Source organism: Rattus norvegicus, chromosome 20 (assembly GCF_021556685.1).
Source record: "Rattus norvegicus strain SHRSP/BbbUtx chromosome 20, alternate assembly SHRSP_T2T, whole genome shotgun sequence".
Taxonomy (NCBI): Eukaryota; Metazoa; Chordata; class Mammalia; order Rodentia; family Muridae; genus Rattus; species Rattus norvegicus.
This window is the reverse complement of record NC_141553.1, coordinates 9,843,622-9,971,291: the sequence shown is the minus strand read 5'-3', so window position 1 is coordinate 9,971,291 and position 127,670 is coordinate 9,843,622. Positions and strand designations below refer to the sequence as shown.

The following is a 127,670-nucleotide window of genomic DNA, read 5'->3' as shown; positions in this document are numbered from 1 at the left end:
AATTTGGTATGTTAAAAAAAAAAGGGAAATTTCCAGGTTATAAAATTTCCCGTTATTTTTTAATGCTCTATGGCAAACGCGTTCAGCGACTAGTCTCATCTAATTCCTGTTCACACTAGTGGTCAATGGAACTGAAAAGAAAGGCCAACTTGGCCAGTTCCATTTACCAACCCCAGTGGCCGCATAAGGTGGCATGCAGAAACCGTCCCTTCCCCTCTAAACAAAGGTGAGAGACCCGGGCCCTAACCGCGGTCTGCAGATGGTCCTTGAGCTGGATGATTCCAGCCTGGGTCTCTCCCAGCACCTAGCTCTGCGTCTTAGCACCCTGGGTCGTGTCATGCCCCATGGCTTTAGTGGCATTTCTTGTCACTTTCCTTTCCTTATCCACCGTGCCGCGTCTGCTCAAAGCCACCTCTGCCTCTGCCAGATGGAGTGCTATGCTAGACCCAAGACTGTGGAGCACGGTTCTTCCACCGCTTCAACCCACTGCGCATGCGTGAAATGAACACCTCATGCACTCAATTCTTCCCAATATATGGAGCAGCTAGAGGGCAGTGACACAATGGGGGTGGGGTGGGGGGTGGGTAGGGGTAATTGCTGCCTGGGGTTGGAATTCAACATGCCCTTCCACAGCCAGCATTTTTTTTTTTTTTAAATCAACAATGGCCACCAGGTCCTCTTTGTATCTTCGGAGGTACCTGGTTGGAGGCTGTGTACACCGTGATGGCTAATAAATATTGACTCTCTGTTCTTCGCTTAATAGGATTTCTGGCTGCGGGAGGGAACTCGGCAAATATTAACTCTCTGGTAAAACTCCCAAGACATTTTAAAAACAAGTTGGCCACAAGGGCTCTGGGCAGGTGGCTAATCTGTGACAGACCTTGATGCTGTGGTGCGGGAAATGGTCCTTGCGCCAAGCCCAGGGCCCATGTCCAGGGCCCACACCACAGAAGGAAAGAACCAACCCCAGCAAGTTGTCTGCTGCCCACCACGTGTGTCCTTTGTGCACACATCCACACACGAACACAAACACACAATAAATAAACGTAATGACATTTTTTTTTTTTTTTTACAGAGAAGAAATGTCATTTACGGTACATGCCCAGAGTGCTGTGTTCTCCAATGACTGACAGCCAAAGTTAGCATTTTGGGCAGAGGGGGTGTTATATATAAGCTATTACCAACTAATTTGCTCCTGTGGAGTAGATATAAAGCAAATCCAATCCCCAATTTAAGCATGACCAGGTAAGTCTGCAGAGGTTTAAAAAAAAAAAACCCAGCTCCATCTGGTAGAATGGATGGATAGCCATGATTCAGGTATAAGCACTCACCATTATATTATGGTGAGTGACCGATCCTTCCGGACCCTGCTTGGGTCTCTCCAGGATCTTAGAGTTGTTATTATTGCTTATTTAAAAAAAAGAAAACTGTTTTCATCAGACTCCATTGGGCGGATGGAACACTTTCCTTTTGTTTCTTGGCCAGGAATTACCTGACTCTCCTAGTCAGGCATACCATGCACAATGGCCGAGGAAAGGGGAAGTTTAGGCTTCTTCATGCCAAGGCTACCATACACACTTGGATGACATACGGCACCAGGACATTTTCAACTCCACCAGCATCTCCTGCTACTGTATGTACCTTCTGCTGTAGATGAGTGTGGCTTTCCCAGTGTGTGGTGAGAGAGGAAGCTGGGGTTGCCCTCTGGAGGCCCAGGAATCTGATCTGGGATGACTCCGTTCCCTTTGAAGCTTGGTTCTGTGGGACTCCGTGTGAGATCCTCACTCCTGACCATGGGAGCGTCTATGGTGTTGACTGGTCCCCCGGGTTGGAATGTAAAAATAACTCCAAAGCAGCTCCCCAGCTTTCATCCCAAGCCCAAACCTAGCTTCTTTCAGGCCTGCTGTTCATGGGAAGGGAGGGGAGGGATCCTTGATTCCCCATCCCCCACTGGGATTCCCCAAATCCCACTGTTGTCTGGGTTTGCTCAAATGTACACTTTAAGTCTTTCAAATATGCTTCCTCAAATGTGAAACACAGTAAGTGGCCTTTTGCATACTGTTGTTGGTTTTTTGTTTTTTTCTGTTTTTTTTTTTATGCATCTTAAGAAATGAAATTCTGAAAATGTGTTCTTTGCCTCCTTCCTCATTATTTGCATCTCTGGAGCCCAGATAAAACACCAGCTAAAAGAGCCTTGGGGAAGAAATGATGTCATTGTACACACTACAGTCCACTATGGAGGGGCCTAAGGCAGGAGGAACTCAAGACAGGAACTTGAAGGCAGGAGAGAGCACAAAGGAAGGTTTACTGCCTTGCTGCACTCATATGGTCCAGGCCCATCAGCCTAGGGAATAGTGCCACCCATAGTGGGCTGGGTCCTCCATCAACAAGCAAATAATGCCTCACAGACAGGCCACAGGAAGCAGTTCTTCAGTTGAGGGCCCCTCTTCCCAGGTCTGCCAGGTTGACAGCTGATGCTAGCGATGACTGATCTCCTCCTCCCTCCCCAGAAGCACCCTCTGCTCTGATACATTTCTTAAATGTTTAATGAGATTCTCCAGAAAGCAACTTCAAGAGTGGAACCAGAGCCTTAGCTGTGATAGGCAGATAAGAGCGCGACTGATTGACACGGCCCCCAAATTTCTTATAAGTTATTGAGAGTACATTGGACATTCCTAAGTTGAGAGGATTGATGACAAATTTGTCGTTGGGTATGCTAAGTGCTTGTAAGGTAGCTGCTTTTGCATTTTATCTGAGGCTAGGCTTAAATTTTGTGATCTGTGGTTTACTTACCAAGAAAGTTAACCACTCCTTAAGTATTGTTAGGGTGAGGAGACACGAATGTCATCCATGCAATGATTAATACCTCAGGAAATTTAGTCAGCACTGACTTGGGTGCTTCATATCCTGATTGCAACTGTTTCTGTACTACAAATTGTCTTAATTCTTCCTCATAAAGGCGACCAATCCTGCTGTGAGGGAAAGCAAACCACACACACACACACACACACACACACACACACACACACACACGAACAAGCTAAGGGAAAACTAAGCTCTGGGGCAGTGGGTCCCAGCTCAAGCGGAGGAAGCAGAGCCTCCCTGGCGTCCCTTGGAATTAGATGTTGCGTTAGACACTGTTGCTCTGCTCAGCCTGACCATGGTGGGATGCTTGTACTAGGAGAGCTCTAAGTTCCAGTCAGAACGCATGGGAACAAGAGCCTCAAATGTGGATGGCTGGGTGACAGCTAGGAAGATAGAATGGTCTGGGAGTCCATTTGGCCCACCCTGCTATGACCTGTCAAGATGTGCCTGACAGAAAAAAATTTCCATCTGTCTATCTACCTATCTACCCATCTACCTATCTACCTATCTACCCATCTACCCATCTACCCATCTACCCATCTACCCATCTACCCATCTACCCATCTACCCATCTACCCATCTACCCATCTACCCATCTACCCATCTACCCATCTATCTATCTACCCATCTACCTATCTACCCATCTATCTATCTACCCATCTACCTATCTACCCATCTACCGCTCTACCCATCTACCTATCTACCGCTCTACCCATCTACCCATCTACCGCTCTACCCATCTACCCATCTACCCATCTACCCATCTACCCATCTACCCATCTACCCATCTACCCATCTACCCATCTACCCATCTACCTATCTACCCATCTACCTATCTACCCATCTACCCATCTACCCATCTACCTATCTACCCACCTATCTATCCATCTACCTATCTACCCATCTATCTACCTATCTACCCATCTATCTACCCATCTACCTATCTACCCATCTACCCATCTACCTATCTACCCACCTACCTATCTACCCATCTACCTATCTACCCATCTATCTACCCATCTACCCATCTACCCATCTATCTATCTATCTATCTATCTATCTATCTATCTATCTATCTATCTATCTATCCATCCATCTATCTACCTACCTACCTACTATCCATCTATCCATCCATTATCTATCTATCATCCCTCTCTCTCCCTAAAAGGTTCCCAGGAATACATTGCTGTATTCCATCTTGCAAAATAACAGAGATTTTTCTCTTCCTTTTCTTGGCCTCCCTTGACATTAGCTCCTGGGAGTATAAAGTTGCAGAAGCCGTCGCTCTGACTATTTCGTTCCTTTGGATTTTAACAAATATCTCAAAAAAGGTACAAAACGCTTTGTCTCAAAAGACTGAAAAGGACCGGTGTTAAGTCCACTCTCACGCACAGCTGTTACCCCTTGAGCGAGAGGCCGGGATTCCTGCACTCTGCTTCTATTTAAATAAAACTTGTCTTACCTTCTTGGGTTGGGTGCCAGCTGTGGACAGGGTTCCTTCAGAGAAACAATTCACAGGAGCTGGAAAAAGAAAATCCCATCCAGTATGACTTCCTTTTTTATTTTTTTAAAGATTTCTTTATTATATAAGTACACTGTAGCTGTTCAGACACACCAGAAGAGAGCATCAGATCCCATTACAGATGGTTGCGAGCCACCATGAGGTTGCTGGGATTTGAACTCAGGACTTTGGAAGAGCAGTCAGTGCTCTTAACCACTGAGCCATCTCTCCAGCCCCAGTATGACTTTCTTAGCTGGTGTTGGTACAAACTTCTAGTGTCCGACACCAGGCAGTTTCTTTTAAGCACAGCACAATTTTGGAGAAATGTTTCCTGATGACCGTGAACTCCATCCTGTGGACATGATCTGAAAGTCTTTACAAAGTGTGCATGGCATTGTTTATAAAAATGGCGTCTGTTGACTGAGAATGCTAAAGATACAGGTCTAAGAGAGTGACTGAGGTAACATATTAACTTGTAGGAGTCAGGATTGGTCTAACACAAAAGGTACCTACGCGGTAGCAAAGTACAAGTGACATCTCTCATAAGAATTGACTGAGAAGGGGTTGGGGATTTGGCTCAGTGGTAGAGCGCTTGCCTAGCAAGCGCAAGGCCCTGGGTTCGGTCCCCAGCTCTGGAAAAAAAAAAAGAATTGACTGAAAAGCTTTGCTCAAGATCTAGAGGAAAGAGTTTGGGAAAGACAAGCATTAATAGTCTGGGGGATTCAAGTGAAGTCTGGCCCTACAGATAGCATAGGTGACAGAGTTGTAAACTCCATCCTTTCCTAGGTATTTTGTGGAAGACAGGTAAACATCTCTTTCCTTTTAGAGACAAGCCTACGTGTTTAACTTTCCCAGTTTCCATGATGCTTACCTGTGAGCACAAGGCCTTCGCACCCTCTGTGTTCTGCCAACGCCTTGATCTTGGACTCATGGGACTCAAGGATGGAGCCCCAAATCTCTGTCAAGCGAACCACCTCTCGCGGTCCTTTCTACAATAGCGGGGAAGGAGTGGCCACAGCCAGTGGCTCTGAGTCCACTTTGGCTTCCGATTCAGACAGGAAGGATGAGCATCTCTGGCGGCCTCTCCACTGTGGGTTTTATTGACTGTTATATGCCAATTTTCAGCTTGTCAAGCCTAGGCAGGTGGAACTCAAGGTAGGAACTCGCAGGCAGGAGAGAGCACAAAGGAACACAGGTTTATTGTTGCTGCACTCATATGGCCCAGGCCCACCTGCCTAGGGAATAGTACCGCCCACAGTGGACTGGGCCCTCCCACATCAACTTTCAGTTAAGAGAATGCCTCGCAGACTCATCACGATCAGCTGGAGGCAATTCTGCAATTGAGATTCCTTCTTCCCAGGTCCGTCAGGTTGACAACTGATGCTAGTGATGACAACCATTGTCCTCCTCCCTCCCCAGCAGCCGCCGCTCTGAAGGCACTGTGTCTCATTCCCACACATATCTATAAGCATCAGATGGTAATGCTTGCTGGGTTTTAAAAAAAAAATGTTGTGTGGTCTTTTCAACTTACTTGCATCTGATTTTTGAAGGTCCCTTATATCAATAAAAGCAGATCTGACGCATTCGTGTGGATGTGGATCTAACGCGCCATGGAACTGATAAATGTGTTGTCAATTTCTTCTTGTTGGAACACAAGCTTTTCCAATGTAGATTGTTGTCAAGGTGCCTGACACAGTACGAGTACATCTCACTCTCAAAGCAGCTGGGCCAGGGTGTGCCAGCTCTGGTTTTGTGATTCTGAACTGTGCAGCCAGGCTGGACCTCTTGTGTAATTGTATTTATAGTGTATTCTCCCCCTTTTTTGTCTTTTAAAATTCGTACTGTATTCTTCCCTCTTTTGACGTGTAGGTTTTTTATGAATTCTTCATCAATGACCTATTTCAGGCATTTTCTGTAAAGAGTTAGAATTTCAGTGGTCACCCGGAAGGCTCCTGAAGCCCAGCTCTATTGACAACATTAGAGAACGTTCGGAAAGTCAGCCCAGTCACCAAGGAATGAGAGACAGAAGCAGAATTTGATGGTGCAAACCAGCACACTGGAGAGGAGCTTCCGAAAGCACCAGATGCTCTTGACCTCCCTGCCTGAAGCAGAGGCTGAAGTGGATTCAGAGCCACTGGCTGTGGCCACTCCTTCCTGACTACTGTAGAAAGAACCATGAGAAGTGGTTCACCTGACAGAGACTTGGCTCTCCATCTTGGAAGCCCATGAGTCCAAGATCAAAGTGCTGGCAGGACACCGCTCCCTGCATGGACCCTGGGCATGAGAGTTTGTTTTGTTGAGATGGAGTCTCACTATATAGTTCTGGCTGTTCTGGAACTCACTCTGTAGACTAGGCTGGCCTTGAACTCACAGAGCTCTGACTGCCGCTGCCTCTCAAGCGCTGGGATTAAAGGCTGAGGACACCATACCCAGCCCAAGGGCAAGAGACTGTTTTGTATCTCTTCACTGGTGGTGACTGAGCATGGCACTCCTCAGCTTGTGAACTTGTGCCTCTTGGCTCTGTCCCAGTGTTCCGTGGTCATTTTCTCCCATGTCTCTACATTGTCCTCCCTCTGTCCCTTTCCCTCCTCTTAAGGATGCCTACCAGTTGGACATAGGGCCACCCTTACTCCCGTTTGGTGCTATCCCTGTTTGTTGAGTTACATCCACAAGGGCCCTATTTCTATACAAGGTCAACTGCTACTGACACGGATCAATACAGAACATCTGGACATCCCCATGACACCATCTCGGCTCATGGAGAGGAAACCTGGTGTCCTAGAGAAACAGTAGTTCATCCAGGTTGCTGGTGGGCAGTCCCAGCCACTAGGGGTTTCTGAGTCCATCTGTCTAGGACTTTGATCTTACAGCTTTGCTTGGCTTTGGTAAACCTCTGAGGAAAGCTATGCACCATGGTAGGAACGGGCCCTTGGCTTCCTTGAAGACTCAAGGTCACTTCGAGGCCGTAGACTGGCTCTTCTGAGGTGGTGGCTGCCACTGTGTTGTAAGAGTCATGAACCTTACTGGGGAAAGGCGGAGCTGTGTGTGTGGTGCTTTGCCCTGAAGCTCGGCTGTCAGCTGCCGTTTCAGACTTATCTGTTCCCTCAGCAGTTCCTGGGAGATTCCCGCCACAGCACCGCCCACCTACAGCTAGGGAGCTGGGACCTCGGCGAGTCCTCTGGGGGCAGCCAAGTCTTTTAGCTCTAACTGCTTTTTAAGCTTGAAATTATTTCCCCAAAGCACCAGGGTCTGTCCTGTATCCCCTTGACTGTGGTAGGTGGGTGGCTACTGTCTTAGCACTCAAGCCTGGAGGCTCAGTCCTCTGTGGGAATCGCCTTCTGCTCTCACTAATACGGCACATTTACGCTTGTCCCCGGAAGACAGGGCCATCATCCCCGAACCAGCCATGGTGTCTGCTTCCTCCAAACATTCATATGTAGGTCCTGATGACACAGAAGGGGCTGGGAGGCAAGAGAAGGATTCACAGGGAGGGAGGACCACGCCTAGCACAGCTGCAGAATGGGTGACAGGTGGCCAGCAGGAATTCCTAGTGACACAGCCTGGCTTTTGCCTTCTTCCTCCACCTAACTGCTGGCTCAGATAACAGAGAGGTAGCCTGAGAAAAGGGAGAGGGGAAAGAAACCACGTCTGGCCTTCACCCGCCTCAAGGACTCTTGAGTCTCACCAAGCACGCAGTACCAATCCCACGCCCTTGTGACCCTCACTTCACTTATCTAGCGAATTCATGGCCGTGCCTCAAGATTCACGTGGAATTCACTTCGTCCTGACAATTCTTACATGTCACGGTTTCTGCCTTATGTCTTGTTACCCCTCTCCAGGCTGTGTCCTCTGAGGTTAAGGCTAGGTGTCATGAGACCTCACTATCCACAGGCTGACTGTCTGGTGTATGATTCAGGCTGTGTTTAGTCTGACAATGCCCTCCCTAGGCTGTATCTCTGATGTCAGGACCAGCCTGAAGACTTGGATGTGCTCATCAGACCCTGCACCCTGACCTGGCCTCCACTGGCTAGTCTGCGAAGGACGGTTCCTGGATATCCCTTTGGGTACCCGCTCTCATACTTGCCCAACGTGGAAGCCAGCTTTGAGCGGTTATGGGGTGATATGCAAAGTGCGCCCGTGGGTTCTCAGGTGGTCTCTGTGAAAGCCTATCTATGCTACAATGCCGGGCAGTGAGGGCCAGATAAGGAAGAATAGTCATTGCTCCTTACCAGCCATCTTCTGGGAGGTGGGACCTGTTGAACTCATGGCTACTAGCCGCTGCTGCTGGAGCAATGCTAACATGCACCCAGTCAGCCCGCAGTTCCTTCCTTCAGAGGCCAGGTCTGTTCACTCCAGCCTCACCCACACAACCTGCTGGAGGCTGGTTTCCAGTGTAGACCGTTTATTGAGAGTAAGGTAAGGCAGATTCGATAAAGATGAAAAGTCTGTATCTGCTTGGGTTGACATCTGTGTGGGAGGGGCTGGAGAGGTGGCTCGGTGGTTAAGCGCATTGGCTGCTCTTCCAGAGGACCCAGGTTCAATTCCCAGCACCCACACAGTGGCTCACAACCGTCTGTAAGTCCAGTTCTCAGGGATCGGATGTTTTTTTCTGACTCTGCATGCTCCTGCATACCTGTGGTACACAGATGTATATGCAGGTACATGTACACACACACACACACACACACACACACACACACACACACACAATTAAGTAAAATTTAAAAATATCTGCTCAGGTCTAGAAACCAGAGCTACTGAAAATAGATGTCTCTGGATGGGAGCGGGAACTTTATATTCTTTGATTTTAAAAACTAAATATATTAGTATTTTTAATATATGTTAAATAAAAATAAAATATAAATTATATATTTAATTATACATTTAAATTATATATCTTTAAATATATAATTTATCTGTTATATCTTTTAATCAAAATATATTTTATTATATTGTATTAATATAAATCTATATTTATATTAATAAATATATGAGTGTATTTATTAAATATGTTTTATTAAAATACATTTCAGCCATTAAAGTGTAGCTAATGATAAAAAATGGCTTTTCTGGAGAGTTCAGAGCAAGAGAGTTTCCACCTTCACAAGTGACAAACGATGTTGGTGGTGCTGTGGACAAAGTAGCCCAGGGTCTTCTTCACTGTTCTCAGTGAGGTGGTTGAGACTAAATGTCCCTGCCTAGCCTGTGGCTCTGTCCAGGCAGTGGCCTTGCCTTGCAGCCTCATACAATCTGCTTCTAAACTGGGTTCATACATTGATTGACAGACCCTGCTTTCAGGTTGACCTGCCATGAATGTCTGTCCCTACCTCTTCCCGCTCCCTGTTTTCCTCCCTAACCCTCTCCCCTCCCCCTCGGACTCCCCACCCGCCCTGACAGGATTGGGGAGGAGTCTTCTGGAATTTCAGAGAAGCGAGTCCAGAGTCCGCAGAACCCAGCAAACACATGGCTATAAAAGGGCTTTCCTTGCGACCCCACGCATCCTCGGGATACCGAAGTTTGCCTGCTGCCATGGAGACCAGAGCCTTCTGGATAACCCTGCTGCTGGTCCTGGTTGCTGGGTCCTCCTGCAAAGCCCAGGAATTTGTTGGCCTATGTAAGTACCTATCTGGTTCCCGCTGTACTAGACTTGGACACAGAAGACCCAGGCTAACAGGGCTTTCTGTGAGCTTGAAAGCAGGGGAGACTGCCTACCTCCTACATCGACCTAATAACTAATTACCACTTAACCCGTTCATGGTTTCTTGCCACAGTCCTACAGACAGGCTCTTTCTGACCTGCTTGAGAGACAAGTTAGTGGAAGCTCAGAGAATGTTAACATACTCAGGACAGCTCTCCTCCTCAGAATCTGCAGCGGGGTTGGAACCAAGGCTGGGGTGGGAGGGATGGCTGGAGCTCATCCCGTCTCTTTTCTTTCTTTGCCAGAGGTTTCTGAACACACACTGAGCACCCTGGCAAGTTACCAGAACCAGAAAGAAAAAAGAAAAGAAACATTTGAGAAAGCAATAGCCCCAGACAATTTATAGAAACCTGTTCCCCTTGGGCACTGGGTCACAGTCTTAGGTGAGAAGTACTCAGGGACATGGGGTCACCCCTTACCAGGGTGAAGGCAGTAGACCCACTGGAGTGATTTGAAACCCTGCTGCCCCGGGGCATGCCAGCCACATAGGAGCATCTAGGAGCTGGAACAGGATGGAAGTTTTAAAAGGTCCCTTAGGGGGTTGGGGATTTAGCTCAGTGGTAGAGCACTTGCCTAGCAAGCGCAAGGCCCTGGGTTCGGTCCCCAGCTCCGGAAAAAAAAAAAAAAAAAGAAAAGAAAAGAAAAGGTCCCTTAGCTCCCTGCCTCAACAGACCCCCTCCCCACCGTGTCAAGGAAGACCTGTTGTACCCACTCCAATTGGGGGAGATAGAGATGTTTGCTGGGTTTCCACTTAAGGGAAATCAGTTAGCTGATCACCTACGGATAAGCACGTAATCTTCCTGAATCAGGAATGCTGGGAGGTGGAGAGCGCTCACAGCTAGGACTGGACCAGCTAACTGCCAGGTGGTGGTGAGCTGCAGCGGAGACATTGAAATAGGATACTTGGTATCTCCTGGGACACTTTTCACTGTGGAAGGGGGCAGTCCTTACAGATCAAACAAGCAAGGGAACTTTGTTTAAAACTTTACTAGCCCCTGGATTCCCAGGGATCCTGCCAGCTATAGGGTATCTATATCTAGACCTGTTTTTCTTTTAACCTCTTGACCAAGCAAGGGTTGCTAGGGAAATGGTCAAATTCCTTGGGTTAGCGGTCCGCAATGGATGCACGTTGCAGAAATTATTTAATCTCGACCTGGGGTTTCTATCCCGCTTTGACCATTTAGTTCCCGGATAAAAACCACACACAACCTTTAAATTACAATAAGCCTTAAATAGCCCAAGAGCCGGGCAGATACCCACCCTCTATGCTATAAGAACCTACTTTCTATCGATAGTCCTGAATTACTACTTACTATGTCTCATCTGGGCTGCTCTTAACTCTAATTGGCCAGCCCCCAGGGCCACATTCTCATGACTCATTTAACCCATGGCGGCTTCTCTTTCTCCGGAATATTCTTCTTCCTTGTGGTCCCTCTCCAACCTCCAAGCCCAGGAAACCTAAACCCCGCCTCTGTCTCTTCTGCCCAGCTATTGGCTGTTGGCATCTTTATTGGCATCTTTATTTACCAATCAGAAATAACTTGGGGCCAAGGTGTCCATGTGGACTCATCTCTAGGAAAATCCGGTCTGGGGAGTGAGGGAGGTGGTGGTGGTGGTGGTGGTGGTGGTGGTGGTGGTGGTGGTGGTGGTGGTGGTGGTGGTGATGGTGGAGGTGGTGGTGGTGGTGGTGGTGGTGGTGGTGGTGGTGGAGGTGATGGTGGTGGTGATGGTGGTGGAGGTGATGGTGGTGGTGGTGGTGATGGTGGTGGTGGTGGTGGAGGTGGTGGTGGTGGTGGTGGTGGTGGTGGTGGTGGTGGTAGTGGTGGTTTAGTATTACAATAGACCTCAAAAGACCAAATCTCTAAGGATACAAATCACAGCTATCCTTCCAAATCGATGAGTGAACATTGAGTTCCGGGTCAGCCTGGGCTACATGAGAGACGGTCTCAAAAAACAAACAAACAAACAAACAAACAAAAAAACAACACATAATTTATCCTGAGCCAAGTTTGAGTGCCTATGGCCATGAAACTGCCTCTTCCACCGTAGAAGTGGTTGCAAGGAGGTTTTTAGACACAATAAAAGTTGATCATGGGGCTGGGGATTTAGCTCAGTGGTAGAGCGCTTACCTAGGAAGCGCAAGGCCCTGGGTTCGGTCCCCAGCTCCGAAAAAAAGAACCAAAAAAAAAAAAAAAAAAAAAGTTGATCATAAGTTAAGGCATTTCCCAAGTACTCTGACGGGAGTGTCAGGGTAGCGGGCGGGGGCTGTGCTACACAAGTTGGATGTCTCTGGTGGTTAGCTTTGGAGACGGTGGCAACTCACCACCGTCTCCAAAGCTGTTCTGTTAAGGCAGCATGTTCCAAAGGTTTCACCTGATAGCCAAGGGACGTTAGATGCAGTGACAGCTGGTGACAGACTACGATGGGAGCTAAGGACAGCCCGGGGGGATTTGGGTTCTACGTCCCCACTCTCCACTGCCAGGGAGATCTCCAGGAAGCTTCATTTCCCAATAGCCTGCTTTCCTTTAGCCGTGTCCCATGAGGTATGAGTGTTCTCTCTGAACTCAGGGGAAATGGTTAAGGGGATACCACAGGAAGCAAGAAAATAAGGCCAAACTAGTAGTCCAGCAACTGACTGTGTTTCATTTGGACAGCTCCAAGCCAATGTATGGTCCCGGCAAATGTCAGGGTGGACTGTGGCTACCCCACTGTCACATCAGAGCAGTGTAACAACCGTGGTTGCTGTTTTGACTCCAGCATCCCAAATGTGCCCTGGTGCTTCAAACCTCTGCAAGAGACAGGTAAGCCAGCAGGTGGTCTGTCCTTCCATGTGCCTGGGCCTCTCAGCAGAACAACCAGTATTCCTTGGTGAGACCTCAGATCAGGGACGTTGTACCCAGGGCAGCTGGTGGCAGTGGCTGGCCCCTTCTCTAAAAATACATAAATGGGTTCGGAGGGCCAGGGAGATGATGCAGGGCCAGTGAAATGCTCCCCACATCAGCATGAGGGCATGATGTTGGTTCACAAAACCAGGTCAAAATGTCAGGTGTGGTGGCCATGCTTGGACCCTCATTGCTGGGGAGGCAGAGACAGGCAGGTCCCTGGGGCTTGCTGACCAGCTAGCCTGGCCTAATTGGCCAGTTCCTGACCAGTGGGAGATCCCGTCTAAGTCAGCAAGACTCTCACTAGGTAAGCCAGTGAGATAGCTCAGCAGATAAGGTGCCTGCTGGCCATCCTGATGACATGAATTTGATTCCTGAAACCCACGGGGTGGCAAAAGAGAACTGACTCCACCAGCTTGTCCTCTGTCCTCCACAGGTGCACTGGCATGTCCCTTTCACATATGCACATAGTGTGAATGAGCACATGTGTGAATACACACACATTTGCATACACACACGGACACACACACAGAGACACACACATACAGAGACACTCACACACACAGACACAGACACACACACAGAGACACACTCACACACACAGACACACTCATACACAGCACAGACACACTCACACATACACACAAACACACAACACAGACACACACAGAGACACACACTCCCACATACACACAGACATACACAGACATACACAGACACACACATACACACAGACATACACAGAGACACACACACAGACACACACAGGGGGGACAGACAGACAGACACACACAGTGATAAGGTGCCACATGGTGGGATCTGGTTTGAAACATACACACACAGAAAGACAGAGACAGAGACACAGAGACAGACAGAGAGAGGAGAAAGACAGAGAGAGACAGAGAGACAGACATAGTGATAGGGTGACACATGGTGGGATCTGGTTTGAAATACACACACACACACACACACACACACACACAGAGACAGAGAGAGGAAAGAGAGAGAGACTGTGCAGCTCTGTGGCTGATTTTGAGCCTGCCCTCCCACCTCCTACCTCTCTCACCCCTTCCCTGGGTGGAGTGAGTTGCAGGGCAGGTACCTAAGAATCCCTAGGTGGGGCCATGTGCAAACAACAGATGGCCAGGCACATGGGTAGCTTCCCGATCCTGTTTTACTCAGGCCCTAAGCTACCACATCTCAGGGTAGCCACCCACTGTGAGCCATCTGTCACGTCCGAATGCTGGCTCACCTTTTAAGAAGGCTGTACCTTTATGAGACATCTTCCTGGGCCAGCACTCCAAGGAGCCAGATGTGACCTTTGGCCTGGGTAACAGAAGGCTGAGTCCCAGCTGGAGGGAGGCATACATACCACATGCAGGCCCCCCTCCTTCAGCCAAGCCAGGAAAGAGGACTGAGGATAGTTGGGAGCAGCCACGGGCCGCCCCACAATTGGCAGGTCACTTGCTTCTGGCTCCTTTCTGGGTACCATCTCACAGACTCCCTGCCAGGACCACTAGGGGGCGGAGGGATCCAGTTACCTAGCTTGGTAGCACCAGGGAGGATGCCCAGTTTTTCTTCCAGGCTTTTAGGGGGCGGGGCTCACATATCCATTGTGAACAGGAGAGGAAAGCAAACAAGTGCTGGCCTCAGAGCCTGTCTTGACCTTGGGAAGCTGGGCAGCGCTGCACGGGAATGATCCCACTCACCTTGACCCTTTCCTTCCTTCCTCCCCAGAATGTACGTTTTGAAGCTGTCCAGGCTCCAGGAAGGGAGCTCCACACCCTGGACTCTTGCTGATGGTAGTGGCCCAGGGTAACACTCACCCCTGATCTGCTCCCTGCCGCCGGCCAATATAGGAGCTGGGAGTCCAGAAGAATAAAGACCTTACAGTCAGCACAAGGCTGTTCTAATTGCGGAAACCTCTACTCTTGTGTTTATTTCCGTGCGTCGCTCTCAAGGTGGGAAAGGTGAAGGGTGGTCACACTTCACTGGGGAGAGGATGTCCTTGGCCTGTGGGAAACTGATTCCGAGTTGCTGTGATACACTGAGAAGGGCTGCAAGCCAGGACCCCTTGAGGCACATCTATTGTTGTGATGAAACACTCTGACCAAAATCAACTTAGAGGAGGAAGGGTTCATTTGGCTTATACTTCCTGGGCACAGTTCCATCGTTGAGAGATGTCATATCAGGAACTCGAGCAGGAGTCTGAAGCAGAAACCGTGAAGGGTGACCCCTTGCTGGCACAGTCTAGGGTTCGTGTTCGGCTGACTGGCTTATAAAGCCTGCTAAGGGATGGTGCCGCCCACAGTGGGCTGGGCCCTTCTATATCAATTAACAAGACAATCCCACCACCACCACCCTACATTCCAACAGGCCAATCTGATTTGGGCAGACCCTCAATTGAGGATGCTTTCTCAGGTGACTCTAGGATATGTCAAAGTGAGTTAGAGCTAACTAGGGGAGCAGGCAGGTAGAACCGTTCACAGCACACTTCTACGGTCATATTTAATATCGGCCATACTTAATATCAGTGGCTTTTTTTTTTTTTGGATACAGCATAGTGGTCTATATATCACATCCTTACCCGTGTCCACATCCTTTAGGCTGATTGGTCCCCTTCCCATTTCCTGGTGTGGTTTTTCTGTGCACTCACTGTGGGAAGGTTTGGGGGTGGAGGTGCCTTCGAGTGCCGCATGACTGATCCCTAGCTCCGCTCCCACAGGGGACCATCTCAGGGTCACACCATGCATGCTGCTTTATGGCTCATTTACACAACGCAGGGGCCAGAACACATTTCTTCTCACTGTGCTGGGGTTTCCTGGTTTCTTCTCCTGGAAGAGACCTCAGTCCCCTTAACCACTGCACTAGAAATAGTGGTTCGGTGTTATTTTTGACAAGTCACATTTAAAACATATCACACTGACTGGTTGTCACATTGACCGTGACACCCAGGGTGCATGGGGCGGGGCACATTAGAACCCACATCTCATAGGACCGTCAGAGTAAACTCCACAGACAGACATTTGAGCCTGGCTAGTAAGAGAAGACCCTTCATTCTTGACTCCCACTTGCTTTTATAAATAAAGGTTTATTGGAAGCAGGGCCAAGATGATAATATAGAAGTGAGGTACTGCTATCCAAGTGCAGAATTTTGACATTTTATTCATTACATATCTATCTATATTACTTTTGATTTTTAAATGCTGTTCTCTGTCTTGACAGCTGAGTTTTCTGTACACTCTCATGCGAGGTGAACACTTCACACGGCCATGGGCCCTGGTCCCCACCCTCCTTTGTGTCGTTGGACTTGGGGCACTTACCTTTGTAGTGACGTTTTTGAGAATTCTGGAATTTTGGTTTCTTTAAAAAAAACAAACAGACACGGCAACACTGTAAGAACATGCTTTCATTTTAATCCCAGGTGTGGGGTTGTGGGGCTGCTTCTGATTGTCCACAGCAGACGACCGTGATTTGCCTCGTGCTCTAGCAGAGGCATGGTTTTGCCAGCTGCAGGTAGTTCCTGCGATTGTGTGATGTTTGCAATTCTGGGAACTTTTCAGAGGGCATAGAAATTCAAGGACTGAGAGCGAGAGCGAGAGCGAGGGTCAGTTAGGGGGCTTGGTTGTGGTTTGCTAGTAGCTATGGCTGAAGAAGAAACAAATGGAAAGAAACGAGATTCGGGGTCTTTCCCCTTTCCCTCTTTCACTCTCTCTCTTTCCCCACATCCTTATTTTTCTCCTATCTAGTGTTAGGGAGTGTGAAACCAGGCGGGGGGATAAAGGGATAAAGGAAAAAGAAAAAATTCGCACAGCAGCAAAGACCAGCCACAACCTTTAAAGCTCTCCGCACATCAGAAATAAGATGTCACTGCCCTGGGCTTACAGTGGACAGGATACAACAGGATTTTTTTCTATAGGCATTGTATTCCCAAAGCCCCAACTTAGAGGGACTCTACACTGTCACCATGTCCTTGTTTTTCTAAACAAAGGTGTCCTTCAACCTGTCCACCTGCCAATGTCAGGAGGAACACTTGGTTTACTTCTCTCTCTCGCTCTCTCCATTTATTATGTATACATCATACAGCTTTCTGCCTGCATATAGACCTGCAGGCCAGAAGAGGGCACCAGATCTGATTATAGATGGTTGTAAGCCACCATGTGGTTGCTGGGAATTGAACTCAGGACCTCTGGAAGAGCAGACAGTGCTCTTAACCTCTGAGCCATCTCTCCAGCCCGGTTTACCCCTCTCTTAACGGAGGTATCGTATCAGTGTCAAGAAATCAGATCAAACAGGTCTTAGAGAACATGGTCACAGAGGCTCCCACGAGGGAGGCAGTCATCCCTGAGCCTGCTGTGGAGAATGGATGGGGACTGATGGAGAAGTCCCAGGCCAGGGTCAACATCACAGAGCCCTCCGGGCTGGCAAGATGGGTCAGGTTCTGCCGCCTCACCCACAACTGGGAGGTCAGGTTGGGTTGATTTGGGGGTGAAGTACTCCCCAGAGCTCTCTCTGACATGAAAAGTCCATGTCTGTATTATACAAATAAAATGCAAACCCAGTTTCAGAAGGGCTGTTGGTAGGATCTGAATGTCTCGGTCAGGGCTCAGCTAACCTTGGCTGTGTTTATCTTGCACTGGTCATCAGCAGTAGCTGCCTCCCTGTCAGAAGCTTATAGAAGAAAACTGGGTTTTTCTGGTCCTAACTCAAGCCATGGGGTCACTGTCTCTCTGGGCCGGTGCAGCAGGCCTAGTCCTCATCTCTTTTTGCTTATAGAACCCATCCACCTAGCCCTGCCTGGCCTTCTTTGACCATGGGAACTCAGGATGCTACCGTTCTTCCTCAGGGGCCTTAGGTAGGGCGGTGTGAGCTTAGCTGAAAGCAATCTGGCAACATTCCAGGAGCTGTGGAGTCCACACTAGAATTTCTGGAAGCATCTTCCAGGCCTAAGCAAGCCCGCTGTGAGCCTACCAGGACAGTCAGAACCTCGAATAAAACTCACACGGCCTCACACCGCCCTCTGCTGGCAGCCTGGGGTGGCGGCAGCCGGTCCTTACCTCACATTCTAGTCTACTCTCTAGCTTCTTCAGTTTCCCTGACTCCCAACAGCTTCCAATCCTGGGCTGGCCGTTCCTTTACTCGGCCCTGGCCTGTGTGGTGTGTGGCCTACAGTGGTTAATTCTTTATGACACTGTCACTGGAGTCAGTGATGAGACCTTCGCGGTGGTGACTGGCAAGGCCAGCATCACCCTGCGGCATCCTGTAATCTCGTGGTAGACGTGGGACTCACGTGGGCCAAAGAAAAATATTTCCCATCTAAACCCATTTTTTTGTGCTGTTCTCTGTCTAAGTCTTGGGGTGGGCATAATCTAACTGTATTGCTCTGTGGGTGATCAGAAACTTGGGGCACATCTCTCAGTGTCATATAAATGTGGGGATAAGGCTGGCTTTGAGTAGATACAAAGTCAGAGGCAGAGGGAGTCTGTGAAGTGTCAAGTGTCACCCATAGACTCCTGTCTCTGCCTGGGACCATCCAGGGTCCTGTCTGCTCCGGGGGTGGGGGCTGTTTCAAATCTGTTGTCATGATTTGAACCCAGACCCCATCCTGTGTTGCATCCTGACCCAGGTTATTTCCTGGTTTGTCTCTCTGTGGCTGTGATAAACACCATGTCCAAAACCAAAACCACTCAGGGGCAAGGGATGGCTAACTTGTCTTCTACGTTACAGTCCGTTACTGAGGGAACTCGAGGTAGAAACCCAGACACAGGAACAGAGGCCACGGAGAAATGCTGCTTACTGGCTTGCTACCCATGGCTTCTTAGCCTGCTTTCTTATACAACCCAGGACCAGTCCCCTAGGGGTGGCACAATCACAGTGGACTGGGCATCCCCCACATCGATCAATAAAGCACCTTTCTGGTTCGCCCACAGGCCAATTTGAGGGAGGCACTTTTTCCATCGAGGTCACCTCTTCCCAGACGATTCGACCTTACATCAACCTGACTCCCTCTCAAAAAAATGCGGGTGGGTGGGCAGGGCCTGTTGCTTTTGTTCTCTAGTTTACACTGTCCTGCGTTTTCCTGGTTTGTAGAAAGGTGTCCATTCCAGCGTAGCTCATGGCTCATGGCTGCCCACTCAGCCTGCCTGGGGTGGGGTGGGGGCTTCTGTCCTGTTTTTGGTGATTGTGACGGACGTGGGTCCCTCATTACATCCTCTGGGGGTGTGGACATGCCAACATATATTGCATTAGTCTATCCCATCACACTTGATAGGAATGTATATAATATCTTTCAAAAGTTTGTGTGCATACTTGTCTGTAGTGTGATGTAGCAAGGAGGGGTCTTCCCCCCCTCTCTGTGTGTGTGTATGTGTGTTAGCTGGGGTTCATGGGGTTCACTAGAGGAACAGAATGCATGTATATTGTAACAGGGGGATGCAATAAATTGTCTTATACCATAGGGGCACTTGGGAAGCAGAGGCAGACAGATCATTGCAAATTCAAAGCCAGCTCGGTCTGGTCTAGACAGTGAGTTATAGTCTGGGCAGGACTACCTAGTGAGGCCCTGCTTCAAGCAAGCAAGCAAACAGAACGCGTAACTAACACCACCACCACACACGCACACACGCACGCACACACACGCACGCACTCACGCACGCACTCACGCGCACACACGCACACACGCACACACGCACGCGCGCACTCACGCACGCACGCACGCACGCACACCCCACCTCTCTGTTAACTGCCTGCTCAGGCAGAGTCTGAGACTTGGGGTGTGTTCCTGTCCATTGCTTCTGAAGTAGCACGTCCCCTTCCAGGATGACCCCGCCGTACTTCTGACTTTCTTCCTGGCACAGAGATTACTAAATGCCTTTCCATGCAGCTGTCCTTGCCCACACTGGCCTTGCTGCTGCAGCCTTACTTATTTGTGACCACCCACCTCCTTAACCCTACCCCTAACCCTAATACCTTGTTCTCTTCCAGAGGACAGATCTGTTCCACATAGTGTAGAACTACAGTGACCACTAGAGGGCGCCCCTGGGCACCCACCGGCATCTGTCACTGTCTTTTCAGATGCATTGAGGGGATTAGTACTTGGGTCTCCTAGGAGAGACTGTGCTGGTGATACCCCAGAGACCGGTGAGCCTGTGTTATCCCTCCTCCTCCCCCCTCCACTTCCGTTCAGAAAAGTTTGGTGGGAGCTTACATCACTGCTGTGTGTAAAGTTTAGGCTGTTGCGTCTAAGACAACAGGAGAGCCATGCTGGCTGTTTGAAGCAAAGATTACTCATGAAGGACTAAGTACTGGCCCCAGCAGGTCACCAGCAAGGGCCACCACATAGCTAGGGGCTCCCTGACGAGTCTCAGCACCTCTGCCTCTCACTGTGGAGAGGGACCACACAGATGTACAGGTTTCTGGAACCCAGACCTCCTGACTCACTGAACATAAACTGGACATGACCCCTAACTGGACACAGTTCACTCCACACCAAGGCACAGGCACACAACATCCCGGGTGACTAATGGTGCTGTTGGTTCATCCAGTGCTGACAGGCAGAGACCAGCATTGTTGCATTGAGAGGGACCACACTGAAGGCACTGGTGGCTAAATGTCAAGGTTTGCCGTTGTGTCTGTGGAGTGGTGTTATCAGGCTGTACACAAGCCCTTAAGGCATTTTATTAGTGATTGACAGGAGAGGGCCCAGCTCATTGTGGTGGCTCCATCCCTGGGCTGAAGGCCCTGGGCTCTATAAGCAAGCAAGCTGAGCAAGCCCTGGGGAGCAAGCCAGTAAGCAGCATCCCTCCGTGGCCTCTGCATCAGCTCCTATCTCCAGCCTCCTGTCCTGTTTGAGTTCCTGCCCTGACTTCTTTCAATGATGAACAGGGCTATGGAAGTGTAAGCCAAGTAAAGCCTTTTATCCCCAAGTTGCTTCGGTCCTGGTGTTGCTGCAATGGTAACCCTCAGTCAAGAGTGGACTTGTGCCCTTTGCAAGATCTCGGGGTGGAAAGGCTGTTCCCTAATGAGTCCAAATGACATTACCCCTGAGCTATCCCTGGGGACCTGAAAGGCAGAGGTGGAGAGAGCATCCTGATAGCATCTTAGTCATGGCTCTGAGTTCTAGAGCCCCAGAGTGTACCTGTGCCTCCCTGTATCTGATTCTTACAGAGCTCTGCATTTGTGGCAAACAAGGGGGCCTTTCTGTTTGCAGTGCTAATCTGAGCTAGAGGGGCCAAGGACCACACCCAAAGGATGGGGAAGATGCGTGATTAGACTGTTGCCTCCCTTTGGTGCCAGGGGACAGTCCTGAGGAATACCAAGGCATCGGGGTTTGACACCTAGCCTGTGTCCCTTGGAATCCACCATGCAAACTGCACACAGAATAGGTTTCCTCACTGGCCTCTAGCACACCACAAAAGCTGTAAATACTTGTTAGAGGAAGAGTCCATGTTGGCACAGACACTGGGGTACAGAGCCCAAGATGAACCCTCTTGTTCTCTCCAGGATAGCAGCCTCTCACTGCACCAAATGGTCACCAGGATACTTAAGACTCCAATGGCTGCAGGAGTGTGTCATCTCCTCATGGAACCGTAGGTACCTTCACCCAACTTGTCCAGTGGCAGTTACCCGCGGTCAACCACCATCAGAAAAATACTGAAGATAACTTTAAAAAAAGCTAGGAGAGAGATCGTATTTGCCCGACTTTTATTGTAGCATATCGTCAAGACCACTCCAAAGATCCGTGGCTAATGCTGGTGGTCTCTCTGTCTCTAATGTACAAATAACTTTGTCATGGCCATATCAAAATATATCTGCTTACATCTGCAGTGGCACCTAGATTCAGGCATCCCTTGAGGGTCCTGAGTGTACTCCCTCAGCTGAAGGGAGGGAAGGCACTATGGTCTCTCTCCTCTAAGGTTGAACGGCAGTGGAGGCTCAGGGCTATTTCTTCCCTGCATCTGGACCCGAAGGGGTTTGTAAAGAACACGGCCTCACGCGGCCATCGTTAAGACCTCACACTGCAGATGGCTTATTTCAGAAGAACCACCACGGAAGGCTCAACATTGTAGATGACCTCAGAGGGACAGATCGCCTGGTAAAGCAAGAGGATGCAGGGAGAGAGGACAGAAACACATGGACAGGAGAGCATGCCCACGCCTTGGCCACGCCCACCACGTTCTGGGCCACGCCCACCGTGTTCATACTCTTCCTTCTTCCCACATTGTAGGGGCGCCACAGGCTGACCCTGAATTCAGATAGGTCCCCCAGCCTCTTGGAGGGTGTGTACCTTTTTGATCTGCCTGTCAGGGTCTCTGCTCTGTGTCCTAGAGGACGGAGCAAGGTGCAGTTTAAACCTTGGCACTAGGCCACGACAATGCTTCAGGGGTGAATTCCAGCAGGTCCTCTGGCTGAAAGCTCACGGAGCCCAGATCAAAACAGGATCAGACACAGCCACGTGAGGGCTGCCTGGCTGGCTGGTAGCTGCTTCCCAGAGCCTGAGCCTAAGCCTGAAATCTATCTCCTGCAGCAGAGCCCTGAGCAGGGCGCCCCCGATACTGCTGCTAGGGCACCGAGAGGAGAAATACGCAGAGCTGTCTTGGCTGTGCCTATGGGGATTGTAGTGGTGGCAGTTCTCATGTTCCGGGGCTTGAGCCTCACCTGGTGCTGCTGGAACCAGGGTCACATGATCACCGCAGAGGACTGTGGGTTAGGCATCTAAGGGAACACAACCTAGAGACAGAAAGCGCTGCGGAGAGCAGGCTGACCCCACAGTGGGTCAGACCATGCAACGGATCGGAACTCTACCAAGCAGACACGCCCGTCTTTCTTCAGACGGTGAAAACATGGATTTGACTCAGAAAATAAAAAACCCGCCAACGAATCACTTGGAGCATTTGACACACGGATGCGCGTAAAGATTTCATATAAAATATTTTATTTAGCAGTTTTATGTCTTTCAAGTATCTAACTTTATATTGACACAGTCCGCTCCTCGAGCTCCCCTCCTAGGCTCCATGTGTCTATCTGTCCCATTCTCATTCCCGTTTAGCTGGTATTGATCGATAGCCTTGGTGGGTTTTCCGTTAGACTTTCGTCTCCCACACCATAGGCATGGATGAATTTTGTTTTCCCTCCTTGAAGTAAAGGTGATAGGGAAAGACTCAGAAGCTGCTACGCTACTGACATGAAGGGAATAACACTCTTGGACATGTGTGAGAGCAGGCCTGCCTGCATGTATGCACATAGGAGCATGCACATGAGTACATGTGCAAATTCACAGATAGACACTCGATCACCAAATACACTGTGTGACCTGAGGTGGCCCATGAGTGCTGTCTTGGGAAGCTCAGCTAAGACAGGAAAGAAGGGGGGCCACCCTCACTGAGACACAAGCAAGGCTGGCCTCTGGGTCAGCTAATTACATTCATCATGGGCACTTGGATATTAGTCCCTCATGGGACAGAGAGCAGACTGGCCTTTCCCCTCTGCCTTCTCTTTAGTGGTAGAGTGACTGACCGAGTAGGCAGCCACTGCACCTGAGTTGCATTTTGCGGCCCATCAAATCCCTTTCATCCTGTTTGCACCGTTTGGACGACAACCTCGAAAAGCCAGAAAGCAGGGACTCTGGCATCTGACCTGGGCTCTGTTGGCCCTCAGGACCTTGCCAGCCCTTCCCCACCCCAATCCTACACAGAGAAGGAGAGAGAATAGTTGCCCACTGGGGTAAGCCCTGAAGGAAGGTCCCTTTCCTTGCCTCAGGGACTGGAACAGTAGGGGGAAATCAGATCAATGAAGGTTTGATGGATGAATACAGGATAGAGAAGCCAGAGGGGACTGCACTGTGCCCAGACACTCCCAAGGGCAGGTGTTCACTCCTGTCTGTTTTTCTGTGGTCAGGGGCACAATCCCATGTTTTCTGTTTTATAGATGTTGTCTGCCCCTGGCCTTGGGTTGACAAAAATGACCTTTCTCCAGATTTTTAAGCTTGATGTTCCGTTTTCCTGGGGGTGCCTCTCCCCACCTCCAGGTAAGGGAGATTCTTGTACCTACTGTGTGCAGTGTGCACTTGGCTCATCCCCCTCCCTAGAAGTAACACCAGAGAGTTTAACTCTCTGGACAAAGGGTAGAAGAGGAGGCAGGAGAGGCTGGGGGTAGGGTGGGGGCGGCAGACAAAGAAAGGGGCTAGACAGAGGCTAGCAGCCCTACCCTTGCAGCCAGCCTTTTCTGAGCCTCAACCTGGCAGGGCCCCACAGGCCACTCACTGAAGAGGTCCCTGTAAACTCTGTCTTTGGAGACTTCTGTTTTATTAGCTAACAGGAGGAGGTGGTGTAGCCTTTAACCCAATTCCTTCCTTTCAACCAAAGGAACTCAAGTAGAGAAGAAAGGAAGTCCCAGGGAACCCAACTGCAAGGGAGGGAAGTCTGACTTTCATGTCAGTGTCAGCAGGGTGCACACTTCTGGTATCTCCTACCATGACTGAGACAAACGGGAAGAGGATGGGTGGTCCCTTACAAAAGGGAATGGTCTAGAAATCAAGACAGCATCTCTGGGATCCAGGCTATGTATGGGCATAAGCAGAGCCAAGAACCATGGCCCTGTGGACACTGGATGCAGAGTCCCCTAGTATGGCTGTCAGCCTTCCTCAAGTCTACAGAACAAGTGAGCAACACTGTTGTGCTGGCTGACTTCTGATCCCTCCCCTGTTCTGGTCAACATCCTTTACCAACTGCCCGGGTTACCCTGCCCCCAGTAGCCAGCCAGCTCTTGTATCCTGAGCTTAGACTCTGCCCTGTGGAAGGACCCTATGGCGCCCTCTGTTACTTAGGAACAGTGACAAGCTGTTCTCAGTGTCGAGGAGAAACCTGGACAGGAAAGAATTCCTCCAGAGTCTGAGGAGTCATTCTGGATTTGAAACATGGACCACCCGGCCTGTGATTGACAGCACAGCAGTTTCTGAGGAGAAATGCAGCCCTGCCATACCAACCCATACATGGAGACCTGGATGGAATGGGTTCCTTGGCACCAACCTCACCAAGTGCCAGACTGAGATCTGCCCACCCAACACCCATTCCTTTCAGCTGTCGGCAGCTATTTCCTCTCTGGACGCCATGCCTGATAGCTTGAAATTAAATGAAGACCTTTTTTCAATTTTTTTTTTTAATGAAGACTTTTTATAAAGGCGAATCGTGTCCCTGGTTAAAAGCTGAGTCTAGAAGGCAAGGCCATGTTTGTATAGAACAAGCAAACTGAAGATTACATCGTAATACGCATTTCAATCGTGTTCTCTATAAAAAAAGACCTAGGAGTGTAAAAAATAAAAAGAATCTCTAAATAGTTCCAAAGCACGTTCCATGCCGTAAGGAAAATTCGGACCCTTAGCTCTCTCTACAGATAAGATACGAAAGCGTCAAGGCCACAGCCGAGGAATCTCAGGACCGGTCAAAACAAGATCCAGTGCAATTACTTACAGGTGGGGAAACTGAGGCTCACAGGGGTTAAACTGACCTGCCCACAAAAATAGAGACTTTTGTAGGAGACTGATCCTAGGGTGGTGGTACTCTGGCAGAGGTGAGCAGCTGCGTTTTCTTAATGGGGACATTCATGGCACCTCCCCTTCCACTCAGCTGGCCTGCCCGTCCTTGACACCCTATTGCCCCCCCCCCCAAGTTTGAGGGATGCACCCCATGTGTCCCCAGGCCGGCTTCCCAGGCTCTGTGGAGGTAGTTAATGTGATTTATGAAGAAAGGGGAAAATGGTCTTTTAAAAATTGACAGGGTGGATAGAGGATTTCTTGGTCAAAATAAAAGTAGCCGGAAAACCAGGAAGAGTTTTTAAACCCATCTAGTTTGCTTAAAATAAGAAGCACATGAGAAAGGAAGTCTGGAAGGAGCCTGCCAACCTCCCCCCAGCACTGTCTGCATTGTGTTGCATTGCATTGAGTCCCTGCTGGCCCAGCGCAGCTGGTGTGGTGTCTCCCTCACCTGGAGCCTGCGTTTGACCTTCTTCTCCGGTTTTGCCTGTGAGCGCCCCCACTCGGTGACTATGTTGGACTCTTCCGTTTCTAAGCAAAACACATCTTTACCCTGAATAAGTCCTCAAGAAGTGCTAAAAAGATACAATCTCTCGAAGTGAATGAAATTTATCGGCTTTGGCTCGGAAAGTGACTTCATCAGAAATGAGAGGAACTTTAGAAGGCTGAGACCTTAAGAGAAGACAGTCGTCAGGCGGAGTCCCTAAGACATCCACCTCTCTGGGGACCAACTCAGCCAACACTCCTCTCATCCAGGGCCAGTGTGTCCTAGACTCCTGGAGGAGTCTACTGAGGAAGCTCCTGTCCCCAGCTGGAGCAGAGGATGACATTCTGTGCCAGGTGTGTTTTGAGTCCCACATGTCAAAAAAACCCCAACCGCCCTACATCTTCTTAGTTAGAAAAGGAAATGAACAGTTCCAACCCGGCGGGCGGAGGCGCTCAACACTGGTCATCATCGACCTGCGTGGCCTCCAGGTTGGGTTGGGAGAGTCTTTGTCACCAGGAGCAGGTGCACTGCTACCTCCCAGCAGTGTCCTTGGTCACAATGTCTGCTTTGCCTCACTGCCAGTGTGGAGGTGTTTTACCTCTCAGCCCGGATTTTGTATCTCAGGACAAAATAGGCGATGAGCCGCAGGGAGATGAAGAAGATGCCCAGGACGATGAAATCCAGGTATAGCTTCGCGTTCTCCACATCTAGCTCCCGCAGGATGGCCTCTGACTTCTGGAAGTGGCATGTCTCCGCGATGTCGCAGTGCAGGTCCTCTCGGTCCAAGCCATAGATGGACAGGATGACCCCCTCGAAGCCGTATCTAAGGAGAGGAGCACCAAGTGTGAAGGGCAGTCCTGGCTGAAGGTCCTCACTAGGCTGGCTCTCCACTCTCAGTGGGCCCCATCCCCTGATTTTACGGCAGCTTCCTAAGTCAGCCACGGACCAGCATCCTACCTCTGTTCCTACCCTGTTTCTTCCAAGGTCACCAGAGAAAGTGCTTAATGGAATGAACCTTACTTAAGGCACTGGGGCGATAAACAAACAAACAAACAAACATATTTGGCTTCCATCGGAGCCTGTACACCTTTCCACTGTTTGGTCCTGTTATGGGTTAGATCCTGGCAAGAACACTGGAGCATTTAAATAAAGCCTCTTTGGACCAGCCTTGTTTTGCAGAACAAAAGCAAGGATCTTGAGATGAAAGGCGCTGGTGTTTGGTTTCCTATTGGCAAGCACACAGGCAGCTGAAACTCTGTACAACGGCTTTGTGTCTGTCCTGTTCTCCCAAACAATGTAGTGGGGTCTAAGCTGACACTCTAGGAAACAAACACTTGTCCCCAGCATGGACCTTTGTGACGAGGGGAAAGAGCTGCAGTTGAGGGCGGGGTGGGGGGACATGGGGAGGTGTTGAGGAAACAAGTCGAGTACTAGGGCGGCCATTGACTGCCCAGGGAATGCCCAGTGTGCAGAGTCACTCAGCAGAGGGGTAGAAACCTGGACCCAAGTTGCCAGAAAAATTCTTGTTAGAAGGTATTGGAGTGTTTCAGAGGGGGCAAGCTGTGCCCTGGGTGCTTTGTTCAGGTTTTATAACCGAGATTTCATTGTGGCACTTTCCCCATAAATTACGGACACTCCCCTTGGGAACACCCGGAACACGAGGGCATGCCATGACATCTTCAGGGTATGAGACTATATGTGCTTATGTGCACTGGAGAGGCACAAAACTAAGGGAAACAGGAAGGAAGATCCTTGGAGTCTCGATTCGGATTTATCCTCCGTTATTGTTCAGTTCTCGGACTGCCCCCTCCACCCCACACCCCTGCCGCCATCACCCACGGGTACCTGACGTAGGAGATGTAGGACATCCACTGCAGGTAGGTTGGGATGGTGTCAAAGCTGACAAAGAACCCGGAGAAGAGCAAGACAGGGATGGCTGTCACGGGACCCACAAACGTCGCAACCTGGAGTGAGACGGAACGAGACATGAACAGCGCTCACTGGAGTCGGGGAGGGCTATCCCACCCACTCAAGTGACCCAGAGGGTGTCTCAGTGGCTGGAAAGAAAGTGTGTCAAAGGGCCAGAGTCTTCCTGGGCTGGCCGAGACCAGGATGGTGGCCAAGAATGTTCCCTGGCAGGACCAAAAGTTAATCTCCTAAAAAGACGTCCTCAGACCCCAGCTGAGGAAGGGAGCTGAACGAAATAAACAGCATTTTCTGAGGATGGAGGTCAATATTTTCTTGGAATGGTCTCTGAGGAGTCTCAGTGAGCAGTTTATAGCTGTCCTTGGAGATGACAACTGGGTAGGGCCACCTCTCTGGGGGTCCCACCTAGAGATAAAGATGCTGTCATCAATCTGCTGTGACACCAAATGCCAGGGACGGGTTTCAAAGACCCCATGGGTAGCCATTAAATGGGTCCCTCCTCTAGGATCCTGTTGTCCCCTGAGAGCTGAGGGTAACACCCAGCAGGCTGGCGAGCAGCAGCTCTCACTGGCTAGGCTCCGTGGGAGAGACTCTAAGGTGTGGCTGTGCAGTGCGTGGTGTGTGTTGTTCATAAATGAGCTAAAGGGCATCCAGCACCCTCTGGGGTTCAAAGCTCTGGGGGGGGGGTCTGACAAGAAGAGATGGTAAGGGGATATAAAGCCATTTACGGAAACACAGTTCTGATGTCTTCATGGGACTGGCAGGGGGCATAGGCTATACTGAGGTGAGAGGTCAACACGGCGGTGACAGACACTCTTCCACAGGCCTGATTTGAGCCTGGGATGTGGGGTGTTGTCTTTGGCCCTAGCAGCAATGCTATGAGCAAAGCATACCATGGATGCTTCTACCTTGGAGTGGGGATCCTGGACCCTGGATGCTAGGAAGACACTGTTGGGGATACCAGAAATGAATTGGGAAGAATGTGGCACCCGGGAGCCCTTGGAAGATGGCATGGGACCGCAAGAGCTTCCGATAGCTTTGGTTTGTAAGGGCAGGGGAGGCAACTGGGGTTTGGAGATGAAGCCAGGCTCGAGGACATAGAGAAGAGCTACGTGAGGCTCTGAGAGAGGTCAAGAGTGGGTGGGTATCCACTACTGGTGTGCCAAAGGGTGGCCAAGTGGGCCCACTGAGGCAAGACTAGAGGTGTGGAGAGCTTGGCCTCTATGCCAGCTGTGTGATAACAATCAGTCAAGGCACCTCTGGTCTTAAGTCTTCCCTACCTTGTAAAATGGGGTCTCGAGGTGGGCATGGCATGACATGAGCTGACATTAAGGACTCATGTCTGGGTAAGTGCAGTGGATAGGCACAGCCACTCTGCAAGTCCCTACTTTAAGGAGACCATTCTGATCATTGAAGGCAATGCTAATTCATTCCTATGAGAACAGCCTAGTAAAGACCCCTAGAAGTTAACAACAGAATTAAGGGTCCAGAGGATCACTGAGCCCCACAAGATCACGTTAGACCAAGGAGACAGAGAGAAGCCCAGCGCTGATCAGCATTTCCTTGGCTATACCTGCAGGGATGTGGACGCAGCTCCAATGAGTAGGCCTAAGGACTGGGCCACCAACGAGGTCATGGTGCCCAGTGCAGCGAACAGCACAAAACGCACAGCGTCCGACGGCTGTGATGTCATCCAGTACACGATGCTGCAGTAGGCCACGGGGAACATGATCTGCAAGTACACAATCTGTGTCCCTGGGGGCTCTGCTTGTCACACACCCCTGGGGGCCCTTTCTGTTGCAGAACGCTTGTGGAAACGGGCCCCACCCAGCTCTGCGGAGTGTGGAGAATGTCTGCTCCCCCTTGCAACTCCCTGGTGGCTCACATACCTGAAAGGGGACATCAGCCATGGTCTTGGCCAGGTAGTAGGCCTTCAGACTGTACCAGTAGTTCAGGTGCTCTCGGAGGAAGACACTCATCTCGAGGGGAACTATGACAAGAAGGTGACAGAGATTGGTTGGGTGGGCACAGTCAGGGGATTCAGATATGCACATGGACGACATTGGGTTGAGCCCTGGAGGTTCTGACCTATGTCACAGTGTGGGCCCCCAACACTCCAGACTTTAAACAAAAGAGGAAGCCTAGATTCACTGGTCTAAAAACAAAACGAAACAACAAAACAAAACAAACAAACAAACAAACAAAACCCACCAGCCGTTTCTCTAATCTCAAGAGTTACATCTTTAATCCTACTTCGGAGGCAAAGGCAGGCAGATCTTTGATTTCAAGGCCAGCCTGGTCTACAGAGCAAATTCCAGGACAGCTAGGGCTACACAGAGACACCCTGTCTTGGAAAAATCTGAAAAGATACATCCCATGATGGTTTGAATAAGAGATGTCCCCTGGCAGGTTCATGTATGTCAACACTTGGTCCCCAGTTGCTTGCGCTGTTTGGGGGAAGTTATGGAGGCAGAGCCTTGCTGGAGGAAGTGCATCCCGTGATGGGGGCAGGGCTTTGAGGATTGACAGCCTTGACCCATTTCCTGTTTTCACTCTCTGCTTTACTGTGTGCAGCCTGCTTCCTGCTCCTTCGGTCATGGTGAGCCTTCCCCATCATTACAGATGCTGGTTCTGGGACCGTATGCCTGTTAAACGCTTTCTTCCCTAAGCTGCTGTCGTCTGTGTTATTTTATTATAGCAGCAAAAAGGAAACCAATCCAAGTGAAGACTCAGAGTGGACCAAGTCCCTGAGGACACCAAGCGTCTCCTTATGGTGGCTAGTGGGACAATTCTGGCCAGCCCTGTCTCTGATGGGCTTATCAGCTCTCAAATCCAAAGTGGCCAGAGTTGGCCATCCAGGCTACCTGAAGAGCTGAACTCCACTGGACAGGGGGGCACAGGCAAATCGAGCGTCTCTTTAGCAGATTTTGGGGAACTGCCTTGCCTTTCCTTGAGATTTGATCATCTGTACTAAAGACAGTGTGTGTGTGTGTGTGTGTGTGTGTGTGTGTGTGTGTGTGTGTGTGTGCGCGCATGTGTATAACACATATATGCAGATACCCATAGACCAGAGGCACTAGATCACCTAGGGCTGAAGTTACATGTGGCTTTGAGCCATTCAACATGGATGCTAGAAACCAAACCCAGGTCCTCCAAAAGGGCAATATGCTCTTTTAACCACTGGGCCGTCTCCCCAACCACTACACTATAGTTTCTTATCCAGTAGTAACACAACACAACCTGTTTTGTCAACATATACAGACTGAATCTGAAGCATCAAGACACTGTGTGCCTGTAATATGAGTGGTCAAGGCAAGGCCTCAGCCCCCAGGCGTGGGGAGGAGTCCCGGCTAGAAGGGAGGGGACACTCACAGGTCAGAACGGTGGGCATGAGGGCGGCGAACATGAGGAACAGCATGGAGAAGAACAGGAAGCCGGAGTTGCTCAGGACCTTCTTGGCTTCGTTCCCAATCCCAAGGTACAGGAGGCCAATGAGGAGACCGATCCCGATGTGTGAGGTGATTCGCAGGTGTGTCAGTACCTGAGGGTAGGCACAGCTTTTACATGGTGCACAGGAGAGAGAGGGGAGGCCCAAGGCCAGCGAAAGCATCGGGACTCTGACTTCCATGACAGCAGATCACGTGAGACACCTTCCCTTTCCTCCAGGGAAACAATCAGAGTCCTTATCAGGTACATTCATGCACGCACACACACACCCATGATGCACATGCGCGCACACGTGTGCACACACACGCTCCGAGCTCATGCACTACGGAAGGAGAAATTACTGTGCTTCTTTGCTTCTATTCAAATCTGGCAAACAAGGCCAATCTTCCTGCAGAGGAGACTAAACAATGTTGGGGATGGTTCTACCGGAGAGCCTCCCTAGCTGTGGCTTGCGTTGCTATAAGCGTGATCCCATATGCTAAGTGACAGGTCTTCCAGCTCAGGGAAGCCCGAGGCCACACTAGACTTCAGGCTCCCCCGGCAGGCTACCTGGTGCCCACTGGACCAAGGTGTTATCAACCCTCCACCATCTCCTGCCTCCCTCTCTGCATGATCCCAGTCCGTCTTCCGTAGGCCCACACAGGAGCGATCCAGTTTGGGGTTTGGAGTGAGAAGAGAGATGGGGCCGAGCCCACCTCGACCCACACAGCGCATACATGACACCAGCAAGACGCACAGTGGGTCTTGTGAACACAGATGTCTTGGGGCCCTTTTGTCGCTGCAGCGCGACAGTGAGAGCTGACCGATGCAGACTGAGAGACAGCAACCTGAAAGTGTGCTTGGAGGAGGGGGAGAGGGATGAGTACCCTTACCGAGTCCCGCATGATGCTAAGGAAGGTCCTCTTGAAGAGGATGCAGAACTGGGTGAGGCAGCTGGCCGAGAAGCTGTGGCAACCTTCCATGGAGGCCGAGTCCTGAGGAAGCACAGGGAAGGTGGAGAGTTAGCCGCTTGCTTGCCACGCCCTCCGTGCAAGGAAGGGCCCTTAGGTAGCAGGGACATGAGGCACATGAGCTCCCCACGGGACCTCTCCAGGCCTCTCCAAACCTTCTTTACCTCTTCAGCAGGCCGGTGCCAGAGGAACGGGTTCACGTCTCCGTCGCCCCCGAGTTCTCTCTTATAGTCAGAGTCACACATGCCCTCCCGAACGGCCCTCACCAGGCGGCTGTTCTGATCACCGTACTCCCCTGATGCCACTTCCATGACTGCGGGGAGACACAGAAGGTGAAGTGAGGCAGGGACTTCTGGGAAGAATCACCAGGGTGCTGATGGGAACTGAAGGTCTCTGTCGCTTTGTAATAGCACAGCCCGAAAGGCAAGGAGAAAGCACCGTAAATGAGTGACGGTGCTGGCTGGCAGCCACGGCAGCCAGTTGCCGACTGATGTCCGCTCACAGCTCCCCAGTAAACCATTCGCGGTGTTGGGAGGCCAGAAATGCAAACCCACAAGTGTGCATGCATCTGTGCCATGAGCACCTATCTGTACACCATACACCGAATGCCTGCTCTGGACCAGCATGGGCTGGAGTATGAAATCGGCAGGAGGAAGCAGGGTTCCTTATTCAAGTGCTGAGTATATGAAATGGTCCACAGTGGAGGGGTGCTCACAGCACCCAGGGTCCACTACTCTGAGGCTGGGGACCATGGCCCACACCCCTCACCTCCCAGCAAGCAGCTCCTCCTGGCTTTCCTCACTCACTTCCTCTGCCCTTCCTGGACCCTGTCCAAGTTCCCTCCACCTAGACCTCTGTGCCTGCTGACTGTCCCCTGATGCTGACGACACTCTGCTGCCGTCTAGACACCTCTATATCCTGTTCCTTCCTTTAGCGCCTCCCTGAGTAGCACAGCGCTCATCTGAGTACCATGCTGCTGATGTCCAGAGACACCCTCCTCCCCGGTACCCCCTGGCAAACTGGTGACCACTTTTCTAAGTGTGCATCAAGAGGAAGCCAGGATGCATCTGGACCAGCATCACGCACAGAGCTGAGAAGCTCCCCAGCCCTGCCCAGTTCATCTCTAAACTCCTTGGCCATCCACATCACTCTTAAGTGCCACAGTCCTCTCTTTCCTCCAGAGGACCATCACGGGACAGAAACCCTTGGGAAGGGGCATGCCCACCTCACCAGATACCTGCCATCTTTCCATGGGTCCATGTCCCCTCCCCCACCCCTCCCCCAACTCTCTGGGATTCCATCCCCCACCCTGCCCCGTTCCCCTCAGTGGTACCCATCACCATTGCTCTCTCCTCTTGTGAAAGGGAATAAGCCAACTGCCAACAAGACCGTTCCCTTGGCTTTTAAATATGCCCAGTTCTTCCCTTTAAGGGGAACTTTCCCTCACCTGCCTCCTGCCCTCCCTACTCTGTGGCAATCTGCTTCTTGTGAGTGAGGAGTGTTTTACCAGGGCCAAGGGCCCCAGGACACACTTTGGAAAGTGACATATGGAACCCTAGGAGCTGTGTGGCCAGATGTCTGAGAGAAATACAGCCGTGGGAGGGAAGCCATAAATGAGGGATGCCCAGCTGGGACCTCTGGGCTGCACTGAGTAGCAAGGTGCTTATAGGGAAGCAGTCATGGATGTAGGGTTGGTCCTAAGTTTAGTGACCAGCATCCACCTAGAAGGGTGAGGCCATGCAAAGATGGCAGAACTTGGTCATCAGACAGGTTTCTCCTGGAAGAGAGGGAGTTCTCGCAGGAACAGCCTCGGGACGGCTCTGCCTCATGGTTAAGACATGACAGTAACTCTTGACTCACACATCAGGTCAAAGCGGGACACACGAGCCTGGGGGAGATCCCCTTTCCTTCCAGCTGGGCAGGCTCTACTCACCAAAGTCTGCAGGGTTGTGGTAGGTAGGGCAGTTCAGACCCAGATCCCTCAGGTACGGCACGAGATTCGAGACCTTTCCCCGGTAGACACATTGTCCTTGACTTAGGACATAAAGCTGAGAGAAAGCAAGAGAGGAAGGCATCAACACAGACTTCACCTCTGTAGACCAATGGTGGCTCTCGTTCAGTCAGCGCTTCAAGCATTTGGCCAGTGAGTCATTAATTAATTAATTAATTAATTAATTCATTCATTCATTCATTCACTCACTCAGCCAGCCAGCCAGCCAGCCAGCCAGCCAGCCAGCCAGCCAGCCTGCCTGCCTGCCTGCCTGCCTGCCCATGGATCAGGCAATTTGTCAGTCAGTCAGTCAACTAGTCAGTCATTAATCAGTCAACCAGCTAGTTAACCAACCAATCACCCTGAAAACCAGTGAAAACCAGGGTCTTTTTTCAGGCTATCTCTTCCCTGTCAGGGATCTTAGGATACAGTCTGGGGTAAGATTCTAGGGTAGGTCAAGAACCTAGACAGGGGAGGGGAGCCACGTACCTGGTCAAAGAGCTCGAAGAGCTTGGCACTGGGTTGGTGGATGGTGCAGACGATGGAGCGGCCGCCCTGGGCCAGCCCTTTCATCAGGGACACCACTTGGAAGCAAGAGGCACTGTCCAGGCCACTGCAAGTCAAAGACAACATGAGATGCTGAGAGTGTGAGGGGCAAACCCAGTGCCCCAGGTCTTGGGGGACTGAGTAGTCACTGCTGAAGGACCTGTAGCTGCCCTCCCGCCCAAGGCTGGGCTCCTCTCAGCCACTGTAACTGTTCAAGGGTGACCCTTCCATGAGAGCTGTATGTGCTCTTATTTCCGACAAGAATACAGGAGCCCAGAACATTCCCAAAGACCGGGGCTGTAGAATGGGGGAAGGGAATGCCCACCTGCCCTGGTGAGAGACATCAGAACTGTCTGGGAAAATAGCGGCCCTCCAAAGTAAACAGTGAGGCCTGGTAGTCAGAAGTCACAATGCCAGACCCTTCTGCCCACTTGGGCTGTTAGGGAGGGGGAGGGGTGCTCCTGCTGTTTTACTGACTGTATGGATGCCTTTTGTGGGGAGGCAGAGTCCTGGGGCTTGCAGGGGGGTTGGCTAGTACCTGGCACCCCTGGGTAAGTACTCTCCTCCCTTGCTTGAACACTCCCAAGCCTGTCTTGCTTCTACTATGTAGCTCCCAACAAGGGAAAGGAGTCACAGTGGGCACCCCAGAGCACCGGCTTCCCCCCCCCCCCAGGGCAGTGAGCCTGTGAGAGGCAATTTGAAGGGTTCTTGAAGTTGTTTTTTGGGCCCACTATCAGCCAGGCATGTGGACAGGCTGAGGTAGATGTGAGCCTCCCTGGGATGCTAGGGATGGTTCTCAAGTTCAGTGAGCCATCCATGAGATGAGAACCCAGCAGGAAGGAGATGGAAAAGTCTAAATGAAGTCAGCCAGGAGCAGCCCTGTGCGGCCATGCTCCTGGGAATGCCTGAATACAACGCGCTCGGCAGAAAGGCGGGCTGTAGTGACCCGCTTGCTCTGGAGTCAGGACTCGAGACCGGCATCTCCCCAAATGTAAGCAGGGGTGTCCGGGACAGAAGTCGGGATTCCCATGGTCACACAAGGCGAACCACTTGAAATGGGAGGGATTGCTAAAAACATAACATTCTAGAGCACCCTTTCTCAGAGCACCCCACGTCACTAGCCTTCGGGATGCTATCCCACTGGGAACTCGGGAACACGGGAGAGAAGGACACGATGAAGGGATGCTTTCTTTTTTTTTTTTTTTTGGTTCTTTTTTTTTTTCTTTTTTTCGGAGCTGGGGACCAAACCCAGGACCTTGCGCTTCCTAGGCAAGCGCTCTACCACTGAGCTAAATCCCCAGCCGAAGGGGTACTTTCAAACTCCAACCCTATCTCCACACTCAGGACCCAAGGTCCCAAACACACAGAAGCCTCTGAGCCAGTGGCTTTGTCCTGCCATCCCACAGATGGGGCAGTCACTTGTAGCTCCTCCAAGGCCATTATCAAGAGAGCAGGGCCACCTCCAAGTACAGACTGCAGAAATGACTCTTCCCTATCTCTCTCTGGTTAACAGTCCGGACACCAGACACAGGCTCACCTGGTGGGCTCATCAAAGAACATAACAGGAGGGTTGTTGACCAGTTCTAGTGCAATGGCCAGGCGCTTCCGCTGGCCACCCGAGAGGCTCCCTGTGCGTGTGTTGGCACAGGGCAGCAAGCCCAGTGCTGTCAGGATCTCCTTGACCTATGGGCAAAAAACCAGAGTCTCTAATTAGGAAAACAACCTTCCAACTTTATGACCATCGAGAATATACACTGAGCCTGGTGGGGTGTCCTGCCCTGCTGGGTACAACCTTGACAGTCCATATACACATGTCTATAGTGCTGGGCTGTCCCCAGCTATCCCAAGTGAGTGACCCTGTATATGGAGAGGCAGGAAGAAGTGCCGAGGGGCAAGAGTAGCATTGGGGGTTCAAGCCAAGGGCTGGTGACCTAATAGCATCCTTCTTGTAAGCTGAACCTAGCGTCGAGCACGAAGAAGTGTTCTATAAATATTTGGTCATTGGATGGGTCAATGAGCACAAGAGTGATCAGTAATGGATGATAAGGTCTGCGGCCAGCACCGACGGTCACTGACCATCACGCAGCGACGACCTCAAAGTGCCTTGTTGGAACACTGGGCACACAGTAAGTACCCCATCCCCGACAGCTACCACCCCTGTCTCTCATCTCACGTGAAACACAGGAACAGTTCCCTTGCAAGTTCCCTAACACACACCCCGAGCCAGCCGTGTCAGGAGGTCACTTAAACCGTAAACGAATCAAGGCAGTGAACAGATCTGTATTGTAACTGACACAGTGGCCACCCCATGCCCAGGGCCCTGAGATAAAGGCTAAGACTAGAAACAGATACAGTTGGTTATATGTAGAGTCCTCTCATTGGCCCACAACGGTGACCTAGTATTGGCTGAAGGAAACAAACGGGTCAGCGGGCTCTTGGGAAGCAGAGGCTGATCCAGCTGCCACATCCCTGCCCGGCTCCTCTCCAAAGCACTCAGTGATTCCTTCCAGAGTTTGCCCAGAGGCAAGACAGCTCTGAGGCAGCCAGGCTCTGGTGGCCATACCAGGAGGATCTTGGCCAGCGCCTTCTCTGGGGAGATGAGGTCATCTAAGAGGAGAAGGCGGCACAAAGGAGAAACTTTCCACTCTGGACTTCTGAATTGTTTATGCATGGTCGGTACAAAGTGAAACGCTGGTGGGAGAGCCTCTCAGAATCTGATGCTAGTGGGGCTGGGGACCCGGGTGTGAGTCCCGCCCTGCCTCTTCTTGCTCATACCCTCAACCCAGCACCACCGTCTCCTTCTGGGATGCCACGGCTCTGAGAGATGGGTGTCAACCTGGGAACAGCTTTCGTGGGGCTGTCCAGGAAAGGCCAGAAAGTCAGGGCTGCAATGGGTGGCCCTTTCTGCTTTTTTTTTTTTTTCCAGAGCTGGGGACCGAACCCAGGGCCTTGCGCTCGCTAGGCAAGCGCTCTACCGCTGAGCTAAATCCCCAACCCCGGCATTTTTGCTTCTTGCTGCTGACTTTCTCAGTACAAGGCTTCTGGGCTCTTCCAGACGGCTAGTTGATCCTGCGGGGTGGCTGGGGTGGTTTCCTCCGAGGAGCACTGCATATACAAAATGCACCCTGATTTCTTCAGGGAAGCGGAAAAATAAGAGTCCACCAGAAGGTGGCTGTCCTTCTGCCCGCATGATGTATTTCTACAATCATCAGGCCTGGCCCGTTCTCTCCAGCCTGGTCTTAGAAGTGACACTATCTATATAGGTTAGTTTGGGTGTAAAAGTAGTCAGAAAGAAAAAAGGAAGAAAAAAAACCAACTCCACAAGTTCATTTCTGTTCCCCCTAAACAAGCAAGCAGAACAATACACGGGAAAACAAAAGTCTCCATGGTCACTTGAAATCGAAGTCCTTCTGGAGCCTCACCCTCCAGGGACGGTCTCAGCAGCCCAAGACTGCCCATGGTGATCTCTCTCTTGAGGAAGCAGCTGTACCAGAGAGCTCCTCAGGGTCAAGGCACCTTTTCCGGGAAACAAAAGCAGGCTATGAACAGCATACTCCATGATGTACTAGAACATTCCATTCCATTATTCTTCCACACCCTATACGCAGCATTCACGGAGGTGCTGCAGGGGCTGATGGGAAATGAGTTGGGGTAGTGTCCTGCTGCAAATCTGTCCTTGAGAGGCCTGCGGTAACCTCCAAACCTACACGGTTGGCTTTCTGTGACACTCAGCATGGGCTGTGATTGGAGCATGGGTTAGGGCTTAGCTCTCCAGGGGAAATTTCTTAGAGCAGAGTGATAGCGGTGGGGCACATGTGAGAATCCTGTCAGACTGAGGCTGAACTATGACTTTTTCCAGAAGGTTCCAGGCTTCTCTAAAATATGCCATTCCAGTAGCACAGCGGGCTCCTGGGGCCCTGACTAGCACCCAGAATGGGTGTTGAAGCTAGAAACTAGACACGGACAGTGCCAAAAGGCATCAGAGGCAGAGATGGCATGGGAGGACAAATGCCTGCCTCACGGCGGTCACCTGCTCAGAGGTCTCAGTCCAGTGAATTCTGCTTCCCCAGCCACATGGAAAAAGGCTGGCCACAGAGCCACGGCTGTGGAGGAACAGCCCGCCTCCATCTCTCCTTGCTACACTCACAGTGATCTTATCAACTTGAAGACCTGAAAGATAATGTCTTCTTCAGGCGATGCTGCCTGAAAGGTGCTGGGGCCCGAGCATGGGTTATGTAGGCTGTGATCTAGAGAGGTTGAGAGGAGCCAGGGATAAAGAGGCTGGCCACCCATGTGGTCAGCTCTACTCTGGAGGACCCTCCCCCTCTGGTCTGCTCATCTCCACACTTCGAGAGTCGGTGGCTGGCCCCGGGCCTTGGGTCTCTGGTTTGAGCCTAAGAGACATAGCTCCTTTCCCAGCCGCTCACCCTCCAGAGAGACCAGCTTCTTCCATATCCGGGAGGGAAGTCCGCACAGCCAATATTACTCTACTTGGTGGCAACTGTCAGATACTGGCGAGTCATCACAGAGGTTGGATGGTGCTTTGGGCCCCTGTAGAACCCGAGAGGCTGGCAGAGGGGAGAGACCAGGGACGGGAGGTGGTCCCAAGGCTATCACAGTCTGGTAAGTCACCAGGAGCCACAAGGATGCTCCAAAGGAGAGAGCGCCCCCTGGACTCGCTTCTGGCTTCTGCCAGGTTCAGCATGGGCGGCTTTCCACTTTGCCAGTGAGGATGGAACTCCGGGCCAGGGAGTGCTGGGGCAGGCATCAGATAAAGGACAAAGGACCCTGTTCTGTGGTATAGGTCATCTCAGGCTCACTTTGGCACACCGTGTTCTGACACTTGGTTTTCTCTTTCCTTCTTTCTTTCTAGAGCTTTCTTTTGTCATCCCGATGGTCGCTTGACTTAAGTCAGCTCAGGTTGCCATGGCAAAGTATCCCAAACTGAAGGTACAGACACTTGAAATGCCACCTTAGAGTCTGAAAGGTGGTTGGTTAAGCTCAAAGTGTGGGAGGTACTGGTCCTCCCAGCCCCTCCTGATCTCTCTCTTCCGGGTTTACAGATAGTGTCTTCTCCCTGGACCCTCAACAGAAATCCTTCTGAGTGAGCTTATGTCCTGACCCTCCTCTTCTTGTAAGGACAAATCAAGATTGGAACAGGGCCACCCCAGTGACCTCTGCAAACAGCCCGTTAAGTCTGAAGCTTAGACTTGTAGCAATATCATCTTGGGAGGTCAGGCCCCTAAGCCTTGTCTCTTCTTGTCTTCATTCGAAGGAGAAACGGAGGTGATGGGAGTCAGTGGAGACTTGGGGGGTGGTGTCACATGATTCAGAGAAGACTGGGGACCACGGAGGCTCTTGAAGCTCACCCTACAAGATGAGGCCATAAGCCCCATTCTACTGCCGCATGTAGTTTCCTTTTCTTCTTTGTGTCGGATACAAATGGTCTAGCATCTCCCCCTCAGTGTCAGGATAAGAGAATTCCATGGGAAACAGTTTTTAGTAGTTCCAGGGGACTGTTTCCACCTCAGAAACGAGTTCTTTGTCTCCATAGTGCATACCTCACTGGCAGGGAACCCCAGAGAAACCGTGAGAGAGGAGAAGGAGGACCCTCAGGCTAGCCGGTGCTGCCTTTCCATAGCCAGACACTGCAGTATACATTGTTTTAGCCATTTTAGGCAGTGAAGGGGTTGGGGCTGAACTTGTGAACAGAAGGGCAACAAATACTGTCCCTGGCAACTGCCGGTCAACAGCGCTACCCCCACTGCCTGGCCTTGGAAGGTGTCAGAAGGCATGGAGAGCATCGTGTAAAGGGGCCTTCTATGGCATTTCCCTTCTGCAGAGCACCTCAGCAGCACTAGAGACAGCAAGGAGGGGGCAAACCGAGCTTCCTCAGGTGACCAGTGAATATAGACTGAGAGACATTTGCCACCACCACCAGCACTACCCCTTGCGCCTGCCATCCCCCCTTTCCCCGGGAACTCTTGAAGCTCCTGCAGGGTCCTGCTCATTTCCTTCTCTGCTCCTTGAGGGCTCAGGGAGCCGGGGAGACTGTTAAAGACGTCTCAGATAGGCTGAGATGTTTTTATTCTATTTTATTTTATTTTTTGTTATAAATGGCTGGTTAATAAGACGCGAGAGCCCAATTTCTCCTTGCAAAGGTATGTGGGTGGAGGGGAGTTATTTTTAAACCAATGACTAACCATCCCCATTGTCAGTGTTTCTTTTTTAAAAAAAGAATAGTTTAATCTAAAATATATTAAATACCCAAGGGGGTGGAGCTCCTGGCCAGGCCCTGAGGTTTGCATCTTCTGGTTATTGGGGTGGCGGGAGGGGCCAAGGCTGCAGACCGCTAGTGTCTAGATATCAGTCTAACCCCAGAGCCATGTCTCCTGGACTCCAACTGCTGCATGTGCCTTGCCTAACATGTTCTGATGCCCTCTCCCCCGACACACATGCTCAAAGGGAGGCAAAGAAAATCAACAGAAAAATATCTGGAAGGAAGGAACAAGCATCCCTCTACCCCTGCCAGTTCACATGTATTTGCATCATGCTCTGGAACACGTGTGGCTTGGAGCAGCAAACTCACCATCTCCCGTCTGCCTTCATCCTTCTCTTGCAGCTTCAGATGCGCGGACACCTATGGGCAAAAGAACAACAGTGAGGCTGTGTCTTAGTCAGGGCTTTACTGCTGTCACCAAGGCAAGTCTCAAAAGGACAACATTTAAATGGGGCTGCCCTACAGGTTCAGAGGTTCAGTCCACTATCATCAAGGTGGGAGCATGGCAGCATCCAGGCAGGCATGGTGCAGGAGGAGCTGAGAGTTCTACATCTTCATCTGAAGGCTGCTAGGGGGAGACTGGCTTCCAGGTGGCTAGGATGAGGGTCTTAAAGCCCACGCCCATAGTGACACGCCTACTCTTACAAGGCCATGCCCACTCCAACAAGACTACACCTATTCCAACAAGGCCACACCTTCTAAAAGTGCCACTCCCTGGGCAAAGCATCTTCAAACCATGGCCAGCAGCTTCAGGAAGCATGAGTTTCACTGGATCCAAACAAGGTCCACAGACAAACCGTGGTCAAAGCCACACAATGATCCAAAGTCATACTACAGTCAAAGCCACACTATGATCCAGAGCCACACCATAGTCGAAGCCACACTATAGTCCAGAGTCACACCACAGCCCCATCAACTTCGAGCTCCTTGATGGATTCACGAGACCCTAGAGGTCTCAGCTTCCCTCATCCGTGGCCTGATAGAGGTGGGTGTCCAGGGAGAGCCACATGGGTCTGCTATGCTTCAGGTTGTCTCTGGTATCCCCATGAGATAACCCAGATGTGTACAGCACAGAGACAAGGAAACCCTAGGCAGTAGAGTTTGAAAATGGCCTAGAAGGTGACCTCCACCAATTGGATGAGAAACCATTACTGACTTGAAGTTGTCAAGCTGGGAGAATCCACAGTTGGACAGGCATGGGACAGTGGAATGAACTTCCTGGTTTGCTTACCAGGATATAGTGTGGGGTCCCCAGCCTTGCTTGGTTAAACCCTGAGACAGACTCACCTGACCCAGCTTCAGCCCTGATTAGATTATACCTGACTCTGTACTTGGGCACGGCTGGGCCTCAGCTTCCTGAACCAGCACGGCAATGCATTTAAAACCTACCTCATTAGTTAGCGAACTTGCTGAAGGGGTTAGGTCTGAGACTGAGAGGTGGGGGAGGGGACTGAAGAGGCTCTAGGCCTCAGAGTGGGTCAAAAGTAGGCCTGCATTACCTCTACAAGGCCAGCTGCCCATCTTGTGACACTGAGTATTTCGAGAACGAGGCAGGATGGGTGGGAAGCCAAAGAAGCACATTAAAATGTCCAACTGCCATAGGTTGGTAGCCAGCGGCCAGGAAGCAGGGCCCATGGGAAACAGGACCTCGAAGGGTAAAGGTTAGAGAGGAACATCCCCAAAGGGGCTGTGCAAGCCCCGAACTGATTATGTGATTATGAAAACACATGTATTTCACAGCAAGACCCTGAGGAGACACCATCGCCACCAAAAGGACAGGGAAGGAACTGGAGAGTCAAAGCGACCACACGGTCCACTAGTGCCTCACCAAGCATTACGACCGGGTCACCCAAAACGCAGAGGGTCACTCAGGGACTCACGGGAGTAGACAAGCACAGGAAGAACGAGCCCTGGGGTGAGGGAAACCTTCTCAGTAGGCTGCCTGGCCCCGTCTGTGTACAAATCCTTTTGTATCCTCTAAGCCCACCAACGCTCCACTAGAGACCAAGTAAGCAAGCAGATCTCCCCGGAAGCCACTGTTCAAGGAGACTGGGAGGTGGACAGGTGTCCTCTTATCTTGTAGTAGGGCAGAAGAATGAGTTGTAACCCTGAGGGTCCTCAGAGAGCAGGTGGAAGAACGGATCTCAGATCTGAAACCCTAACCCACTTTTCTTTATTGATCTATGACTCCCCTGGAGTCACACAGAGTGCTCTGTAGTGGCCACTGTCTGGGCTTTGCCCAGTTCAAGTTGTGAACACAAAGGCAAGACCTCTCCGTGTAAGACTGCCAATATCCCATCTGCTACCAAAGTGCAGAGCCTCTTGCAAAATTTTCATCAGGACCAGGGAGACCTATCCTACCGAGATTCTATGCAGTGTCAGGAAAGCAGAGAAACAGCGCCAGCTAGGCACAAATTGAGCTGTGACCTGAGCAGAGGCTACCAACCAGAGCTGTGTTAGTTTTTAATCTCACCCATTAATGAGAGGCACCCTAGAGGCTTCTTCTACCGACAATGAGATCACATGGGTTGTCACTGACGGTGGGGTAGGCCTTTATAAAATAAATGGCCCTAGAGGCCCAGAGTTCCTGCATTGGTGTGGACATGGTCTCTGCAAAGAGGACAGCCTGGCTTTCCTGGAAAACCCATGACATAGGCTCCATCTGGTCACTTGCATGGCCCTGGCGGGAAAAGTATTTTTAAACTCCTCCTGGACTTATGCACTGGAGTCTCATGTGAAGATACAAGGAGAAGACATGGGAGAGTGAATGTAATCAGGGCAGACCTGTAAGGACAGCACTGATGAGCCCCAAGGTCCAGGTCCTCCCCCACTCTCCCCTGCGATGCTCATCCACTACTCCAGCAACAGCAGGTTAGTCTCACAGATGAGGAAGCCACAGCCCAGGGGCTAAGGCAACATCATGAAAGGCCCATAGAGTTTAGACAGGAAACTCAGAGACTCCAGAGGCTCCGCCCCAGAATCCCCACACCGCTTTGGTAGACCTGTAGCCCCGCCTCAAGGCTTCTTCACTCTTAGAGGCTCCACTTATCCCTGCTCCCTAGAGCCTGGACAGCCTAGGCTTTGTGGTACCTGACAATGGTTGACTCTGTCTTTTACCTGGCAGACAGAAATGTCTAATGAAGATCTCAGAGAATGGTCACTCCATTAAAGACAGAATGATCCAAGGACAGAGATAGAGGGGTGTGCCTACTAGGCTAGGTCAACTTGACTCAGGTGAGAGCCATTCAGAAAGAGGGAACACCTCAATTGAATAAAAGGTTCAGTCTGATTGACCTGTGGGTAAGCGCCATTACCCCCTCCCACCCACCTTCCCATCCCTCCCCCGATTCCCGCATCCCCTTACCCTCTACCCCTCATCCCCTCACCCCTGCCCTGGGGCTGGTGGTCCTAGGTGCTATAAGAGGCTGAGAAAGCTGTGAAAAGCAAACCAGTAAGGAACATTCCTGGGCTGGAGAGATGGCTCAGTGGTTAAGAGCACTGACTGCTCTTCCAGAGGTCCTGAGTTCAATTCCCAGCAACCACATGGTGGCTCACAACCATCTATAAAGAGATCCAATGCCCTCTTCTGGTGTATCTGAAGACAGCACAGTGTACTTATATATAATAAATGAATAAATAAAAAAAAAATCTTTAAAAAAAAAAAAAGAGGAACATTCCTTTATGGCCCTGCTTTAGTTCCTGCCCCAAATTCCCCGGGTGATGGACTACAACTGTAAGGAGAAATAAACCCTTTCCTCCCCGGGGTTGCTTTTGGTGCTTAGCCCGTAGGGAAAATATGATGGCAGTTAACATGGAAACAGTCATTCAACTTAGTGACCAATGACCTCAGGGACTTGCTTGAGACTTTGCCAAACGAGATCTATTAGAACACTGGGCAGGCAGCAAGACCAGGGTTGAAACTGCTAGAGAGAAGAGACCGGATGTGGCCGAGTGTAGCAGGTCTGGGTAGTGCCGGGGACAGGGGTGGCTCACCATCATGGCCTCCTGGACAGTGAGGTGAGGCAGCAGCATGTCATCCTGCATGATGTAGCACGAGACCTTCCGGAAGCAGCGCAGGTCGCGGGGCATACCATTGATAAGGACTGCCCCTTTCATGCCCGTCTCCCTGCCAAGGAGAGAAGAAAGCTGGTCATCAGCGAGAAGAAAGTTGGTCATCAGCCAGGTCCTTCTGCACCTCACCTTCAGGTGGTCTGGAGAAGCAAACAAGAGAGGGGACCTCCCTCCCTCCTAGACTCCTCCCAGTAGGGCCATTCACCATGCCAACAGGATGAGCGATCCAGAGTACCCAACTGGTACTCTGCGGGAAACAAGTGATCAGCAGGGAGATAAGCCACACACCAGGCCTTCTCCCAGATGGCATATTTATCAGACCACTCGGAAATGGCTTTTCTTTGCCTACCAAAGATGTCTGGGGATGTCCCTCAGTACAGCCACGGGGCAAAGGTATATACCAATGGCTACTCTTACCTGCAACCTAGACTACACCAAGTGCCCCAGGACCACAAGTGTACCCATGGCCCACTGCCAAGGCCCAGGGCTTTATAGTGGGTCCTACTTTGCTCCCAGACAATGGGCAGCTCCCTTGGCTTTCCCTGGGCACCCAGCCTGTCAGGGCTGACTCCACATCTCTGGGATACACAAGTACCCGTGGTCTTCTAGGAACTTCTGTGGTAGTCTGGAAACCAGCCAGTCCCAAGAAACTATCCCACTGTGCTTCCTCCCTTTCTGGACTCTGGGAGTTGAGAAGTTAGCTTTGATCTTTAAATGGGAATGTCATTTAAATGTCTTTAAATGGGAAGAGGAGCTTAGAGTGACGACTTTAAAAAAACAATCATAATTTCTGATATTAGGAAACAATTCAGCACTCTAATGGATGGGTGAAATCTCTCTCTCTCTCTCTCTCTCTCCCTCCCCCCAGTAATTGAAATCATTACTATCACAGGTGTCCTTCATTATTCTCAGGAACGATACCATGTTCTAGCTTGCACCCGAAATGTCTCCCACAGGGTGTGCTTGAACATTTGATCCTCAGATTGTGGTTCTGATATGGGAGGCTGTGGGGCCTGGGCGGTAGAGGAGGGTCGCTGAGGTCAGGCCTTTAAAGATTGAACCCTCGCTCTGCCTCTGGCTCCCCTCTATCTGCTTCCCGGGCAGTCCCAGGACGTAGAAGCCTTCACTTGAGGGACAAACCCAGTTGCTTCATCTGCCACGCCTACCTTCCCAAGGCTGTTCCCTCCGAGACTGTGAGGCAAAACAGATCCTTCCTCCCTTAAGTTGCTTCTGCTACATGGGTTTGGCCATAGCAACAGGACAGTAACTGACATGTGTCCTAGGCAGATACTGAAACCATGAGGAGTATGGACCATGATTTCCATATGTGAGCGCTCGTGTTCTCTCTCTCTCTCTCTCTCTCTCTCTCTCTCTCTCTCTCTCTCTCTCTCTGTGTGTGTGTGTGTGTGTGTGTGTGTGTGTGTGTGCAATTTATAAATTAAGCATGGCAAGAGATTAATAATAACCACTAATGGAACAGAACCATTACAATGTGTCATCAACAGTCTCGTCTTTGTCCTCTGAGGACATTATTAAGGAAAACAAGGGTCCCTTGAAGGCCTCTCCACATCGCTCCAGCCAGTCTGATAGCCAAGACAGTTAACAGGCACAGAGTGTGGAAACACTGATGCATGGCCAGGGTAACAATGGTAGCATCAGATTTCTCTTTTGAAAGATGTGTGCCAGTCAGGTTCGAATAGTTGAGAATGGGATTTTAACTCTTTCTGATCACGGCGAGCTATGGATTATTGCTGAGGCTACTCCTTGCTCTAGTTACCAAGGGAAACCTGTGAGAACAGGATTTTAGAGAGCCTTTCTTAAGCACCTCAGAATCAGTCATAGATGAGTGATCTTGGCATGACCTTGGAGGTGGTGATATCCCTAAGACCTGAACAACCATGGAAAGGGCAAGCCTTGGACATGGCAGCGCCTCCTTCTCGTCTGTCTGTCCATCGTGCTGTACTATTGGCTCTCTGTCTTCTGACTATTGCTTCTGACCAGATCTTGACCTTAGTACATTTTGCTGTCCAGGTATTGGGAAGCTGCCTTGTCCACCTGCCTACGGTCTCTTCTCCATACTCTATGCATGTGCGGCCTTCAGCAGATACAGACTTTCAGTATTGTTTCTCTGTGCTTTTTCCTTCATGGATTCTCAAGCTCTGGATGCAAGCATACAACACATACACAAGCACACACACACACAAACATGCACACACACAAGCACACACATACAGACACACACACAGACACACACACCACATACAAACATGCACACAAGCACACACACATACAGACACACACCACACACAAACATGCACACACACAAGCACACACACATACAAACATGCACACACACAAGCACACACATACAGACACACACACAGACATACACACCACATACAAACATGCACACACACAAGCAAGCACACATACAGACACACACAAACACACAGACACACAAACACACAGACACACAAACACATAGACACACAAATGCACATACAACACACACAAAGACACATAAACACACACACATACATATAAACACAGATACACATACAGACACACACATACACAGAGAGACACACACACAATACAACACACACAACACACACAGACACACATAAACACACACAAGCACACACACACATACACAAGCACACACACACAAACACAGATACACACACAGACACACACATACAAATATACAGACACACACACAAACACACAAACACACACATAAACACACACAAACACACAAACACACAAGCACACACACAAGCACACACACACATACACAAGCACACACACACAAACACAGATACACACACAGACACACACATACAAATATACAGACACACAAACACACAAACACACACATAAACACACACAAACACACAAACACACACATAAACACACACAAGCACACACACATACACATAAACACACACACAAACACAGATACACACACAGACACACACACAGACATACACACACACACACAACTCACACAGACATATAAAAACACACACAGACACACACACAGACAGACACACACACAAACACACACACACACACACACACACACAGGCATGCAAGCACAAATGTACTCATCCACACACGTGGCTCACAGGAGCCCATGTGAGCAGAACTTCTGGTAGCCAACGGCTGACAGAACATTCCCAGGGACCGCACTGAAGCAGCGCCGTCCCTCGCCCAGCTTTCTCTGCTAGCATCTGCTCACCTGTATCCCGCCAGAATATTCATGAGTGTGGACTTCCCAGCTCCAGAAGGACCCATGATGGCCACCAGCTCTCCACTGTTGAACTTCCCAGAGATCCCTTTCAAAAGGGTCTTGTATCCTGCAAAATGCAGATTGGGTTCATTGGGTTCATTGGCCCGACTGTTGCGTGCTTTACTTGACCCCAACACTGAACTGCTGGGGCACAGTCTCCCACGGTGCGGCGTGAACGACAGCGACATTTTAGGCTAGAAGCAGACTTGGTGCCTGCTTTATGTTGTGCCGGTTTCCCAGACTGACCTCACGCCTTATATCCACGATCACGGCACATGCATCCTGCTTAAGGTTTTCAGAGCGCATGTCCAAATGGCCTGCCTTTCCCAACAGGATACACGTGTGCCTGTGCCAACGGGCAATCAGCTCGGCATTGTCTAGGCAAGGTTTTTTACTTACCCCTTACGTATTTACATAGACACAAATAATTTGTACACGAGCTATGAACAATTACTTTAGGATTAAACAATTCAACCAATGGGATGTTGATTGGTTTATTGGACAATTGAAAGGGCTTAAGGTCCCATCAAATGTCTAGGGAAGTGTCTTCTGCCTGGATCTTTAGAAGGGGCACAAGGGGGTGGCGGGGACAGAGGAGAGATGCACATCTGAAACAAGCCAGAGTACTACGGCTTTCAAGCATCCTGTGGAAATGTTTTATAAACGATAAATAAGGGCAACCAGTTCAGAGATAACGGTGCCGGCTGAGACGCCATGTTTGGTGTGGTGTCAGATAAGAGCCCACCCTATGGAGACAGGCAAGCATCACGTTCCAGTCCCTGTGCATAATGTCCAAAGAGACCTCAGGAGCCAGGGACAGGTGGGGGAACTTCCCTGGCTTCCCCCAGGCTCCGGCAAGCACCCAAACCTCCAGGTCTGAGAAGGCTGGAGCCCAAGAGAACGCCCTCTGCACTGTCTTAACTGTTTTTCACAGACGGGACACTTGGACATCCCTACCCGACACAGGTGCCACCTTAATTTGGACGAGGAGTCCCCGGAGCCTTGTTTAAGTGAGGCAGGGAGAAGGGGAAGCTAGAGCCAGGAAGTCTGCTGCTCAGAGACTGAATCATTAAGTAGAGGAGGTTGGCTGTCAGCTGTCACCCCAGAGGGCTGAGAATCATCCCAAAGGGAAAAGGGGGCCCAGGAACACAGGGAGGGGCACTGAGGGAAGCTCGAAGCTGTGGAGGAACCAGTCCCCTACAGGACAACGATGATGACACAGGAGAGCAGAAGGAGGTGACTCAGCGGGAAAGGTCAGTTCGCCTCCGGTGGACAGACAGAAGAGCAGGTGTGGAGCAGAGCCAGGGACGGCAGAAGCTCTTCCTGTACAAAGCCAAGCTCCTATAGCTCATCAGATAGAGTTCTGCCCCTTGGGGACAGAGGTGGACCTCTAGGGGCCCCAAATGACATCACCAAGGGGGTAGTGAATGCCCGGGTGCCTGCTCATTACTACACTTATCTACCTAGGCTGGAGTTGGGGTTACTGTCGAGCAAACGATGTCTTAATGCTGCTTCCACTCCAAGGTGGAACCTCGCCTCCTGCTGAACCCCCAGGAACTGGAAGCTGCTACCAGTGGAACGAAAGCTTGAGATAGTGCAAATTCCCTCCATACAGTTCAGAGGAGAAAAACACAACAGACGGGGTGTGTATGACCAGGTCTAGAAGGCCCCCTCACACTTCCCCTGACATGACAGGCAGCTGCTTTAGAGTCTTGGCTTTACACAGCCAGGTCGGAGCTGGATAGCTTCTTCTCTTAGAAGTCAGGACTACATACATTCCTTTGCCTACGGACAAATCAGTCCTTCCTCTTTCTCCCCCTTTATCCATTTTCGTGTGCATGCATGTCAGTCTGGAAGGAATCTTGTCCCCAGCATCTGCCCTACCAGAACCCGCCACTACCATGGCGGATGGATACTGTCCTGCAGGCCAGTGTCTGCTGACTGGCACTCCAGGGGCTCAGCAGACAGAGGTCACCCCATAAGTGGCAGCTAGAAAACCTACCCACAAGGAAGAAAGGGAGACATATGTCTTGACAGTATACTATTAGCATCTCTGTTGGTGGAGAACCATTGTAGATTTCCGAGGAACAGGCTGTCCCCAGGTGGAATGCAATCTATGCCTGTGACCTAGGCACCCTTAGGGGGGACAGCAGGGAGTGCTTTGCTGTTTTGGGGGGGGGGAGAGGCTGTGGGGGCCAAGAGAACTTCCAGGGCCTCAGGGAAGAATTGTCCATAAGGCCTCTGGGTCTGGGCTACGCAAAGGCCACCGGACTCCACCCACTCTTCCTGGGACAGGCAGATTGTCAGAAGACAAAAGCTCTCAAGGGCTGGACCATAAACCCCAGCCAGACTCCCAGGGGAGCCAGGCAGTCTGAGGTCATCTGCTAAGAGGCAAGTGTGTGTGGATCCCTGAGCCTCAGGGCCTGGAGCTGGTAGAACCTGAAAATGGTAGGGGAAGCAGGATGACCATACCTTCCCTAGGGAGACAGGTAGCAGAGCCAAGGAAAGGAATACAAATAAAATGAAGAGAGGCTGAAGATTTGCTTCTTCTTACCTAAATAACTCAGCCTGGGAGCAGGGGGTGGGGGGGGGGGGAGAAAAGAACAAACAAAATGTAAATGCTAACAGCTTTCCAGCCTATTGGGACTGTCAGCATGGGTTCTGGGACATTCTTGTCTATATGTGAACATACCAAGTGCACTCACATTTATACACGCCATAGGGGCAGCCTATTCCCCCTCCCCCCACATGTGCCTACAGATTGCCACAGACACCATAGGGACAGCCTATCCCCTTCCCCCACACCCCCAACATGGTGTCCACACTCATCCATCACAGACATGCACACACCTGAACCACACAACCCGTGTACACTTAGGCTAGGTCCTGAGATCACAGCCGGGCTGGCCCCACCCTAGCACGTATAAAGCTGGTGGTTACCCGCATTGGCCTTCAGGGAGCAGCTTTCTGTTAGATAGGACTTTTATGCTTCTAAAAAGCGAAGGTAGTCTCTTTCCAAGCATGATTTGAACAATTTGGTCCAAACGATGGCACCGTACTGATGAGGTCTCCAGATGGGATCCCAAATGTCCCATCAACCTTAACCTGAAGGCAATCTGGCTGCCCCGGTCTCTACACCCAAGGCCCAAACTGCCTCTGCATACGCTAGTGTTCCTAGGATGACCCTAATCTTACTTCCCTGCCTCCCCACCCCCATCCCCACTCTTTAGCTCCTATCTGATCTGGCTCCAAAACACATTGCCTGCCTTTTCTGAAGCCAAAGACCCAAAAGACAGAGGTACGGACTCTTCTCCTCCCTCCTCTTCATCATTCATATCTCATTATTATATGAGCGTTTGGCCTGCATGTGTGTCTGTCCGCCGTGGTGACCACAGAGGCAAGAAGAAGGGCTTAGATCCCTTGGAATGTGTAGTTGCGAATCACAGTGTGAGTGCTGGGAATCGAACCCAGGACCTCTGGAAGGGCAGCCAGTGCTCAATATTGCTGAGTTTTCCAGCCCCAGAGGTATGTAATCCGCCCTCTTTGGGGGGGCTTCTCCCCCAATGCCCAAGGACCTTCTGTACAGCCAGCCAGCCACAGCAGGAGACAAACCTAACCCTGTCAATCAAATGGATGCTCCTGGTATTCTGTGCTTCCTAAAGGACAAAGGGGCCTTGGAGCAGTGATGGTGGTGGGCATGGCGTCCGGGACACGTGAACCTGAAGGTACAAAGGAATCTGTCTAAGTCATGGGGAACCAGTACCTGAGGAAGACATTGTGATGCATCCCCAGATGCTCCATTGGCTGTGCCTCTCTTTGGAAGAGGCATAGGAGATCTCCTACGCCAGCCCAGGGAGTGGCACTATTAGAGGGTGTGGCCTTGTTGGAGTGGGTGTGGCCTTGTTGGGGTGGGCGTGGCCTTGTCAGAGTAGGTGTGTCATTGTGGACGTGGGCTTAAGACCCTCATCCTAGCTGCCTAGAAGCCAGTCTTCTCCTAGCAGCTTTCAGATGAAGTTGTAGAACTCTCAGCTCCTCCTGTGCTGTGTCTGCCTAGAAGCTACCATGCTCCCATCTTGATGATAATGGACTGAACCTCTGAACCTGTAAGTCAACCCCAATTAAATGTTGTCCTTTATAAGACTTGCCTTGGTCTTGGTGTCTGTTCACAAGCAGTAAGACCCTAACTAAGACCCAAGTCTTTGGAGATCCACCAGGGGCTTTACACCAGCACTGTGTTCTGTCAAGTAATACACAACTGCAGAGCAGGGAGCCCTGTGTCCTTCTGTTTCTGGCTCTACTGGATGGGCTTAACTGGGGTCACTTGGGCCCCCTAATTTACTGTCCTCGCCAATGGTTCCCCTCACATGTTGTGCTGTGAATTCCTGGCCCCCTACATGTATGCAGAAGCCATTTGCCCTTCCAACCCAGATCCAGAGGTCTAGCTGTTCTATGCACAGGGTGACATCAAGAAAAGAAAGGGCATAAATACAACAGGAAATTCGAGGGAAGATGGCCTCTCATCTTCCCCACACCCTCATGAGTCGAGCACACCCTCCTCGCTTCTAGCTTCCCTCTATCCCCAAAGCCAACAGCTGGCTGATCCATATGACTGTTCCCTGTATGCCACCAGGCAGCTTCCATTTTGGGTCTTAGGAACCAGACAGAGAGGCTCATGGGTACTGGCCGGGCCCTCCAAACACCTCTTTCCCCATGAGGCTCCATACTAGAGGTGCAAGGCCCACCCTATCACCTGCCAGGTGGGTATACTTCAATGGCATCGCTGACCTCCAAGGTGACTCAAGGGTTCTCTGTGAAGAAGGTTCTGAAAGAACGTGAAGTCACAGCTGCCGGACTGCGCCTCATTCTGGATCTTTTCTGTTACCAGCTCTCCTCGGTAGCTAAAGAATGTGCTGACCTGGGTCTGAGCTTCTGGTCTGTCTCCAAACAATCCTTTTCACACTGCAAGTCCTCCTGCTGGGAGAGCACTGCCTTGATTGGGGCCAGGATCGATGCATGCCCTCAGACTAGCCTGAGTCTCGCCAGCTATTGGTGCAAGGCCAGCACTGTGAACATGCCTGGCCCTCTGCACGCTGAGACTCTGGTAACACCGGATGTGGCATGCCAAGACATGGGAAGCACCCTGCAGACCTGTGGTGCTGGCTGCTGGCCCACATCTCCCTTCCATGGCAACACTGGTCCTGGCTTCCCTGTCCTATCCTGACACACTTGGCTTGCAATGACTTCAGAGAGGGCGCTCTCCTCAGACAGCCTGCCCAGATCTGACACCAAAGCAGGGTTGAAATCTGAGTGGTGATCAGGGGCTTGGTAGCACATCTGAAATCCCAACCACTCAGGACATTGGGAAGGGAAGATCATAAGTTCAAGGTCCGGCATGAATATCTTAGTGAGACTCTTGACTCCTAACAGAAAATAACCAAATGAAAGGGAATGGGGTTGTGTGGAAGGGTACTTGTCTAGTATGTATGAAGCACAAGGTTCAACGCCCAGTGCTACAAAAAAAAAAAAACAAAAACAAAAACAAAAACAAAAACAGTAAAAGAGAACCCAAGTTCAACCCTTCAAAACTCAAAGGCAAGGCTTCAAGAGGAAGGCCAGGCAAGATTAGGATGACTTCCATTAGTCCCCAAGCCAATTAGGTCCTTGCGCTCCCATGCCTCTTGGCCGTGAGTAGAGAGGTTTGTCAGCTCTGAGTGACATCAGAGCTACGCCCCACTGAAGCACTACGGTACAGCTTCTAGAAGCAAGTCTTGGCTGGTAACCACCTGGCCTTATGCTCCATGAGTATTTACATAGTGAGGTTTCCCGGAAGAACAGGGCAGCTCACTGCCCTCTGCTCTCCTCCCTGCAGCCAGCAGCCATGGACATCTGGAGATGCCCAGATAAGCGGTATGTGTGTCGTGCCTGGGAGGCAACTCGGGGATCTGCACAGAAATGGCTGCTTGAAGGGTAGCTTCTACTCCGGTTTTCAACAACATGACCTCAGGGTGGGGGTGGAGGCTACATCCTGGACTACCCTCCCCCTTGCTGCTCTGACAGCAGCCACTCCAAGCAGGAGCATCCCTCACCCTACGAGCTCCGGAGAGGCCCATGCAGGAGCCCAGGCTCCATGGCGGACTCAGTATCTTCTCTCTCCTGATGAAATCCCACTAACCTTCCCATAGGACCAACTCCACCTGCTTCAGCCTGCGGCTCTCGGTCACATTCCATGACAGAGCTGTTCTGTCCGTCACCCTTTACACTCAATATTCCCTCAGCTGTCCATCTGGTCTCCCAAACATGTATTTGGCCAGGTAGATCCATCCCCGCCCATTCTTAGAACCAGTTTTTACGCCTCCAGGAAGCACACGGATTTGATAAGCCACGCCCCCCAACCTAGCGCATACATTGTGAGATCTGGAAATAGCCCCATATATCCCTATGGGCCATGCCTTCTCCCTGTAACTTGGAGACAAGGACATCTACTTAGCATCTGGTGCTACTGAGGCATGGCGGGAGAAATACGAAGCACTTGACATATGGCTAGGCCCTACAGACCCCTCTGTCAATACCCACAGCAGCTCCTTTTCTCCAGGAGGGGTCACTACATCTATCTGTCCCCTTTGTGTCTTGGCCATTTCACACCCCTTAGAGAGTCCAACCAGTGTGGAGGTTTAAGTAAAAATGGCTCCCCACAGGTCCATAGGGAGTGGCGCTATTAGGAGATAAAGCCTTGTTGGAGTGGGTGTGGCTTTGCTAGAGGAAGTGCGTCACTAAGGGGGCGGGCCTTGAGGTCTCAGATGTTCAAGCCACTCCCAGTCTCACATTCACTTCCTGTAGCCTACAATCCAGATGCTCATTGACTCTTCCAGTTCAGTGCTTGGGTCCTTTACTATTAGTGTAAACCTACGTCAGCATCACTGTCTCAGTCAGGGTTTCTATTCCTGCACAAACATCATGACCAAGAAGCAAGTTGGGGAGGAAAGGGTTTATTCAGCTTACACTTCCACATTGCTGTTCATCACCAAAAAAAGTCCGCATCAGAACTCACACAGGTCAGGAAGCAGGAGCTGATGCAGGGGCCATGGAGGGATGTTACTTATTGGCTTCCTTCCCCTGGCTTGTTCAGCTTGCTTTCTTATAGAACCCAGGACCACCAGCCCAGGGATGATACCACCCACCATGGGCTGGGCCTCCCCCCTTGGTCACTAGTTGAGAAAATGCTTTACAGTTGGATCTCATGGAGGCATTTCCTCAAGGGAGGCTCCTTTCTCTGTGATAACTCTAGCTTGTGTCAAGTTGACACACAAAACCAGCCAGTATAGTCACTAATATGAACTATCTCTCAGCCACTGTCACCAAGCTTCAGACACTACAGAGTGAAGAAGGGGACAGGGGACAGGACAAGAAGGATTTTTACAACACCTGAGAAACTTACAAGGCTTAAGAGACTAATCCTTGAGGTTATAAAAGTAGTGAATGTCTGCTGGGGGAAGAGGGGATCTCAAGTGAGATTGTCCCTCAGTTGTGCCTCCAGGGAGGCAGTGTCTGTGACTTGTCACACAGGATAGGGTGAACATTTAATGATGCTATTGTCTAAATCACCTATACACCTATGGAAACTCTCACGCATGTTCCCATCACTAACCCCAACAAAGTCATTGGCTCACCATGCCGACTTATGTGTAATGGTTGGTGTGTTCAGTTCCCAATCTGAGGCATCCTGGTTGTTACCTTTAACTGTCAACTTGATTCAATGTATCTGAGAAGGGAGTCTCCACTGAGGGACTGTCCAAATCAGACTGGTCTGGGAGTACAGCTGTGGGGACTGTCTTGTTAATCCATGTAGGAGAGTCCAGCCCATTGTGGGTGGTTCCATTCCCTAGGCAGGTAGTTCTATGCTATATAGGGAAACAGGTTAAGGGTGAACCTGGACACAAACAAACAAGCCTTCTTCAATGACTTCTGCTTCAGTTCCTGCCCTGATTTCCCCCCAAGTGGCAGACTATGACTTGGAAGTATAAACCAAACAAACACCTTCCTCTCCTAAGTTGCTTTTGTCAGAGTGTTTCTTCTAGCAACAGGAAGCAGACTAAAACTGGAGGTGAACAGTGTTTGATCAAGTCTCTACAGGAAAACTCAAGCGACAACCATCCTGTCTCCAGTCCGAGACACCCACTCAGCCTCCTAGGCCTCAACCCCTCCCGATCGCAGTCTCCAGTTCTGCCCCACACTTCACGTCTACTGAATTTTTTATCCTCCTGGTTTTTTTTTTTCTTTCTCTATTTACTGCCTAACTATATTCGTCCTTAAAGAGTCTGAATAATTTTTTGCATGCTTCTGGAATTTATATAAACAGTGCGGTACTGTCTGTCCCAGGGGTGTTTTTCTCACTTGGTGTTCTCGAATATTCTATAGTGAGTGTATCTGCGGTTTGCTAACTAACTCCTCTTTCTAGTGATCACACACGGTATTGTCCTTAGACGGGGATGCTTGAGCAGCTGAAGGGATCTGCAGCATGGACCACTGTCAGGTCATTCCCCAAAGACCTCAATCACGAGAGAAACCACAGCAAAGAGCTCCATCTGTCTGTCCCTGGGCTGTATCCCCATTTCTCCTTCTTGGGGACACGTGACCCACTTCAGCTGATGCTGGAGGCCACCTGCCACCAAGTCGGACATGGGCTATGCTGCGCCTCACTCTTTCTGAACCTGCTGAGTAAATCTTTACCTGGTCCCGATGGAGACTTTCCTTACACCTCAATCAGCTGTCTGCCTCTGCGAACAGGGTAACATCTCTATAGCTGTGTGAAATCCACTGCATACCCCAAGAGTTAACATTATAAATTAAAACAGGATTAGATAAAGAAAGTTAAAGAAATGGCCCAGTGGTTAGGAACACTTGCTGTTTCTGCAGAGAGCAGAGGTTTGGCTCCCAGCACCCAGGTTAGAAAGCTCAGAACCACCTCTAACTCCAGCTCCAGGGGACCAGATGTCCTCTGGCCTCTGTAGGTAGCCACACACAGATACATGCATGAAAACAAAAACGTGTCATTAAAAACATGGGAATAGGGGTTGGGGATTTGGCTCAGTGGTAGAGCGCTTGCCTAGCAAGCGCAAGGCCCTGGGTTTGGTCCCCAGCTCCGAAAAAAAGAATAGAAAAAAAACAAAAACAAAAAAAAACATGGGAATAAAGGAACCAGAGATTGCCAAAGGTCATAAATGATGAATTCTGCCACTCTTGGTGAATTTAAAGGCCATGAAGGTAATGTGACTTGGAATTTATTGCCAACCAATAGATTCCGATAGACATTGTAAAAAGTAGATACAATTGTGTCCATCTATGATATTGTAGAAAGATACAAATGTGTCCATCTGTGTTTTAGACAGTGGATTCACAGCACTTTATAAACTACAAAATAGGCATGGCTGGGCAAGGGCCTTTTCTAACTTAAAGAAATAGTCATGTTATAAACACAGACAGGCATGCATAGACACACACGTTGCACAGACACACATGTCACTGTACCATAAGACGACATTCCTCACTGTCTGCAGGGCAAAATGGCAAAGAAAGTGAAATGCTCATGGAATTATTTTTCAGTCTTTCACATCAGGGAGTTAAAGCTGTGACTGAATCAATCTCTCCCCTCTACCCCTCCCCCTTGCCTTCTCTCTTCCCCCTCCCTCTCTCCTCCTCTCTCCCCTTCCCCCTTTCTCCCTATATCCCCCTCCCTCTCTCTCCCCTCCCCCTTTCTCCCCCTCCTCCCTCTCTCCCCTTCCCTTTCCCTCCCCCCTTTCTCTCCCCTTCCCCTCTTTCTCTCCCTTCCCCCTCCCTCTCTCTCCCCTTCCCCTCCCTCTCTCTCCCCCTCCCCCTCCCTCTTTCTCCCCTGAGGCAGAGCTGCCCTGGCTATTGTTTATGTTCATGGACTGAGGCTGCTTTATGAAATATTTATTAACAAGTAAATTACCAGAGCAGCGTGGCTGTTCTGCCAGTATCTCTCAGAACTGAACCGCCTCGTAATAATTCCTTTCGGAGCTATTCTAGACCCACTGAAGACTCTGAGAAGTTGCTTCCCACAGACACCCTCTGTGGGAGTCCTCCAATTCGGTTCTGTGGAGCGCTCGCTCGCATGGCTGATTCACAAATCCAGATGCCCTGGGACAATGACCTTTCTGCCCTCATCTCTACTTTGGGCTGCTCCCTCCTCTGGCTCTAGGAGGGTCCCACATGCTTATCCAAGCCCTGGGCCTCCCCATGCTTTCTTCTCATGACTGACAGAACAGCTTCGGTCTCATTCCTCTTCTGTTACCTGTCCTGTCCCCCTCCTGTCCCCAGTCAGCCAGGGAAGCTACCATGTGCTCCACTGCAAGCACCAAGAACCACACATACGCACAGAAGGCCTGGTTGGCCCAGGAGGGATCCCTGGGGCAGCCTCTGGAGCATGAGGGTTAAGAGTCTCCCTTTGCCCAGCTCTCGCATCCTGAATTCAACTGAGAAGACAGCTGTTTTAGAGTTCCTGAAGCATCTGTATAACTACAGCCCTCAACCCATGCACCACCTATGGACTGAATGGCGGGTCTGTTCATAGACAGGCTCGGTCTTTCCTTTGGTTGCTGACTCTGCTGTCTCTCGGAGGTCCTATGACACGAGCATTTATTTGATGAGCATTTATGTCATCTCACACACCTCCTGGTACAGAGCATAGCCATACAGATTCCTTAGGAAGCCTGGGGTTGCACCAGGGTACCCAGGGTGTACCAAAACACCACCTTCCCTCCAGGTGCCTGGCACCTTTTGATCCCCACCCCCATCCCCAGGACAGCTTTGGGCCAGTGACTGAGGAGCATTGTTGACAAACATGGGGTGTTCACACCCTGTTTCTTACCCACCCCTCTGAGTCTGACTCTAGCAAGTCACTTCCTGGTACCCATCAATCCTGTGTGTGAAGATACATCCCTATGCAAAGGTCACCCGGAGCCGCAAGTGGGCGTTTTCCCACATCTTTCTTGGTAGGGATAGGAGTTGCTTGTAAACAACCCCAGCCCTCCATCAGCAGGAGTAATAAACAGCCTCCCTTGTCCCCTCCCCCAGGACACTAGAACCAGTGTGGCCACATCTATGCCCTAAGTGCGGTCTTTAAAAATGGTGGGGATTATGATCCTTACACATTAGAATCTGTTGTTATTTAAATAAGGAGACACTGAAGTTCCTTACCCAAGAGCGAGGAGAACTGCGAAGTCAGACAATATGGAAATCAGGCTGCGGGAAGGAGATGCAGGAAACCAAGCATCCGGGGCTTCTGGTGCAACACTGTGCTGGCCAGGCACTGCTCGTGTTCTGACTATCTGCAGGTTTTAGTTTGGGTTTTATTTCTCTTTCGTGCTAGTCACCGAACCCAGGGTCTGTGCCTGTTAGAGAGGGGCTCTACCACTGACCCTCACCCCAGCTCTACCTGTTTCTTACTTGATCCTGAGAGCCTGGAACAGAGGTCTGTGGAAATGTCTACTGCATTCTGTCCTGACACGTTATAATCAAGTTCTGCTCAGCCACCTCAGTGGGGCTGGACAATGAGAGAGGCCAGTGAGCCACAGGGTCTGTATGCCTTCTATATGCACTGGCCAACCCCTGCCTGCACCCATGACATGTTCCTATCCTAGGGCTGCCTGAGGCTTTGCAAATGGTTATGTTGTTTCCAGTGACAGAGGCTGAGTTTTCTTCCAGCCAAAGATAGAAAGGGTTTGCGGGCGAATACAAAGAGCTCCCTGGTCAGAATGGGTCCTTCTTTGGAATGGGTCTTCTTTCCCTACCCTTCTGACAGGACAGGACCCTGGGATCCTGGGACAGATGAGTGTCCTCCATTCACAGGGCATCCTCTGTGGCAGACCTCAGGGCTAGCTGGCAGACAGTGATGGAGGTGAGAGCTGCCTCATCTGGGGCTTAGGCAACCTGCTTCCCAAGCCGGTAGAGGGAACCTCAGCTCCCGTCTCCCTGCCCACTCTCCACTAAGCTCCATGCCCACTCCACCACCATCACTAAGGACCGATACACCGGCTCATTCAGGTCTATACTAGGGGGAGTTGGAATGCATCTCTGGGGTCAGCGAGACAGAAATAAAATCCACACTGGCTTAAAGAACAGTAGTAGGAACTGCTGAACCCGGGAGTTTTGCCCTAGACTCAGCACCAATGTCTGCTGTCCCTGGCAGATAATCTGGGGGAAAGGCTCCTCAGCCTAGATCCCCAGGAAGGAAAGGAGCTGAGGAGCTCTTTGGGTTCACAATGGAGATAGCACCGGGCCCTCCCTGCCCTCGGAAGTCACCGTCTGCATTTCTCACTGATCCTCTAGTGCTTTTTAGGGCAAAGGGGACGTGCAGGGGCTGCCTGGAGCACTGCGAGTGGTCCTCCACCCTGACTCCAGGGGAAAGATGAGCAGAGACACCTCCTGAGCCTGCTTTTCAAAGGATCAAGTGTGGCTCTCAGGTAGCCACGCACTCCTCACTGATCTGAACCAGCGGTTCTCAAGCTGAAGTTCCCCACAGACTGGATCTGCACAGCCAGGATGATGGGACTTCTCAGTGCTGTGCGTCCGTCTGTCCATACTTACGTACATACGTACATCAGACGCACCAGAGTAGCACAGAGTCAACTGCGTTCTAAGCCCTAAAGACCAACACACAAACAGCTTCATGGACTACTACTACCCTGTCGGGGTCCACTCTGAAGGGGGTGGGACTGTGATGCAAACCGAATGAACTCCTGGAGGCCATGAGTCCTCCCCAAAGAGAGAGTTCACAATGTTAATCCATTAGCACCCATGATGCTTGCTTCACCGGTTCACTCCAGGATCAAGATCTATCCATCTTGATGGACCCAACCTCAGTCTGAGGCCTCATGTGGCCCAGGATAGCTATACAGACAGCCCAGCACAACGTTGTAAAGCTACTTGGAGCACTGTAAACTGTCAGGGGAAATGTGTAATTTGACTGTGGAACTCTCAAGCACAAACTTTACAGAGGGCGCCATTAAAAGGTTGCATCCGCACCCGTGGCGTGCTTCAACGTCCTTTCCTGGGGCCCAGGTTTGGAAAAAAAAACAAAAACTATTTTCTATATGGAAATCTAAAAGTCAAAGTATAGGGTGACAATGGCATGTGTCTCCAGAACTTTCTGCCTCATCAATGGGCCCTGAGAGGTGGTAGGTAAGTCTGGTGCTTCATAAGCAGCCTGAGGGGTAGCTTCTCTACCTTATGCTCAATGCTCACCACACACCTATGAAACAGTGGAAGCTTTCAGAGACCCATATACTTCATGGCAGACCTAGAAGAGTGCTGAGGTGAAGGCTGCAGATTTTGATGCCAGCCAAATTCCTTCTGAGCCTGCCCCACAGCCTGATGCCCTCTTAAACTTACTCCCCGTGCCCTCACTCCCATGGGTGGAGCTGAAGGTCATGCTGGCCAAGTGTGAGTAAGCCTGGAATGTTCCAAGCATGGTTGTTTGTTCTGCCCAAGCATGGCTTGCAGGTGTCACCTGGGGAGACCAGCTGGGGGGGGGGGGGCTCCGCCCCTTGAAACATCCCAAGCTCACCAAACCTGTCTCTAGGTTAACTGCTTCCCCCTTCTCCGAAAGCTACTGTAGGCAGGAAGCACGGAAGTGTTCAAGGTCCCTGGGTGGCTCTGCTCCTCGGTGGTCACTGACTGTTTCATAGGACCTCAAGGGTCAAACTGGAGGAACTCAGGAATCAAGTCGTGTTGGGCTTTGCCTTGGGGTCCCTCCTGTTATCGGCGGGGTCTCTCTGATCTTCGTGCTGTGGTCTCTCCTTTGACAGGATGAAAATGGTGCTTACAGGGTTGCTGTAAACACACACAGGCTGGCTGGCATCCTATCTTGACCCAATCACCATCCTCAGCTGCCTTTCTCTCTGGCATAATCCGGCTCCCCTCACAGCCCACGACAAGCATGCATAGCATTCTCAGCACTGTAAGAGAGGGTAACTTAGTACAGAGGTGGTAGGGTAATATCGTCACACACCCCTTCTCTGGGTCTGATTTGAGGAACGAGGTGCTAGACGACTGAACGTCCAAATGACTAGAAGAACCTTCTAGAATAGTTCCTGCAGCTTCCTCGATTCTGAAGGAATCGGGCCAAGGCTCTTAATTTGAGTGCCATGAACGTCTGTCTGCCTGTGGGAGCTGCTTGGAGGGCTGGCCAGGATGGAGGGTGTTCTGTTCCCAACCATGGAGGCCACTCTAGAAGTACACATGACGCACAGACATGTTGAGGTAAAGTAGAGTGGAGATGTGTCCAGGACTTAGGAGGTAACATCCCAGGTCACTCTGGGCTCTACCACATACAGACCTGTGACTTTGATCGGTCTTGAACACACATCTTGTTACAAAAGCAGTAGTGACACGCAGGGGCTTGGGACACAGGGCCCAGGAAAGGTTAAGCCAGCATCTACCAACCACCATGTTCTCTGGCTTGGAAAACCTGGTATCACAGCACACTTTCTTTCAGAATGACTACATCCATTTTATTGATTCTAATATTATTGGTTTCTGATGTCACACACAATGCTGTTTATTCAGTCGTGCCTGTGGGGCATAACACTTTGTAGGTGTCAAAGCTGTCTGGCCCACTAAAATATGGTTTATTGCTGTTCTGGTGCTCTATTTTCTAGGGAAGGTAAAGACTCATCCAGTGCCCTGCTGGTGAGTTGAGAAGTGAGTTTTACACCTCCATTCCCAACCTTTCCCCTGGTCCCTTCCTTTGGCCTTTTCCTTTTACTGGAATGGTCTTACATGGTGCTAAGACTTGGAACCATAAGAAACAGAGAAGCGAAATTCAAACTGACTTCAGAGTGTAGTTTAATTTATCACACATACCACCCCCCCTTGGTAAAAATGAGAGATGTGTTTTCTGTAAATTTATAAGATTACGGAATTTACTGTAAATATTCATAAACCGAAGTCTGATGCTCGCACAAGGCCTGGCCTCAGGTGCCACGGCCGCCCCTCTGCCCACATAGCTCCTGCCCCCATTGCGGCTGCCAGTTAGAGCAGTGGGTACTGTTTTCTCGTGTTCGATCATGAAGATCCAGCCACAAGACAGAAATACACAGGGCCCGATAGTCTCACATCCTCCCAAGATGACCTACATTAACCTCTCTCAGGAGGCAGACTCTGAAGTGTAATGTTGCTTACACCCGGCTCTGTTTCAATGGTGGAAATTTCCACCTGGCCACTCACAAATGCCGAGGATGTTTTAATATAGTCTCCAAGAGGCAGAACTCATCACCCAATGACCTGAGAGTTCTCAGAGGGCCTCTCAGGTGTGGCACAGCTATGACCCGTCCTGTACAGGGCAGGGCCAAGTCCTTAGTAAGATGTGTTTATCAATGGCTCTGAAAGGAAGGTTGATTCCATTCTGATCTTCACCACCAGGGAGACACAAGTGTAAGTCTTAGGAAGGCAGCCGTGAGTCTCTGAGACATATAACTGGAGTTGTTGGGGACAGAGAGAACCATCCCTGGTGGCCTTTATAAGCCATGCCCCCAATATGCTGATTAAAGAGACAAAATAATAGTTTTAAAAAGGGGAGGGGGCTTACTCTATGTAGCCACATCGGGAAAAACAAAGAGAGTTCCAGGGTATTGGAACTGAGGGTGCTGACATGAGGCTCGGGTTCAAACAGAGGGAAGGGTGTCTATATAACTAAGCACTCCCAGTCAAAATGTCTGCCCACCTAGCACCCACCATGGATCCACCATTGTCTGGGCTCCAGGCTCTCCTGCTAGGACGGCTAACAAGTTGTCAGAACCGTGTGAAATGCAGCCCTGGGGGACAAGTTCCTCTTTGGCCTTTTCCTTCTAGAAGTCTGAGATTCCTGGGGAAATTCCAATGTCTTGAAGACCATTATTAGAGTCAGAAGGCCAGAGGGAGGGGACAAATATCTCCAGCAAGCTCTCTCAGTGTGTAGCCCGAGGCTCCAAGCGCCAACATCTCGGTCCCTCAGGAGATGGAGTTTAAGGACACTTCCACACGGGGTTGCTGCTGGTAGCATGTGGTCATGTCTTCAGCAACCGCAGTTATCATAAATGCACACTTCCTTCTTTTAACAAGAGGTTTCCGCCCACTTCCCTCCCCGCCCCCCCCGCCCCCCCCAGGAAACAGAAGACAGTTTCATGGTATCACTGTTACTTCCCACCACCCATCTCTACCTTGCTTCGGTCCTCTCTCTTGCAAAATGTTAACTCTACCATCACAAAATGATGGTAGAAGAAGCAAGCAGCAAAAAAATAATTAAAAAAAAAAACCCAAAAATAAAAAAAAAACAAAAACAAAAACAAAAAAAAAACTACAAGCCAGAGAAGTCACCAGCCCCAAGGGGTCTCCTTGCCTTGAGCAGGAGCCCCAAAGGTTGAGCAGACCATATGTATGATACTGCTTAGCACTTCATAGGGTACCTAAATTAAGCCCAAAGGAGCCATCAGGCCAGCATCTCAAGAAGGCCCTAGTCCTCAGGGAGGGCATGACGTGACACCTCCTGTTCTGCCCTGTCCTGGGCCTTCCAGTTACCTAAATGAGAGAAATCAAGCTTTTCTTAACACCTGTGAGCTCACAGACACAGACACAGACGCTACAAAATGCCCCCCTGGAGTTCAGCTATTGTTCATTTTCTGTGGTCTCCGGGATGGAAGTGACTCAGCTGGGACAGGGAAGCCCTCTGGATTCCAGCTGGCTTAGTGGATCCACTAAGGGAAATTCCATGGTTTGGGAACACGCCCTGGTTCTTTTTTAGAGCTGGTCCTAGAGGAAAGGTCTGCCTCTCATGCCTTCTGCTGCTCTGAACACGAAGCAAATAAAACCATTTCCAAGGAGTCACAGACTAGCAGTGTCTCTTGGAAAAGGGTGTGACCTAGAGCTCTTTGACCTTAAACAGCGGTATAAAAGCATACATCACACAGCCCCCACACACACACACACAAACACACGTCTGATCAAAACCTGAAGGTCATAGCCCGCACACAGAGAAGGCTTCAGCATTCTGGTATCTGCTGCCTTATTCCCACTCAGCCACATCCCCCGATTAAGCTTAAATAGGAAACAACCATGTGCATCAACATATTCATCCTGTAATACGTCCCGCTTCATCTGCTTCAGAGCCTTCCTGTTGGAGAAGATCTCAGTTCTGGGTTCCTTTTGGACCTGGAGTGGAGAGTGTGACCAGGGGCTTTGCTCTTTGTAGGAAGGTGGAGGAGGGAGCATCGGGACCTCTTCAGCCCCCTAGAGCAGCTACATCCTCTTAGCAACAGTGCCCGGTGCGCGCAGCCAATCGCGCAGCTCCCCGCTGCCGCCGGCTGGAGGTTACTAGCGAGCATTGACCGATAGTAACCCCGGCGCGGGCGGCAGCGACAGGCAGGCACGCTCTGCGCCTGCGCAGCAGCGCACACCTGCCCCGCCCGCACCTGCATACTGGAGAAGGCAGAGCCTTGCTGCATCTCCTTCCAGTCACTGAGAATTCCTAAGAATTCCTGCAGGCAGCCTCTACCGAGCCTGCAGCCAGGGTTACTTTCTAGCGATGGCATGGGTGTGTCCTGGCCGCCCGTAGGATGCTCACAGAACCACAGGAGGAGGGTAGGGATGTTCTAAGCAATAAAAACCCGTTTGGGGCTGTCACTTGGCCGGTGACTTCAATACTGGGCCATGTAGATGACAGTTGGCTGGAATGAACTATTCTCTCATATTCTCTCATTCATATTTATGCTCTCTCTTGCTCGATCGCTTGCTCGCTTGCTGGGTGAAGACATGTAACTCCATTTTGGAGAGTGAGGAGAGGTCTAATGTGCCCAGCAGGCAGTGGCAGTTCTAGACTCAGGCAAACCTGAGGTCAAACCTGCCTCCTGCCCAAGCCTGAAAGATTCTCCACCCTACCCCCAGTCCTCCACTGAGAGTAGGCAAAGAGTCTTTGTGTGGACACCTACAGTGTTTATCTCCTGAGCAAGAATTGAATGCCGGTCATCGTATGTGGGTCTGGGCCTCCTGGAACATTTTGAGGCAGAGAGTTGAAGCTCTGGGGTAATGAGACAATGTGGGAAAGGAAACAGCAAACATTAGCTATTTTTAATTGAAAATAAGTATGACTCCCTCAACAGTGGGAGAAGAGGCCTAAGACTGAGACCTCCCACAATCCCTGCTGGGATGCCTGGCCCAGGGGCTTCTGGGCAAAGCCACCAGTTGCCACATGACAGACACAGAGCAGGAGACTCATGCTGCTTCTCGACTGGACTCTACCCTTACCAATAACAGAGAACCTTCCGGAAGGCATGCCTGTCTCTGCCCTGTTACCTATAAGTGTCACCATGCTATGCAATCTCAAAGCAAACCTGAACCTTGTCTTTCCAGCAACTATGTATTCCTCATGCCTCCAATCATGGCTGCTCACCCTGACGAACTTGATTACTTGTTTTGTCCCTGGCCAGTGTCTCATTCTGCCCAGTTTGTGGGCCCACTTCAAGGCCAAGATCACTTGTTCCACAGAGTACCAGAAGCAGGAACTGGATCAACTCACGAGCCGTACTCAAACATGGAAATTTAGCTCGGAAGCATTTTCCAAGAATGAACCTCGTGCGAGCATACCCTTGTGCGAGCATACCCTTGTGCGAGCATACCCTTGTGCGTGCTGTCCAGGGAGTCTTGGTTCCTGATGACTGCAGTAATCAAACCAACTGACTTGTGGGGAGGGATGGTGCAGATGGCTGGCCCCACAGACACGTGGGAGGTTCAGACTAGGGCAGGTCCAAGGCTCCTGTTGGCGCCAAGATCTAGAGGCTAAATATGGGTCTCAGCTGGACCTAATCACAGCCTTGATAGGCCTCCTGGCGTATCTGACTTTTCAAACTGAAAACCATTTGCCCTACTACACAGAGTAGCTAACAACATACAGCTCAGTGGATGGTGAAACTATTGGCTTTGGGTCATGGGGGGTGGAACCAGCAGCCACATCAGCCATCCTTGGAAAAGCCCTTTGACACGTTTCCTCACAGGAGCACAGCACCCGCATCAGACATATTGGATTCCAAGGCAGCTCTTCCCATGCGCAGTAGGAATTATTTATCAGCATTTGCCTCAGGAAGAATGTGCCTTGCTGCGACCACCACCTCGATGGTGTGGCGCCGTAGTCTTAACTGTTTAATCTGGTTCTTGCAGTTACCTCTTTTCCTCAAAGAAGCGGATCTGTTGCTGCTAGAACGCAGTGGGAGCAGGTGTACGGTTACTAACCACCATTTTCCTGCCAGTTTATAAACAAAAGGAACGGTTTTATGTCCAGCAAGCTGTCAGCTGTAGTTATTTCTTGAACCAGGAGAGTGGGCTTCAGTTTAAAAAGGCCTTTCGTCTCAGAACGTGGAGGTTTCTGGATGCAAGCCCACTGCTGAGGTGCTCGGTGCAAGCAGGCAGGCACCCAGGACACAGGGCAAGCATGGCAAGAATGTCCTTGGGAAATTAAATAGTGACAACGACACCCGTCGGGCTGGGTGGCCGAGTACAGGCCCGCAAAGCCATCCTGCAGAGGACATATGGCTCAAGAACCGGGGCAACCTTGGGAAAGTGACAAGGTCACATAGCCAGATAAAGAAACTGCCAGACTGAGTGCTCAGAACAACAAGAATCCAGGGACAATGGCATCAGGGCATCTAATCCATGTCCAGATGTTAGCCTGGCCCACACAATACATTGGAAACTCATGCCTCTGACTCCAGCGCTCAGCTGGACACAGCCAGTTTCTCATGTGGGGGGACAAAGGGAGAAGGTGTGCCAGCCAGGGAGGGTAAAACAGGACAGTCTGGATGCTCAGATTATAAACTAGCAAGTAAATGGCTCTTGGCATTCTCAAGAGTCACCCGGTTGTCAACAGTTCCTCAAATTCTATCTTTAGACTACCAAAGAAGTTCCTTATCATAGAGGGTGCTGCTCTCAGGACCCTGAACAGATGGCCTACCCGTCTGCCCCCAGGACTCACCAAATACTGAAAAGCAAGAACTGACCTCTGAGTTTAGCAAGGCAAAACAGATAGCCACTGTGGTACTCTTCAAAACACTTAAGCCACAAGAAGTTTGCAAGTAACCTGGGGCTATACGCTGTCTAAAAGGGTTAGCTAACCCTGAATAAAGCAAACCGCTGTGCTAAAAGCAATCTCCTTTTGGGCCCCAAAGAAAGCCTAGCACAAGATAGGCCGAGGGGATCAACAGAATTCTTCCACATTAAAGGGACTGTGAATCCCTCCCCTTAAAACCCGAGTGGCCCATCACGGGTTCTGGGGGTTCTCTGAAGCCTTTTTTTTCTGGCCTGGGTTCCCCCCCCTTCCCATCTCCGATCTTGGGCACTTGGTTGAAGTCCAAGTCTCCTAATGGAATTCCTGAAAGGGGTTTATTAACGGCACAGTCCACTCACTCTAGCCAGCCTGTGAAGACAGGCCCTGTGAAAGGGCGGTGGAAATTAAGCGAAGGCAGACCTTAATTTGAGAAGGGTGTTGGGTGTTCAGTGGCCTTTGATAACTCAGAAGCAAGCCAATACACATAATCTGGCTTGGAGCTGATCAGGCTGCTTAACGCCTTCCGGGTTTTTGGTTTTTTTTTTTGTTTGTTTGTTTTTTTGGTTTTTTTTTTTTTTTTGTTTTTTTTTTGGAGGTCTACTCGGTCCACGGAATGTGGCATGTGGAGACATGGCCTGGCTAAAGCCAGTCAAGAAAATATCCCGAAGCCCCAGGTGTTGATGGCATTTCTTCTCAACCTAAGCTTCACCGCTGGCTGATCTCTACAGGTGTATTCAATTCCTAAGAGCCGTGTCATTTGCTTTGGAGAGCATGTTCCCTGCCCTCGGCTTCCTCCACTGACAAGGACGCAGGGCACACATGTCTCTCCGGAGGAGGATGGAGTTGCAAAGCCCCTCGGACAGCCTTATCAAAGGTTACATCCAAGCAGGACCATGAGATAGGAAACAGGACAGGCACTAATAACTCCATCTGTACTGTGGTGGCCCAGGATGAAACCCGCTCAGGGGTAAAACACCCCTGGGGTTCCTGCAGGTAAGCTTGGTTTGAAATACCACGGACAAGGTTTCAGGTTGGCCTTCCCTACGACCATGACCTTGAGATGGGGAGAGGGGTCAGAAATGGCTCCCGAGGCAGCTTTATGAGCCAAGCAAACTGAAGAAGTCCCCTCAGTCAGGCAGCTAGGCAGGAAACCACTCAGTTGCTCTTGGGTTGTAGAGGGGACAGTATACAGAGTCCCCCAGCCATTCTGTGACCTTAGCATACCACATCCTAATGAAAAAAAAAAAAAAAAAAACCTCCTGGGTGGCATGAGTCCCCCATCACCCTCCCGTTCCCCGTTTTGCCGTGTGTATTCACTTTAGGGGGATTCTTGGTGAGAGATGTCCCGAGTCATTTGTCCCATCAGCTCACACTCCATGAGTGGGCTCCTTGAGGGAGTATAATTACCAGATCAGAAGCCGGTGAGATGCTCCTTGGGGTAAGCTCTTCCCTCCCGAGACTGGCTCCTCTCACAATTATGTTCCCTACCAGGAATCTATTACACGATCTAGTTTTTCCTCCGAAGACATCATTAATCATAAGATGAAAACTTAGGTACAATTGAAAATACATGTTTGGTTAAGTACCACTGTCAGTGCGAAGGAGTCTGTCCAGCTCTCCTAGGTGTTACGAGAGACAGAATGGCCTCTCCGAAAGCTATACTGTCGCAGCCCGATTCAGGCATCACTCTGCCTGCTTTCCTTTAAGGTGACATTGTATTTATAGTGTTAGGTGCTTTCAGAGGGCCCAGTATGGTAGCACCGCATTCTGGGAGAAATGTGGGAAGGAACTGGTTTCCATGGGATGGGGGGAAGGGGATCTACAAAATGGTCCAGCCTCTAGGTAATGGAAGAGAACAGCTGGGCCCTCCCTCTGGCTTTGACTTTGGGCAAATGCCTCTCTGCTCTTGGACTCCTGTTGCCTCTTCCAATCTATAAGTATGACAGGCTAGATGTTCCCAGAGCACCTCGATCTTAAAAGTTGGGAGTCCTCCCTCCATCAGTCCTCCCCCCAGCCCTCCTCCCCCAGCAGTCCTCTCCCCAGCAGTCCTCTCCCCAGCCCTCCTCTCCCAGCAGTCCTCTCCCCAGCAGTCCTCCCCCCAGCAGTCCTCCCCCCAGCAGTCCTCTCCCCAGCTGTCCTCTCCCCAGCTGTCCTCTCCCCAGCAGTCCTCCCCCCAGCCCTCTTCCCCCAGCAGTCCTCTCCCCAGGCCTCCTCCCCCAGCAGTCCTCTCCCCAGCCCTCCTCCCCCAGTCTTCCCCCAGCCATCCTCCCTCATCTGTCCTCTCCCCAGCAGTCCTCCCTCCAGCAGTGCTATGGCAGCCAACCCCGGAGTTACAGTCAGCTCAGCGCATCAGGGTGAATCTTGAAAAGTCAACAACCAATCATCGTGATATACAGACAGAAAAACTAATCAGGTAGCAGCATACGAGAAGTGGCTTCTACCCTGACAGTCACCTTGGAGCCACACAGAGAGGACAGCAGATCCCAAGTCATCCTTGTGGAGGAACAGCAAGAGTAGCCAGGATATGACCTCTACAGCTCCAGTTACTGCCGGAGCCCATGATGGTCACTAGCCACATGAGGGGAACAAAAGAGCAAAAAGTCCCACCTAGGGGACAAAAGGAAGCAGGATTTTTTAGACATTCAGGAGCAAGAGGCAAGGAGGAGGGCTATGTCGGGGAAAGACAAGGAATCTAGGGGTGTGCTGAGCATGTCAGCTAGCCTGCTGCCTGGTCCCAGGTACAGTGCACACTTTATTGACTGCCTGCTTACTGTGTGTGGTTCTGAGTTGAGGAAATTGAACCTCTAGGTTCAGAGTCACCAGGCATAGATAGCACTGGTGTTAGGAGGGAGGTGACAAGAACGCCCGCAGCCCATGTCATGTGTAGCTGATAAGACAAATGGCTACCTTTTTCCTAGATGTGGCCTGCAGGCTAATGGACTATTTCCCAGGGCACCCGGTGCCTTCAGAAGAGCCTTGTTTCCCTGCACGAAGATGACCCATAGGGTTCAGAACTGGGCAAGGCCTGCCCTCCATGTTGGACTTCGAGTTAGCAATCACCACTGTGGTCTCAGGCAGGAATACAGACAAGTCTTCTAACCACCCTTTGCCTTAGTTTCCCTTCTGTTCAGTGAGGAGGAGGAGGAGGAGAAGGGGGGGAGGGGGGAGGAAGAAGAGAAGGAGGTATTCCTTTTCGATCTTAAATTCAGACTGACTTGGAAGAGCATCTCGATTCTGATCTAGCAGTCCGGGAAGGACAAGGCACACGGAGGAGAGGGCACCTTAGAGATACTGCTGCACAGGCAAGAGAGCAGAGCCCCGGAAGAGATCAGACAGCAAGCCACGGCCAGCTGGTCGGGAAGCCAATAACAGAACACATCAGAGTGAGCGCATCCGTCATCCCTCTGACTCATGGGCAAGTCCCGTGAGGCTCGTGTGCGACTCCTCCCAAGCCTGAACCCACAGAGGTTACTACAGGGCAAACAGCCACCTGGCTGAACATCCTCGAAGGTGCCGAGAATGGACACTTGTCTCGGCCTCTTAGGAATCCAATACTGATTGGCTGACTCTGATGGTGAATGTTTACGCTCAGAGGGCACGAGGCCGGTATAGCACCTGACGAGTTGCCCCTCCTGGGCCCAAATTTACGTTCTGGATTTCAACTCAAGATGCTGCCAGGCTGGGAGGGTTCACCTTGGGTGACGGTTTGATGGGATTCAGAACAGCCATGGAGACAAGTATCCGGCTGCTTCTGTGCGGGATAACTACCTAAATTAGATTAAGTGAGGTGGGAAGGCTCACCCTAAATGCGGGTGGTGCCATCCCACGGGCTGGGGTCCTAGACTCAATAAAAAGGGGAAAGGGGGCTGAGCACGGGCATCGATCACACTCTGTTTCCTGAATGTGGAAGCCACGGACCAGCTGCCTTCTTCTCCTGCTGACATGACTTTTCTGCCATGGTGCGCTGTACCCTAGACCGGGGAGCCAAAACAAACCCTTTCTCCTGTAAGTCCTTCCTGTCTCATATTTAAGTAAGACAAGTGAAGGACAGACAAGGATTCAAACATCTGAGCCTCTGCATGGCGAGCCATCTTCATAGCTCTAGCCTGGATTTTCAAACCTCACCACGACACCTCCAAGACCACATCCAACCCACATGCGGAAATTGCCGTGTGCCTCACAGGTCTGTTGTAGTTTAATCTACACTAAACCATGACCCCCATCGGGTCTGTTTTTCTGGAAAAATCTGTATATTCCTACCTTTGGATTCTAATGGGCTCCACAGAATGGACCCAGAGTAATTTCTTTCTTCACAAAATAAACCAGTGTGTGCAAACAAGGGTGTCAGATAACAGTGCCCTACAATCAGCCCTGAGAGGGGACAGGGCCTGGTTCTTGGTTGTGCAAACCCAGACACAATCGTTTAACAACCACGGAGCTCAAAGGTCCTGGGGATTGGCTTCTCGAGTTTCCAAAATTCTGTTTACCACCAAGACCAGATTGCCCTGCCAATGATCTCACCGGCTTAGCTTTAAGAGGCAGAAAAAAACGAAACAGGGTTGGGGGTAGGGGCCGGGGGTGGGGTGGGGTGGGAGAGAGGACAAGATGACAAATTTAAAAAGAGGCTAACTTTTAAAAAAGAAAACAGAAAGGCTGTGTCAATATTTAAGTTTCAAAGAAAAAAACAAATCAACCTTCTGGAGGCACCTGAGTCACGTCGGACATCCCAGGTTTCCTTCCGGTTGGTTTCCAATTCCCATGCATTGATTCCATGGACCTCCTGGTCTCTTCCCTGACTACCCTGCTTCTACAAACAGACTAGGCTGGGAAAGAAGACCCAGTCAAAAAGGTATGCGCGCTCAAACCACAGCAAGCACTGTGTAGAGGAGGTGGGGGACTGGGGAGGGAGGGCCAAGCAAGCGGGTCCCTCACCATATGGTGCCCTAGGGGTTTCCTCTGCTCCATCCTCCCATTATAATGGACAGAGCTCATTTTATAACCACTTGGTATTTATCTACAGGCCACCAGCACTACACATTGAAGAGTCCTTCCAAGATCTCAAAAACAAGCGAGTTCCCAGAAAGGCTACACCAGACCCTCGTATGCTCTTAAACAGTGGAGACCTGGAAGGCAATGCACACTTGAATGACTGGAAAACTATTCTACCTTGAAAAATGAACATCAAGGGTCTAGTAGAGAGGACCCTCATGCTAGGAGCAAGCAAAGTCTGATGCTGGGTGACTGTGAAATTCTTTATCCAATCCCCGTTCTTAGGAATCTAAGATACTTAAGAGTCTCATTTTTCTTGAGCACTAACTGGAATTTTTCCACGTGACTGGTGGTGACAATCAGGATACAGATGCATGAGGAGGAAATGCATAAAGTTACGCTCGGGTGTGTAATTTATAAGTTGTCCAAGAAATAGATGGATATCACGGCTACACTTGGGTGCTGCCCACCTCATTACGAATGTGTAACTATTGCCCCAAATCCAAAATATATATGCGGTCAGAAGCACTTTTCAACAGAGGACATCCTATCTGTACCCACACCACCGCAGTTTAGGGCCTCTGTGAACTCTGAGATTGTCTAATCCGACCTGTGTACTTCACGGGGGGAGAAGCCAGCCGCGGAGATCACACCTCAACCTTCCAAACTGCAGACCAAGGCTCTCCCCGAACAACCTGTGGCTTCCCTCACAGGCTCCCGGCAACTCAAGCCACCAAGCTGGTGGTTTCACTTCCTACCTTTCTTCCTCCACCAGGGTCCCTCGGGTACGGAGTAAGAAAGGTCCTTGAATTCGATATTCACGGCTGCCCTCCGCGGCAGGGAGGAAAAGCGCTGGGCCTCCGTGAAGTTGTTGTCCACCTTCTTCAGGTGCCCATTAAGCAGATCTGTCTCAAGCTCATCCACGTTGCTGGACACGACCTCGTCCACCGACACGCACACGGACTTGGGTTCCGTCATTGCGGCCGAGTAGTTGCTGGCATTCTAGAGGGCAAAGCAGAGGCAATGAGGGACAATGGGCGTTCCCTGGAGGGAAGGGATTATCAAGACACTTGATGATGGGCTCAGGGTCATTGGTCGTCCAGAGAGGTACTTTCTAGATCTTTCTAGAATAATACCCTTGGGCCCAGAGGGAACTGTCCCCCACTAACTGTCCCTTTTGCTTTTAGTCAAAAGGCACCTCAGATGAGACACCAAACGCATTGACTGTCTTCCTTTAGGATCCCAGAAATCAAATCATAAGACTTCAATAAGTGACTTGCTCTCCTCTTGTAAAGAAAAGGCGGGCCACCATGGAGACTCACCTCTTTCTGGTCTACGCATAAGAACCTGGGGGGGGGGGGGGAGATGCACGGGGTTTATTTAGAATAAGCTGTTGTCACGTGTTCCTGTGTCAGTTCCTGACGCGTCTGTGACAGTGCTATTAGAGCACTGGCTTGTGGGGGCTGACATATCTTACTGTCACACTTTCTAGATCCCTTGTAACTCCACTCTCCTAATAATATCGGAGGGTTGGCATAGTTTGTTTATTTTCTCTGCTATGCAGGCAAGGACACTGAGGCCCGGTCGACTTAAGGAACCTGTGCTGGGGTGCCACCATTAGGGAGTAGGAGTGAGAGTGAGATCCAAACTTGAGCCATTAAGACACACACAGAGAGGCAGGCGCTCTCTGCGCTCTCTCTGTGCGTTACAAAGGCATCCGTAGCTAGCATAGCACTTTTAAGCCTTTCACGAGGAATCAAATGCGCATAGCGGGTGGGCCAAGACCCAGGAGTATTTATGCAAAGCAAGGGGTTTGCTTTTCTAATGGCTTGGCAACCCTGGCTTGATCAATAAGCTTCAGGAACCCTCCGAACACAGCAAAGCTTTAAGGGGACAAATTGTACTAAAGTGTTTCGAGCTGTCTCCCGAAGCCTCGGGAAAAGGTCCAAAAGCGTGGGCCATATGCAAGCTCGGGGCCAGGCTGCTGCTGAGGTGTGGGAAGAGAGCCCACCCCTCACCACTTCTGGTCACCAAGGCCGCTGGTCTGGTAAGGTACACCAATGTCCTAGAAAGGACGCACACGCTGTTCTTCTATGGCTTGTTTAGCGACATTTTGCTATTTATTATTATTTAATAAGGTGGAGTAGAATAAAACTATAGCAGACTGTCCCACAAAAAAAGCATCCTAAAGGGTTGGGGAGGTGACTCAGTAGGATGCGGCCCCAGCACGCGCCGATCCTGGGTTTGCTCCTGAGCACTGTGCGAACTCGCTCCGCTAGTGCACACCCATCACTCTAGAGCTTGAGAAGTGGGGGAAGGAAGAATGGAAATTCATATCCATCCTTGGCTATGTAGTGAGCTTGAGGCCAGCCTTAGACCCTACCCCACCACCACGAATCCCTATAAGCCCAGCAAGTCAAGCCCCTTACCCGCCTAGCCACTGAGAGCGTGCAATTGAACCCTGGGAGAGATGATGTTCTTGGCACGGAGGCATTTGGGGGTTCAGAGCCTAATGGTAAGCGTTGGGGTTCTGAATACTTAACACACATAGGGTATGGTAGAAGCGGGCCGGGAAATGAATTCAGAGTCTCTTAATGACGGAAAATGGGGCTTTCCACAAACCACAGATCCACGCCCACCCTCGTGAGCATCTCCTATTTTTCATAGACAAGTGCTGACTGACTAAAAGTAAAGATGCAGAGGCATCCAGCTTGGGGCACCAGGCCTGAAGCGTGGACACCCTTTCAGTGCCAACAAAGTGGGTTCACAGTTACCCCAAATGATGTCTATGCCTAAGACTTTGAGACCCACAGAGCCCAGTGGAGAGCACCCACGGGTGGCCTCTGTGTTTACTTATCAGGTTCTTTCCCTGATGGGCCTCTTGAAGGGGTGGGTCACTCTGTCATTCCTCTGTAGGAATGCACCTATATAAGTTAGAACCCACCCAGAAGGCACAGGGGCTTTCCCTCGGCCCATCCACTGTTCTTTGTGGCTGTAACTGCTGTGGCAGGTTCATAACCACAAGGGCTGTGGAGGATCCTGGGAAGCACCAGGCGCTGGCTTTAGGGGCAGGGTATCTTGTGGAGAGGCAGTCAGAGAAGGCCAGGTCACTCCCACCTCACCTTGCCTCTCACAAGTTTGGAAGTGCTCCTGGCTTGGCACCAACCCACAGAGAGGTGGGCAGCCCTTCTCTATCTCAGTTCCCAGAACTCCACCCCTCAGGTTCTATCAGCTGAGGGTAATCGCTCTCTCTCCTGCAGGCCCCGGCCATAAGTGTCCAACCCCAGGGAAGCCAAGAAGGGATTATCTCCTTCCCGGTTGAAACCAACAGGAGTAAGAGGCCTCACAAGCCATCACCCCATCCGCCCACTAGTTGTGGCAGATATCAGACAGCCATCAGGCCTGCGTCCTGACCTTCTCTCCAGACCTATCTGTGCACAACGTTCATTCCCTTAACGGACTAGAACACTAGATAACACCAGTCAGCTAGCCAGACACAGACACGGCCTGTGCCCCCAGCAAGCTCAAGTTCAAAACTGAGCTCAGGGAAGAGAGCAACTGTCACAGCCTGATTAGGCAAAGGCGGGGGTGGGGGGCGGGGAGGGGAGGTATTGGATTCAGATCAGACCCTGGGGTGGGGACCCAGAACAAAGTCTGTTTGCAGAAATAGCCCAGGCTGAGATTAGGGAGGTGAGAGCTGTGCTTTGTGTCTCGTGTACTGTGCTCCCTGCAGAGGTCCTCTGTGAACAGTGGGTCTGAAATATGGACACCTAGACCACAACCAGCCAGAATGCTGGGGTGCAGAGGGGGTAGAGGAAAACAGGAAACAGGGTACTTGGCATAGATAAGATTAGAGAGGCAAGCTCCAGAAAGAGAGTTTGAAGATTGCTGGGGACCCAGAAAGGGAACCGGAGCCCGGGAGCTCTAGGCTCAGAAGGCTCTCTAATCAGTCACCAGCAGAACCAGAGCTGAGGGAGCTTTAATCGGCAGGTGGTAACCCCGTTGGAGCCCCGCTATGCCAGCCGGTAGACCAAGGTGGGTGATTAGAATTGAGTAGAGAGGGAGGAAGAAGCCGGAGTTAGCTACTTAGGACAGGACATAAAGTGTCTGAGAGCAAGGCCATGTGCATGCCCGTGCTAGGCAAGTGTCTTTAAACAACAGTGACTAAGATTCAGCACGTTTAGGACACTCCAGCCTGCAGCCTGCGCTCTTAGCATCTGCGTTGTCCATCTGCCTCAGGACACCTCAGTCAGGAGGTCCAGCAGCTCCCTGGGGCTTCTGAGTCTGAGCTGGTCTCCTCCCACCCAGCCATTTGACTGTTCACCCTACCCAGAGGTGCAGAGTTGTCCTTTAGACTGAAATGGACAGCAAACAGGAACTCATGCGGCAGCCTCCCTCAGCAAAGAGCACAGCCCCACCCTTCCTCCACCGGTGTCCAGTGGCCTCACCCAATTAATAAAATCCTGGGAACCTATGTGATGAGGCGGCAGTGGCCTGTCACTCCAAAATAGACCAGCGCTCTGGAAACACATCCTCCGATGAGAGCTGCTAGCTAACAATGTAGGTTACAGCGAGCTCTGCCTCAGCCTCTTGAGCTCATTAAAAATAAAACAAACACCTATCCGCTCCTGTTCTCCCTCCTCGGCTGCTCTGTTTCCCTACCTTCCTGTCTGGACACTGTGCCCTCTCCTCGTGGAATGTGTGTTTGAGGACTGAACAGATGGTGAGGGCAGGAAGTCCGTTCCTGGGGACTTTGTGCACAGGGGGACCCTGCTGGGGGGCTGCTCAAGAGATTGCTTTCTTGGCACAGTGTCCACTGAGTTCTGCACAAATGCTGGGAATCTAGAGACGCCCGAGTAGTGGGGGGAAGTTCACACACAGCCAGGAAGCCTCACCCACAGCTTGGAAGACCCGCTTCACGGAGATACATTCTGACCCAGAACTACTCTGTGCACAACGGGGCAAGCATCATTCCCATTTCCCCTGGCTTTTTCACAACCAATGAGGATGCTTGCCCAGAAAGTATCCTAGGACATCCTGGGTTCATCCAAGGGAAACATGCTAACCTATAATCAGAGCAATTTCCCATAGGAAAAAGTGTCCAAATATCACACGCTGAGCTAGGCTGAAAGGGTAGGTCACACTGGAGTGACCATTCACAATGCCACAACATTCTGGTGCTACCATCCCTTCAGAAGATATGGCCACCTTGTGTGTCTTTGCCGCCTCAGAGACCTCAGCACTCCTGGATGCTCTGGCCACCCTCTAGGATGCTGCCCCAAGACTTATAGCTCACTCCACCAGCACCAGCAGGATGCTAAGGCAGGAGACACTTAAAAAGTAAATCTTGAAGTCTTGTTATAACTAAGATAGGACCTTTTAAAAAAAAATTAACCACATCTTTGTTTTGTGCTTGTAGCAACTGGTATGCCTAGCGGCTGTCACCTCCTATTCCTAACAAGGTCCCAACCAGGCTGACCCTGCTTGGCTTCCAAGATCAGACAAGATCCATGGATTTGAGGTGGCATAACCACAGACAGATGTTTAAAACGGAAAACAAAAGTGCCGGGTTTCCAGGAAGAAAAATTCTTTTCAAATATATCGATCATTTTCCTAGGAAATAAAAAGATAACCCCAGGCATTATGAGATCAGTAACTTCACAGCAGGGGTCTGGGCTGTATCAAACCCCAATGTTATAAATCAGTATAAAAACCTATATCCTACAGCATTGTGGTTCATTTATCCACGTTTTCAAGCCACGTTTTCAGTGCAGAGAGAACCCATCAAACTTCCCCTATTTCCAAAGATCGTCAATTATCTTAGTTTTCTGTTGCCAGCACAATCCTCACATTGATAGATAAGTGCGCAAGGGCCAATTTTTCAGTGTTAACCAAGCCGCCAACTAGATAAAAGCGAATACTCAGGAAGTGATTCCTGTTTTCATTGGCTCTGACGAGTCGGAAACGGAGCACATCCCAAGGATGGGAAGCAGCTTGGGGGTGGGGTGGGGTGGGGTGGGGTGGGGGGTCTTCCTACCTGCCCCACCTCACCACCTACTAACCACCACCACCACAGTGCATCTTTGCTCCATTCTATCAGTTTACACGAAATCATTACATAATGAGTCGGCGGGCTGGGCTGGAGACGAGTTCCACAGTAACCTGTTTGGAATCACAGGATGCGGTTGTCAGAGCAGAGCATGCGCACAAAGCCGGGTGCTTTTTTTCCCTCTAGCGCTCAAGGCAAGAGGTAACTGTCGGTCAAATCCTGCTGAGCCTTGCTGACTTCAAATACAGGATGCTAAAAATGAAAAAAGGGGAGGGACTGTGCAATGTGGGTTTCCAGCGTATTGGGGAGGAACAGGCAAGCTAGTAACAGAGCTGGGAGGCACAGAAAGGGACGATTCGGGTGGGAAAACGGAGGGCTTGCTGTTTTGTACTCTACACAGTCTGAAGTCAGCCTAAGAGGTTATTAATCGCAATGTCCGCTTGTTAAGCAGATCCGGTAGGGCCAAGGGTGAGACCAGACAGATGGTAGGCTGTGTTCTGTTGTATGTTCGCTCTTTATCCTGGAGAACTGAGTGACGGCGCAAGAGAAGACGCTTGCCCACCTCTGGGGACAGTGCTTGTCTAGCAATTCAGTAGCACCCAGGTTTTGTCCTAAGATTGGTATGGGGGGTGGGCTGTAAATGCCCACACCCTGCCCTCGCCCTGGTAGGGATCTGGGCTCGTCCTCCTCTGTCTCCCCTGGGACTCCGCTGTCTTCTCCAAGAGAAGCTCTGTCCCTGGGGAGCGCAGGAGAGTAGGCTCCGTTTTGTGGGGCGCAGTTTCTCTTTCTGTCTCCCCACTATGCCTAGCGCTCCAGAGGGTGGCGCAAGAAGTCCCCGGCCGCCTGCCTGCCCCGCAGAGCTCCCCAGGGAGACCCTCCCCTCCCCTCCCTCGGGCTGAGCCTGCAGTCCCTCCCCGGTGCGCTTCCACATCCTGAGCCCCTCACCCAGGAGGCGGACAAGTCAAGGCCATCTACCTGTCCACTTGTGGGGCTGCTCGCTGCCCCATGCCCCACTCCGGGCCCCTCCACCTTCCGGGTGCCCTAAGCCAGTGCAGGAGCATCCCGAAGCTCCAGGTGGCCAGGGTGGAGGCGGACACAGCCGGGCACCTCTCCAGAGCGCCCCAGGTCAGCGCCCGGAGGATGCGCTCAGAGGCGGCTGGTGTGGGAACCAGCCAGCCGGGCTTTGGATTTCCTGTTTCCTTAGAAGATAAAAGCCAGCCCCGAGTGCAAAAGATGTGCGACTCACCATGGCGGTGCCGACCGAGAAAGCGGCCATCAGACAGGCCATGCCCCGGGGGCGGCGGCGGCGGCGGCGGCGGCGGAGACGAGGCTGCGGGCGGCGGGGACGAGGTTGCAGGAACGAGGCTGCGCTTGCTCCTGCTCCACGGGCGCGCTCTGCACGGGTTCCGACTGCGCCCTGGCCCCGCCCCGGCCCGCGATTGGGCCGCGCGGAGGGGGCGGGGCGCCGACAGGTGCGCGTGCTCTTGTTTTGCTCCTGTTGCAGAGCAGCTAGAGGATGCTCTGGACTGGGAGCCATCTGCTAGGCCTGTCTCCCGGCCCAATGCTTAGGCGTGGGAAGCCCAGTACACGGACCCCACAGGGGCTGGGCCAGCTCAACCCTAGATGAACCAGTGGGGGCGCCCAACAAATCACGGGGTCCTTGGTTAGGAAACCTCCGGAGGTAGCCCGAGATCAAAAGGATGGGGAATAAGGCAGGTGGCTCTTTTGTTCTGCCTTTGTTGTGTAGAAGCCTCAGGGGACAAATGTAGAAGACTGTTGTAGGGCTCTTCCCACAGCTCTGGTGTGGGGGTAGCCCCTAAATTGAGGCAGCATGGCCTTACGTACAGATAGCACATTGACCTCCATTAGCACCACTCCATCCCCAAATAAGCCATGGGGGTGTTTCCAATGTCATACACAGCCATGTTCTTGAACCCACCCTGCTGGAGCTTCTGTTATTTGTAAATGGGCTGTTAACTGATAATCATGGTGAAATTCTTTAATCCCAACCTCTGATAAGCTAAGGCTTCTGTCGAAACTATTCTGTCACCCCCAGCACAGTAGGGCCACCCCCTCCAACACTTGGGCCAGGGCACTTTTTGCTCTCCTAGAAGGAGGCAGGCAAATGGGTGTCACACCCTCAGAACCTTGACCTTGGCCAAGGTTTTCCCTAGAATCACAGAAAGGAAAGCGAATGTGGCTGAGTTTGGAGGGAAGAGGGTGGGCCTCCATGCCGCAGGGGCTGATGTCCCTATCTGACATCAAGAAGGCTGACAAAGCCAGGGCATTCTAGAAAAAAGTTAAGAGTACAAACCACCGGGGCTGGAGAGATGGCTCAGTGGTTAAGAGCACCGACTGCTCTTCCTGAGATCCTGAGTTCAAATCCCAGCAACCACATGGTGGCTCACAACCATCTGTAATGAGATCCGATGCCCTCTTCTGGTGTGTCTGAAGACAGCTACGGTGTACTCATACAATAAAATAAAATCTTAAAAAAAAATAAATTTAAAAAAAAAAAAAAGAGTACAAACCACCCAGGGAATAAGAAAGGTTTCTGGGACCTGGGCTGCTGTCTGCCCCCGTGCCCAAGCACTGAGCAGCCTAGATAGACAAGGGGAGACTGAACAATGTGACCAGGACAAAGGCCATAGTATCATCATGCCTGTTTTTGCAGATGTCTGCTCTCTGTCTACTCTCCCTACTTCCAGAATTTTCTTCTGGCATTTCTCTCCTTCTCAAACCCCTTCTGCTTAACCCCGCCCCTCCCCCATTTCTATGCCCTCCCCCCCCAGTGCACTTGATGCCCTTTAATTCAAACACGGGCCAGTGAGATTCCATCACCCAGAAGACTCCACGCACCCTGTCCACGGGAGCTTCCGATGGAAGGCAGGACTTTCTGGGCTCCTGAAAATGCACAGACTTCAGCGTGGAGCCCAAGGAGGAAGCCAGAGAAGGCAAAAAGAGACAGCCATGTGCTAGGTCCTCATTAGTGTGGCTTGGGCCACTGAAAGGGTTCCCAGTCACACATGCATACGTGGGTTATTGGTCCCCCTGACCACAGTGGACCCCACAAGTGATGGGTGCTTCCTACCTACACACGAGTATCTATTTCCGCTGTTTACCACTGGCGTCCCTCTCACGCCTGAGCAGGGAATGAGTGAGCGGTGGAGCTGGACAGACTTACGTTGTAAGTGACAGAAAGCCAGCTTTGACTGGCCGAGTACAGTGCTTTCTATAGTGAATAGGTTCTGAACACTGGTTTCAGGCGTGATGGGGCCAAGGACAAGCACATGTGCGCATATGTGCACACACATATGTATACACACACACACACACACACACACACACACACACAAACACACTTTGATTTCTCAGTAGCTCTACCTTCATGTGGTGGTCTCCCTCGGGGAATGTTACCTTCTGTGCTGGCTGGTCTCGTGTCAAAGAGACCAGACACACAAATTAGAGTCATCTAGAAAGAGGGGACCTTAACTGAGAACGCCTCGATCAGATCCAGCTGTAAGGCATTTTCTTAATTAGTGATTGATGGGGGAGGACCCAGCCCATTGTGAGTGTTTCCACCCCTGGACTGGTGGACCTGGGTTCTATAAGAAAGCAGGCTGAGCAAGCCAAGGGGGAGCAAGCCAATAAGCAGCACCCCTCTATGGCCTCTGCTTCAGCTCCTGACTCCAGGTCCCTGCTACGTTTGACTTCCTTTGGTGATGAACAGCAATTTGGAAGCATAAGCTGAATAAACCCTTTCCTTCCCAACTTGCTTCTTGGTCCTGGTGTTTTGTTGCAGCAATAGAAACCCTAAGTAAGACTCTGGCACTCCCATTCTATCAGTCAATAATGCCTAATCCTGATGGGCCCTCCCAGCCGGAGTCACACGGAAGGAAAAAATTCACATAGCTGAGTCCCAGAGCACTACAGAGGGAGCTACAGCCAGGTTGCTTTCTGTGCCACTTGGAGACCTTCTAACCACAGGTACCAGGCCAGCAAATGTGAACCGGGCACAACTCAGCACTGTCCGGGCCAGATACAACCCCTGTGGGAATTTCTACCAAGACATGACGGACCTAGGTGGCCTTGAGGACTTCTGGGAAGAAGGCACTTCCTGTTTCAACAAGAAGGCTTTCCGTTAATATTGTCCTCTTTGGTACCTTTGGGAGTCTGGTTTCCAGACCCCTATCCAATGCCAAAACCTCATAATCCTTACAAGGATGCAGAGTTTGCTTATAACATGCCCATCCCCTCCTGTGTACTCTGAACTGTCTCTGACTCACTTCTACCAGGATACAATCTTATCTAATGAGATACAAGTGTCCGTGACACTTAGAGGAAGGTTTCTTAAGCTGTGGGTCCCTCCTCCCACAAGAGCTGCATGCAAGACTGTGTGGGTCATGGAAAAGTTGGCAGAAGTTCATTCGAAATCAAACATGGAATGAACCCAAGGGTTTCCCGTCAACACTTAACCCTGTGATGTCCTTACAGCCTTGATCCCGAACACGCCACAGAAACACACTTTGCACTACAAGAGGCCATCCTACTAACAACATATTAGTCCAGATTTCCTAATACTCTATGTTGAGTTTTTACTGTGCATGTAAAGGTGTGGGCTGTCACGGAAACGTAAGGGTTTAATTATTGGAAAATAACATCTCTTAGTATTTTCCTGGCCATGGCTCCTCAGCAGGTGTGATGGTTACTTTTGTCAGCTGGACACAAATCTAGAATCACTTGGGAAGAGCGTCTCTGTGAGGAATTGTCTAGATCAAGCTGGCCTATAGGCCTGTCTGTCGGGGACTGTCTTGATTACACTAGTTGATATGGGAAAAGCTAGCCCACTGTGGGAGGCGCCATTCCCTGGGCTTGGGTCTTGAACTGATAGGAATAGAGAAAGCCAGCCAAGTACTAAAAGCACCCAGGCATTATACATTCATTTCTCTCTGCTTCTGACCATGGATGTGCTGGGGCCAGCTGTTTTAAGTTCCTGCTCCCTTGGCTTTTCTGTTATGAAAAACTGAAAACTGGAATTGGGAGCTGAAACAGGCCCTCTTTTGAGTTGTGTTTTGAGCTTGTGTGTGTGGGAATTGAACTGGGTTTCACCCATGTTCGACCAAGAGTTCTACCACGGAGACACGTGAGATTAATTTGTTTGCCAGAGCATTTTGTCGCAGCCACGGAAGTGAAATTAGGACAGCACGTAGGTATCAGATTCGTACACCTTGGGACTGGATTAAGTTAGAAACACATCCGTCTCACTTGCAAGCAGTTTTGCTTTCCTCTTTGATAGACGGCGGAGATGGCATATGCTAACGAACTGTTTTAAAAATAAAGTTGTGACTTATTATCCATAACTGTTTGATTTGCAGACCTCTTTTATAAAATTATATACCCGGAGTCGTGTAAAAAAAAATTATCTCGGGCAAAAAAAAAAAAAGTGGAAAATTTCCAAGAAGTTTATTTTTAAATAACAGCATCAGGGACTGGAGAGATGGCTTAATGGTTAAGAGCACTGACTGCTTCTTCCAGAGGTCCTGAGTTCAAATCCCAGCAACCCCATGGTGACTCACAACCATCTGTAATGAGATCCGATAACCTCTTCTGGTGTGTCTGAGGGTAGCTATGGTGTATTTATATATAATAAATAAATCTTTAAAAAAATAGCATCGTGGTGGGGCCGGGCGGGGTGGGGTGGGGTGGGGCGGGGCAGGGGAGCCTGTAGACACACAGAGAGCTGACTATAGAGGCCTCCAGTAACAAGGCACCCCTGTATCTGCCTCCCTCTCATCCCTATTGCTTTCAGTCACAAGGATATGTAGTCTGTTGGCTCCTGTCTGGCACCACAGGCCCCAGTGAGGCAACCAAGCTATAAGCCATCTGTCCAGGCTGCTGCGCCTTTGTCCAATCTCCACATCCCCGGCTCTCCAACAAAGCTTTGCAAGGCAAGCCTCCTGTCCCTCCTTCTCTGGATGCCTGCCAGCTCCCCAGGATCCTTTGTGAAATGCTGGGTCTACTATGGAATGCTGTTCGGTGTGATCCGACCCAGACGAACAGAGTGGTTAGGACAGTCCACTCTCAAATCTAGATGTTCTATTCTGTTAGCCCAGCCAATCTTGAGTTGATGGTGCGGGAAGCTGCAGCAGCCTGGAGGCCTTGAGTGACAGCCAGCCAGCCGGAGCCAGGTCACAGCCCAAATCTGCTGCTCTGACATTCCTCTGGGACAGACACGTGTCGTGCTGGGTTTTCATAAGCCGGCTCCATATTTATGTCGAATAAACATGTCCCTCTAATTCACACTGACTCCATGCCCAGCTCCATGGCAGTGGTCCCTGAGTGATAACACTCAGGTAGTCACCACAAGCCAATACCTGTTTTCATGGCCGGTCTGTCCTGCAGCCAACCACTGACTTGATACCCAGTCAATGGACCCTCTGCCATTTGGCTGCAGTCACCGCACTTCCCGTATGGACTTCTACTGGTCCTGTGTGTGCCTTCTTCTCAAGGTCTAGCCCTAAGGTGTATACAGTTTCTCCATGATGGACAGGTAGCTGTTGAGTATGCTAAGAGGGGTGGGGGAAGGGGCCCTGAGGATTTAGTCTCTGAAGCAAGAACTCTATAGTTAGGATGTGATATAGATGGGTCCATTCAAGACAGGTGCCCAGGATTCTCCACGGGGCTGTGGCTTCCCTGACGAGCATATGTAGGTATCCGAACAAACATGATGCTGGCTTGGCCTCTTAGAGTGTCCCTTTCCTGGAAAGTTCCAGTAACAGGTCTGGTGTGCCTCCAGAAAAGTCTTCAGGGACAATCATTGGACCAATTCTCCTGTCTCTCCTCAGCCAGCTAAAGAGAGCTCGGATGAGTTATGTCCCATGACTTGAGCCTTCGGTGAAGCTGGGTGATGTGACTTTCAACACTGACCTGGAGTTGGCTTTTGTTCAGGGCAGGGCATGCGGCTCTGGATGGATGAGAAAGAACTCCCATAACCCTCTTTCTTCTAGTTGGCTGTAGAGCTGTGTCAATATCAACAGCATTTCCTGACTAAGATCCTGCCTTGGGCTTAGCAGATCCAGAGAAGCTGGGTACCAGAGATGTTCTCGGCACAGAGGATGCAGGTGACCTGAAGAATCCAATCTTGAAGGATAGGAAGGTTTTGGAATTCAAATACATAGCTCTGACTCCCTCCAGGAACCCAACACTCTGGGAACTGTCCTGTGTGTGCTTCAGCCAGAGAGAGACAAGCTGGGGATGTGGATCTCTCATGGTTGCCATTGCTTCCTTTCAAGCCTACCCTCTAGGTATCCGTCCTGGGGATCCCAGCTCTGGGGCTATCTCCCACAAGCTGCCTCACCCCTGTGTAGCATTTTTGTAGCCTGTGAAAGCATAGCATCCTTTGAGTCAGCTCTACTCCTCAGCCTTCCTGGATATCAGCCTCAAGATTCAGGCATGTTTAACCATAGCCAGGTTCCCGCCATGGGATAGTACCAGCCTGGGCTAGGGTATGCAAATCAAGTAGGGACCCCCAAGTCTCTCTGGTTTGTTCTCTTCAAGTGGCTACTCTCCCGCCAGTGTAAACTCCACTAGTCAGTGTGGGTAATGTGGCTGCCAGTGTAGACATTGCATGCCAGTTGATATAGGCATGTGTCTCTCAGTATGGACACACTTCTCAATATGGACACGCTTCTGCCAGTGTAGACACTGTCTATCCATGTGGACACCAACCCCTGGGCATGTGTGTGGACACATGCCAGCATAGACTAGTCCCTGTCTTGCTACTATATGTCTTTCATTGTATGCTGGGGACATTTCTTCCTTTGGCCCCTCTTCATATTTTGAAGGAAAACACAAAACTAAAGAATGCTGGTCACCGGGCTGGAGAGATGGCTCAGTGGTTAAGAGCACCCGACTGCTCTTCCAGAGGTCCTGAGTTCAATTCCCAGCAACCACATGGTGGCTCACAACCATCTGTAAGGGGATCAGATGCCCTCTTCTAATGTATCTGAAGACAGCTACAGTGTACTTATATATAATAAATGAATAAATAAATCTTTAAAAAAATGCTGGTCACCCTGTGCCCCACATATGTTGCTCACTGCCCATGGCAGTATTGGGCATGGCGGATTAGAAGGCTTCCTTTCTTCTCCAAAGCCACAAGCATGGGTAGAGGGCTGGTTATGGGAGAGGTATTTGCATGCACGATTGCAAAAGCACTGGCCGCCCTTTGCTCCAACTTCCTACCACACCTTACAAATATCCAGTGGAGTCTCTCTGTCCCCCCACCCCCCAACCCTGGCACAGCTAGACAGCCAGAAAGGTCAGGGATGTGTGCAATGGAGAACATAAGGAGCAGGCGCTAGGCACACGGGAAGAGCCTAGAAGGCATAGATGGAAAGGTAAGATTAACTAGCAATGTCTTGAGGGGAATGAGAAAATACACATATATACTTTTCAGAGAGTGGCCAAGTGAAGAAGTGTCCCCAGCATACAATGAAACACACGGAGACCAGTCCATGCTGGCCAGCATGTATCCACACCCACTCATGCCCAAAGATGTGTGTCGACATGGATGGGCGGTGTCCACACTGGCAGAAGCGTGTCTATGTTTGAGGTGTGTCAACACTGAGAGGCACGGGTCTACATCAACAGGTCTGTGTCTATACTGGCATGCAGTGTCTACACTGACAGCCACATATCCACACTGACTAGCAGTGCTATGCATTCATAGAGTCCAAGAATGCTGCATGTATGTGTGGCTATGAAATGCATGCTGCTAAGAGCTTGTTTCTGTTCTTCTTATTAGCCTGCAACATGGAAGGGCAGGTAAGGAAAATTAAGGCAGACATACCAGAGACAGATGGACCCTGGAAACTTCCCGGAGGCCACCTTCCCACTCATACTTAGATCATCCTGTCCCCTATAAAAGGTTCTTGCTCAAAAAGCATTGGTAACCTCTAGTCTTCCTTTCTTTAGAAGAATATCCCTTTTTTTTCTTTTTTTCTTTTTCTTTTTCTTTTTTTCGGAGCTGGGGACCGAACCCAGGGCCTTGCGCTTGCTAGGCAAGTGCTCTACCGCTGAGCTAAATCCCCAAGAATATCCCTACCTAACTCTAGGGACACACTCCACCCAGAGCCAGTCAGCATCCCACAGCTCTAGCATTTCTGGGGTTCCATACATTTATATGTCAAGAGGTCTTCAGATCTCCAGAGACTAGCCTGGTCCCCAGAAGAAGGCTTCGGGACAAATACAGTGGCCTTCTTTCTTGCCCTAAGGCCAAGGTGGAGCTGAGCACATGTGAAGGTGACTCGGTGTGCCCATCTCCCCTTGGGATGCTCTGCAAGAGTTCCTGATTGCCTGAAAATGTGGACCCTCTGAGAGCAGCTTCCCCACCCCTGTCTGTCCCTTAGGGTAAAGTTTAATTTATAATTAGAGAGAAATAAACAACAGCAACTAATAATGAAGTGGAACTGTTAACAATGACATAGTGCCATGAAAGACACACACACACACACACACACACACACACACACACACACACGGCCACTTTTCCTTGAAAGGGTTAATGTAAGCAGAAAATTCCACAGTCCTCGCAGTCTGCCAAATGCCAATGAGCAGAGACAGGGACTGAATCTTTAAGTTGTGCTTTAGTTAGAGACCAGAGACAGGGACTGAATCTTTATCTGGGAAGGTAGTGTGAGGTGACACCCTAAAAAAAACTGCTCTGTTCTATTTCTCCAACCTGGCAGGGTTTTTTTTTTTTTTTTTTTTTTGTTGTTGTTGTTGTTGTTGTTGTTGTTTTTGTTTTTTTCCGGAGCTGGGGACCGAACCCAGGGCCTTGTGCTTGCTAGGCAAGCGCTCTACCACTGAGCTAAATCCCCAACCCTGAGTCTGGCAGGTTTTAAAGGGTGGGGACAAAGGACATCAGTCCTTCTGGAGCCCCCAATCTGGTCACGTGGTCAGTTGACAACCATCTCTGACGTGGGCGTTGTCTGCGCCTGTTGTGGTATCATTCCCTGAGTTCTTCTTCCTTTACTTTCTGCACAGCTGTACTCAGGCACTTTGTAGAATGCCAGCTCTAGTCAAGTGTCTGCTGCCATCCACCCTCGGACCTCCAGCCTGGAGAGTTAGCTCCGGGCAAGCCAGTCCTCCTTAGCTCTTATGAGCTGAGCTTGTATTGATATAGACTGGAATATGAAAGTACTCCTACCATCTCCCTCCTCCTCTCTCCCATCATTAAAGCGAATAATAAAAGTTTGCAGAGCACGTAATGGTGGGTACCTGAAACATCACCCTAACACTGGGAGGAGGTGTCTGCTTCACTGCTCAACAGTGTTTAAACTGTAAAACACATCCCTTGTGTTTTCCTTGGCAATTTCGTACTTGCATGCAATGTATCTTCATCCCTCCCTGCTTTTAAGACTCTTAGGTACTCTTGCTAGGAATACTAGCCAGTGTGACAGAGCAAGAAAAAGAAATAAAGGGTGGATAGGTTGGGCCTGTACTTTCAAATAAAGCTGGGGTCTGCACAGGGAATTCACAAAAAAACCCTAGAGTGGTGGCTTCAGGAGGTAAAGTCCAAATATAAGAGGATAAAAGGGAGAATATTGGGGTTGGGGATTTAGCTCAGTGGTAGAGCGCTTGCCTAGCAAGCGCAAGGCCCTGGGTTCGGGCCCCAGCTCCAAAAAAAAAAAAAGAAAAAAAGGGAGAATATTTATCTTTATATTCTAGAAGTGCACACATGGACATTGGCCATACAATGCTATAGCATTTATAGTTGCTCAAACAAAACTATAATCCTTACAGGTAAATCTCAGCTTTGTTTAATAGTAACTTCAAATTCTGCTTGAAAGTCAAAAGATAAGACTTTTTTTTTTAAATAGGAGAAAAACATTTTAGGCTCCAGGGCCAAATAAATACTTCTTAAAATGCACAAAGAGAATAAATAAAATTGATAAACTGAGCTCATCAAAATGAAAACTGTATTCTCTGAAATGATGATTCCTAGACCAGCAGAAAGCACTTGAAAAAAATCTCACAGCCAGGGAAGGGCTGGGGTTGGGAATTTAAAGAAATCCTCAAGGTTTGGCAGTAAATAGTCACTTACATTATAAAATAAGCCGAAAGAACCAACAGACGTTTTATGGAAGGTAGCCAGCTACCTCGGAGGCTACAAAACACCCAACCTCATTAGGAACCTACAGGAATTCAAATTAAAGCACAATGAGACAACAGTCCACACCTATCCAAATGCTAGGGGAAAAACAAAAAACAAACAAACAAACCAAACGGAATTCCAAGAGCAACAGTCAGAGGTCTGAGGATCTGAAAACCCCATCCTGTAGTTATGGCTGGAGACGTGAATGGTGTAACCACTCCGGTAAATCCTGGCTGTCTCTTTAAAAGTTCATACGAGGGGCTGGAGAGATGGCTCAGTGGTTAAGAGCACTGGCTGTTCTTCCAGAGGTCCTGAGTTCAAATCCCAGCAACGACATGGTGGCTCAACCATCTGTAATGAGATCTGATGCCCTCTTCTGGTGTGTCTGAAGACAGTGACAGTGTACTTATATATAATAAAAAAAATCTTAAAAAAAAAGTTCATACGATTACCATCCCAACTCAGTAACTACACCACAGAGGCATGGGAAGTCCTGTGTGCACAGAGCCCTGAATGCCTACACTTACAGCAGGTTTGTTTGTGAGAACCAGAAATGGAAGTGAGCCCAGCAGTTGGGCTTTGGCTCACCTAGGGGCAAAGAATACTATGTAGCAAGAACTCTGGAAACAAGACCTAGGCTGAACCTCCAGAGTATTCACCTACAAAAAGAGAATCTCACGGGAACATGCCGTAACATTCTTGAAACCAAGGTGGTGTAAGGGCGGGACATGTTAGCCACTGGGCTTAAGAAGGAGATAGAGGGGGTTGGGGATTTGGCTTAGTGGAAGAGCGCTTGCCTAGTAAGCACAAGGCCCTGGGTTCGGTCCCCAGCTCCAGGGGGGGGAAAAAAAAGAAGGAGATAGAGGTAGAGGGGGAGAGGATGTGACCACAAAAGGGTAACAGGAGGAATCCCTTCAGGGCGATGTGTTTTGTTTTTGGGCCGTTGTCCAGGGCAATACTGTGGTTGTGACATTAGATCACAACTGTGCAAGAAGTCCCCGTTGTCGAAACTCGGGCAAAGGCTATATGGCTCGGTTTGTACTGCTCTTTCTTAAACCTTCAGTGTGAACCTAATTGTCTCAAAAAAAAAAAAAATGAACATCTGAGAAGTCACAGGATGGTGAGGGAGACTCACACCCAGTCTGGGAAGAGGAGACATCACATGGGGTATGGGGTAGGGATGGGGTGGAGGTGCTATTGGAAGATAGGGAGAGGCAAGGACCAGGCTAGTTAGGACCAGAATAGGTGGACTCTGGGTCAGGATGGAAAGCCACAACAGTCAACAGCTAAAAAGGGGACACTCTCATTGGAACCATCCTTAACTGACTATGGGTTGATGAGGCTACTGGGTATAACGGCCATCCCTGACGATTAGTCTCAAAGAGTACTCGACCTGTTTCTGGAACCTTCCAGGGAAGGAACAATCCAGAAGGCCAGACCAGCTTCCTACAGACTCCTTGGGTGTCTAACTTGATGAGATCCATCCATTCCACACTAAGTACAAGATTCCCACCCCACAGACCAAGGCCTCAGGGGCCACCTTTATCCTGATTTTCTTCGGTTCATCCTCACTGGGCCACTGACTGGCCACTTCAGTATTTGTCGACTGACTTTCTGAAGTCATAGAAGTTAAAATTCCCATGATCCTTTGCTGTCTCAAGTGGACTTACACTTTCCTTGACTGTATCTAATTAGTGACAATCCACACATTTAATTTCTTTTTTTTTTTTTCCCCAGAGCTGGGGACCGAACCCAGGACCTTGCGCTTGCTAGGCAAGCGCTCTACCACTGAGCCAAATCCCCAACCTCATTTAATTTCTTTTAAAGCAAGAGTCACATTGCCCTAGGCATGGATACTTCTCACTGGACTACACTGTTGCAAAACATCTGCTCTCCACTTTAAGACTCTGCAAGTGTCCAAGGGACCACACTGTTGCAATCCATCTGCTCTCCACTCTAGGACTCTGCAAGTGTCCAAGGGAAGGAGACCCTTTCATTTAGGTGGGATAGGATTTCACTTTTCACTGCAGACATGCAAAACAACCCCCCCAAACCACCCCCACAGGCTCAACTTCCGTTTTCTGCTTCTCCGAGAGCGGAGTTAATTGAGGCCCGATGCAGTCATGTGTTGCGATGGTATTGCCTAATGGAGCTGTCTCTGCATAAGCAGGAAGGGCTGAGGTTACTCCAGGGCAGTTCTGAGGAAAGCAAAACCCAGTTCATGTCTCCAGGGCTGCAGGATGAAATCCACCCGTGCCTTGCTGCCACATCGTCACCTAGACTGGACCTTGCGTGGCGAACACAGCAGGCGGTTCTTAATACACACTGTAAACCTGTGGATCTTGACCTCTTGGCGGGGAGGGGTGTCAAAAGACCCTTTCCCAGGGGTCGCATATCAGATATTTACAATGTGATTCATAAGAGTAGCAAGATTATAGTTATGAAGTAGAGATGAAATAATTTTATGGCTTAGGGGTCATCTTAAGGCTTGGGGGTCTTGTGTTGTGCTGTGGAAGCTGGCCGTGAAGGAGATCTGAATGACTTTAGTCCAGATGTACGTTTGCACTTCTAGATGGGCAGCCAGTGGTTTGTTCGGGTTTTTTCTTTCAAATTCTGTTCCCACTGAGACACCCTTTGCACCCATCTTACCCAGCCTTTCCATGTAAACATGTCATCACAGTTCCCAAGTCCTTGGCTATCAACTCTGTTTTCCCCACACCATACTGTCTTCTGGGAAAGCGGCAGAATCGGCCACCCATAGCCAAGTTGCCTTTTACCCATTTAGTGTTGCTGTTCCCTTCAGTTCCCCGAGCTGTTCCCAAATACCAGGAACCCAGGTAGCAGATGCAATTACCCACTGCACTGAAGTCATTGGACTGTGACTCTGAGTCAGGGGATGTCAGGTCTCTCCCATAGCCAGTTTGGGAACCCTTGTAGGGCAATGCTGGGAGTGTGCCAACTACCACGTCCTTCAATTGGCCTATCCACAAGGAAGCTCACCAACACATCCAGTTACATAATGAGACTAAGATGTTTTTTATTAAAAAAACTGATCTGAAATAACCTTGGTGTCTCTTGGGGCTTTTTTTTGTTTGTTTGTTTTTGTTTTGTCTTGTCTTGTTGATACAGGGTCTTACTATGTAGCCCTGGTTGGCCCAGAACTCTCAGTGTAGATCAGGCTAGCTTCAATCAGTGAGGATTTATAGTGGACAGAGCTCTAGTGAGGGCTCTCGGGACAGAATCCATTAAGGATTGCGGTTACTGCAGACGACCCAATATGTGAGTGCTCGACGCTATGCAAGTGAGACTAGGTGAGGAGCTCCTGATCCCAGGGAAGAACCCAGAGTTCCCTCGGTTGCCATGTGGCACAGCCCTTAGTCTGAGGCAATCCAAACGATTTCCACTTCAGTGCACTTGACCTCAAGCCAAGGAAGGCGAGAGGTGCTGCTTGCGCTGTTAGATAGCTGTGCTCAGGGAGGGAGTATATAGGGCAGCCAGGCCACAACGTAGCTCTGAAGCAGAGTCAGTGAGGGCTGTGTTGGGGCGACCTGAGGTGGGCCTGGCGGTGCCTACTGTCCCGGAAATCTTTCTGGGCTCATGTTACCAAGGCAAACTCACCCCCACCCCTGTGCTATGGTTTGAGTTCATCCCTCAGAGTCCATGGGTTAGGGTATGACGGGTGGGGCCTGTAGAAGAAAACACAGCTCTGCCCTACTAGATGCGGGAGTGGGCGTCTGATGGAAATGTGGGCCTGACCCCTTCCCTCCCTCTCTTACCACTTGAAACCCAGGTGCCTCCTGAATCCTGCACCTTGGTCTTGGCCTCTCGAACAGTAAAATAATACAGCTCTGTATTTAAAGTTTATCCAGCGTTGGGTATCCTTTACAGTGGCGCAAACCAGACCCAGACGCTAAACTGCCCTGGCCTCATGCCTAGCTGCACACCAGCACCTAAACATCCCCATGCTGCCCCTGTGTGGCTCCAATGTAGCCACACATGCCTTCCTCTACGCCCCCCTGCTCCCACCCTCAGACACCAAGCTGCCAGGCCATTGCTCTCCTGCTATGGAGACCAGACAGACATTCTGCCCTGGTCACACACATACACAAAGACACAAGTGACAACATAGAGTCTTTATTATTCCTCCCTAAGTTTGATGTGTAGAAAGCCCTTGACCCTCATATTCCCACGTTCAGGGTGGTGAGGAGCCCAGAGGTGACTTGTGGTCTACAGAGGATGTGTGTGAACTCTGTGCAAACGCTACAAATGCTACAACACTTCATATAGTGGGTTTGAATACCTGCATCCTGGGGTACTTGGAAACTGCGCCTACAGAGGCTGAGGGACGACCATGCACAGGAAGAATCCAGTAGCGCAGTGTGGCAGGCTATTCTGTTTCCATAGAGCGGAGCTGCAGGGCTGTTACCTCCTCTGTCCTCATCAAATGCCACTAAAATTCACCCTTCATCAAGGCACTGGCTTCCAAAGGTTTTTTTGTCTCGGGAAATCATGAAACGGTAAACTTCGAGCAGAACTCTATTATCTTTACAGAATGTGCTAGAATACTGGAGGAAGAGTTCCGAGCAGCTGTCATGAGAGCTCTGTGCCCCCCCCCCCAGTCTCTCAAGACGCTAGAACCCGGCCGTGCTCCGCAGCAGTTCCTCGGCCCATGGGTGATGCTTCGCCTCTGTGCCAGAGCGCCAGCCGCCCCTCCACAGGCTCGCTCGCACTTCCGTGGGTGTTTTGTTTAGAATGCAGCGCACACTTTCCCATCGGGTGGGGGTTAGGTTCCCAGGGCAGCCCATAAAAGCCCTGTTTTGTTCCGTTTGCAGAGTGTGCCACTGTGACTCTCTGTGGCAGTGAGCGGTGGAAGTCAGAGCTGTGCAGTGCTTCGTCGGTGGGAAAGGTTGCCAAATCCAGGCTCCGTCTCCACCCCAACACAAGACTCTGGCCACTGGGACCTGATCTTTCTAGAACCTACCTGCTGCAGGTGGTGTTTGGTGTGTGGCCAACAGGGCAGCTGCATTCATCCAGCCTCCCAGGGATGAGGACAGTTGAGGGCGAAGAGCCAGGTCTAAGACCAGGCACCCATAGCAGTTGAACTTTGGGTAGTTCTGCAATTTCTCAAGGTTATAGACACGGGTACCGCGGAGGTTTAAAACCCCTCCACTGCAAAGATAGTGAAGTGAGCTCAGACAGAGTTACTGGCCAGCACAAAGGAGCAACCCGGGGGAGGAGGAGGCAGAGACAACTCTTCTTGTCTGCCTCATTGATTAGTTTGATCGATTAGTAGGGCTGTCATTTGACCCAAACCCACACTCAGCCGCACCCAACACCCTGATCAATTAGTGATGTCTGCCGCGGGAGAGGACAGGGCAGTGTGCTGGGTATTTGCCAGCCTTTTTGAGTCTCACTGGAGAAGGCAGGACCTCTGATGGTTTTAGGACAACTCCTGTCTCACCTCTCTCCCCTTTTGGAAAAATGTGTTGTTGTTGTTTTTTTTTTAAGATTTGTTTATTTATTTTATTATATATGAGCACACTGTTGCTGTCTTCAGACACACATCCTGTTACGGATGGCTGCGAGTCACCATGTGGTTGCTGGGATTTGAACTCAGGACCTCCAGAAGAGCAGTCAGTGCCCTTAACCACTGAGCCATCTCTCAGCCCCCCCACCCCCCAAATGTGTTCTTATGCACAAGCAAACACGTGTGTCTTTTTCAGAGTCCTTATGTCTGGTGATATCTGTGCAGGGTTAGGGGGTCAAACAGTAGTTGCGACTGGAGAGATGGCTCAGTGGTTAAGGCCTCTCTTCCAGAGGATTCAGCTTTGATTCTCAGCACCCACAGGGTGGCTCACAACCATCTGTAGCTTTGAGTTCTAGGAAACCTAATGCCCTTTTCTAGTCCCAGCAGGCACCAGGCACTTAGGAACAAGTAGGCAGAACACCCATGCACACCAGGTAAAATATAAAAGTAACATCAAAAGTTAATTACACTCTGAGAGTGTAACTTTTTGTCTTGCTTCCTGTAGCCATGTGCTACCCTGATAGCTGAAATCACATCTGGGAAATCCGGTTTCTTTGATTCCAGTATCCAGAGAATCTCTTCCTGAAGAGTGTGTGTGCAGCCACTGTGAATCCCACGTGATTTAAAAAAAAAAAAAAAAACTCTTAATGCCTTCATGTGCTTGTGAGATATTAATATATTTCAGAAACATTGTTGCCAAAATGATTCAGTTCTAAAATTAATTATTAATTAATTAATTAATTAATTTCAGGGTCTCGTGTATCCCATGAGAGCTTGAGGCCAGCTGTGTAGCAGAAGGTAACTCTGAACTCCCGTCTCTCCCACCCCACATCCTGAGTGTTGGGATTCAGGCCAGCACACCTGGTTTTATGAGGTACTGAAGATGAAGCTTAGTGATTAGCGCACCTAGGGGCTTAGTGCGCCCAGGGCGAGCACCACCTTAACGGAGGCGCACTCCCAGGTTACAGTTCTCATGTCGGTTAAAAGTGTTCCTCATTTGCACATCCCCCTTACAACACTGAGGGTTTCAAGGAACTTCCCCCTAAGTAGTCTTCGGAGTGTTGGGAGACGCTTCAAATACTCAAAGACAGTGCGGCACTCAGGATGCCCCGCTATGAGTGGTTCCATAAAATCCTCTGATCAGCACCGACAGGGAACGCAATCTAGAATCGTCCACAAGCCTGTGACCGGCTCTCTGAAGACCCGAATGGGCAGAGTGCAGAACTCAACTAGAAAGATGAGCCCCTCACTTGGCAGATGTCGGCCTGGCACTGAAACCTACTTTCATGCTTTTATTAAAAGAAGCTTTCAGTCACTTCGCTGAGCTCAACACATGTGAGGAAATGTCGTGCCGTGTGTGGGGCATATCTCTGAAGAGAGGAGGGACAGGGACAGGTGGTACATAGATAGGAGATGGAAGAGGAGAAACGCCGGCCCTAACCTTTCCTCCCGGCCTTATCTGACCTCCCCCTCTAATTTCTCAATGGCGGCCAGAGCCCCGGCTGTGCAGGGGAAGACTTACTCATTATCGAGAGCCCCTTCTAAACCACCAGCTGCTGGTTGGCACAATGGCGGTCATGTGGTCTCAAGCTGAGAACTATCTCTTTTGGCTTGTCACTCCGCCTCCTGGCAGCCCTTCTCTTCCCATGGAGGAGAAACGGTCACCCCCAGGGGCTCTTCCTACCCACAAAGTCCAGGGCAGGCCCTGGCTGCTTTCACTGTGAGCAGCCACTGAGTGTAAACCAGGTATGGAGCGGGCTCTGTGGGAGAAGGAGGGCGCCTGGCCGCAACTCTCTTTTGCCTTCTCTGGCCTTAGGAGACTATGACTACCTCAGGTCTATAGCGAGACTTTGCCAATTCACTCTCCTCCTAAGTGGAGGATGCTTTGTTAACTATTTCCATCTCGGGCAAACCTCCTTACCCTACAATGGCTGGCCCCTTTGTTTGCTGAACGTGGGCGTTGTTTAGAGTTCACCACCTGCTCTGTTTTGCCAGGACTGGAGTAGCCTCCGGGATGTTACAATTGTAGCAGTAAATCCGTGCAAGGTATCTGCTGTTATTTCACAGATAATACAGCCAGGGACCCGTAGCTTGTCAGAGCTTGTGATGGGGCAGCCAGATCCTGAGCGCCAGCTCTCTTAGCCACTCCACAATGGGCTTCCTCTTTCGCAGGCGCATGGAGGTGTTCTTAGCAGTCTAGACTCAAGCGGCCTCAAGTACATCCTGAACACACAGGTGCACAGTAAGCTATGTCTACAGACCACCTGAGGGGTCCTGTTCCCCTCTGGGGCTAGGACTCCAGGAGTTGTAGCCTCTTCCGGACCCTTCTCTTCCTTGTTCTGCCTTCTACAGTGTAGGACTCCACCAGGAGCCCCACCCTCCCCTGCTCAGGCCCCAGGACCCCCTGAATCTGATTACTGCTCCCCACAAGGCACCTACTAACCCTGGGAGGCTAACACCCTCTCAGTCACCCAATGGTGACAACAAAGGTTGTTCAGAACACGAAAGAAAGTGGAAACTCCCTTAGTCACGAGCTGCACGTCACCTGCATAACAGAGGAAACTAAAAATATATTAAAAACAAGACCTTTTTCTTTCTTTTTAATAAAAGGACATATAACAATTGTATATATTTATGGGGCCAAAAATGCAATTTTGATGTACTCAAAATCCTTATTTAAGATTTTTTTTTAGGGGTTGGGGATTTAGCTCAGTGGTAGAGCGCTTGCCTAGGAAGCGCAAGGCCCTGGGTTCGGTCCCCAGCTCCGAAAAAAAGAAAAGAAAAAAAAAAGATTTTTTTTAAAATACGAGTATATAGTCACTGTCTTCCGACACACCAGAAGATGGCACTGGATCCCATTACAGATGGCTGTGTGGCTGCTGGGAATTGAACTCAGGACCTCTGGAAGAGCAGTCAGTGCTCTAACCACTGAGCCATCTCTCCGGCCAAAGTTCATATTTAGATCAATTCAGAGATTTGTGGCTGTAGCTCAGCGCTTGAGGCACGCATCACGTGCCCAGCGTCAAACAACAAAACCGAAAGCGAAGGATCAAGTGAGTTAATCAGTACATCCGCAGCCTAAACGGTTATCCTTTCCTGGCGGTAAGGTTGGAATTAGCGATTTTCAAATCTGCTTCATTAGCGCTGAGTCAGCGTGCTGCTAGGCCCGGGTGTCTGGAACCTGTCCCTCTTCTCTCTCGTCTCTTAATTCCCCCAAGTACATTCGTACGGCAAACCAGTTTGCTGTGTGTGTGGTGGCTAGGGTGAATCGTTTACCTGATTAATCTAGGATCTCCCAGGACGCAGAGCTCTGGGCATGTGTGATTATCTTGATTATATTCATTGAAATGGGAAAGCCTGCCAGCTACGGGTGTTGCCACTCCCTGGCTGGGATCCCAGACTGTGTGAATGAAGAGAGAGAGAGAGAGAGACCCGAATAGCGGCCGGGCACTCACCGCTCAGTTCTGACCGGTTGCTTCAAGCTCCTGCTTCCTTGACTTGCCTTCCGCCATGGATTGTGATACCTTGAACCGTGAGCCAAAATACATCTTCTCTCTCTCTGAAATGGCTTTTGTTCCAAGTTTCCTCACAGCAACGGGATAGGAAGCCAAGAGAGTGTATAGACAGTGCGTGTCACCCCGAATCTGTCTGTTGGGATCCTGATTCTCAATGTGTTAGCATTTGGATGAGGGCCCTTGGTGGCCATTGGGCTACAGTGGACCTCCTTGATAGGACTGCCGCTTGTAGAGGAAGACGAAGGAAGAGACGTCAAAAATGTTGTTCATTCACTCTTCTCCGTGTCACGAGAATACAGCAAAAAGTCAGCCAAATCAAAAAGTCAGGAGCCGAAATCACCAGGACCTAGCCCTGCTGTGCCACTCAACCTTGACCTTTGTCTTAGTTAGGGTTTAATTGCTGTGAACAGACACCATGACCAAGGCAAGCGTTATAAAGGACAGCATTTAATTGGGGCTGGCTTACAGGTTCAGAAATTCAGTCCATTATCATCAGGGTGGGAGCATGGCAGCATCCAGGCAGGCATGGTGCAGGAGAAGCTGAGAGTTCTACATCTTCATCTGAAGGCTGCTAGCGGAAGACTGGTTTCCAGGCAGCTAGGATGAGGGACTTAAAGCCCACGCCCACAGTGACCCACCTACTCCAACAAGGCCACGCCCACTCCAACAAAGCCCACGCCCACTCCAACAAAGCCCATGCCCACTCCAACAAGGCCACACCTCCTAATAGTGCCACTCTCTGGGCACCATACAAACCATCACAGCCTTCCAGCCCACAGAAGTGGAGGACACAAATGCCCGTCTTCTATAAGCTACCCAGTCTCTGGCGTTTCGTTCGTTTCAGCAGCTCAACCTGACCTAAGGCAATGCTAGCACGGAAGGCCAGTACCTCACTGCATCAGACACCTAGAAACCTGGGTGTAACTCTAGGCTCAATGTCTAGACTATGCAAAGAAATGCTACAATTCAATAGCAAACCCTTCAGCCTTGTATTTAAAGCCGTACACAGGCTATGAATAGGAAACTCACATAAGGAACCCAGATGTCCAGTGAACACTCAAGAAGATGCTCAGAGTGACCAGTAGGTGCAAAGCTGGGAATTACAACACTGCCTCTTTCCACTCACTCCTGCCCCACAGTCAGCTTTCTGTTCCTGTAACAGAATACTTGAGGCAATCCTCTTTAAAAATGAAAAAAAAAACAACTTTATTTTGTCTCATGGGTTCAAAGCTTTCAGTCTGTGGCGGTCTGAATAAGAATGGCCTCCTCCACAGACTCATGTGTTTGAATATTTGGTCACTAGGGAGTGGCACTATTAAGAGGCGTGGCCTTGTTGGAGTGGGCGTGGCCTTGGAGTGGGCGTGGCCGTGTTGGGGTGGGCGTGGCCGTGTTGGGGGAAGTGTGGCACTGAGCACTGGGAGCAGGGCTTTGAGGTCCCAGATGCTCACCAGGCTAGTAGCTCATGGTCTCTTCCTGCTGTCTGTGTAGAAGTAGAACTCTCAGCTCCTTCTCCAGCACCCTGTCTGCCTGCATGCTGCTCTGCTTCCCGACACGATGACAATAGACCAAAGTTCTAAACTGTAAGCCAGCCCCAATTAAATGTTTTTCTTTATAAGAGTTGCTATTGTCATGGTATCTCTTCACAGTAATTGACCCCTAGAGATTGTCGCTTGGTCAGTAGAGAAGCAGCAAAGCGTGGCAGCTGCACAGGAGGAAGCCTTTACCTCTTTGGGACCCTGAAGAGAAATACAGAAAGAGCTATATCCGTTGAAGGCCACATCCCAGTGACCTAAGATTGCTCACCGGGGTCAACCGTCTTGAAATAAGGTCACACCAAGCTACGACCAAGCCTCTAATGCATTGGCTTTTGGGGAACACATAAGATCTCAGGCCCAGCTCACACGAAACTACCCCAAGCATGGACCCTCAGCACACAGATGAGTTTCACTTCTGCCAAGCTCAGTGGTACTTAAAAGAAGGGAATGCTCCATGTAGGGCACCTTCCACAACAGGTGGTTGTGACTCCTCTGTCAGCCAGTCCTATTAAAGATCAAGGCTAGGTGTGGCTGTAAAATCATAAAAAATAAAATGGGGTCTTTTACCCCACACTAGGTCCGGCACTGCAGTGCCCTAAGATATCTGGTAGATATCGTCATCTCAGCCAGCAAAGCCTCTCACCCACTCTGCTCCATTCCATATCACACTGCTGATGGCTTCTCTCTGAGCAATCTCTCTACCCATCTAGTTCCCAAGGCAGGTTGCCATCATACCAGAAATGTACATCCCAATTCCATGGCGGCCTAGTGTCTCCAGTCACCACAAACTCTCTTGAACTTAAGTCGCCACAGGAAAGAACACACAACACAATAACCTCTGACTCAATTGATAAGATATAATTGCTAGACACACAAAACCCTGTACACATCCATACCTTAAGAATATTCATAGCATCTTGTAAATACACAGAGTGAAATCTTAACATCCGCCTCCATGTCCTCTCTGCTGCCTCTCTCTCCCTTGCTCCAGTCTCCTCCTCCTCTCTAAAACTTTTCTCCCGCCCATCCTTCCTTCTCATCCAATGACAGGCCTCGTTCTATCTTGTACCTGCCTTCACCTATATGACATCATCCTATAGGTAGGTGGCCCAGAAATCAAATGGCCTGCATGTAGGACACAAGGTGAGACGTGGCCGTGTGTGACTGCATCCTGTGCTCTAGGAAGTGACCCTGCTCTCCAAATCAGGTGCTAATTGCGTGACAAGATCCATCTCTAGCGGCATTTGGATATTTCAACAGCTCCTAATTTGTCCACTCTAATGATTTCTCATGACTTAAAAAAAGAAAGAGAGAAAAAAAGAAAGAAAGAAATTTGCAACGTATTTCATTAAAACAGAAAACCTAGCCATCCGACGTCAGATGTTTGGGTGCTTCATGACAAGGGACGTCACCATTGCAAGCACAGAAAAACCTGGTGGGTTTACTTTTAGCTGGGTGTTAGCATGAGGTGTTCAGCTCAGGGATGAAAGCCGGCTTCCGAGAACACTTTTCACCACTTACAAATGGCCTATTTTCCAAAAAGAATTCAGGACGTCGGCTGGAGAAAAACCCACGTTTCTAAGAAGACAATAAGACCTTTCCATCTGTCAGGCGCTGCCCTGGGAATTCCTCTCTGGTCCTGTAAACATGAATTGTGCTCCTGAGAAGCCTTTGGGTTCCAAGTAGCATGGACGGTGGGTGTCGTTTAGCTTTATCCAGCCAGATTAAAAAAAGGTGCCTGGTCTGTCTGACTTCCCTCCAGTTCCTGGTTAGACCTGGATGATGGTGTTTTTCTAGACATGTGTGACCTTCCTCAGCCTTAGAGGGGTACATCATCATCCCTACTGGGAATGGCTCAGCAATTCCAAATCCTATCAGAAGATAAAAAGATACAGTAACATTGGGTATTATGGGTAGCAAGTATAACCACTTAGAGAGTCTGGGAAAATGCAAGGAGTAATATTGTGTCTTGTTGGGGTTGGGGATTTAGCTCAGTGGTAGAGCGCTTGCCTAGCAAGCGCAAGGCCCTGGGTTGGGTCCCCAGCTCCGGAAAAAAAAGAAAAGGGGGAAAAAAACCCCAAAAAACAAAAAAACAAACAAACAAAAAACCCAAAAAACATCGTGTCTTGTTGCAGCCTCACCCCACCCCCCCACCCCTGCCCCAAAGGTGGACGAGTCAGGATCCCTAAGGACACCTGATAGTAGGAGCTAGAGGGAGCACCAGGAAGCAGACAAGGGAGGACTTTTCACGTTTGTGAATGTTGAACCTGGTGTTGACGCTGTGCACCTGGATAACATGCAATGAGGTGAGCATTGTGAGGAATTCAAAGCTGTTGAAACTCAGTCCTCAGTCTGGGGCAGCCACTGACCCTATTATTCTAGAGATTCTCTGGCTCTCGGTGCCAAACTCTGCCAAATACCTCAGAACCACCTGGTTAGTCTCAATCACACAAAGGCCTCTGCCCCTTGGTTTAATTTTCTGTATTAGTTCTCTTGCTTACTGCCATCACAAAATGCCCGACAAAAGCCAGTTAAGGAAGGCAGGGGTTTACTTGAGAGCACGGTTTGAGGGTATAGTCCACGCTGGTGTGAAAGCATGGAGGAAGGGGTGGGAGGCAACTGCTCGCCTCGCATCTGCAGTCAGGCAGCAGAGAGCAATGATTGCTACCGCTCAACTTGCTGTCTACCTCCCGCCTTCTCTAGAACCATGGGATGGTGCCACCCGGAGAAACTGTTCTCTGCTCAGTTCACACTCCCCAAAGTGTGTTTCCATGGTGATTCTGAATCCCATCCTTTTGTCAATGAAGACCCGTTGTCATAACAACTTTCAAAATACAAGTCAAACCAGCGACTCAAACAGCAGCTTTAAAAACCCACACATTTTAAGCCAGGCAACCCAGTTTTCATGATTTGATTCTTACGTACCACAGAATGGCTGTGGAGAAAACAAGACCGATTTCCTTAATTAAACTGTGGTGTTTCTGAAGGCGCAGAAAACTTTGTGTGTGCACTAAAAACGCCTCCATCCACAGCATACGCTTGCCTGAAAATCTGAGCCAAGGTGTTGCAGGCAGTGTTTGTTGGCACTTGATGGGTGGGAATGTGAACACACTCTGTACGACCAGGACCACGGCTGAAGTGAAGCCACGTGCAGCAACATGGGTGAGCACAGCCAGAAACACCTCGGATTCGTCATTCACTCGATAGAATTGACTTTTGGCCATTGAGCACCCAGCAGCGTTTTCCCGCTGCCAATTTTTCTTTTTCTTTTAAATCCACAACTCCCCAATTCAGTTACGTGACCCACAGCCAAGAAGCTGTGTCTCAGAGGCAAAGGGAGATGACTTTGCTGAGTCTCTCAGAATCCTTGAATTGGAAGTGGAGTGCCAGGACAAACGGGCTCAGTATGAGGGCAGAGTCAGACTGAACGTCGCCAACAGCAGGCAGGCAGCAAGGATTCGAAATACAACACAGATGCAGCTAGCTGTAGATTCCACGCTGGGAACTTGCCAGGCCCTAGAAATGATCCAGTGGTAGAACATGATCTATTCGTGGATTCATCCACACCTGGCAGCTTAAAAGATAAACTAAAAAAAAAAACAAAAAAACAAAAAACAAAAAACAAAAAACGAAACAAAACAAAAACTAAAAAATGTCTGTCACCGGGTGCCTTCCCGCCTAGCACACTGACCTGCCTTCCTGAAAGGAACCAACCAATTGGCCGGGCTTCCTAGTCCACTGATCTAGACCTGACCAATAAGAGCGTCCCCGCTACCAGCCTCCTAAGTGGACTGGTTACGCTCACCATGTGACCTCGGTTGAGCCAGTCAGGGTCCTTCAAGCGTCTGATCTGGGAAGCAATGGGAGAAGCTGTTTGCTTCTAGAGACATTGTTAATCCAGATAATGGGCTTTGGGACTCTGCCAGCCTCCTCTCCAGCCTTGGAGGGACAGGAGGACATCACAGGGCCCCCTACCAAAGAACCTGTGGGTTCCCTTTGTATGAGACAAGATCCACTTGTCCTGAGAAGCCTGTCTGAGGAAAATGGCAGTCCAGAGCCCATCTAAAAGGAGTGCTACTAAGGTGGGGCTTAGAAACTATTTTAAGCACATTATAGCCTAGTCCTCTCAATAGCTAATATCTCCCCTGATAGACAGAGGACTAGCTAATTCAGGTCACTCAAAAAGGCCAATGATTCACGTTTTACAGATACAGATAGATGATTATGTTATAGATAATTTTTTCAAGCATGCATACACTCTTGGACTTCTTCCCTTTCCCCTCTTCCCTCTCTCCATACCCCCCATCCCGTGTGTGTGCACACACGTGCTCTCTCATATATCCAGGGTGTTATTTATGAGCTGAAATCAGTTTCTCCAGGTGCTGGGACGTCCCCAGAGTAGTAATTTCCTAAATGATACCCCATCATTCTGGAAGAGTTAATAAAACTTCTCAGACAATACCGGCCTCACTTTTCTCAGAGTCATTTTCAAGTCGGTTAAGTCAAGCTGAACACTTCTAGAACGCTCTGAGCTTCCTTATGTCAAAAGGATTTCACACAGCTTCCTCTGGTGGAGGGCTTTGAGGAGTCTGAAGTGGTAATTTAGAATGTTCTGGAGCCATAGAATGCTTCACAAGGAACACGTCTAGCTAATTCCCCCTGAATGTCTTCTAGACTCCCTGGGATACCCACAGCCTCCAGATCAGAGGTCCCCTCTCCCTGCCACCATACCACAGCTCTCCACAGTGGCGTGGCCCAGACAGACCTAGGACTGACCCTTTCATCAGATCCCAGACCCTTTTAGGCTCAGAAAGGTTCTCTATTGGATGACAGACACCAGGAATTTCCAGCCTCCAACCCAGCCAGCCACTTTCACTGTATCTACCCAGGCCCTTGTTGGAGTCCAGGGGGTTTAGCCACTTCCCAAGGCAGTCCTCTCTCCTCCCCACTCAAATCGAGAGCCACAAGGAGTCTCAGACGGGTGTAACTCAGAGAGGTGGTATCTATGAGAGATGAACTTGTGGGGGGCCAGGACAGGTTGCTGCATCTCTCTCACAGAAGCTTGCCTGGGTTTCAACGAAGACTCCATGATACAGAGTGTGGGAAACCGCAACTGAACTACACATGCCTGGAGAAGAAGAAAGTTCCAGAACAGATGGGTAGCTATGCTGTGTACATTGTCTTCTTGTTTGGGGCGTGGAGCGACATGGGTCTTCTTCCACCATAGCAGTAGGAGATGGACCCAACTGAATCCCAACTCACATGCTTAGTAAATAGACAAGGGGGAGTGAATTTAAGGGGGGGATGTGAATTAATTTAATTAAGTATATCCCCTTTAAACAAGACCGTGTGCATGCCTAAAGACCCCTCTTTGAAATGAGTCCTCTTCTATACTAGCTTAGAACCACCCAAAAGGGGGAAAATATTATTTCTGGTTTTTAATTTATTTATGTAGAAACATTCAATAAAGCACATTGTGAACTTTTTTTTTTCCCCTAGCCATCTCAACATTTCAAGGCTTCGAGAACGACCCGAAGGTCAGCCAAGCATGGTTAAAAAAAAAAAAAAAAAAAAAAAAAAAAAGCCATAATGCTGGAATTGTTCCGGATTTAAAATGCTAGAAGAGAAATATTTCCCCATCCTTGTGTTCCAGCGGAGCCGAGAACACTGCCGCCCATTGTCAGCAGCCTTGGCCTCATCCAGCCCAGAGCCCTCACCCAGCCACTTCACACGGCCACCGGCACAGATCAACCAAGCACTCAGGCCCATCCTAAGCATGGATTCTAACCATATCATTAAGCAGGCGGTACAGTAGTTGAGTTCTAGAAGGTTTTTTTGTGTTGGATAAAGATGCTAAGCTTCCTCAGTATCCCCAGGGAGATCAGGAGCGAGCGTGAGACCCTGAGTCACTTTCCAAAGGCAGCTAGAAGGAGGGCCACATGTGATCTGGTCCTCTTCCCTGAACCCTACCTACAGTCACACGCATTCTAATGCAAACACACCCCAGGGCTCTGGACTTGATACACACTCAAGTGTCTAGAGGGAGGCCAAAGCAAGGACTGCAGAAGGCCTCACTGCAGTTGGGGGACTTTTATAGTCAGGTCACTGGGACCTACCATGATGGCCCCTGCTGGCCTTCTTCTTGCTGAATCTTGCGTGAAAGGTTAATGGTGATGGTGGAGACAAGGGAAGACACACCCAAGAGCCATTGTTTGGTCTGTTGGCTGGGACATGCCCAAGCCCGTGTTCGGTGTTTGTGTTTCTGTGGCCTCATCCCTCTGTCACCCTTCCAGCCAGTTGGCAGGCAGAAAATGAGTGATGGCCCAATGTTTGCTGAACTCCTGCCCAATACTGGGCATTGTTTTAGTTCCAGGATGAACAGATACAGCTTTGTCTCTCAAGGACCTTATTGTCCATTGCAGAAGAAAGACAAACAAATAAAACAACATTAAATTAACAATGTCACAATCAGAGCACAAACGGTGTGCACCAGAAGTCAGAGAAGAAGCCATTTATTCCCTACGGTGTCTTGGTGTGTGGCGACCGTGACAAGCCACTTGTAAATAGTTGTCAGTTCTGTGGTGATGTTTTAGAAGACCTGCTTGAAACCAATCTGGGTGCTATGCGACTCCTAATGTGTAAAAGTGAAATACACACAAACAGCCATAGATAAGGAGGGCAAAGGCCATGGAGCAACAGGTGAGGCTCTGAGGCTCTTACCCTGCCCAGGCGAGGAGAGTCACCCGCGGGTGCCCGCTCACAAGTAACCCATGCTGTAGGCGCAACATTGAAAATCTTCACAACACTGAAGAAGGAAACAAGACAACTGGAGATCCCACAGCAGAGAGCAAGACTTTGTCTAAATCTCTTACCTCAATGGAAGAAGTACTCACTCTGCAATTGACCAAAATAAAGAGGGAAATAAGATGAAGGAAACATCCCTACCCAACCCCCACCCTCCACTCCCAACAGTGGGCAAAGGGGCACCTTATCCTTGGTGGTGTTCTTATACCAGTCAGGGGCAGAGCAGATGACAATGCTTTGTTCATCCTAGTTTGATGCCTGACTTGGTGGCCAGGCTGTCTTATGCCTAGGACTCATAAAAGTCAAATCAAATCAAATCAAATCTCTGATTCCTGACTGTGAATACAACACGGCCGGGTGCCTCAAGCCTCTGCCATCATGACTTCTCCTGCCATGATGGACTGTGCCTTCAAACTCAGAGCCCCAAACTCACCCTTCCTTCCTGATTTCCATCCAACTTCCGGCCCCCACAGCAGCAAGACCCTGCAATTAGTGCAGAAGATGTGGCTGTCACAGATACTATGTCTACTCAAAGGAAACACTTTGACACTTTGTATCTGGACACTAAGAAAGATGTTTTGAGAAATGACCAGACCCCACTCCTGGTACTAAAGTTTTATCACTGTTATGACCAGACAACTGACAGAAGCAAATTAATGAGGGACGATTTTTATTTTGGTTCAGATGCTTCAGCCTACAGTCCTTGCTTCTGTTGTTCTGGTGAAGCAGAATGTCAAAGTGGACTGAATGTGGAGGGTGGGAGGGCGCTTCCTGAACATGTTGTGTAGGGAGCAGAAAGAGTAAAGACCAGTGACTAATTTTGGTCCCATCTTCTTCTTTTTTTTTTTTTTTGTTCTTTTTTTTTTCGGAGCTGGGGACCGAACCCAGGGCCTTGCGCTTCCTAGGTAAGCGCTCTACCACTGAGCTAAATCCCCAGCCCCTGGTCCCATCTTCTAAGGTTGACAGACTGTTCTAAAAACCACCACTTCCCGGAAGTCAAAACAGCCAACGCCTAAGACTGTGAGGGACATTCATAGCCAAATGTGCTGGTGCAATTTTAAAAGTTTAAAAGCAACTAGCATTGGAAAATTAAATATTCTTGCCTCAATGGTTGATAGATTATGCAGAGAGAAAGTACTAAGAATTCTTTTTGTACCTGAGAGCAAAGTATTAGCCACTGTGGACCAAACAGCCTGCTCTTGACTCCTTGACTCTGCCTTTTCAACTTTGGGGTCCTAGAGAGCTGTGGACAATTGTCAAACCATGGTTGAATTAGAAATGCAAGAGCTTGACACCTACACCCCCCACCCCTCAAAAAAATCAGTACAACAATTCTGTGTAGTTTAATTGGTAACACAAATTTACAATATTAAATGTCTATTATTTATAAATCACACGCATTCTGTTTAGCAAGAAGTAGAGTGGGGAGGGGGGCTGGAGAGATGGCTCAGAGGTCAAAAGCACTGCTGCTGTTCCAGAGGACCTTAGCTTGGATCCCAGCATGCATGATGGGTAGCTAACAATTGCCTGTAACTCCTGCTCCAGGGGGGTCGGATGACCCTTCTAGCCTGTACAGATGCAGTACTCGTGTAGGAATCAGACACACACACATGAGATATAAAAAGATGAATCCTTGTGAGAGGAGGAACAGAACAGTATATGCGCGCGCGCGCACACACACACACACAGAGAGAGAGAGAGAGAGAGAGAGAGACAGACAGACAGAGAGAGACAGAGACAGAGACAGAGACAGAGACACACGCACACACGCACACACGCACACACGCACACATGCATGCACACACAGACAGGGTATTCCTATGGGGAGCTAGTTGCTGATGTTTTCACATCTGGACTATGGCCTTCCCAGCCATCTGCTGCCCAGCCTCACCTTCTGAGTTATTCAGTTGTCCCAGCACCCCACGCTTGTCCCTATGTACAACAGTTCTGAGGAGCAGCAGCGGTTGGAACTGGAGTGGGCATGTTGCAGAGTCAAAGTTGTGGAGAAATACCAGGAGACAGGTCCTCAACCTCCAGGGAGTACAGCGCTCTGTCCCTTTGACCATGGCCCAGCAAACCCCATAGACTGCTCATCTTGGGAAGCTGAGGACCCTTGTGTGTTATTTCCAACCCCTCTCCTGAACTTGTAGCCCTCGACTGCAGCATCCTGGCTCCCTCCACAGTCCATGTGATTCAGGGCTCTCTCCTCCTGTGATATATGACAGGCCTCTGGGTTAACCTGAGGGCCTGGGCCAGCCCTGCGACACTGACCTATTGAGGGTCTGGAAATAGGGACAGCAGAGCGACTTCAACAGATGGTTGTGGAGAGTAAATGGGAATGAAAGGGGAAGGACTGTTACAGTATTGATGACCAGGCACAGAAGGCACGGGGCACAAGGAGCTGAGTCCTTGAAGCCAGAGTCTGGGAGGCCAAGGGCCACTCTCCAATGTAGAATCAGCAGATGAGTGTCCCCAGAACCTGCCACTGTGTATTGTTCACAGAGGCAGCAGGCTGCTTGATGCCTTCTCTAGCCCGTGGCTCTGAGCCAGCGAGGCTGGTGGTTCTGCATGCGCCTTTGTCCTTTAGCAATGAGCTGAAAGCCATCCTAGGGTGTGGCCGCTTCATAGAATGTTCCCATGGACCCCTGTCCTCAGCCGTGATCGCGGTTGAGTGCCACACTCAGTGCCTCTTGTGCCTGCCTTCCGTCCCACCAGCATCTGCACCTGAGAGTGGGCGTGGTTGGCACAGAAGCTACAACTGCCACCAGTGCCTAGAGGCTGGACACAGGTTGGGGCAGTTTATCTTTCACAACACAGCTGTGAGAGCGGAGAGGCTAAAACCCAGCACGTACCGCCCACACACTCACATGCCCCAACTGGACAGACTTCTCCTTCCCTTTTTAGCTCCTGCCAAGGCAGTGATCCCCAGTCCTCTCTGGGTCAAAGGTATGAACCTCACTGTCCTGAAAATTCCCCAGATTAAGCCTGTGGCTGGCAGGACAGACTAGGGGAAAAGTTGGGGGTGTGTGTGCGGGGGGGGGGGGGGGCATTGCCACAGGTGGTCTTAGATTTCCCTTGTGTCCTGCTTCCAGGTTGATGGGGTAGGTGGGAAGCCTGAGTGTGGGGGTGAAGGGCTGGGGGCTGCCTCAGGGTGTCAGGAAGCTTCCCCAGCAGGAGGTTGGGGCCCCTGGAAAGACGGAAAGTTTGCCCGGAGTTACTATCTGGACAGTAAATAGTTGTTCTATTGCGGGGGGGGGGGATCCTCCAAAGTTTCAGGACAGGGTTTGTGGGTGCCTATGGAATTCAGGTAGTTTGCTGTCTTCCAGAATTACAGTAAGGACCCACCATCCACAACCCCTGCAGTCTTGCCCAGAGTGTAGAGATTGGTTGCAAAGAGGAAGGGATCCCTTCGGTGTTCTGTGGTCACCACGATCTGGGGTCCGCCCAAGCAGCTTGTGAAAGAAACTTTAAGCTACTGTTGCCCAGAATGCAGGAGTACCTGTGAGAAATCAGAGGGGTGCCGCTTGGGGATCCACAATGTCTGTGTCGGTGTAGGTAGAGGAAAGTCTGACCAGTAGAGTGGCTATTGGCAGGACCTAGCCAGGCCCCCCAGAAATGCCATTCCTGCTAGCAAACCCTGGATAAGCTTTGAGACTGGAATGTAGAGCACCCCCCCCCCGACTTTTCTGCCTCCCACAACCCAATTCTTGACGTACGCTGGCAGATCTGGGCCCCTGGGATGATATTGCGAGCCTAGTACTTCCTATTCTGTATCATAGTCTTTGGGGACAAGGATTGTTCTTTATTTCCCCCACGATGGCTCCCTTTGGAGTCTGGGAAAACGTAGGAAGTACACAGACCATGTTTTTGGGAGGGTGAAGGTTTTCCACAGGAACTCAGGTCCCCCAGAGAATTATGGGTACCGTCAAGCTTCAACTGGCCTTTGCCGGCAAACGTCTTTATACAAGGCTGTGGTGGCTTATGGTCTTAGCCTTTTTCTGTACTAGTTACTGTCATGTAACTAGTGATCTTGCAGAAAAATCCTCTGTGGACTCTGCGGGGGCCGACACAAAGGAATACATCTTGATTCTTACACCTTGACCTTCTTGGCTTAATGGCCCTCTCAGCTCTAAGGCTCTTCCCACAGCGCCCTCTAGAGGTGAGTCTCTAGGACCGCAGCCTCCAGCTCTTGTCCTTTGCAACACTCGCAATCGGTTCCCTGCAGCAGCAAGTATCCGTTTGGGGTTTGAAAAACGCCAAAGAAGATTCAAGTCTTGGTCAGAGCAACGGGAGAGAGATAACTGTCTTACATTCTCCCAGTACTTTAAGGACATACTCAGGCTAACTGTGGTTTGTCAAACCAGAAACTCCTCCCTATCCCACCTATGGGGGGGGGGGCGTGCACGTGCGCACCCCTCCCCCCCAATATGCGGAAGCTGTGAAGGATTGGGGTCAAGCTAGAGGTGCCATGTACCCGAGTCTTGCTCAAAACAGCCCTGCATCATGACATCTCTCTCAAGCCTGGTGACCATATGCCATTACCGCCAGAGTCCAGTGTAGCATCGGACCCCTGAAGACTGGGAGGGGCTCCTCCTGTGGACTAGCGCAGGAAAAGCTGTGATTTAGTCTATGGTCCTTTACTGATACGGTCCAGAAATGGAGAAGAACCATCCCCCACTGGGACTTTCCTGGGTGGTTTTTCTCGTGCCCAGCCTCCACTCTGCCCTCCCCCAATGTTCACCAGAAGGCCATAACTTCAGGAGCATCTCGCTGCCGGGGACACCAGCAGTCTGGTCTCCACTCAGCTTGGCTCCTGTGGACACTGGTCTGCCCATGCCCAGCCATCAAAGTTTCTGGGACCAATTGATTGAAATTTTACAAGCCCCGTGAGAAGAAGGTCGTGGGTGCTTGCATTTCCTAAAACGCCATTTCTGGGGTAGCAGGTTCAGGGTCTCTTATCCACGGGGCTTGCAAACAAAAGTGCTCTTGGGAATGTTTGCATATTTCTAATTCGGCATCTTCTGGTCAAGACCCAAGTTTAAAGGTAAAGTTGTGTATGCGTCGTGAACTTACCCACACCCCAAGAAGTTAAATACCGTTTTTTGATGTACTTAAACTTCACGGCAGCCCATCTACTGAATGAGGTGAGGTGTGGAACTTTCCATATGTGAGTGTCTCTTACACACACACACACACACACACACACACACCTTTTGATGGTTGCACACACACACACACACACACACACACACACACACACACACACAGGGAAGTAGCATGAATTTCATATATTTGGGTAGTGGATGCTTGGGCTTTATCAACTCCAGCCCACGAAGGCACAGCTGTTGGCCATGTTCTGGACTTTCCTCTCCCAGAAAGCTCAGGGTCTCTCACTCACTACTGCCATTTCTGGGAATATCTGTGTACTGCGGCTTCTCTGCCTTGTTTCTTTCTCTTGCCAGGAATCTCCCTACCACAAGGCTGAGAAGGCCCTGACTCAGCCTCTTTTCCGGATAAAGACGTGGCTTGCAAGCTGGCCTGCTTTTCTGAACATCGCTTCATACTTGTTCTGCTGAAGCCGATGTGGACCAGGATTCAGGCACAGCTGATTAGTACCTGTGCAGATGCTCATTCTGAACGCGCGCGCGCGCGCGCGCGTGTGTGTGTATGTGTGTGTGTGTGTGTGTGTGTGTGTGTGTGTGTGTGTGTGTGCGCGTGCCAGGCTGATTTCCCACCGAATGTACTGAATAGGAATTTATCTCCTTCCCTCTTGACTGTACTGCTGTCTGTTTGTTGTTTGTACCTGTTTCTATCTCTCATATTGCAAGATCCAGAGAGAAAGACCTGCTTTCATTGGACTCCGAAATCACTGGCATCGACCTTGACACAAACCTGAAAACCCAGCTTCCTAAGCAGAGTTTGGCAGACTTAGAGAAAGAAGCCTGGATGATTCCACTCTCAGACTCCTACCTGGTCCATGCTTGCTAACAGCCCCACTCGGAGCCCAGGCTGGGCACCAATGGCCACTGTCATCGCTAGAGATTCAGAGCTTGTGAAATGGGAGCCGATGCCTCCCTAGAGGAAGACCAGGGATTCCAGCCCCAAAGACTAAAGGTTTTGGTCTGATCCGTTCACCACAGCTCCATCTCCCAGGTAGCATGTGGACCTCCCTCCTGCCCACCTGAGGCCTCAGCCCGGTGTGGGGTTACCATGGTTATCAACATGCTTGCTTTAACTGGTGCGACGGCCATCTCTGCTACTCTATAAAAGGATATTTAGAAATGCTTTTAGAGACGCGTGAAGTATCAGGCTGAATATGATCTGAGGAGGCCTTCCGCCACATATTCTGTCCCCTCCCATAGCCACCTACAGTCTGTACAAACTGAGAAACCCTGAGCTAGGATTGCCTGGTCCTTTGTTCGGCTCTGCCTCGTCTGGGTTGGAATGAGGTTCTCACTCTGAAGGGAAACCAGAGCTGGAGACAGGAAGAGGCTGGATCCTACAACCTTGGGAATCAAGCATGCAGAGCCATATCCCTGAGCACTGGGACGGAGAGACTTTGCTCCTACAGGTCCTCACCACATGTTCTTTTTTTTTTTTTTCCTTCCCGGAGCTGAGGATCGAACCCAGGGCCTTGCGCTTGCTAGGCAAGCGCTCTACTACTGAGCTAAATCCCCAACCCCTGACCACATGTTCTTGATGCAGTAAAGATGGCAGAGGAGCAAGAAACACTCAGACCCTACGTGTTTCAGACCGGTTCTCGGGGATGGGGGAGGTCCTGGGGTGTGAGGTATAAGTAAGCTCTTAGAATCTCCCACTCTAGCCGCTCTGGCCAAAGAGAAGCTATGTTAGGGAGAGGCATATCGTCAAACTGTTTGAAATACTTGATCTCAAGAACTAAAATTTCCCCTGAGAGCCTCATCCCCCACCCCAGGAAGAGATTTCACACAGTTCCCACAGTTTGCAGGAGAGATTAGAACTCAGACAATGTGTGTGTGTGTGTGTGTGTGTGTGTGTGTGTGTGTGTTTTCATGGTGGGTGGGGGTACAATTTGAACAAGATTGTGTAGTGAGAATTTTGGTTTCTTTAAACACACACACACACACACACACACACATACACACACACACACACACACAGAGGAATGTGCTTTCGTTTTATACAAGTACACTGTAGCTGTCCTCAGACACACCAAAAGAGGGCATCAGATCTCATTACAGATGGTTGTGAGCCACCATGTGGTTGCTGGAGTTTGAACTCAGGACCTCTGGAAGAGCAGTCTGTGCTCTTAACCATTGAGCCATCTCTCCAGCCCGTGCTTTCATTTTTTTTTTTTTTTTTTTGGTTCTTTTTTTCGGAGCTGGGAACCGAACCCAGGGCCTTGCGCTTCCTAGGTAAGCGCTCTACCACTGAGCTAAATCCCCAGCCCCCCGTGCTTTCATTTTAATTCCAGGTGTGGGATATGGGGCTGCTTCATAGCAGCTGGCTATGATTTGCCTCGTGCTCTAACAGAGGTGTGATTTTGGCCAGCTGCAGAGAGTTTCCTTGGTGTGTGATGAAGGAATTCTGGGGATTTTTCAGAGGGTGTATTCACGCTAGCAGCATGGTGGATTGTTGGTGGCAGTCTACTAAATAGTTGTACACAATGAAGAAACAAGAAGAAAACAGATATCCTGACCGCAAAGATCAAACTTGCCCCCAACTAGCTCGAAGCCCCTACCCAGCAGGAAGTAGTCTAAGGATAATGTCGTCCCTCTTCCAACCCCTGATTTTTTTTTCAGGAAGCTCCTCCCTTCCCCACTCTATCCTTTTTTCTCTCTTATCTAGTGTTGGGGGCAGGGGTGAGAGGGGGAAAGAAGAGCCCACAAAGTAGCAAAAGTCTAAGCTACAGAACTGCTTAGCTTTGCCCTTCATTTAAGCCTGATCCTCGTGTGAGTGCCCCCACAGAAAGACTTGGGGGGAATCACTGGATCCCTTTGTTCTTCCGAATGTGGACAAGATGAATCACCCTTAACTCTCAGTTTCATACTGTTGTCTTTTTAATTGGCGATCTTGAGGACAAACAGCCAAGCCTAATTTACTGGGGTTGTCTGGGCCCAAGCTTTGACCCGAATCATACCAGCACGTGATGACTGTTTGCCCACCTGGGCCTGGGTGATGCCACTGCTGTAGGAGTATAAGCTCACACGGTCCTCTGTGTCTGAGGCTCTGGGTCATGCTGTGAGTATGTGTGTGTGTGTGTGTGTGTGTGTGTGTGTGTGCGCGCGCGTATGTGCGCGCGCATGCACACAAACGTCTTTGGGGCCTGGCCTTTGAGAAGCCAAGGAGGCACATTCAAGTATCATTAACCAGGTGACTGATCCCCAGTAATAACCCCAGATGCGAAGCTTGAGTGGGCTTCACTGGGGGATCCATGTCGGTCCCTCTCCCAGTATGATCACATACAGAGGCCAGATCCACTGCTACTGGAGGACAGCCAAGCCAGTGTCTTCTTCTCTGCCCAGCATCACAGTCAGTCAGGGTTCCTTCAGAGCAAAGGGGAGCTTAAATGTACATCACGTGTTCTGTGGCACTGCCTGGCACATGGTAAAGGATCAATAGGCGTCACCATGAAAAATCTAGCCTCTAGGGTCGAGAGATGACCCAGTCAGTAAAGAGCTTGCCATGTAACCTTGAGGACCTGAGTCTGGTCCCCAGGACCTACACAAAAAGCTGGTCCTGGAAGGCCGGGGAGTGGCTGGAAACCACTGGATTTGGAGTTGGTACCAGGGACTTAGCTCTGGGCTCTGCTAATCAGGCAAAGCACACAGAGATTCTCCCTATGAGAGCCATGGCCCTCTTGTGGGTGGAGTTCGGAGAGAATTCAGAGAGGAACTGGGTAAGAAGAGACGTAGGCTATATCTAGGAGATGCCAGGCTAATGAGAAGGAAAGGTGGGCTGGAGCCTGAACAGGGCCTAGGTCTCTGTGGGATGCGCAGCCCTGGGACAGGACAGCTCGCTGTAGGCTTGCTGGGAGCACAGCTGAGTGCCCTGAAAGATCAACCATCATTCGGAAGGGAAACAAACCAGCCCTGGCTCAGGTTGTGGCCAAAGAGGTAGAGGTGTTTCCTGAACTTGAGAAACATCTGCCAGGGAGCTCAGGGACCCCAAGCCACCCATTGGACTCTCTGTCTAAAGTGGTTGTGATGGCTGTGGTAGCCAGGTATAGCAGGGTTCCCCACCCACAGTGCCCGTGGCTCCCGCCTCCCTGTTGGTTCTGGTTTATACTGGCCTCTCTTCCTCGTGGCTTAGTCGTGGTGAGTCAAAAGGAAGCAGGAAGTCAAAAGTCAAAAGCAGGAAGAGCAAATTAAACACATCGACAGGATTGGGGTGCGTACCAGGGCCCAGGAGCCACCTGTGTATCGAGCAATCATAGTCTCAGGCACTTGTCCATTACTCAGAGGGCCCTCAAGTTCCATCCCTGGACCCCACATTCACACTAACAAAACCAACACAAGTCAACAGACTCATTAGCTTTCCACAATCCTTCTGTACCTGAGTAGGGGAGTCCGGATGCTTCACGAAACAAATGGAATAAATTAAACTTCTAAACTTGGTTTTTAAAATGTCTGAGGGGGATTTAATTAGCAGGATGGTTGATGAGGTTTTTGTGGCCAGAGTTTGGCCAAACATGCAAACGAGGGCCCCTTGGAATGTGATTTGAAAATTCCCAGATGTACTAGCTAAATAAGTAAAATTCCGGGCTGGAGAGATGGCTCAGTGGTTAAGAGCACTGACTGCTCTTCCAGAGGTCCTGAGTTCAAATCCCAGTAGCCACATGGTGGCTCACAACCATCTGTAATGGGATCTGATGGCCTCTTCTGGTGTGTCTGAAGACAGCTACAGCGTACTTCCAGACAGGAACTGAAATCTGAGACAGCCTGAGTACTCTGATCCGCTGCTCTGAGGAGGACCCAGGTGGGCTAACTTAATGGACACCCATCTGGTAAGCGGTCATCTGTGACAGTGGGAAGGGATGGGACAGGTCCAATATACCTGCACAGGGGAGAGGGGCCGGAGGGAGCCATACTGCTCTTGTGAAACTAAATTAGTATTGGTGCCCGCTCTGGAGAAAGAGAACCAGGAGCCATTCCCTGGATCGGACATCTACGATAGCAGCTCAGCTCCTTGGGGAACCTGGATGCCATTAGAAATAGGATTCATCGCCAAGAAATGCCACGGGCTTCTAGGGGCTGAGATCATCGACAGCAAGCCGATCTCGATAGTTCAATAGACAGGAAGGGGAAAGGTGCAAAAAAGAGGGCTCCTGGGGGAAGCTAGTGACTCCTGTAAGGTTAACTTGTTTATAGGTACAGCTTGAAAGTCAAATGGCTACTCCCTCCTCTGAAGCAGCTCCAGACCTCAGCATAGGGACATGGTGAGCCAGAGGCCATTCCAGCTACTCTGGTGACATCCTCAGCCAGGGTTCCTGTAACTTTAATTTTTTTTAAGCCCACTTTTGATGATGGTCCTTAAATGCTTTAACCTCCCTCCTAGCCTGCTGCCCACCAGAGGTAGTGGGAAAGAAAGGATATGGGGAACCTGTTTAGAAATGGTTCTTTGGAGAAAAATCCCATTCGTGCCGTCAGGAAATCAGCAGTTCAGTTCACGGGCCAGCAGCAGAAGCTGGATCACTCGTGGATGTTTGGCAGGTATACCAGAAGTCCAGTTCAGCAGAGTAGGGTTAGCAAACCAATCGTCAGCAGGGGGCGCTGCCTAGCAGAGACATCTAGGCCTCAGCCTCCGTACAAGTCAGCAGGAGGGACCAGGTCCGGCTGAACACCAGGAAAAGTTCTCAGTCAAGCCTCCCTCAGTGAAGATGGGAGAAGGCACAAGGCAATTGTTGTCCAGCCAGCTCTACAGGCAACCCAAGCTCAGCCTACATTATAGTCTGTTGCGTCCTTTTTATATTCCCTCCAAACATCATGCGTCCTCCACGGTCTTGCCTCAGTGAGCAAGTCTGTCTCAGCTGGCATCACGCTGCCAATCGGCCCGAGTCTACTGAAGCAGTAAGAAACTGCGACACACTACCAGAATTTTTTTGGGGGGTGCATTTCTTTCTATGGAGTCCCAACAAATGGCACTCAGTGTAAGGCAGACCAATACATGTATGTTGTTAGCAAAAAAAAAAAAAAAAAAATACTTCACGTGTCCTTTCATGGGCTTAGCAGAACACCCTCTCTCCTGTGTCTGCCTCAGTGAAAACGTTCCCCCACCAGTCTGCCTTAGTCTTCCACAATTTTCCAACACAATTCACTTTCCAAAGAACCCTTTAGTTTCCACTTCAGGCTCCAGCACAGGCTCCTGCCCTGGATGCCCTCATGCCCGCCCAAGGTTCCTAGGGCAGCACTTGGAAGTCCTGGAGGTGGGAGCTCCAGCAGGAGTAAGCGCTAACAGCCTGTCTGGAGACATCCCAGGTTTGCTGGGGGCGGTGTGTGTGTGTGTGTGTGTGTGTGTGTGTGTGTCCACTTACCTGCCCCAGGCCCCGAGATTTATGCAAGCTATATCTACTTCTTCCTCTCTAGGCTCCCTCTAGGCTATGTAAGCCCACTGTGCTCATCCCTGTATGCGGGGGTTGTGCCAGTCCAGCCACTGCTCGAAGCAGCCAGATCTTCACTTTGCAGATTAAGCGGATGGTGACCAAGAACCATGGTGGCCAAGGTTGGATTGGCGGCCCTGGTACACCTGACAGAAAGATGAGTAAACCATAGCAATCTTGCCTAACCTAAATGGAGAAGGGAGAAAGGGACTATTTTCCCTAAAAAGTCTGGGTAAAGCGGATGCTGTTGTGCGCCCTCCCCGCACATGCCATTCCGCACTTCCTGTAAGTCATCGTGCTGAAGAGAACTACAGGGTCCTACTCTCAAAGCCTAACGTCGCCTCCAAGGCCCCGTGGCAGCAGGCACAGACCTGCAGGAAACTTTCAGATTCAACTTTGCTTAAGAGCAGGAGACTCACATCCAGCAAACAAGAGAAGCCAGAACTGTGTTTGCTGCAAAAACTTAAGGGTTTGCACTACCCTGGAGCAGACTTGGCTCGGCGCGCCATCTAGTGGTAGTACTGGAGAGTTGCAGGTTGGACCAGGTAGTGGGTTAAAGCTCAAAGGTTCGCCATTGTACATCTATATGCTGAGCTGTAAAGTGAGTCCCCCCCCACCCCCATCCTCCCGAGGCCCCGTGAGTGCTAAGTGAGGAAATGTCTGCCATCCCCCTCCACCAACAGGAGACACGACTGTTCATCTGTGGACTGGAGTCTCCAGAACTCTGAAGTTTGTCCTCACAGCTAGCACGGCCTGCCATTGAGACTGTGTGGCTGAGGTGAAGTGTGAGGGAGCTGCCTGGTCCTGGGCTCAGTACCTGGGTTTTCCAAGATTTTTATTTCTCTCAATAACAGTGGAAGATGGACGGATGGCGCCGGGCGGTGGTGGGGGTGGGGAGCCTCACCTCGGCATCTCCCTGGAGTGCCTGCCTCGTGAACTGAGCCACACGGGGGAGCCACTCGGGGGAAGCCACACGGGGAAGCAACAAGGCAAACCACTTCAGTGCCAGGAAAAATTTATTGCTCAAGGTCAGCTAGCCACGAAGACTCCCGGTTGTCATTCTCACCCCCAAGACTATGCAAGGAGTCGAAAGACTCATTTCCCCAAATGGTCTGAGTAAGTGACAGTCACACTCGACATAAGTAAGTGTATTAATTAAAAGCTAGAATGCCATTATGATCCTAATCTCATTAGGGAGAACGCTATGGCCTCAGGTGTAAACTGCGTAACCAATCCTGGTCTCTCATCAAATCAACAAAGCAAGGACCTGTTAGCATGGGTATGCACCTCCCCAAGTGGGGAAACAAAACAAACAAACAAACAAAAAAATCACACCTTCCTCTTCATGGAATTAAATGGGAAAATGGCCACGGGTGCACTGGGAAACCTGCAAGAGTGGTACATACACAGCATGTGACTGAGACTCATTAGAAAGCTTCCTGTATCCAACCTAGGTCGTCTGCATGTGGATAAGGAGAGGAGAATTAGCGTTGTCTGTGTATGGGGAGTTTAGTGTATGGGGAGTTTAGTGGGTGGATCCGCTCGTGAGTGAACCTCACAGGCACTGGGGATGGTCTGTGAGGAGGTAGTTGTCAGAGAACGAGGGCCTCGGGAGCAGCTTGGATGTTATAGCTTGGAAGACTGTGGTAACTGGGGCCGTGTTTGTGCTGGGTTTGAGGATGAAGGCCCCTCCGGTGTTCTGCCCTCATATTCAGCAGGCCTGTCACCAGTCTGCTGGCTGGTACTTGGTGTCTTCAGGCTCTCGGGGGCAGACAGAGGTTTGCTGGCATTGAAAGGTCTCATCCCCAAGTGTCGGTACAACACCGTACAGAGTTGGACTCCTGTCAATGTTCGATGAGTTAGCCACTGGACCTTATTTACAGGGTGCTCTGTGTGGGGAAGGCGGAAACGGGGGTCAGTCCACAGGAAGGAAGAAAGGAGTTAACCCTAGCCCTAACCCCCACCGCCAACCCCCCAATGTGTCCTCAGGTTCTGCAGCCATAAATCCACCAACCAGACATCAAAACATTTTTTTTTTTTAAAATAGAGGCTGGAGAGTTGGTTCAGTGGTTAGGATCACTTGTTCTTCTTGCAAAGGACCTGGGTTCAATTCCCAGCACCCACGTGGAGGCTTGCCACTTCCCTGGGCACTAGGCATGCATGTGGTACACAGACATACATGCAGACAGAACACTCGTATGAATAAAAAAGTCTTAAAAATAACGTGTCCCTGGATCTTTATGGCTCACTGACGAAAGGAACTTGGTGCCAAGTCTGAAGACTGGAGATCAATCCCTGGGACCCAACATGGAAAGAGAAAAACCAATTCCTGTGACTGGTCTTCTGATCCCCACTTCCCCCTGACACACATCCACACTGTCCAAATAAATTAATAAAAAAGGACTGTAACTTGTCTGCTCCAAACACGGACAGACTTTTCTGGCCATTACTGGCTTATTACTCAAGTGACACAGTGTGGTGATCACGCAGCATGGCCGCTGTGTGAGCTTTCTTGATCCAGCACGAGGTGGTTTGAGAAGTATCTAGGATGCACTATATGCACACACTGCCCTCTGTGGGAACAAACTATACTCCCCTAAAAGCCAGTACGGCTGACAACGTCACAGCCGAAGACCTCCCATTTCACTCATCAGTGCTGGCCATAGTGTTGTGGTTGACATCCTGGGCTACCAGGGTCACTGCACCCTCTCTGGCTCCCTGGGACCATGGGGTGTAAATGACGGAACTCTTTGCCAACCTGCAATTGGTCCCTGCTCCCTTGATGGCTTCTCTCCTTTGGGAAGGAGAGGTTTCTCAGTTACAGACCGACCCCTTGCCAAGCCCACTTCTGCCATCTCCACAGGTGACAGGGGCAGGACGTGGTGCCGTTCTTACCCATCTCCCAGGCGGCTGGGCCTCCTACTGAGAGAACACTTGGTAGCTGAAGTCGTCAGACTGGATTCGAAGATTGTATTTCTGCTTTACCCTCTGGTAACGCAAGATCAGAAGGGTTGCGGCCCCTGCCACCACCACAAGCACAGCTGCTGCTATGAGAATGATGTAACCAGTCCCCAGGCCTGGCTTTGTACATGCCTGTGCACCTGTGGGCGAGATAGGGACCTGGGTCAGGGGAATCATGTGTCTGTGGTTGGCACCTTGGCCCAGAAACGGTGAAGTGGCAAGAAACAAAAGATGTACTTAGATTTCGGGAAAGGGTTGGGGTTGAGGGAAGGGGTAGGCTCTGAGGTACTCAATCACCATTTCTTTTTTTCTTTTTCTTTTTCTTTTTTTTTTTTTTGGTTCTTTTTTCCGGAGCTGGGGACCAAACCCAGGGCCTTGCGCTTCCTAGGTAAGCGCTCTACCACTGAGCTAAATCCCCAACCCTAGCTATAAATATTTTTTTTTCCTTTTTCTTTTTTCGGAGCTGGGGACTGAACCCAGGGCCTTGCGATTGCTAGGCAAGCGCTCTACCACTGAGCTAAATCCCCAGCCCCAGCTATAAATATCTTATAAGGGATGGACACTTACAAAACAATTTGTCCAATCCAAGTAGGCAGCTTATATCAGTATCAATGTGGCTCTGAATTCTTTGGGAGTTTTGTGGATTGAGAATTTACTGATAGAAATCTGACTGATAAATTACGAGCCTCTAGAGTTTTGATTTTTTTACTGGGATAAGGGGATTTATGACAGCTAATTTGTGACAGGGGGTGGTTTACTGGGAATGTGACCAGAATTTGTAGCAGAACTGTGAGTTGGGCAGTCGATGCATTGGGGCTAGCCATGGAGGTATCGAGACCACCGGGGCCAGAGGGTCACGAGCATTAGTGTGGGGATAGTGCCTTTTTTATATTTTAAGCTACAGGGGCCCCCATCCAATGAGAACAACTCAGCCTGCAAGCGGGCAGGGTGAAGCTTCTACCCAGAGGTAGGGCTGTAGAGAGCTTGTGGTCCCCTCACAGCTGGAGGGTCAGCCAGCTCCTCATGGGGAGACATGGGGCATGGAGGTAGTAGGGGGGTTACCATGCACATCAGAGGCCAGGGCCTGCCCCAGAGTAACAGCCAAAGTCCGGGAGAGTGTAGATGCCAGAGAATGGAGGGGGAAAATAATCTTTTAATGATGTTTGTACACTGTGATCACGGCAGTCTTGCTCATAGCGAGTGAAACATGGCCCAATATTCATCAGCAGGAGAATGGACAGCCCAGCTGTGACCAGGACACACAGTGGGGTTGATTTTGTCCGTTCAGTTTGGTTTTTGAGATACAGTCTCACACTGAGCTGGCCTGAAATATATCACTGTATAACATTGGTCTCAGCAATCCTCCTGCCTCAGTCTTCCATGTGGTAGGGCTATGGGCAAGAGCCCCACTATGTCCAAGTTATACGACGGACGAGTATCAAGCCACCGAAAGAAGCTGAGCTGTGACGTCTCCTACAATGCCATGTAGGAGACAGCGTTTAAGGGAGTCCTGGAGGGACCTTGCTTAGTGAGACCCATTCATAAAATCTCTCTAGAATAGGCAAAGTGGAGACAGACAGGAGGCTGTCAGTGCTGACCCTAGGGAGGAGGCTGGTGTGGGGTAGGATGGATGCTCCCATACTATCGGAGTTGGGAGAGATGGCTCAGAAGGAACGAGCCCTTCCTGGAAAGAGCATAGAGACCCAATTCAAATTCCCAGAACCCACATAAAGGCTACAGACCTGGACTCCTAGTGCTGTAGGGGTGGAGGCAGGGGGATGGCTGGGGATGGCTGGGGATGGCTGCCCTTGCCTCAAGAGAAATAAGGTAGAGAGTGACAGAAAGGACACTGATGTTCACATCTGGAGGCGCACACACACACATGCCTCACGCTGTAGGAAAAAAGATTCAAGCCGCCAGCCAGCCCTTGGCTTGCCCTCCAGTGGCCTAAGCCCCATAACTGCTTTGTGCCTGAGTGGGACACATTATCAAGGCCATCGGTAACAGAGATCACGGATGGACCCCAACTATGCTCACACCCCCCACCCACTCCACCTTTATTATACCTGAAAGGTCTGGTTAGGAAAGAGCCTTGGTAGCCTGTAGCACTCAAATCACATTTCCCTTCCCCACGGGACTTCTGGACCCCACTGTGGATACTGTGCTGTCTTCTAGGAGGTGGCCCCGAGGGTGTTGCTGTCGGCCAGTTGCCCCACGGTGGTCCTGAGGTTCCCTTTGGGCCACTTAAGACAAGGAGCTTCAACCGGACAACACTGTTGTCTAGACATGCTGGGGCGGGGTACCAACCCCTAGCTACAACTCTGTAACTTCCCCAGGAGCGTGTGTCTCCCCCCAACCCCCTGCCTGGTCAGTTACCAGATTTTATATTTAGCCAGTTGCACAAATTAGGGACTCTCAAAGGACCTATATTACACACTAGGTTTAACCCTGGGAGGTAGACAGGGCAATTTGCTCTAACTGCAACCTTATGAAGGAGAACCAAGGTTCCTGACACACAGTGGATGGAGGAAGAGAAGTCTGTCTGTTTGTATGTATGCAAATGTGATGGATATACGATGGGTGGTAGATGGATAGATGAACGTGTAAATGGATGGATTAGTGAAGATTAAATACATCCACGAATGGTTATAAATGGATACATTGATGATGGTAAATAGATCGATGGAAGATGAACAGAGGATGCATGGACAGATAACCGGTAGTGGGTAGAATCGATATTACAAAGACCACACAGCTCAGGCAGCGGCCTAGGATCAGGTCTACTATCCCAGTCCAATGCCTCTCACTCTTGACATTCCCCCAACATCCATGAATGAAGGAAGAGGTTTCACTTCTATTAATGAGAGCCCAATACACATATACTCTTTCTTATTGCGGTCCCAGGTCGACCAGTTCTCTACAGCAATTTACGAGGATGAGGAGTTGAGAAACACCATGTGGTTCCTGAACCTAGGCCAGCAGTTACCTGAGGACCCTCACCCGGGTCTCAGACCCTAGGTTAGCAATCATTTGTGGACCTCCACCTGGGTCTGGCACACTCTTGGGTCTGTGACTGTGACTGTGACTGTGACTGTGACTGTGACTGTGACTGTGACTGTGTGTGTGTGTGTGTGTGTGTGTGTGTGTGTGTGTGTGTAGGGGTTCTTGGCAATGGTGCCTAAGCCTTGATCTTCCCAATGCTTGGATGAAAAGCAAGGGTTGAGAAACGCCAGCCAGGTCCTGCCCGCTCACTTATCAGAAACCCAGCTCCACCTGGACCTGAATACCCCGGGAGTTGTTGCACAAGAAAACACAGAGGCACAAGATCATCAGGGTTAGGAGAAAAAAAAATAATCAAAAAATAACTTGAGCATCGAGAAAGCTTAAATCTCTTTCTGGCAGAGACAGGAGATGACATTGGGGAACAAGGAAGAAGTAGTCATGGATGGCATAGGATGGCCCTTTAGGAGGCTCCAGTGAGTTCTTTCCTCTCTCACAGGCCGGAATTGACCTCCCCAGCCATATTCAGCTGCCCAGGAGGTTGGAAGCTGTGGTTTTGACTCCAGGCTGCCATGTGTCTGCTAAAACCTGAAAACTGAAACTTCTCCTGCACAGAGGAGACAGAAACTAGGAGGCATCTAGAAACTTCCGTCTCAGCACCCAAAGCACACAGCTTCCCTACCTCTTCCAAATAATTAGACTATATAGAGGAGGAAAATACGTTTGGAAAGTTGATCCTGAAAATACATTATTAATATAGTCTTCTGATAGGCATTTATACTCAGGGCAACTGAAGGTACTCTTTGTCCATCCTCTGAATTAAACAGCTTTCCCATGTAAATATGCAATTACACGTGTGTGCACACGCAAGTGCATGGACATGCACGGATGCATGCATGCGTGCACAAACACATGAAACAAACACAGATGGACATACTACTCCAGTTGTCTGTTCACAGCCTGGGCTTTTCCTCTTTGCATCCACTTAACAGGTTTACTCAGGGTCAAAGACCTTCTCCGCTTCCTTGGACTCCCACCACAGCATCTTACAACTCAATGCTCTGGACGTCTGGGAGCTAGGATTCTTCCCCACAGCATGGCCACAGAAGGCAATCTCACCTCTCAGGGTGGCCAAGAGGGACAAATCTTGCTCTCTAACTCCACACGAGCAACATTAAAAGTCTTGAGGCAAATTTTAGTCCCTGCTGTGAGTCTTTTAGTATAAAAAAAAAAATCTTTAAATCCCCATATTTCAAACAGGCACTGTGCAAGTTGGGCTGGAAGAGTTTCCTTGCCGTTGAAACCCAGAGGACTAACCTTCAGACCGATGGAGGGGCCCCCAGGTCATCTGGTGTATGGCTTCACTGCTTCTCAATAACCGGAAGTCATTGCAGTTCTGGTTTGAAAAGAGAAACCTCACTTCAGTCTCATGGTTCTTTCAGGGCGTAAACTCCCTGCCTTCTCCATCTGACCCTGATTGTTTGGGCCTCTAGAACAGGGTGTTGAGCCATTGTGGGTGAGTCTAGATGTGGGAGCAGGGGAGCCTTAACAGTGGACTCCGGTAGGACAACCGCCTGTCTTAGGGTTTCCGTGGCCGTGATGAAACACCAGGGGCAGATGCAACTTGCAGAAAAAAAAAAGTTTGTCTGCTTGACATATCTTGGGTCACAGTCCCAAGAATGAAAGCATGAGCCAAAGCAGAGGCCACGGAGGGACGCTGCCTATTGGCTTGTTCCCTGAGGCTTGCTCAACCTGCTTATACAATCCAGACCACATGTCCCAGGGTGCACCGGCGGCAGTGGGCTGGGCCCACATCAATCATGAATCAAGCAAATGTCCTACAGAGTTGTGTACAAGGAAATCAGATGCAGGCATTGCCCTCTTCTAAATCACTCTAGTTTGTATCGACTTGTTTTCTAACCCCAACCATCTTAGTTAGGGTTTCTATCGCTGCGGCAAAACGCCATGACCAAAAGCAACTTGCGAAGAAAAGGGTCTATT

The 127,670-nt window shown here is 50.2% G+C and overlaps 3 protein-coding genes, 1 long non-coding RNA gene and 1 other non-coding gene across 6 annotated transcripts in view; 3 read left to right on the top strand and 2 right to left on the bottom strand.

Annotated features, from left to right (window-relative positions):
* Positions 1–9,857: 9,857 nt before the first annotated feature.
* Tff3 (trefoil factor 3) lies at positions 9,858–14,868 on the top strand. Its single transcript, NM_013042.2, has 3 exons — positions 9,858–9,980; positions 12,719–12,865; positions 14,684–14,868. The coding sequence occupies exons 1-3, from the start codon at positions 9,896–9,898 to the stop codon at positions 14,695–14,697; spliced, it is 246 nt and encodes an 81-aa protein (NP_037174.2). The 5' UTR covers positions 9,858–9,895; the 3' UTR covers positions 14,698–14,868.
* A 7,991-nt stretch (positions 14,869–22,859) lies between these two features.
* On the bottom strand, positions 22,860–80,970 carry Abcg1 (ATP binding cassette subfamily G member 1). Of its 2 annotated transcripts, NM_053502.2 has the most exon segments (15): positions 25,105–26,785; positions 27,808–27,926; positions 29,462–29,620; positions 29,778–29,878; positions 31,261–31,429; positions 32,208–32,309; positions 32,450–32,598; positions 34,219–34,333; positions 34,765–34,888; positions 36,359–36,504; positions 41,411–41,461; positions 45,095–45,227; positions 48,417–48,534; positions 74,301–74,544; positions 80,838–80,956. In NM_053502.2, coding segments are annotated over 15 exon segments (2,001 nt in total). In that variant the 5' UTR covers positions 80,880–80,956; the 3' UTR covers positions 25,105–26,556.
* A 27,316-nt stretch (positions 80,971–108,286) lies between these two features.
* On the top strand, positions 108,287–108,429 carry LOC120099076 (small nucleolar RNA SNORA48). The gene has a single exon (XR_015646057.1). It is a non-coding gene; the product is annotated as a small nucleolar RNA SNORA48 (small nucleolar RNA).
* A 2,603-nt stretch (positions 108,430–111,032) lies between these two features.
* On the top strand, positions 111,033–114,853 carry LOC147998563 (uncharacterized). Its single transcript, XR_015645994.1, has 3 exons — positions 111,033–111,076; positions 112,138–112,289; positions 113,593–114,853. It is a non-coding gene; the product is annotated as an uncharacterized LOC147998563 (long non-coding RNA).
* Positions 114,854–120,706: 5,853 nt separating this feature from the next.
* Umodl1 (uromodulin-like 1) overlaps positions 120,707–127,670 on the bottom strand; it is a 59,752-nt gene continuing 52,788 nt past the window's right edge. The window contains 3 exon segments of the mRNA NM_001432035.1: positions 120,707–121,597; positions 122,604–122,809; positions 126,987–127,065. Of these exon segments, the coding sequence (NP_001418964.1) occupies positions 122,628–122,809; positions 126,987–127,065 (261 nt within the window). The 3' untranslated portion in view covers positions 120,707–121,597; positions 122,604–122,627.

Excerpts from the sequence above, each read along its gene's own strand:
- Tff3 (NM_013042.2), top strand. The coding sequence starts at position 9,896 with ATGGAGACCAGAGCCTTCTGGATAACCCTGCTGCTGGTCCTGGTTGCT. Across the intron at positions 9,981-12,718 it reads CCAGGAATTTGTTGGCCTAT|CTCCAAGCCAATGTATGGTC; the intron begins GTAAGTACCTAT and ends TCATTTGGACAG.
- Abcg1 (XM_087598407.1), bottom strand. The coding sequence starts at position 45,217 with ATGAAAGGGGCAGTCCTTATCAATGGTATGCCCCGCGACCTGCGCTGC. Across the intron at positions 34,334-34,764 it reads TCTTCGAGCTCTTTGACCAG|CTTTATGTCCTAAGTCAAGG; the intron begins GTACGTGGCTCC and ends GCTTTCTCTCAG. Across the intron at positions 27,927-29,461 it reads CTGCGTCCACATCCCTGCAG|GTTGCGACGTTTGTGGGTCC; the intron begins GTATAGCCAAGG and ends GTCTCACTCCAG.